The sequence below is a fragment of the Ixodes scapularis genome, unplaced genomic scaffold (assembly GCF_016920785.2).
Source record: "Ixodes scapularis isolate PalLabHiFi unplaced genomic scaffold, ASM1692078v2 PGA_scaffold8__174_contigs__length_109621045, whole genome shotgun sequence".
NCBI lineage: Eukaryota > Metazoa > Arthropoda > Arachnida > Ixodida > Ixodidae > Ixodes > Ixodes scapularis.
Genome location: NW_024609883.1, coordinates 42,102,597 through 42,246,775, shown reverse-complemented (window position 1 = coordinate 42,246,775; position 144,179 = coordinate 42,102,597). Strand labels below are relative to the sequence as shown.

Here is a 144,179-nt window from a genome sequence, read left to right as displayed (position 1 = left end):
GACTTGGCTCGAGGTTCTAGCCTTTGGGCAGAACGATTGCGCGTATGTCGAAAAAGTGGTCTTTCCGATATAATTCGCGCCTTTCTTGGCAGAGTAACCTTTCTTAAATGACCAGATTCTAATTTATTTATGCCGAAATCACGTTTGCACTCGGCGGGACGCCATTTTACACACATGAAACTATCCTAAAACCAAGGTTTGACTCGGCTCGGGGTTCTACCCTTTGGGCAAAACGATTGCGCGTATGTCGAAAAAGTGGTCTTTCCGATATAATTCGCGCCTTTTCTTGGCAGAGTAACCTTTCTTAAATGACCAGATTCTAATTTATTTATGCCGAAATCACGTTTGCACTCGGCGGGACGCCATTTTACACACATGAAACTATCCTAAAACCAAGGTTTGACTTTGCTCGAGGTTCTAGCCTTTGGGCAGAACGATTGCGCGTATGTCGAAAAAGTGGTCTTTCCGATATAATTCGCGCCTTTTCTTGGCAGAGTAACCTTTCTTAAATGACCAGATTCTAATTTATTTATGCCGAAATCACGTTTGCACTCGGCGGGACGCCATTTTACACACATGAAACTATTCTAAAACCAAGGTTTGACTCGGCTCGGGGGTCTAGTCTTTGGGCAGGACGATTGCGCGTATGTCGAAAAAGTGGTCTTTCCGATATAATTCGCGCCTTTTCTTGGCAGAGTAACCTTTCTTAAATGACCAGATTCTAATTTATTTATGCCGAAATCACGTTTGCACTCGGCGGGACGCCATTTTACACACATGAAACTATTCTAAAACCAAGGTTTGACTCGGCTCGGGGGTCTAGTCTTTGGGCAGGACGATTGCGCGTATGTCGAAAAAGTGGTCTTTCCGATATAATTCGCGCCTTTTCTTGGCAGAGTAACCTTTCTTAAATGACCAGATTCTAATTTATTTATGCCGAAATCACGTTTGCACTCGGCGGGACGCCATTTTACACACATGAAACTATCCTAAAACCAAGGTTTGACTCGGCTCGGGGTTCTACCCTTTGGGCAGAACGATTGCGCGTATGTCGAAAAAGTGGTCTTTCCGATATAATTCGCGCCTTTTCTTGGCAGAGTAACCTTTCTTAAATGACCAGATTCTAATTTATTTATGCCGAAATCACGTTTGCACTCGGCGGGACGCTATTTTACACACATGAAACTATTCTAAAACCAAGGTTTGACTCGGCTCGGGGGTCTAGTCTTTGGGCAGGACGATTGCGCGTATGTCGAAAAAGTGGTCTTTCCGATATAATTCGCGCCTTTTCTTGGCAGAGTAACCTTTCTTAAATGACCAGATTCTAATTTATTTATGCCGAAATCACGTTTGCACTCGGCGGGACGCCATTTTACACACATGAAACTATTCTAAAACCAAGGTTTGACTCGGCTCGGGGGTCTAGTCTTTGGGCAGGACGATTGCGCGTATGTCGAAAAAGTGGTCTTTCCGATATAATTCGCGCCTTTTCTTGGCAGAGTAACCTTTCTTAAATGACCAGATTCTAATTTATTTATGCCGAAATCACGTTTGCACTCGGCGGGACGCCATTTTACACACATGAAACTATTCTAAAACCAAGGTTTGACTCGGCTCGGGGGTGTAGTCTTTGGGCAGGACGATTGCGCGTATGTCGAAAAAGTGGTCTTTCCGATATAATTCGCGCCTTTTCTTGGCAGAGTAACCTTTCTTAAATGACCAGATTCTAATTTATTTATGCCGAAATCACGTTTGCACTCGGCGGGACGCTATTTTACACACATGAAACTATTCTAAAACCAAGGTTTGACTCGGCTCGGGGGTGTAGTCTTTGGGCAGGACGATTGCGCGTATGTCGAAAAAGTGGTCTTTCCGATATAATTCGCGCCTTTTCTTGGCAGAGTAACCTTTTTTAAATGACCAGATTCTAATTTATTTATGCCGAAATCACGTTTGCACTCGGCGGGACGCCATTTTACACACATGAAACTATTCTAAAACCAAGGTTTGACTCGGCTCGGGGGTCTAGTCTTTGGGCAGGACGATTGCGCGTATGTCGAAAAAGTGGTCTTTCCGATATAATTCGCGCCTTTTCTTGGCAGAGTAACCTTTCTTAAATGACCAGATTCTAATTTATTTATGCCGAAATCACGTTTGCACTCGGCGGGACGCCATTTTACACACATGAAACTATTCTAAAACCAAGGTTTGACTCGTCTCGGGGGTCTAGTCTTTGGGCAGGACGATTGCGCGTATGTCGAAAAAGTGGTCTTTCCGATATAATTCGCGCCTTTTCTTGGCAGAGTAACCTTTCTTAAATGACCAGATTCTAATTTATTTATGCCGAAATCACGTTTGCACTCGGCGGGACGCCATTTTACACACATGAAACTATTCTAAAACCAAGGTTTGACTCGGCTCGGGGGTGTAGTCTTTGGGCAGGACGATTGCGCGCATGTCGAAAAAGTGGTCTTTCCGATATAATTCGCGCCTTTTCTTGGCAGAGTAACCTTTCTTAAATGACCAGATTCTAATTTATTTATGCCGAAATCACGTTTGCACTCGGCGGGACGCCATTTTACACACATGAAACTATTCTAAAACCAAGGTTTGACTCGGCTCGGGGGTCTAGTCTTTGGGCAGGACGATTGCGCGTATGTCGAAAAAGTGGTCTTTCCGATATAATTCGCGCCTTTTCTTGGCAGAGTAACCTTTCTTAAATGACCAGATTCTAATTTATTTATGCCGAAATCACGTTTGCACTCGGCGGGACGCCATTTTACACACATGAAACTATTCTAAAACCAAGGTTTGACTCGGCTCGGGATTCTAGTCTTTGGGCAGGACGATTGCGCGTATGTCGAAAAAGTGGTCTTTCCGATATAATTCGCGCCTTTTCTTGGCAGAGTAACCTTTCTTAAATGACCAGATTCTAATTTATTTATGCCGAAATCACGTTTGCACTCGGCGGGACGCCATTTTACACACATGAAACTATTCTAAAACCAAGGTTTGACTCGGCTCGGGGGTCTAGTCTTTGGGCAGGACGATTGCGCGTATGTCGAAAAAGTGGTCTTTCCGATATAATTCGCGCCTTTTCTTGGCAGAGTAACCTTTCTTAAATGACCAGATTCTAATTTATTTATGCCGAAATCACGTTTGCACTCGGCGGGACGCCATTTTACACACATGAAACTATTCTAAAACCAAGGTTTGACTCGGCTCGGGGGTGTAGTCTTTGGGCAGGACGATTGCGCGTATGTCGAAAAAGTGGTCTTTCCGATATAATTCGCGCCTTTTCTTGGCAGAGTAACCTTTCTTAAATGACCAGATTCTAATTTATTTATGCCGAAATCACGTTTGCACTCGGCGGGACGCCATTTTACACACATGAAACTATTCTAAAACCAAGGTTTGACTCGGCTCGGGGGTCTAGTCTTTGGGCAGGACGATTGCGCGTATGTCGAAAAAGTGGTCTTTCCGATATAATTCGCGCCTTTTCTTGGCAGAGTAACCTTTCTTAAATGACCAGATTCTAATTTATTTATGCCGAAATCACGTTTGCACTCGGCGGGACGCCATTTTACACACATGAAACTATTCTAAAACCAAGGTTTGACTCGGCTCGGGGGTCTAGTCTTTGGGCAGGACGATTGCGCGTATGTCGAAAAAGTGGTCTTTCCGATATAATTCGCGCCTTTTCTTGGCAGAGTAACCTTTCTTAAATGACCAGATTCTAATTTATTTATGCCGAAATCACGTTTGCACTCGGCGGGACGCCATTTTACACACATGAAACTATTCTAAAACCAAGGTTTGACTCGGCTCGGGGTTCTAGCCTTTGGGCAGAACGATTGCGCGTATGTCGAAAAAGTGGTCTTTCCGATATAATTCGCGCCTTTTCTTGGCAGAGTAACCTTTCTTAAATGACCAGATTCTAATTTATTTATGCCGAAATCACGTTTGCACTCGGCGGGACGCCATTTTACACACATGAAACTATTCTAAAACCAAGGTTTGACTCGGCTCGGGGGTGTAGTCTTTGGGCAGGACGATTGCGCGTATGTCGAAAAAGTGGTCTTTCCGATATAATTCGCGCCTTTTCTTGGCAGAGTAACCTTTCTTAAATGACCAGATTCTAATTTATTTATCCCGAAATCACGTTTGCACTCGGCGGGACGCCATTTTACACACATGAAACTATTCTAAAACCAAGGTTTGACTCGGCTCAGGGGTCTAGTCTTTGGGCAGGACGATTGCGCGTATGTCGAAAAAGTGGTCTTTCCGATATAATTCGCGCCTTTTCTTGGCAGAGTAACCTTTCTTAAATGACCAGATTCTAATTTATTTATGCCGAAATCACGTTTGCACTCGGCGGGACGCCATTTTACACACATGAAACTATCCTAAAACCAAGGTTTGACTCGGCTCGGGGTTCTAGCCTTTGGGCAGAACGATTGCGCGTATGTCGAAAAAGTGGTCTTTCCGATATAATTCGCGCCTTTTCTTGGCAGAGTAACCTTTCTTAAATGACCAGATTCTAATTTATTTATGCCGAAATCACGTTTGCACTCGGCGGGACGCCATTTTACACACATGAAACTATCCTAAAACCAAGGTTTGACTCGGCTCGGGGTTCTACCCTTTGGGCAGAACGATTGCGCGTATGTCGAAAAAGTGGTCTTTCCGATATAATTCGCGCCTTTTCTTGGCAGAGTAACCTTTCTTAAATGACCAGATTCTAATTTATTTATGCCGAAATCACGTTTGCACTCGGCGGGACGCCATTTTACACACATGAAACTATTCTAAAACCAAGGTTTGACTCGGCTCGGGGTTCTACCCTTTGGGCAGAACGATTGCGCGTATGTCGAAAAAGTGGTCTTTCCGATATAATTCGCGCCTTTTCTTGGCAGAGTAACCTTTCTTAAATGACCAGATTCTAATTTATTTATGCCGAAATCACGTTTGCACTCGGCGGGACGCCATTTTACACACATGAAACTATCCTAAAACCAAGGTTTGACTCGGCTCGGGGTTCTACCCTTTGGGCAGAACGATTGCGCGTATGTCGAAAAAGTGGTGTTTCCGATATAATTCGCGCCTTTTCTTGGCAGAGTAACCTTTCTTAAATGACCAGATTCTAATTTATTTATGCCGAAATCACGTTTGCACTCGGCGGGACGCCATTTTACACACATGAAACTATCCTAAAACCAAGGTTTGACTCGGCTCGGGGTTCTACCCTTTGGGCAGAACGATTGCGCGTATGTTGAAAAAGTGGTCTTTCCGATATAATTCGCGCCTTTTCTTGGCAGAGTAACCTTTCTTAAATGACCAGATTCTAATTTATTTATGCCGAAATCACGTTTGCACTCGGCGGGACGCCATTTTACACACATGAAACTATTCTAAAACCAAGGTTTGACTCGGCTCGGGGTTCTACCCTTTGGGCAGAACGATTGCGCGTATGTCGAAAAAGTGGTCTTTCCGATATAATTCGCGCCTTTTCTTGGCAGAGTAACCTTTCTTAAATGACCAGATTCTAATTTATTTATGCCGAAATCACGTTTGCACTCGGCGGGACGCCATTTTACACACATGAAACTATCCTAAAACCAAGGTTTGACTCGGCTCGGGGTTCTACCCTTTGGGCAGAACGATTGCGCGTATGTCGAAAAAGTGGTGTTTCCGATATAATTCGCGCCTTTTCTTGGCAGAGTAACCTTTCTTAAATGACCAGATTCTAATTTATTTATGCCGAAATCACGTTTGCACTCGGCGGGACGCCATTTTACACACATGAAACTATCCTAAAACCAAGGTTTGACTCGGCTCGGGGTTCTACCCTTTGGGCAGAACGATTGCGCGTATGTTGAAAAAGTGGTCTTTCCGATATAATTCGCGCCTTTTCTTGGCAGAGTAACCTTTCTTAAATGACCAGATTCTAATTTATTTATGCCGAAATCACGTTTGCACTCGGCGGGACGCCATTTTACACACATGAAACTATTCTAAAACCAAGGTTTGACTCGGCTCGGGGTTCTACCCTTTGGGCAGAACGATTGCGCGTATGTCGAAAAAGTGGTCTTTCCGATATAATTCGCGCCTTTTCTTGGCAGAGTAACCTTTCTTAAATGACCAGATTCTAATTTATTTATGCCGAAATCACGTTTGCACTCGGCGGGACGCCATTTTACACACATGAAACTATCCTAAAACCAAGGTTTGACTCGGCTCGGGGTTCTACCCTTTGGGCAGAACGATTGCGCGTATGTCGAAAAAGTGGTCTTTCCGATATAATTCGCGCCTTTTCTTGGCAGAGTAACCTTTCTTAAATGACCAGATTCTAATTTATTTATGCCGAAATCACGTTTGCACTCGGCGGGACGCCATTTTACACACATGAAACTATCCTAAAACCAAGGTTTGACTCGGCTCGGGGTTCTACCCTTTGGGCAGAACGATTGCGCGTATGTCGAAAAAGTGGTCTTTCCGATATAATTCGCGCCTTTTCTTGGCAGAGTAACCTTTCTTAAATGACCAGATTCTAATTTATTTATGCCGAAATCACGTTTGCACTCGGCGGGACGCCATTTTACACACATGAAACTATCCTAAAACCAAGGTTTGACTCGGCTCGGGGTTCTACCCTTTGGGCAGAACGATTGCGCGTATGTCGGAAAACGTGGTCTTTCCGATATAATTCGCGCCTTTTCTTGGCAGAGTAACCTTTCTTAAATGACCAGATTCTAATTTATTTATGCCGAAATCACGTTTGCACTCGGCGGGACGCCATTTTACACACATGAAACTATCCTAAAACCAAGGTTTGACTCGGCTCGGGGTTCTAGCCTTTGGGCAGAACGATTGCGCGTATGTCGAAAAAGTGGTCTTTCCGATATAATTCGCGCCTTTTCTTGGCAGAGTAACCTTTCTTAAATGACCAGATTCTAATTTATTTATGCCGAAATCACGTTTGCACTCGGCGGGACGCCATTTTACACACATGAAACTATCCTAAACCAAGGTTTGACTCGGCTCGAGGTTCTAGTCTTTGGGCAGGACGATTGCGCGTATGTCGAAAAAGTGGTCTTTCCGATATAATTTGCGCCTTTTCTTGGCAGAGTAACCTTTCTTAAATGACCAGGTTCTAATTTATTTATGCCGAAATCACGTTTGCACTCGGCGGGAGGCTATTTTACACACATGAAACTATCCTAAAACCAAGGTTTGACTCGGCTCGGGGTTCTAGTTTTTGGGCAGGACGATTGCGCGTATGTCGAAAAAGTGGTCTTTCTGATATAATTCGCGCCTTTTCTTGGCATAGTAACCTTTCTTAAATGACCAGATTCTAATTTATTTATGCCAAAATCGTGTTTGCACTGGGCGGGACGCCATTTTACACACATGAAACTATCCTAAAACCAAGGTTTGACTCGGCTCGGGGTTCTACCCTTTGGGCAGAACGATTGCGCGTATGTCGAAAACGTGGTCTTTCCGATATAATTCGCGCCTTTTCTTGGCAGAGTAACCTTTCTTAAATGACCAGATTCTAATTTATTTATGCCGAAATCACGTTTGCACTCGGCGGGACGCCATTTTACACACATGAAACTATCCTAAAACCAAGGTTTGACTCGGCTCGGGGTTCTAGCCTTTGGGCAGAACGATTGCGCGTATGTCGAAAAAGTGGTCTTTCCGATATAATTCGCGCCTTTTCTTGGCAGAGTAACCTTTCTTAAATGACCAGATTCTAATTTATTTATGCCGAAATCACGTTTGCACTCGGCGGGACGCCATTTTACACACATGAAACTATCCTAAACCAAGGTTTGACTCGGCTCGAGGTTCTAGTCTTTGGGCAGGACGATTGCGCGTATGTCGAAAAAGTGGTCTTTCCGATATAATTTGCGCCTTTTCTTGGCAGAGTAACCTTTCTTAAATGACCAGGTTCTAATTTATTTATGCCGAAATCACGTTTGCACTCGGCGGGAGGCTATTTTACACACATGAAACTATCCTAAAACCAAGGTTTGACTCGGCTCGGGGTTCTAGTTTTTGGGCAGGACGATTGCGCGTATGTCGAAAAAGTGGTCTTTCTGATATAATTCGCGCCTTTTCTTGGCATAGTAACCTTTCTTAAATGACCAGATTCTAATTTATTTATGCCAAAATCGTGTTTGCACTGGGCGGGACGCCATTTTACACACATGAAACAATCCTAAAACCAAGGTTTGACTCGGCTCGGGGTTCTAGTCTTTGGGCAGGACGATTGCGCGTATGTCGAAAAAGTGGTCTTTCCGATATAATTTGCGCCTTTTCTTGGCAGAGTAACCTTTCTTAAATGACCAGGTTCTAATTTATTTATGCCGAAATCACGTTTGCACTCGGCGGGAGGCTATTTTACACACATGAAACTATCCTAAAACCAAGGTTTGACTCGGCTCGGGGTTCTAGTTTTTGGGCAGGACGATTGCGCGTATGTCGAAAAAGTGGTCTTTCTGATATAATTCGCGCCTTTTCTTGGCATAGTAACCTTTCTTAAATGACCAGATTCTAATTTATTTATGCCGAAATCGTGTTTCTTTGGGCGGGACGCTATTTTACACACATGAAACTATCCTAAAACCAAGGTTTGACTCGGCTCGGGGTTCAAGTCTTTGGGCAGGACGATTGCGGGTATGTCGAAAAAGTGGTCTTTCTGATATAATTTGCGCCTTTTCTTGGCAGAGTAACCTTTCTTAAATGACCAGATTCTAATTTATTTATGCCGAAATCACGTTTGCACTCGGCGGGACGCCATTTTACACACATGAAACTATCCTAAAACCAAGGTTTGACTCGGCTCGGGGTTCTAGTCTTTGGGCAGGACGATTGCGCGTATGTCGAAAAAGTGGTCTTTCCGATATAATTCGCGCCTTTTCTTGGCAGAGTAACCTTTCTTAAATGACCAGATTCTAATTTATTTATGCCGAAATCACGTTTGCACTCGGCGGGACGCCATTTTACACACATGAAACTATCCTAAAACCAAGGTTTGACTCGGCTCGGGGTTCTAGCCTTTGGGCAGAACGATTGCGCGTATGTCGAAAAAGTGGTCTTTCCGATATAAATCGCGCCTTTTCTTGGCAGAGTAACCTTTCTTAAATGACCAGACTCTAATTTATTTATGCCGAAATCACGTTTGCACTCGGCGGGACACCATTTTACACACATGAAACTATCCTAAAACCAAGGTTTGACTCGGCTCGGGATTCTAGTCTTTCGGCAGGACGATTGCGCGTATGTCGAAAAAGTGGTCTTTCCGATATAATTCGCGCCTTTTCTTGGCAGAGTAACCTTTCTTAAATGACCAGATTCTAATTTATTTATGCCGAAATCACGTTTGCACTCGGCGGGACGCCATTTTACACACATGAAACTATCCTAAAACCAAGGTTTGACTTGGCTCGAGGTTCTAGCCTTTGGGCAGAACGATTGCGCGTATGTCGAAAAAGTGGTCTTTCCGATATAATTCGCGCCTTTTCTTGGCAGAGTAACCTTTCTTAAATGACCAGACTCTAATTTATTTATGCCGAAATCACGTTTGCACTCGGCGGGACGCCATTTTACACACATGAAACTATCCTAAAACCAAGGTTTGACTCGGCTCGGGATTCTAGTCTTTGGGCAGGACGATTGCGCGTATGTCGAAAAAGTGGTCTTTCCGATATAATTCGCGCCTTTTCTTGGCAGAGTAACCTTTCTTAAATGACCAGATTCTAATTTATTTATGCCGAAATCACGTTTGCACTCGGCGGGACGCCATTTTACACACATGAAACTATCCTAAAACCAAGGTTTGACTCGGCTCGGGGTTCTACCCTTTGGGCAGAACGATTGCGCGTATGTCGAAAAAGTGGTCTTTCCGATATAATTCGCGCCTTTTCTTGGCAGAGTAACCTTTCTTAAATGACCAGATTCTAATTTATTTATGCCGAAATCACGTTTGCACTCGGCGGGACGCTATTTTACACACATGAAACTATTCTAAAACCAAGGTTTGACTCGGCTCGGGGGTCTAGTCTTTGGGCAGGACGATTGCGCGTATGTCGAAAAAGTGGTCTTTCCGATATAATTCGCGCCTTTTCTTGGCAGAGTAACCTTTCTTAAATGACCAGATTCTAATTTATTTATGCCGAAATCACGTTTGCACTCGGCGGGACGCCATTTTACACACATGAAACTATTCTAAAACCAAGGTTTGACTCGGCTCGGGGGTCTAGTCTTTGGGCAGGACGATTGCGCGTATGTCGAAAAAGTGGTCTTTCCGATATAATTCGCGCCTTTTCTTGGCAGAGTAACCTTTCTTAAATGACCAGATTCTCAATTTATTTATGCCGAAATCACGTTTGCACTCGGCGGGACGCCATTTTACACACATGAAACTATTCTAAAACCAAGGTTTGACTCGGCTCGGGGGTGTAGTCTTTGGGCAGGACGATTGCGCGTATGTCGAAAAAGTGGTCTTTCCGATATAATTCGCGCCTTTTCTTGGCAGAGTAACCTTTCTTAAATGACCAGATTCTAATTTATTTATGCCGAAATCACGTTTGCACTCGGCGGGACGCTATTTTACACACATGAAACTATTCTAAAACCAAGGTTTGACTCGGCTCGGGGGTGTAGTCTTTGGGCAGGACGATTGCGCGTATGTCGAAAAAGTGGTCTTTCCGATATAATTCGCGCCTTTTCTTGGCAGAGTAACCTTTTTTAAATGACCAGATTCTAATTTATTTATGCCGAAATCACGTTTGCACTCGGCGGGACGCCATTTTACACACATGAAACTATTCTAAAACCAAGGTTTGACTCGGCTCGGGGGTCTAGTCTTTGGGCAGGACGATTGCGCGTATGTCGAAAAAGTGGTCTTTCCGATATAATTCGCGCCTTTTCTTGGCAGAGTAACCTTTCTTAAATGACCAGATTCTAATTTATTTATGCCGAAATCACGTTTGCACTCGGCGGGACGCCATTTTACACACATGAAACTATTCTAAAACCAAGGTTTGACTCGTCTCGGGGGTCTAGTCTTTGGGCAGGACGATTGCGCGTATGTCGAAAAAGTGGTCTTTCCGATATAATTCGCGCCTTTTCTTGGCAGAGTAACCTTTCTTAAATGACCAGATTCTAATTTATTTATGCCGAAATCACGTTTGCACTCGGCGGGACGCCATTTTACACACATGAAACTATTCTAAAACCAAGGTTTGACTCGGCTCGGGGGTGTAGTCTTTGGGCAGGACGATTGCGCGTATGTCGAAAAAGTGGTCTTTCCGATATAATTCGCGCCTTTTCTTGGCAGAGTAACCTTTCTTAAATGACCAGATTCTAATTTATTTATGCCGAAATCACGTTTGCACTCGGCGGGACGCCATTTTACACACATGAAACTATTCTAAAACCAAGGTTTGACTCGGCTCGGGGGTCTAGTCTTTGGGCAGGACGATTGCGCGTATGTCGAAAAAGTGGTCTTTCCGATATAATTCGCGCCTTTTCTTGGCAGAGTAACCTTTCTTAAATGACCAGATTCTAATTTATTTATGCCGAAATCACGTTTGCACTCGGCGGGACGCCATTTTACACACATGAAACTATTCTAAAACCAAGGTTTGACTCGGCTCGGGATTCTAGTCTTTGGGCAGGACGATTGCGCGTATGTCGAAAAAGTGGTCTTTCCGATATAATTCGCGCCTTTTCTTGGCAGAGTAACCTTTCTTAAATGACCAGATTCTAATTTATTTATGCCGAAATCACGTTTGCACTCGGCGGGACGCCATTTTACACACATGAAACTATTCTAAAACCAAGGTTTGACTCGGCTCGGGGGTCTAGTCTTTGGGCAGGACGATTGCGCGTATGTCGAAAAAGTGGTCTTTCCGATATAATTCGCGCCTTTTCTTGGCAGAGTAACCTTTCTTAAATGACCAGATTCTAATTTATTTATGCCGAAATCACGTTTGCACTCGGCGGGACGCCATTTTACACACATGAAACTATTCTAAAACCAAGGTTTGACTCGGCTCGGGGGTGTAGTCTTTGGGCAGGACGATTGCGCGTATGTCGAAAAAGTGGTCTTTCCGATATAATTCGCGCCTTTTCTTGGCAGAGTAACCTTTCTTAAATGACCAGATTCTAATTTATTTATGCCGAAATCACGTTTGCACTCGGCGGGACGCCATTTTACACACATGAAACTATTCTAAAACCAAGGTTTGACTCGGCTCGGGGGTCTTCTTTGGGCAGGACGATTGCGCGTATGTCGAAAAAGTGGTTTTTCTGATATAATTCGCGCCTTTTCTTGGCAGAGTAACCTTTCTTAAATGACCAGATTCTAATTTATTTATGCCGAAATCGCGTTTGCACTCAGCGGTACGCTATTTTACACACATGAAACTATCCTAAAACCAAGGTTTGACTCGGCTCGGGGTTCTAGTCTTTGGGCAGGACGATTGCGCGTATGTCGAAAAAGTGGTATTTCTGATATAATTCGCGCCTTTTCTTGGCAGAGTAACCTTTCTTAAATGACCAGATTCTAATTTATTTATGCCGAAATCGCGTTTGCACTCAGCGGGACGCTATTTTACACACATGAAACTATCCTAAAACCAAGGTTTGACTCGGCTCGGGGTTCTAGTCTTTGGGCAGGACGATTGCGCGTATGTCGAAAAAGTGGTCTTTCCGATATAATTCGCGCCTTTTCTTGGCAGAGTAACCTTTCTTAAATGACCAGATTCTAATTTATTTATGCCGAAATCACGTTTGCACTCAGCGGGACGCTATTTTACACACATGAAACTATCCTAAAACCAAGGTTTGACTCGGCTCGGGGTTCTAGTCTTTGGGCAGGACGATTGCGCGTATGTCGAAAAAAGTGGTCTTTCTGATATAATTCGCGCCTTTTCTTCGCAGAGTAACCTTTCTTAAATGACCAGATTCTAATTTATTTATGCCGAAATCGCGTTTGCACTCGGCGGGACGCCATTTTACACACATGAAACTATCCTAAAACCAAGGTTTGACTCGGCTCGGGGTTCTAGTCTTTGGGCAGGACGATTGCGCGTATGTCGAAAAAGTGGTCTTTCTGATATAATTCGCGCCTTTTCTTGGCAGAGTAACCTTTCTTAAATGACCAGATTCTAATTTATTTATGCCGAAATCGCGTTTGCACTCAGCGGGACGCTATTTTACACACATGAAACTATCCTAAAACCAAGGTTTGACTCGGCTCGGGGTTCTAGTATTTGGGCAGGACGATTGCGCGTATGTCGAAAAAGTGGTCTTTCCGATATAATTCGCGCCTTTTCTTGGCAGAGTAACCTTTCTTAAATGACCAGATTCTAATTTATTTATGCCGAAATCGCGTTTGCACTCGGCGGGACGCTATTTTACACACATGAAACTATCCTAAAACCAAGGTTTGACTCGGCTCGGGGTTCTAGTCTTTGGGCAGGACGATTGCGCGTATGTCGAAAAAGTGGTCTTTCCGATATAATTCGCGCCTTTTCTTGGCAGAGTGACCTTTCTTAAATGACCAGATTCTAATTTATTTATGCCGAAATCGCGTTTGCACTCGGCGGGACGCTATTTTACACACATGAAACTATCCTAAAACCAAGGTTTGACTCGGCTCGGGGTTCTAGTCTTTGGGCAGGACGATTGCGCGTATGTCGAAAAAGTGGTCTTTCTGATATAATTTGCGCCTTTTCTTGGCAGAGTAACCTTTCTTAAATGACCAGATTCTTATTTATTTATGCCGAAATCGCGTTTGCACTCGGCGGGACGCCATTTTACACACATGAAACTATCCTAAAACCAAGGTTTGACTCGGCTCGGGGTTCTAGTCTTTGGGCAGGACGATTGCGCGTATGTCGAAAAAGTGGTCTTTCCGATATAATTCGCGCCTTTTCTTGGCAGAGTAACCTTTATTAATGACCAGATTCTAATTTATTTATGCCGAAATCGCGTTTGCACTCAGCGGGACGCTATTTTACATACATGAAACTATCCTAAAACCAAGGTTTGACTCGGCTCGGGGTTCTAGTCTTTGGGCAGGACGATTGCGCGTATGTCGAAAAAGTGGTCTTTCCGATATAATTCGCGCCTTTTCTTGGCAGAGTGACCTTTCTTAAATGACCAGATTCTAATTTATTTATGCCGAAATCGCGTTTGCACTCGGCGGGACGCCATTTTACACACATGAAACTATCCTAAAACCAAGGTTTGACTCGGCTCGGGGGTCTAGTCTTTGGGCAGGACGATTGCGTGTATGTCGAAAAAGTGGTCTTTCCGATATAATTCGCGCCTTTTCTTGGCAGAGTAACCTTTCTTAAATGACCAGATTTTAATTTATTTATGCCGAAATCGCATTTGCACTCGGCGGGACGCCATTTTACACACATGAAACTATCCTAAAACCAAGGTTTGACTCGGCTCGGGGGTCTAGTCTTTGGGCAGGACGATTGCGTGTATGTCGAAAAAGTGGTCTTTCCGATATGATTCGCGCCTTTTCTTGGCAGAGTGACCTTTCTTAAATGACCAGATTCTAATTTATTTATGCCGAAATCGCGTTTGCACTCAGCGGGACGCAATTTTACACACATGAAACTATCCTAAAACCAAGGTTTGACTCGGCTCGGGGGTCTAGTCTTTGGGCAGGACGATTGCGTGTATGTCGAAAAAGTGGTCTTTCCGATATAATTCGCGCCTTTTCTTGGCAGAGTGACCTTTCTTAAATGACCAGATTCTAATTTATTTATGCCGAAATCGCGTTTGCACTCAGCGGGACGCCATTTTACACACATGAAACTATCCTAAAACCAAGGTTTGACTCGGCTCGGGGGTCTAGTCTTTGGGCAGGACGATTGCGTGTATGTCGAAAAAGTGGTCTTTCCGATATAATTCGCGCCTTTTCTTGGCAGAGTAACCTTTCTTAAATGACCAGATTCTAATTTATTTATGCCGAAATCGCGTTTGCACTCCGCGGGACGCCATTTTACACACATGAAACTATCCTAAAACCAAGGTTTGACTCGGCTCGGGGGTCTAGTCTTTGGGCAGGACGATTGCGTGTATGTCGAAAAAGTGGTCTTTCCGATATAATTCGCGCCTTTTCTTGGCAGAGTAACCTTTCTTAAATGACCAGATTCTAATTTATTTATGCCGAAATCGCGTTTGCACTCCGCGGGACGCCATTTTACACACATGAAACTATCCTAAAACCAAGGTTTGACTCGGCTCGGGGGTCTAGTCTTTGGGCGGGACGATTGCGTGTATGTCGAAAAAGTGGTCTTTCCGATATAATTCGCGCCTTTTCTTGGCAGAGTGACCTTTCTTAAATGACCAGATTCTAATTTATTTATGCCGAAATCGCGTTTGCACTCAGCGGGACGCCATTTTACACACATGAAACTATCCTAAGACCAAGGTTTGACTCGGCTCGGGGGTCTAGTCTTTGGGCAGGACGATTGCGTGTATGTCGAAAAAGTGGTCTTTCCGATATAATTCGCGCCTTTTCTTGGCAGAGTAACCTTTCTTAAATGACCAGATTCTAATTTATTTATGCCGAAATCGCGTTTGCACTCGGCGGGACGCCATTTTACACACATGAAACTATCCTAAAACCAAGGTTTGACTCGGCTCGGGGGTCTAGTCTTTGGGCAGGACGATTGCGTGTATGTCGAAAAAGTGGTCTTTCCGATATAATTCGCGCCTTTTCTTGGCAGAGTGACCTTTCTTAAATGACCAGATTCTAATTTATTTATGCCGAAATCGCGTTTGCACTCAGCGGGACGCCATTTTACACACATGAAACTATCCTAAAACCAAGGTTTGACTCGGCTCGGGGGTCTAGTCTTTGGGCAGGACGATTGCGTGTATGTCGAAAAAGTGGTCTTTCCGATATAATTCGCGCCTTTTCTTGGCAGAGTAACCTTTCTTAAATGACCAGATTCTAATTTATTTATGCCGAAATCGCGTTTGCACTCAGCGGGACGCCATTTTACACACATGAAACTATCCTAAAACCAAGGTTTGACTCGGCTCGGGGGTCTAGTCTTTGGGCAGGACGATTGCGTGTATGTCGAAAAAGTGGTCTTTCCGATATAATTCGCGCCTTTTCTTGGCAGAGTGACCTTTCTTAAATGACCAGATTTTAATTTATTTATGCCGAAATCGCGTTTGCACTCGGCGGGACGCCATTTTACACACATGAAACTATCCTAAAACCAAGGTTTGACTCGGCTCGGGGGTCTAGTCTTTGGGCAGGACGATTGCGTGTATGTCGAAAAAGTGGTCTTTCCGATATAATTCGCGCCTTTTCTTGGCAGAGTAACCTTTCTTAAATGACCAGATTTTAATTTATTTATGCCGAAATCGCGTTTGCACTCGGCGGGACGCCATTTTACACACATGAAACTATCCTAAAACCAAGGTTTGACTCGGCTCGGGGGTCTAGTCTTTGGGCAGGACGATTGCGTGTATGTCGAAAAAGTGGTCTTTCCGATATAATTCGCGCCTTTTCTTGGCAGAGTGACCTTTCTTAAATGACCAGATTTTAATTTATTTATGCCGAAATCGCGTTTGCACTCGGCGGGACGCCATTTTACACACATGAAACTATCCTAAAACCAAGGTTTGACTCGGCTCGGGGGTCTAGTCTTTGGGCAGGACGATTGCGTGTATGTCGAAAAAGTGGTCTTTCCGATATAATTCGCGCCTTTTCTTGGCAGAGTAACCTTTCTTAAATGACCAGATTCTAATTTATTTATGCCGAAATCGCGTTTGCACTCGGCGGGACGCCATTTTACACACATGAAACTATCCTAAAACCAAGGTTTGACTCGGCTCGGGGGTCTAGTCTTTGGGCAGGACGATTGCGTGTATGTCGAAAAAGTGGTCTTTCCGATATAATTCGCGCCTTTTCTTGGCAGAGTGACCTTTCTTAAATGACCAGATTTTAATTTATTTATGCCGAAATCGCGTTTGCACTCAGCGGGACGCCATTTTACACACATGAAACTATCCTAAAACCAAGGTTTGACTCGGCTCGGGTGTCTAGTCTTTGGGCAGGACGATTGCGTGTATGTCGAAAAAGTGGTCTTTCCGATATAATTCGCGCCTTTTCTTGGCAGAGTGACCTTTCTTAAATGACCAGATTTTAATTTATTTATGCCGAAATCGCGTTTGCACTCGGCGGGACGCCATTTTACACACATGAAACTATCCTAAAACCAAGGTTTGACTCGGCTCGGGGGTCTAGTCTTTGGGCAGGACGATTGCGTGTATGTCGAAAAAGTGGTCTTTCCGATATAATTCGCGCCTTTTCTTGGCAGAGTAACCTTTCTTAAATGACCAGATTCTAATTTATTTATGCCGAAATCGCGTTTGCACTCGGCGGGACGCCATTTTACACACATGAAACTATCCTAAAACCAAGGTTTGACTCGGCTCGGGGGTCTAGTCTTTGGGCAGGACGATTGCGTGTATGTCGAAAAAGTGGTCTTTCCGATATAATTCGCGCCTTTTCTTGGCAGAGTGACCTTTCTTAAATGACCAGATTTTAATTTATTTATGCCGAAATCGCGTTTGCACTCAGCGGGACGCCATTTTACACACATGAAGCTATCCTAAAACCAAGGTTTGACTCGGCTCGGGGGTCTAGTCTTTGGGCAGGACGATTGCGTGTATGTCGAAAAAGTGGTCTTTCCGATATAATTCGCGCCTTTTCTTGGCAGAGTAACCTTTCTTAAATGACCAGATTCTAATTTATTTATGCCGAAATCGCGTTTGCACTCGGCGGGACGCCATTTTACACACATGAAACTATCCTAAAACCAAGGTTTGACTCGGCTCGGGGGTCTAGTCTTTGGGCAGGACGATTGCGTGTATGTCGAAAAAGTGGTCTTTCCGATATAATTCGCGCCTTTTCTTGGCAGAGTGACCTTTCTTAAATGACCAGATTCTAATTTATTTATGCCGAAATCGCGTTTGCACTCAGCGGGACGCCATTTTACACACATGAAACTATCCTAAAACCAAGGTTTGACTCGGCTCGGGGGTCTAGTCTTTGGGCAGGACGATTGCATGTATGTCGAAAAAGTGGTCTTTCCGATATAATTCGCGCCTTTTCTTGGCAGAGTAACCTTTCTTAAATGACCAGATTCTAATTTATTTATGCCGAAATCGCGTTTGCACTCGGCGGGACGCCATTTTACACACATGAAACTATCCTAAAACCAAGGTTTGACTCGGCTCGGGGGTCTAGTCTTTGGGCAGGACGATTGCGTGTATGTCGAAAAAGTGGTCTTTCCGATATAATTCGCGCCTTTTCTTGGCAGAGTGACCTTTCTTAAATGACCAGATTTTAATTTATTTATGCCGAAATCGCGTTTGCACTCAGCGGGACGCCATTTTACACACATGAAACTATCCTAAAACCAAGGTTTGACTCGGCTCGGGGGTCTAGTCTTTGGGCAGGACGATTGCGTGTATGTCGAAAAAGTGGTCTTTCCGATATAATTCGCGCCTTTTCTTGGCAGAGTGACCTTTCTTAAATGACCAGATTTTAATTTATTTATGCCGAAATCGCGTTTGCACTCGGCGGGACGCCATTTTACACACATGAAACTATCCTAAAACCAAGGTTTGACTCGGCTCGGGGGTCTAGTCTTTGGGCAGGACGATTGCGTGTATGTCGAAAAAGTGGTCTTTCCGATATAATTCGCGCCTTTTCTTGGCAGAGTAACCTTTCTTAAATGACCAGATTCTAATTTATTTATGCCGAAATCGCGTTTGCACTCGGCGGGACGCCATTTTACACACATGAAACTATCCTAAAACCAAGGTTTGACTCGGCTCGGGGGTCTAGTCTTTGGGCAGGACGATTGCGTGTATGTCGAAAAAGTGGTCTTTCCGATATAATTCGCGCCTTTTCTTGGCAGAGTGACCTTTCTTAAATGACCAGATTTTAATTTATTTATGCCGAAATCGCGTTTGCACTCAGCGGGACGCCATTTTACACACATGAAACTATCCTAAAACCAAGGTTTGACTCGGCTCGGGGGTCTAGTCTTTGGGCAGGACGATTGCGTGTATGTCGAAAAAGTGGTCTTTCCGATATAATTCGCGCCTTTTCTTGGCAGAGTAACCTTTCTTAAATGACCAGATTCTAATTTATTTATGCCGAAATCGCGTTTGCACTCGGCGGGACGCCATTTTACACACATGAAACTATCCTAAAACCAAGGTTTGACTCGGCTCGGGGGTCTAGTCTTTGGGCAGGACGATTGCGTGTATGTCGAAAAAGTGGTCTTTCCGATATAATTCGCGCCTTTTCTTGGCAGAGTGACCTTTCTTAAATGACCAGATTCTAATTTATTTATGCCGAAATCGCGTTTGCACTCAGCGGGACGCCATTTTACACACATGAAACTATCCTAAAACCAAGGTTTGACTCGGCTCGGGGTTCTACCCTTTGGGCAGAACGATTGCGCGTATGTCGAAAAAGTGGTCTTTCCGATATAATTCGCGCCTTTTCTTGGCAGAGTAACCTTTCTTAAATGACCAGATTCTAATTTATTTATGCCGAAATCACGTTTGCACTCGGCGGGACGCCATTTTACACACATGAAACTATCCTAAAACCAAGGTTTGACTCGGCTCGGGGTTCTAGTCTTTGGGCAGGACGATTGCGCGTATGTCGAAAAAGTGGTCTTTCCGATATAATTCGCGCCTTTTCTTGGCAGAGTAACCTTTCTTAAATGACCAGATTCTAATTTATTTATGCCGAAATCGCGTTTGCACTCGGCGGGACGCTATTTTACACACATGAAACTATCCTAAAACCAAGGTTTGACTCGGCTCGGGGTTCTAGTCTTTGGGCAGGACGATTGCGCGTATGTCGAAAAAGTGGTCTTTCCGATATAATTCGCGCCTTTTCTTGGCAGAATGACCTTTCTTAAATGACCAGATTCTAATTTATTTATGCCGAAATCGCGTTTGCACTCGGCGGGACGCTATTTTACACACATGAAGCTATCCTAAAACCAAGGTTTGACTCGGCTCGGGGTTCTAGTCTTTGGGCAGGACGATTGCGTGTATGTCGAAAAAGTGGTCTTTCTGATATAATTTGCGCCTTTTCTTGGCAGAGTAACCTTTCTTAAATGACCAGGTTCTAATTTATTTATGCCGAAATCGCGTTTGCACTCGGCGGGACGCCATTTCACACACATGAAACTATCCTAAAACCAAGGTTTGACTCGGCTCGGGGTGCTAGTCTTTGGGCAGGACGATTGCGCGTATGTCGAAAAAGTGGTCTTTCCGATATAATTCGCGCCTTTTCTTGGCAGAGTAACCTTTCTTAAATGACCAGATTCTAATTTATTTATGCCGAAATCGCGTTTGCACTCAGCGGGACGCTATTTTACACACATGAAACTATCCTAAAACCAAGGTTTGACTCGGCTCGGGGTTCTAGTCTTTGGGCAGGACGATTGCGCGTATGTCGAAAAAGTGGTCTTTCTGATATAATTCGCGCCTTTTCTTGGCAGAGTAACCTTTCTTAAATGACCAGATTCTAATTTATTTATGCCGAAATCGCGTTTGCACTCGGCGGGACGCTATTTTACACACATGAAACTATCCTAAAACCAAGGTTTGACTCGGCTCGGGGTTCTAGTCTTTGGGCAGGACGATTGCGCGTATGTCGAAAAAGTGGTCTTTCCGATATAATTCGCGCCTTTTCTTGGCAGAGTGACCTTTCTTAAATGACCAGATTCTAATTTATTTATGCCGAAATCGCGTTTGCACTCGGCGGGACGCTATTTTACACACATGAAACTATCCTAAAACCAAGGTTTGACTCGGCTCGGGGTTCTAGTCTTTGGGCAGGACGATTGCGCGTATGTCGAAAAAGTGGTCTTTTTGATATAATTTGCGTCTTTTCTTGGCAGAGTAACCTTTCTTAAATGACCAGGTTCTAATTTATTTATGCCGAAATCGCGTTTGCACTCGGCGGGACGCCATTTTACACACATGAAACTATCCTAAAACCAAGGTTTGACTCGGCTCGGGGTTCTAGTCTTTGGGCAGGACGATTGCGCGTATGTCGAAAAAGTGGTCTTTCCGATATAATTCGCGCCTTTTCTTGGCAGAGTAACCTTTCTTAAATGACCAGATTCTAATTTATTTATGCCGAAATCGCGTTTGCACTCAGCGGGACGCTATTTTACACACATGAAACTATCCTAAAACCAAGGTTTGACTCGGCTCGGGGTTCTAGTCTTTGGGCAGGACGATTGCGCGTATGTCGAAAAAGTGGTCTTTCTGATATAATTCGCGCCTTTTCTTGGCAGAGTAACCTTTCTTAAATGACCAGATTCTAATTTATTTATGCCGAAATCGCGTTTGCACTCAGCGGGACGCTATTTTACACACATGAAACTATCCTAAAACCAAGGTTTGACTCGGCTCGGTGTTCTAGTCTTTGGGCAGGACGATTGCGCGTATGTCGAAAAAGTGGTCTTTCGGATATAATTCGCGCCTTTTCTTGGCAGAGTAACCTTTCTTAAATGACCAGATTCTAATTTATTTATGCCGAAATCGCGTTTGCACTCAGCGGAAAGCTATTTTACACACATGAAACTATCCTAAAACCAAGGTTTGACTCGGCTCGGGGTTCTAGTCTTTGGGCAGGACGATTGCGCGTATGTCGAAAAAGTGGTCTTTCTGATATAATTCGCGCCTTTTCTTGGCAGAGTAACCTTTCTTAAATGACCAGATTCTAATTTATTTATGCCGAAATCGCGTTTGCACTCAGCGGGACGCTATTTTACACACATGAAACTATCCTAAAACCAAGGTTTGACTCGGCTCGGGGTTCTAGTCTTTGGGCAGGACAATTGCGCGTATGTCGAAAAAGTGGTCTTTCTGATATAATTCGCGCCTTTTCTTGGCAGAGTAACCTTTCTTAAATGACCAGATTCTAATTTATTTATGCCGAAATCGCGTTTGCACTCAGCGGGACGCTATTTTACACACATGAAACTATCCTAAAACCAAGGTTTGACTCGGCTCGGGGTTCTAGTCTTTGGGCAGGACAATTGCGCGTATGTCGAAAAAGTGGTCTTTCTGATATAATTCGCGCCTTTTCTTCGCAGAGTAACCTTTCTTAAATGACCAGATTGTAATTTATTTATGCCGAAATCGCGTTTGCACTCAGCGGGACGCTATTTTACACACATGAAACTATCCTAAAACCAAGGTTTGACTCGGCTCGGGGTTCTAGTCTTTGGGCAGGACAATTGCGCGTATGTCGAAAAAGTGGTCTTTCTGATATAATTCGCGCCTTTTCTTGGCAGAGTAACCTTTCTTAAATGACCAGATTCTAATTTATTTATGCCGAAATCGCGTTTGCACTCAGCGGGACGCTATTTTACACACATGAAACTATCCTAAAACCAAGGTTTGACTCGGCTCGGGGTTCTAGTATTTGGGCAGGACAATTGCGCGTATGTCGAAAAAGTGGTCTTTCTGATATAATTCGCGCCTTTTCTTGGCAGAGTAACCTTTCTTAAATGACCAGATTGTAATTTATTTATGCCGAAATCGCGTTTGCACTCAGCGGGACGCTATTTTACACACATGAAACTATCCTAAAACCAAGGTTTGACTCGGCTCGGGGTTCTAGTCTTTGGGCAGGACGATTGCGCGTATGTCGAAAAAGTGGTCTTTCCGATATAATTCGCGCCTTTTCTTGGCAGAGTAACCTTTATTAATGACCAGATTCTAATTTATTTATGCCGAAATCGCGTTTGCACTCAGCGGGACGCTATTTTACACATATGAAACTATCCTAAAACCAAGGTTTGACTCGGCTCGGGGTTCTAGTCTTTGGGCAGGACAATTGCGCGTATGTCGAAAAAGTGGTCTTTCTGATATAATTCGCGCCTTTTCTTGGCAGAGTAACCTTTCTTAAATGACCAGATTCTAATTTATTTATGCCGAAATCGCGTTTGCACTCAGCGGGACGCTATTTTACACACATGAAACTATCCTAAAACCAAGGTTTGACTCGGCTCGGGGTTCTAGTCTTTGGGCAGGACGATTGCGCGTATGTCGAAAAAGTGGTCTTTCTGATATAATTCGCGCCTTTTCTTGGCAGAGTAACCTTTCTTAAATGACCAGATTCTAATTTATTTATGCCGAAATCGCGTTTGCACTCAGCGGGACGCTATTTTACACACATGAAACTATCCTAAAACCAAGGTTTGACTCGGCTCGGGGTTCTAGTCTTTGGGCAGGACGATTGCGCGTATATCGAAAAAGTGGTCTTTCCGATATAATTCGCGCCTTTTCTTGGCAGAGTAACCTCTATTAATGACCAGATTCTAATTTATTTATGCCGAAATCGCGTTTGCACTCAGCGGGACGCTATTTTACACATATGAAACTATCCTAAAACCAAGGTTTGACTCGGCTCGGGGTTCTAGTCTTTGGGCAGGACGATTGCGCGTATGTCGAAAAAGTGGTCTTTCTGATATAATTCGCGCCTTTTCCTGGCAGAGTAACCTTTCTTAAATGACCAGATTCTAATTTATTTATGCCGAAATCGCGTTTGCACTCAGCGGGACGCTATTTTACACACATGAAACTATCCTAAAACCAAGGTTTGACTCGGCTCGGGGTTCTAGTCTTTGGGCAGGACGATTGCGCGTATGTCGAAAAAGTGGTCTTTCCGATATAATTCGCGCCTTTTCTTGGCAGAGTAACCTTTCTTAAATGACCAGATTCTAATTTATTTATGCCGAAATCGCGTTTGCACTCGGCTGGACGCTATTTTACACACATGAAACTATCCTAAAACCAAGGTTTGACTCGGCTCGGGGTTCTAGTCTTTGGGCAGGACGATTGCGCGTATGTCGAAAAAGAGGTCTTTCTGATATAATTTGCGCCTTTTCTTGGCACAGTAACATTTCTTAAATGACCAGATTCTAATTTATTTATGCCGAAATCGCGTTTGCACTCGGCGGGACGCTATTTTACACATATGAAACTATCCTAAAACCAAGGTTTGACTCGGCTCGGGGTTCTAGTCTTTGGGCAGGACGATTGCGCGTATGTCGAAAAAGTGGTCTTTCTGATATAATTCGCGCCTTTTCTTGGCAGAGTAACCTTTCTTAAATGACCAGATTCTAATTTATTTATGCCGAAATCGCGTTTGCACTCGGCTGGACGCTATTTTACACACATGAAACTATCCTAAAACCAAGGTTTGACTCGGCTCGGGGTTCTAGTCTTTGGGCAGGACGATTGCGCGTATGTCGAAAAAGAGGTCTTTCTGATATAATTTGCGCCTTTTCTTGGCAGAGTAACATTTCTTAAATGACAAGATTCTAATTTATTTATGCCGAAATCGCGTTTGCACTCAGCGGGACGCTATTTTACACATATGAAACTATCCTAAAACCAAGGTTTGACTCGGCTCGGGGTTCTAGTCTTTGGGCAGGACGATTGCGCGTATGTCGAAAAAGTGGTCTTTCTGATATAATTCGCGCCTTTTCTTGGCAGAGTAACCTTTCTTAAATGACCAGATTCTAATTTATTTATGCCGAAATCGCGTTTGCACTCGGCGGGACGCCATTTTACACACATGAAACTATCCTAAAACCAAGGTTTGACTCGGCTCGGGGTTCTAGTCTTTGGGCAGGACGATTGCGCGTATGTCGAAAAAGTGGTCTTTCCGATATAATTCGCGCCTTTTCTTGGCAGAGTAACCTTTCTTAAATGACCAGATTCTAATTTATTTATGCCGAAATCGCGTTTGCACTCGGCGGGACGCTATTTTACACACATGAAACTATCCTAAAACCAAGGTTTGACTCGGCTCGGGGTTCTAGTCTTTGGGCAGGACGATTGCGCGTATGTCGAAAAAGAAGTCTTTCTGATATAATTTGCGCCTTTTCTTGGCACAGTAACCTTTCTTAAATGACCAGATTCTAATTTATTTATGCCGAAATCGCGTTTGCACTCGGCGGGACGCCATTTTACACACATGAAACTATCCTAAAACCAAGGTTTGACTCGGCTCGGGGTTCTAGTCTTTGGGCAGGACGATTGCGCGTATTTCGAAAAAGTGGTCTTTCCGATATAATTCGCGCCTTTTCTTGGCAGAGTAACCTTTCTTAAATGACCAGATTCTAATTTATTTATGCCGAAATCGCGTTTGCACTCGGCGGGACGCCATTTTACACACATGAAGCTATCCTAAAACCAAGGTTTGACTCGGCTCGGGGTTCTAGTCTTTGGGCAGGACGATTGCGCGTATGTCGAAAAAGTGGTCTTTCCGATATAATTTGCGCCTTTTCTTGGCAGAGTAACCTTTCTTAAATGACCAGATTCTAATTTATTTATGCCGAAATCGCGTTTGCACTCGGCGGGACGCTATTTTACACACATGAAACTATCCTAAAACCAAGGTTTGACTCGGCTCGGGGTTCTAGTCTTTGGGCAGGACGATTGCGCGTATGTCGAAAAAGTGGTCTTTCCGATATAATTCGCGCCTTTTCTTGGCAGAGTAACCTTTCTTAAATGACCAGATTCTAATTTATTTATGCAGAAATCGCGTCTGCACTCGGCGGGACGCTATTTTACACACATGAAACTATCCTAAAACCAAGGTTTGACTCGGCTCGGGGTTCTAGTCTTTGGGCAGGACGATTGCGCGTATGTCGAAAAAGTGGTCTTTCCGATATAATTAGCGCCTTTTCTTGGCAGAGTAACCTTTCTTAAATGACCAGATTCTAATTTATTTATGCCGAAATCGCGTTTGCACTCGGCGGGACGCTATTTTACACACATGAAAATATCCTAAAACCAAGGTTTGACTCGGCTCGGGGTTCTAGTCTTTGGGCAGGACGATTGCGCGTATGTCGAAAAAGTGGTCTTTCTGATATAATTTGCGCCTTTTCTTGGCAGAGTAACCTTTCTTAAATGACCAGATTCTAATTTATTTATGCCGAAATCGCGTTTGCACTCGGCGGGACGCTATTTTACACACATGAAACTATCCTAAAACCAAGGTTTGACTCGGCTCGGGGTTCTAGTCTTTGGGCAGGACGATTGCGCGTATGTCGAAAAAGTGGTCTTTCCGATATAATTTGCGCCTTTTCTTGGCAGAGTAACCTTTCTTAAATGACCAGATTCTAATTTATTTATGCCGAAATCGCGTTTGCACTCGGCGGGACGCTATTTTACACACATGAAACTATCCTAAAACCAAGGTTTGACTCGGCTCGGGGTTCTAGTCTTTGGGCAGGACGATTGCGCGTATGTCGAAAAAGTGGTCTTTCTGATATAATTTGCGCCTTTTCTTGGCAGAGTAACCTTTCTTAAATGACCAGATTCTAATTTATTTATGCCGAAATCGCGTTTGCACTCGGCGGGACGCTATTTTACACACATGAAAATATCCTAAAACCAAGGTTTGACTCGGCTCGGGGTTCTAGTCTTTGGGCAGGACGATTGCGCGTATGTCGAAAAAGTGGTCTTTCCGATATAATTCGCGCCTTTTCTTGGCAGAGTAACCTTTCTTAAATGACCAGATTCTAATTTATTTATGCCGAAATCGCGTTTGCACTCGGCGGGACGCTATTTTACACACATGAAACTACCCTAAAACCAAGGTTTGACTCGGCTCGGGGTTCTAGTCTTTGGGCAGGACGATTGCGCGTATGTCGAAAAAGTGGTCTTTCCGATATAATTCGCGCCTTTTCTTGGCAGAGTAACCTTTCTTAAATGACCAGATTCTAATTTATTTATGCAGAAATCGCGTCTGCACTCGGCGGGACGCTATTTTACACACATGAAACTATCCTAAAACCAAGGTTTGACTCGGCTCGGGGTTCTAGTCTTTGGGCAGGACGATTGCGCGTATGTCGAAAAAGTGGTCTTTCCGATATAATTTGCGCCTTTTCTTGGCAGAGTAACCTTTCTTAAATGACCAGATTCTAATTTATTTATGCCGAAATCGCGTTTGCACTCGGCGGGACGCTATTTTACACACATGAAACTATCCTAAAACCAAGGTTTGACTCGGCTCGGGGTTCTAGTCTTTGGGCAGGACGATTGCGCGTATGTCGAAAAAGTGGTCTTTCCGATATAATTTGCGCCTTTTCTTGGCAGAGTAACCTTTCTTAAATGACCAGATTCTAATTTATTTATGCCGAAATCGCGTTTGCACTCGGCGGGACGCTATTTTACACACATGAAAATATCCTAAAACCAAGGTTTGACTCGGCTCGGGGTTCTAGTCTTTGGGCAGGACGATTGCGCGTATGTCGAAAAAGTGGTCTTTCTGATATAATTTGCGCCTTTTCTTGGCAGAGTAGCCTTTCTTAAATGACCAGGTTCTAATTTATTTATGCCGAAATCGCGTTTGCACTCGGCGGGACGCTATTTTACACACATGAAACTATCCTAAAACCAAGGTTTGACTCGGCTCGGGGTTCTAGTCTTTGGGCAGGACGATTGCGCGTATGTCGAAAAAGTGGTCTTTCCGATATAATTTGCGCCTTTTCTTGGCAGAGTAACCTTTCTTAAATGACCAGATTCTAATTTATTTATGCCGAAATCGCGTTTGCACTCGGCGGGACGCTATTTTACACACATGAAACTATCCTAAAACCAAGGTTTGACTCGGCTCGGGGTTCTAGTCTTTGGGCAGGACGATTGCGCGTATGTCGAAAAAGTGGTCTTTCCGATATAATTTGCGCCTTTTCTTGGCAGAGTAACCTTTCTTAAATGACCAGATTCTAATTTATTTATATCGAAATCGCGTTTGCCCTCGGCGGGACGCTATTTTACACACATGAAACTATCCTAAAACCAAGGTTTGACTCGGCTCGGGGTTCTAGTGTTTGGGCAGGACGATTGCGCGTATGTCGAAAAAGTGGTCTTTCCGATATAATTTGCGCCTTTTCTTGGCAGAGTAACCTTTCTTAAATGACCAGATTCTAATTTATTTATGCCGAAATCGCGTTTGCACTCGGCGGGACGCTATTTTACACACATGAAACTATCCTAAAACCAAGGTTTGACTCGGCTCGGGGTTCTAGTCTTTGGGCAGGACGATTGCGCGTATGTCGAAAAAGTGGTCTATCCGATATAATTTGCGCCTTTTCTTGGCAGAGTAACCTTTCTTAAATGACCAGATTCTAATTTATTTATACCGAAATCGCGTTTGCACTCGGCGGGACGCCATTTTACACACATGAAACTATCCTAAAACCAAGGTTTGACTCGGCTCGGGGTTCTAGTCTTTGGGCAGGACGATTGCGCGTATGTCAAAAAAGTGGTCTTTCCGATATAATTCAGGCCTTTTCTTGGCAGAGTAACCTTTCTTAAATGACCAGATTCTAATTTATTTATGCCGAAATCGCGTTTGCACTCGGCGGGACGCTATTTTACACACATGAAACTATCCTAAAACCAAGGTTTGACTCGGCTCGGGGTTCTAGTCTTTGGGCAGGACGATTGCGCGTATGTCGAAAAAGTGGTCTTTCCGATATAATTCGCGCCTTTTCTTGGCAGAGTAACCTTTCTTAAATGACCAGATTCTAATTTATTTATGCCGAAATCGCGTTTGCACTCGGCGGGACGCCATTTTACACACATGAAACTATCCTAAAACCAAGGTTTGACTCGGCTCGGGGTTCTAGTCTTTGGGCAGGACGATTGCGCGTACGTCGAAAAAGAGGTCTTTCCGATATAATTTGCGCCTTTTCTTGGCAGAGTAACCTTTCTTAAATGACCAGGTTCTAATTTATTTATGCCGAAATCGCGTTTGCACTCGGCGGGACGCCATTTTACACACATGAAACTATCCTAAAACCAAGGTTTGACTCGGCTCGGGGTTCTAGTCTTTGGGCAGGACGATTGCGCGTATGTCGAAAAAGTGGTCTTTCCGATATAATTCGCGCCTTTTCTTGGCAGAGTAACCTTTCTTAAATGACCAGATTCTAATTTATTTATGCCGAAATCGCGTTTGCACTCGGCGGGACGCTATTTTACACACATGAAACTATCCTAAAACCAAGGTTTGACTCGGCTCGGGGTTCTAGTCTTTGGGCAGGACGATTGCGCGTATGTCGAAAAAGTGGTCTTTCCGATATAATTAGCGCCTTTTCTTGGCAGAGTAACCTTTCTTAAATGACCAGATTCTAATTTATTTATGCCGAAATCGCGTTTGCACTCGGCGGGACGCTATTTTACACACATGAAACTATCCTAAAACCAAGGTTTGACTCGGCTCGGGGTTCTAGTCTTTGGGCAGGACGATTGCGCGTATGTCGAAAAAGTGGTCTTTCCGATATAATTTGCGCCTTTTCTTGGCAGAGTAACCTTTCTTAAATGACCAGATTCTAATTTATTTATGCCGAAATCGCGTTTGCACTCGGCGGGACGCTATTTTACACACATGAAACTATCCTAAAACCAAGGTTTGACTCGGCTCGGGGTTCTAGTCTTTGGGCAGGACGATTGCGCGTATGTCGAAAAAGTGGTCTTTCCGATATAATTAGCGCCTTTTCTTGGCAGAGTAACCTTTCTTAAATGACCAGATTCTAATTTATTTATGCCGAAATCGCGTTTGCACTCGGCGGGACGCTATTTTACACACATGAAACTATCCTAAAACCAAGGTTTGACTCGGCTCGGGGTTCTAGTCTTTGGGCAGGACGATTGCGCGTATGTCGAAAAAGTGGTCTTTCTGATATAATTTGCGCCTTCTCTTGGCAGAGTAACCTTTCTTAAATGACCAGGTTCTAATTTATTTATGCCGAAATCGCGTTTGCACTCGGCGGGACGCCATTTTACACACATGAAACTATCCTAAAACCAAGGTTTGACTCGGCTCGGGGTTCTAGTCTTTGGGCAGGACGATTGCGCGTATGTCGAAAAAGTGGTCTTTCCGATATAATTAGCGCCTTTTTTTGGCAGAGTAACCTTTCTTAAATGACCAGATTCTAATTTATTTATGCCGAAATCGCGTTTGCACTCGGCGGGACGCTATTTTACACACATGAAACTATCCTAAAACCAAGGTTTGACTCGGCTCGGGGTTCTAGTCTTTGGGCAGGACGATTGCGCGTATGTCGAAAAAGTGGTCTTTCTTATATAATTTGCGCCTTTTCTTGGCAGAGTAACCTTTCTTAAATGACCAGGTTCTAATTTATTTATGCCGAAATCGCGTTTGCACTCGGCGGGACGCCATTTTACACACATGAAACTATCCTAAAACCAAGGTTTGACTCGGCTCGGGGTTCTAGTCTTTGGGCAGGACGATTGCGCGTATGTCGAAAAAGTGGTCTTTCCGATATAATTTGCGCCTTTTCTTGGCAGAGTAACCTTTCTTAAATGACCAGATTCTAATTTATTTATGCCGAAATCGCGTTCGCACTCGGCGGGACGCCATTTTACACACATGAAACTATCCTAAAACCAAGGTTTGACTCGGCTCGGGGTTCTAGTCTTTGGGCAGGACGATTGCGCGTATGTCGAAAAAGTGGTCTTTCCGATATAATTTGCGCCTTTTCTTGGCAGAGTAACCTTTCTTAAATGACCAGATTCTAATTTATTTATGCCGAAATCGCGTTTGCACTCGGCGGGACGACATTTTACACACATGAAACTATCCTAAAACCAAGGTTTGACTCGGTTCGGGGTTCTAGTCTTTGGGCAGGACGATTGCGCGTATGTCGAAAAAGTGGTCTTTCCGATATAATTCGCGCCTTTTCTTGGCAGAGTAACCTTTCTTAAATGACGAGATTCTAATTTATTTATACCGAAATCGCGTTTGCACTTGGCGGGACGCCATTTTACACACATGAAACTATCCTAAAACCAAGGTTTGACTCGGCTCGGGGTTCTAGTCTTTGGGCAGGACGATTGCGCGTATGTCGAAAAAGTGGTCTTTCTGATATAATTCGCGCCTTTTCTTGGCAGAGTAACCTTTATTAATGACCAGATTCTAATTTATTTATGCCGAAATCGCGTTTGCACTCAGCGGGATGCTATTTTACACACATGAAACTATCCTAAAACCAAGGTTTGACTCGGCTCGGGGTTCTAGTCTTTGGGCAGGACGATTGCGCGTATGTCGAAAAAGTGGTCTTTCCGATATAATTCGCGCCTTTTCTTGGCAGAGTAACCTTTCTTAAATGACCAGATTCTAATTTATTTATGCCGAAATCGCGTTTGCACTCGGCGGGACGCTATTTTACACACATGAAACTATCCTAAAACCAAGGTTTGACTCGGCTCGGGGTTCTAGTCTTTGGGCAGGACGATTGCGCGTATGTCGAAAAAGTGGTCTTTCCGATATAATTCGCGCCTTTTTTTGGCAGAGTAACCTTTCTTAAATGACCAGATTCTAATTTATTTATGCCGAAATCGCGTTTGCACTCGGCGGGACGCTATTTTACACACATGAAACTATCCTAAAACCAAGGTTTGACTCGGCTCGGGGTTCTAGTCTTTGGGCAGGACGATTGCGCGTATGTCGAAAAAGTGGTCTTTCCGATATAATTAGCGCCTTTTCTTGGCAGAGTAACCTTTCTTAAATGACCAGATTCTAATTTATTTATGCCGAAATCGCGTTTGCACTCGGCGGGACGCTATTTTACACACATGAAACTATCCTAAAACCAAGGTTTGACTCGGCTCGGGGTTCTAGTCTTTGGGCAGGACGATTGCGCGTATGTCGAAAAAGTGGTCTTTCTGATATAATTTGCGCCTTTTCTTGGCAGAGTAACCTTTCTTAAATGACCAGGTTCTAATTTATTTATGCCGAAATCGCGTTTGCACTCGGCGGGACGCCATTTTACACACATGAAACTATCCTAAAACCAAGGTTTGACTCGGCTCGGGGTTCCAGTCTTTGGGCAGGACGATTGCGCGTATGTCGAAAAAGTGGTCTTTCCGATATAATTCGCGCCTTTTCTTGGCAGAGTAACCTTTCTTAAATGACCAGATTCTAATTTATTTATACCGAAATCGCGTTTGCACTCGGCGGGACGCCATTTTACACACATGAAACTATCCTAAAACCAAGGTTTTACTCGGCTCGGGGTTCTAGTCTTTGGGCAGGACGATTGCGCGTATGTCGAAAAAGTGGTCTTTCTGATATAATTCGCGCCTTTTCTTGGCAGAGTAACCTTTCTTAAATGACCAGGTTCTAATTTATTTATGCCGAAATCGCGTTTGCACTCGGCGGGACGCCATTTTACACACATGAAACTATCCTAAAACCAAGGTTTGACTCGGCTCGGGGTTCTAGTCTTTGGGCAGGACGATTGCGCGTATGTCGAAAAAGTGGTCTTTCCGATATAATTCGCGCCTTTTCTTGGCAGAGTAACCTTTCTTAAATGACCAGATTCTAATTTATTTATACCGAAATCGCGTTTGCACTCGGCGGGACGCCATTTTACGCACATGAAACTATCCTAAAACCAAGGTTTGACTCGGCTCGGGGTTCTAGTCTTTGGGCAGGACGATTGCGCGTATGTCGAAAAAGTGGTCTTTCTGATATAATTCGCGCCTTTTCTTGGCAGAGTAACCTTTATTAATGACCAGATTCTAATTTATTTATGCCGAAATCGCGTTTGCACTCAGCGGGACGCTATTTTACACACATGAAACTATCCTAAAACCAAGGTTTGACTCGGCTCGGGGTTCTAGTCTTTGGGCAGGACGATTGCGCGTATGTCGAAAAAGTGGTCTTTCTGATTTAATTCGCGCCTTTTCTTGGCAGAGTAACCTTTCTTAAATGACCAGATTCTAATTTATTTATGCCGAAATCGCGTTTGCACTCAGCGGGACGCTATTTTACACACATGAAACTATCCTAAAACCAAGGTTTGACTCGGCTCGGGGTTCTAGTCTTTGGGCAGGACGATTGCGCGTATATCGAGAAAGTGGTCTTTCCGATATAATTCGCGCCTTTTCTTGGCAGAGTAACCTTTCTTAAATGACCAGATTCTAATTTATTTATGCCGAAATCGCGTTTGCACTCAGCGGGACGCTATTTTACACACATGAAACTATCCTAAAACCAAAGTTTGACTCGGCTCGGGGTTCTAGTCTTTGGGTAGGACGATTGCGCGTATGTCGAAAAAGTGGTCTTTCTGATATAATTCGCGCCTTTTCTTGGCAGAGTAACCTTTCTTAAATGACCAGATTCTAATTTATTTATGCCGAAATCGCGTTTGCACTCAGCGGGACGCTATTTTACACACATGAAACTATCCTAAAACCAAGGCTTGACTCGGCTCGGGGTTCTAGTCTTTGGGCAGGACGATTGCGCGTATGTCGAAAAAGTGGTCTTTCTGATATAATTCGCGCCTTTTCTTGGCAGAGTAACCTTTCTTAAATGACCAGATTCTAATTTATTTATGCCGAAATCGCGTTTGCACTCAGCGGGACGCTATTTTACACACATGAAACTATCCTAAAACCAAGGTTTGACTCGGCTCGGGGTTCTAGTCTTTGGGCAGGACGATTGCGCGTATGTCGAAAAAGTGGTCTTTCCGATATAATTCGCGCCTTTTCTTGGCAGAGTGACCTTTCTTAAATGACCAGATTCTAATTTATTTACGCCGAAATCGCGTTTGCACTCGGCGGGACGCTATTTTACACACATGAAACTATCCTAAAACCAAGGTTTGACTCGGCTCGGGGTTCTAGTCTTTGGGCAGGACGATTGCGCGTATGTCGAAAAAGTGGTCTTTCTGATATAATTTGCGCCTTTTCTTGGCAGAGTAACCTGTCTTAAATGACCAGATTCTTATTTATTTATGCCGAAATCGCGTTTGCACTCGGCGGGACGCCATTTTACACACATGAAACTATGCTAAAACCAAGGTTTGACTCGGCTCGGGGTTCTAGTCTTTGGGCAGGACGATTGCGCGTATGTCGAAAAAGTGGTCTTTCCGATATAATTCGCGCCTTTTCTTGGCAGAGTAACCTTTATTAATGACCAGATTCTAAGTTATTTATGCCGAAATCGCGTTTGCACTCAGCGGGACGCTATTTTACACACATGAAACTATCCTAAAACCAAGGTTTGACTCGGCTCGGGGTTCTAGTCTTTGGGCAGGACGATTGCGCGTATGTCGAAAAAGTGGTCTTTCCGATATAATTCGCGCCTTTTCTTGGCAGAGTAACCTTTCTAAATGACCAGATTCTAATTTATTTATGCCGAAATCGCGTTTGCACTCGGCGGGACGCTATTTTACACACATGAAACTATCCTAAAACCAAGGTTTGACTCGGCTCGGGGTTCTAGTCTTTGGGCAGGACGATTGCGCGTATGTCGAAAAAGTGGTCTTTCCGATATAATTCGCGCCTTTTCTTGGCAGAGTAACCTTTCTTAAATGACCAGATTCTAATTTATTTATGCCGAAATCGCGTTTGCACTCGGCGGGACGCTATTTTACACACATGAAACTATCCTAAAACCAAGGTTTGACTCGGCTCGGGGTTCTAGTCTTTGGGCAGGACGATTGCGCGTATGTCGAAAAAGTGGTCTTTCTGATATAATTTGCGCCTTTTCTTGGCAGAGTAACCTTTCTTAAATGACCAGGTTCTAATTTATTTATGCCGAAATCGCGTTTGCACTCGGCGGGACGCCATTTTACACACATGAAACTATCCTAAAACCAAGGTTTGACTCGGCTCGGGGTTCTAGTCTTTGGGCAGGACGATTGCGCGTATGTCGAAAAAGTGGTCTTTCCGATATAATTCGCGCCTTTTCTTGGCAGAGTAACCTTTCTTAAATGACCAGATTCTAATTTATTTATACCGAAATCGCGTTTGCACTCGGCGGGACGCCATTTTACACACATGAAACTATCCTAAAACCAAGGTTTGACTCGGCTCGGGGTTCTAGTCTTTGGGCAGGACGATTGCGCGTATGTCGAAAAAGTGGTCTTTCTGATATAATTCGCGCCTTTTCTTGGCAGAATAACCTTTCTTAAATGACCAGGTTCTAATTTATTTATGCCGAAATCGCGTTTGCACTCGGCGGGACGCCATTTTACACACATGAAACTATCCTAAAAGCAAGGTTTGACTCGGCTCGGGGTTCTAGTCTTTGGGCAGGACGATTGCGCGTATGTCGAAAATGTGGTCTTTCCGATATAATTCGCGCCTTTTCTTGGCAGAGTAACCTTTCTTAAATGACCAGATTCTAATTTATTTATACCGAAATCGCGTTTGCACTCGGCGGGACGCCATTTTACACACATGAAACTATCCTAAAACCAAGGTTTGACTCGGCTCGGGGTTCTAGTCTTTGGGCAGGACGATTGCGCGTATGTCGAAAAAGTGGTCTTTCTGATATAATTCGCGCCTTTTCTTGGCAGAGTAACCTTTATTAATGACCAGATTCTAATTTATTTATGCCGAAATCGCGTTTGCACTCAGCGGGACGCTATTTTACACACATGAAACTATCCTAAAACCAAGGTTTGACTCGGCTCGGGGTTCTAGTCTTTGGGCAGGACGATTGCGCGTATGTCGAAAAAGTGGTCTTTCTGATTTAATTCGCGCCTTTTCTTGGCAGAGTAACCTTTCTTAAATGACCAGATTCTAATTTATTTATGCCGAAATCGCGTTTTCACTCAGCGGGACGCTATTTTACACACATGAAACTATCCTAAAACCAAGGTTTGACTCGGCTCGGGGTTCTAGTCTTTGGGCAGGACGATTGCGCGTATATCGAGAAAGTGGTCTTTTCGATATAATTCGCGCCTTTTCTTGGCAGAGTAACCTTTCTTAAATGACCAGATTCTAATTTATTTATGCCGAAATCGCGTTTGCACTCAGCGGGACGCTATTTTACACACATGAAACTATCCTAAAACCAAGGTTTGACTCGGCTCGGGGTTCTAGTCTTTGGGCAGGACGATTGCGCGTATGTCGAAAAAGTGGTCTTTCTGATATAATTCGCGCCTTTTCTTGGCAGAGTAACCTTTCTTAAATGACCAGATTCTAATTTATTTATGCCGAAATCGCGTTTGCACTCAGCGGGACGCTATTTTACACACATGAAACTATCCTAAAACCAAGGTTTGACTCGGCTGGGGGTTCTAGTCTTTGGGCAGGACGATTGCGCGTATGTCGAAAAAGTGGTCTTTCTGATATAATTCGCGCCTTTTCTTGGCAGAGTAACCTTTCTTAAATGACCAGATTCTAATTTATTTATGCCGAAATCGCGTTTGCACTCAGCGGGACGCTATTTTACACACATGAAACTATCCTAAAACCAAGGTTTGACTCGGCTCGGGGTTCTAGTCTTTGGGCAGGACGATTGCGCGTATGTCGAAAAAGTGGTCTTTCCGATATAATTCGCGCCTTTTCTTGGCAGAGTAACCTTTCTTAAATGACCAGATTCTAATTTATTTATGCCGAAATCGCATTTGCACTCAGCGGGACGCTATTTTACACACATGAAACTATCCTAAAACCAAGGTTTGACTCGGCTCGGGGTTCTAGTCTTTGGGCAGGACGATTGCGCGTATGTCGAAAAAGTGGTCTTTCTGATATAATTCGCGCCTTTTCTTCGCAGAGTAACCTTTCTTAAATGACCAGATTCTAATTTATTTATGCCGAAATGGCGTTTGCACTCGGCGGGACGCCATTTTACACACATGAAACTATCCTAAAACCAAGGTTTGACTCGGCTCGGGGTTCTAGTCTTTGGGCAGGACGATTGCGCGTATGTCGAAAAAGTGGTCTTTCTGATATAATTCGCGCCTTTTCTTGGCAGAGTAACCTTTCTTAAATGACCAGATTCTAATTTATTTGTGCCGAAATCGCGTTTGCACTCAGCGGGACGCTATTTTACACACATGAAACTATCCTAAAACCAAGGTTTGACTCGGCTCGGGGTTCTAGTATTTGGGCAGGACGATTGCGCGTATGTCGAAAAAGTGGTCTTTCCGATATAATTCGCGCCTTTTCTTGGCAGAGTAACCTTTCTAAATGACCAGATTCTAATTTATTTATGCCGAAATCGCGTTTGCACTCAGCGGGACGCTATTTTACACACATGAAACTATCCTAAAACCAAGGTTTGACTCGGCTCGGGGTTCTAGTCTTTGGGCAGGACGATTGCGCGTATGTCGAAAAAGTGGTCTTTCTGATATAATTCGCGCCTTTTCTTGGCAGAGTAACCTTTCTTAAATGACCAGATTCTAATTTATTTATGCCGAAATCGCGTTTGCACTCAGCGGGACGCTATTTTACACACATGAAACTATCCTAAAACCAAGGTTTGACTCGGCTCGGGGTTCTAGTCTTTGGGCAGGACGATTGCGCGTATGTCGAAAAAGTGGTCTTTCCGATATAATTCGCGCCTTTTCTTGGCAGAGTGACCTTTCTTAAATGACCAGATTCTAATTTATTTATGCCGAAATCGCGTTTGCACTCGGCGGGACGCTATTTTACACACATGAAACTATCCTAAAACCAAGGTTTGACTCGGCTCGGGGTTCTAGTCTTTGGGCAGGACGATTGCGCGTATGTCGAAAAAGTGGTCTTTCTGATATAATTTGCGCCTTTTCTTGGCAGAGTAACCTTTCTTAAATGACCAGATTCTTATTTATTTATGCCGAAATCGCGTTTGCACTCGGCGGGACGCCATTTTGCACACATGAAACTATGCTAAAACCAAGGTTTGACTCGGCTCGGGGTTCTAGTCTTTGGGCAGGACGATTGCGCGTATGTCGAAAAAGTGGTCTTTCCGATATAATTCGCGCCTTTTCTTGGCAGAGTAACCTTTATTAATGACCAGATTCTAATTTATTTATGCCGAAATCGCGTTTGCACTCAGCGGGACGCTATTTTACACACATGAAACTATCCTAAAACCAAGGTTTGACTCGGCTCGGGGTTCTAGTCTTTGGGCAGGACGATTGCGCGTATGTCGAAAAAGTGGTCTTTCCGATATAATTCGCGCCTTTTCTTGGCAGAGTAACCTTTCTAAATGACCAGATTCTAATTTATTTATGCCGAAATCGCGTTTGCACTCGGCGGGACGCTATTTTACACACATGAAACTATCCTAAAACCAAGGTTTGACTCGGCTCGGGGTTCTAGTCTTTGGGCAGGACGATTGCGCGTATGTCGAAAAAGTGGTCTTTCCGATATAATTCGCGCCTTTTCTTGGCAGAGTAACCTTTCTTAAATGACCAGATTCTAATTTATTTATGCCGAAATCGCGTTTGCACTCGGCGGGACGCTATTTTACACACATGAAACTATCCTAAAACCAAGGTTTGACTCGGCTCGGGGTTCTAGTCTTTGGGCAGGACGATTGCGCGTATGTCGAAAAAGTGTTCTTTCTGATATAATTTGCGCCTTTTCTTGGCAGAGTAACCTTTCTTAAATGACCAGGTTCTAATTTATTTATGCCGAAATCGCGTTTGCACTCGGCGGGACGCCATTTTACACACATGAAACTATCCTAAAACCAAGGTTTGACTCGGCTCGGGGTTCTAGTCTTTGGGCAGGACGATTGCGCGTATGTCGAAAAAGTGGTCTTTCCGATATAATTCGCGCCTTTTCTTGGCAGAGTAACCTTTCTTAAATGACCAGATTCTAATTTATTTATACCGAAATCGCGTTTGCACTCGGCGGGACGCCATTTTACACACATGAAACTATCCTAAAACCAAGGTTTGACTCGGCTCGGGGTTCTAGTCTTTGGGCAGGACGATTGCGCGTATGTCGAAAAAGTGGTCTTTCTGATATAATTCGCGCCTTTTCTTGGCAGAATAACCTTTCTTAAATGACCAGGTTCTAATTTATTTATGCCGAAATCGCGTTTGCACTCGGCGGGACGCCATTTTACACACATGAAACTATCCTAAAAGCAAGGTTTGACTCGGCTCGGGGTTCTAGTCTTTGGGCAGGACGATTGCGCGTATGTCGAAAAAGTGGTCTTTCCGATATAATTCGCGCCTTTTCTTGGCAGAGTAACCTTTCTTAAATGACCAGATTCTAATTTATTTATACCGAAATCGCGTTTGCACTCGGCGGGACGCCATTTTACACACATGAAACTATCCTAAAACCAAGGTTTGACTCGGCTCGGGGTTCTAGTCTTTGGGCAGGACGATTGCGCGTATGTCGAAAAAGTGGTCTTTCTGATATAATTCGCGCCTTTTCTTGGCAGAGTAACCTTTATTAATGACCAGATTCTAATTTATTTATGCCGAAATCGCGTTTGCACTCAGCGGGACGCTATTTTACACACATGAAACTATCCTAAAACCAAGGTTTGACTCGGCTCGGGGTTCTAGTCTTTGGGCAGGACGATTGCGCGTATATCGAGAAAGTGGTCTTTTCGATATAATTCGCGCCTTTTCTTGGCAGAGTAACCTTTCTTAAATGACCAGATTCTAATTTATTTATGCCGAAATCGCGTTTGCACTCAGCGGGACGCTATTTTACACACATGAAACTATCCTAAAACCAAGGTTTGACTCGGCTCGGGGTTCTAGTCTTTGGGCAGGACGATTGCGCGTATGTCGAAAAAGTGGTCTTTCTGATATAATTCGCGCCTTTTCTTGGCAGAGTAACCTTTCTTAAATGACCAGATTCTAATTTATTTATGCCGAAATCGCGTTTGCACTCAGCGGGACGCTATTTTACACACATGAAACTATCCTAAAACCAAGGTTTGACTCGGCTCGGGGTTCTAGTCTTTGGGCAGGACGATTGCGCGTATGTCGAAAAAGTGGTCTTTCTGATATAATTCGCGCCTTTTCTTGGCAGAGTAACCTTTCTTAAATGACCAGATTCTAATTTATTTATGCCGAAATCGCGTTTGCACTCAGCGGGACGCTATTTTACACACATGAAACTATCCTAAAACCAAGGTTTGACTCGGCTCGGGGTTCTAGTCTTTGGGCAGGACGATTGCGCGTATGTCGAAAAAGTGGTCTTTCTGATATAATTCGCGCCTTTTCTTGGCAGAGTAACCTTTCTTAAATGACCAGATTCTAATTTATTTATGCCGAAATCGCGTTTGCACTCAGCGGGACGCTATTTTACACACATGAAACTATCCTAAAACCAAGGTTTGACTCGGCTCGGGGTTCTAGTCTTTGGGCAGGACGATTGCGCGTATGTCGAAAAAGTGGTCTTTCCGATATAATTCGCGCCTTTTCTTGGCAGAGTAACCTTTCTTAAATGACCAGATTCTAATTTATTTATGCCGAAATCGCGTTTGCACTCAGCGGGACGCTATTTTACACACATGAAACTATCCTAAAACCAAGGTTTGACTCGGCTCGGGGTTCTAGTCTTTGGGCAGGACGATTGCGCGTATGTCGAAAAAGTGGTCTTTCTGATATAATTCGCGCCTTTTCTTCGCAGAGTAACCTTTCTTAAATGACCAGATTCTAATTTATTTATGCCGAAATGGCGTTTGCACTCGGCGGGACGCCATTTTACACACATGAAACTATCCTAAAACCAAGGTTTGACTCGGCTCGGGGTTCTAGTCTTTGGGCAGGACGATTGCGCGTATGTCGAAAAAGTGGTCTTTCTGATATAATTCGCGCCTTTTCTTGGCAGAGTAACCTTCCTTAAATGACCAGATTCTAATTTATTTATGCCGAAATCGCGTTTGCACTCAGCGGGACGCTATTTTACACACATGAAACTATCCTAAAACCAAGGTTTGACTCGGCTCGGGGTTCTAGTCTTTGGGCAGGACGATTGCGCGTATGTCGAAAAAGTGGTCTTTCCGATATAATTCGCGCCTTTTCTTGGCAGAGTGACCTTTCTTAAATGACCAGATTCTAATTTATTTATGCCGAAATCGCGTTTGCACTCGGCGGGACGCTATTTTACACACATGAAACTATCCTAAAACCAAGGTTTGACTCGGCTCGGGGTTCTAGTCTTTGGGCAGGACGATTGCGCGTATGTCGAAAAAGTGGTCTTTCTGATATAATTTGCGCCTTTTCTTGGCAGAGTAACCTTTCTTAAATGACCAGATTCTTATTTATTTATGCCGAAATCGCGTTTGCACTCGGCGGGACGCCATTTTACACACATGAAACTATCCTAAAACCAAGGTTTGACTCGGCTCGGGGTTCTAGTCTTTGGGCAGGACGATTGCGCGTATGTCGAAAAAGTGGTCTTTCCGATATAATTCGCGCCTTTTCTTGGCAGAGTAGCCTTTCTTAAATGACCAGATTCTAATTTATTTATGCCGAAATCGCGTTTGCACTCGGTGGGACGCTATTTTACACACATGAAACTATCCTAAAACCCAGACTTGGAAGTAATCCGTTACAAGTAACGGGATTACGTGTAATTAATTACTTTTCTTGTAATTTAGTAATTAATCCGTTACTTTTTTGAAAATGTAATTTGTAATGTAATCTCATTACTTTTTCAGTAACGAATTACTGAAATTACTCGTTACAATTCTTCCGTCCTATCAAAGAGAAAAAAATAGTGCGAGGAGGGTGATGCAACGGCCTTCGCGCTTTTAGCATGCTAACACAAGACTCTGCTGAGGTGCTGGCGTGGGAAAGGAGAGGAATTCACGCAAACCAAGAGAGCCAAGCCAGAGCCAGTTTCGGGACCCGTTCGTACGGTCAGCCAAGCTGGGCGGATTCGACTGTCTACATGAAGGCAACAGGCCTCGACTTCTTGGAAAACGAAGGGACTGCTTCGAGGGCACAAAAGAGCAGAAAACTAATGGCCCATAAAACCGTCGCGTAGGGTTCGTGAGGACTAGGGCCGCGAACACTATGACCGTGGTGCATACTTCCGCTCCCCTCCCCTCTCCTCCTTTCTTCCGCATCCCTCTGAGTTTTGTCCCCCAAAAAACAATCAGTGATGTTTTTTTTTCGTTTTGTTTTGTTGTTGTTACACAAAACCGTCTTTTGCTTGTCAATGTTCCTGCCTAGACACGCCCCCCCCCCTTCCCCCGGGCCAACACGAAAAAAAAAGCTCTACTAGGACCTCGCTCTGCTCACCCTTGACAGCGCTGTGAAAGCTAAATACTGGGTGGACCAACCAGCTATGTGGCTCCTATCACATGACTTTGCACTAGCAGACGCATAGGGCATAAACATAAGGGGTGCGATGGCAGGAGTTTATTGGAACAAAAAAAAAAGTTGGCGTCAACCCTGCTGTCAGTTTAAACTGTATCTTTGGACAGCAGGCAATAAGCTGGTCAGGGAGCACAAGAAAACGGCTTGGGACATCCAAGCTGGGGTCCTCGTGAGCGGATTGCGCCTGCGGGAACTTGAACCGAAATTTTAGGGAAAGGGAACACCAGCCCGAGTTTTCTGAGAATAAACAGTGGCTGACTTGGACACTGGTGTTGAGAAACCGCCTGTAAACGCGTGAAAGACATGGAAGCGCGCTGTTCACTGAAACTAGTGTTTTTTTTTTTTAATAATTTATAAACGGTATAATCAGTGCAGCTGAGAGCTCGTGCGTTAATATTCCGTGTGACGTCTTGGTTCTCATAAGTTTGGTGATCAAGAAAAAAGATCAAGTGTGCCATTTGGTCGTATAACAGCCTTCATAAAGAAACGGGAGTCTTTGAAATGTACCCAGACGTAAGTACCGCATCTTGGTCTCAGAACCAGTCTGATTTAGTAGGTAAACCAGCCCCTATTTAGGCAACACGCAGCAAACATACAAAAACCATATCTTCAGGGGAATAGTGTTTTGAAGCTCGCCGATTCCAAACTCGGATTAATTCGAACGGTGTGCATGCCTCAACCGCCCAAGTGCATTCGTCGCAGGTTCGTGGGATTTAGTTCTGTCACGGCTTTATACAGCGACACAGCGAAAGGCTCATTTATCTTGATTACCCGTTTAAGTCCTTTATGAATTTATAGATTCGTTCTTTTAAAATTATTATCCTAAAATGATGTGTACATAGTACTGATAGTGTTGCATTTTTTATTTAATTTTGATGAGGCTCGAAATTTTCCCCTTCAAACACGCAGTATACAGTGGGGTGATTTCAGATAAGATCGACCAAAGGGTGGCTGGTCGACATTTTTAAATCAACTGATGTTTTTATATGACATTGTCTAGTGTCTGGTATAAACGAATCCACACTTAGTTTTGACCAGAAAAAAAATTTGCAGACAAGAAAAATCGTAAGGCAGGGAGAGGTGGACAGTTGCAATAACGCGCACTGATGGAGGGGGCAAGTTTGAAAGTGAATAATTAAAACAATAAAATTAGGAGAATTTTAAAACTTTTTACAAACACACTATGGGTACAACTTGCTTGTAATATAAAGTTTCTAAAAATTGACAAACATGCCTGCTCGAACGACAAATGGCAAACTTTGGAAATCTGTATCTCATGAAATAATTTAATCATTATTACATAACTTGCAGACATTATTTTACTAATATATGGCTATTATTGAAAAAATAAATAAGGTATCTGAGTGACACAATAGTTACAATATATTTAGGCAAACATGGGAAAAAATCAAACAAAGAAAAATTCCAATGCGAATAAAAAAAAAACACCACCTTCGATTTTTTTAAAATTTGGGTACCCTCAGCTTCCTGGTTCATGATTGATTCTCCGGCGGTCGTATTGGGTAATGTCACATTCTCATTGGCTGTGAAGGGATGACGAGACGCCCAAGACGCCATATGCCCCGCGTTTCTTGAGCTCGAGCTCAAGGAACGTTGTTGCAAATTTTCGAATTTAACGAAAATACTTCTAGGAAGTGAATTACTGTTTGCGGGAACAGATTTCCAAAATTTCTAATGGCTTAGTGAATCTCCTATGAAATATTTGTTCTCCCGTATTTTGAGAATATTGTTCTCATGCAAAATGTAGCGTATCAGTATGCACAAACATTTATCACAATGTATACTTGTGTGAAATCTTGTCAAATATTTAAATTGCCTCTCAAATAAGTGCGGACGTATCACTTTTTCTTGAAAAATCTTTTAATTCATTGTCTCTGACCTTGGCTTTTTGTAACCCAAGCAACATATTTAAGACACCTGAAACTTTTTGTAGATTGAACTTGGAGCAACAGCTTTCACTTATTTTATTAATGATATATGTGATTTTGCAAACTGGTGCCATTTGCAACACAAGTGGTACCACCTGAAGCTCATTCGGCACCATTTGCAACCCAAGTAGTATACCACTTGAGGCTTAAGTGTGCAATAGAAAAACTGGATTGTTTATTTGTGAACAATTAAGACGTACATTGGTACAAACTCGGAAACTTGGGTCCGAGCCGGATGCCCATCCGATCGCCTCGATGGTCTCGATAAACACAATATGGCGGATACTCAAAAAAAGACGCGATGTCCATCACGCTAATGCTGGCGCTAACACTCGGCCATCCTGCTCCTTTAACTGTCCTCAGTTAACGTAGTCCTTTGACCACAGAGGTTTACGCTTTGCGCGTTTTGATTGACGCAGGGTACACCGGTGACTACTTGGTTGGTCCATGTCACTTGCTTCTTCACAGCTGGATTATGAAGGGTTGACCGTTTGTCCACCACTGTCCATGATGGTGTGGCCGTCTGGGCACTCGATTGAAGCTTTCTCTTCTGAGGCCAGTTTAAACAGTTTTAGTTGACTTGCATGGGCTGTTGTCGTGTACTGGCTGTTTCTTGGATGTTCGGAAGGCATGTTGCTTACGCGGTAGGTATCCGATGGAAGTACTTCCACAACCGTGTTGGGTCCTCGGTATTTCAGCTGCAGCTTGGTGGACTCTCCAATAGAAACAGGTGCTCGTTTCACCACCACCATGTCACCTACTGCATAGTGGAGCGCATCACAGTGTCTCTGGTCATACCGTCGTTTAGCACCAGTCTGAGAATTCAGAATCGCCTGCCTGGCTTCCTCCCGCAGATCGTGGACACTCCGTTGGTGCTCTGTGCCAGGTGGGACCAGTTCTTGGAGGTTGCTACCTAACGCTGGCCCAAATCCATACAAAAGTTCAAACGGGGAACGGCCTGTGGTTTTGCTGACAGTGCTGTTGATGTCTGCTTGTACCTTCTGCAGGTGATGGTCCCAGTCACGTTGAGTTTGGTACTGTGTTGATGCCGCAACTGCTGGGATCAGTATTCGGTTGATCCGTTCGACTTGGCTGTTTGCCTGAGGTCACTGTGTCGAAGTCAATGTGTGCTTGATCTCTCTTGTCAGAAAGTAGTCCTCAAAGTCTCTTGAGGTAAAGCAACTTCCTCGGTCACTTATTATCCGGCGAGGGGCACCGTAGTCACAGAGGAACTCGTCCAGGAACCTGAGCACATACTTTGTTTCCGTGCTGGGGTATGCACGTAGCCGAACAAACTTCGTGAGGTTGTCGACAAGCACCAGCAGAACGTTGTTGCGCTGTGTACTCTTTACAAAAGGACCCAAGTGATCCATGTGGACGATTTCAGATGGTCGCAGACCTGGTCCGATAGGGTTTAGCTTTCCCTGTACCTTACCACCTGGTTGCTTGAAGAACAAGCATTCGATGCACTGTCGTACATGTTGCTTCACATACGCCACGGTTCGGGGAAACCAGAACTTCTCGCGGATATTAGCCACAGTCTTGTCAACAGCGAAGTGACCACCAAAGTCGTGGAACTTCACCGTGATGAACTTCCGCATACTTCGTGGGACCACGAAAAGCTTCCGTGAGCTTGTTCCGCTTTGGAGCTGGTAGTACAAGATTCCCTGGCGCACTTCGAAATTGTGCACTTGAGAGTTTTCCGACGTGGTACGCTCACTTGTAGGTTTGTGCAGTATCTCAAGTAGAGCTTTCAACTCTGGGTCTTGAGACTGAATCATAGCTACTTTGTCTTCAACCGGTACTGTGTAGTAGACAGGTGCGATGCACAGTTCTGGGTTTTTGTCCACATCACCATCTGCTCTTAGCTCGCGCTCAACACTTGGGGCACGGCTAAGCGCATCCACATGTTCCATTTGAGCTCCTGGTCTGTGCCGTATGACATAGTCATAGTCACACAGTTCTTCAAACCAGCGGGCAATCTGAGGTTTCACGGATTTTCATGTGTTTAGGTACAGCGTAGTACTGCAGTCTGTGACGATAGTGAACTTCACTCCCAGCAGGAGACAGCACAGTCGTCCCACTGGCCACACAACTGCCAAAAGTTCCAGTCCGCTGGAGTGAAACTTCTGTTCTGTCTCACTTGTACGCCGACTAACGCAGTACACCAGGTTTCAAGAACCTGTATCCCCTTTTTGAAGGAGCATAAGTCCCTTGCTGCTCGCATCAGTGTGAAGCTCAGTCTCCTTACGGTGGTCAAATAGTGCGAGCACGGGAGCTGACACCAGCTTCTCCTTGAGCTTGGTGAAGGCTTTATCTGCCTCTAGGCACCACTCGAAAACTGCTCCGACTTTTAACAGCCTACGCAGGGCTGCAGCAATGCTTGCATGTTGCGGTACAAACTTTCGAATGAAGCTCACGAGCCCCAAGACACGTCGAAGTTCGGTCGCACTGGTAGGTCTGTTCACGTTGATGATCGCTGAGAGTTTTCTGCTTCCTGGTCGGAACCCCTGAGGTGTCAACACCACTCCCAAGTACTCGACTTCTGTCTTCCCGAACTCACACTTCGACAGTCTCAGAGTCAAAGTGAGGACAGCCTTGGAAATTGTGTCCAACACCTGCTGTAGCTTCACCAGCATCTCTGGCCAGTCCTTGGCTGGTACCAAGATGTCATCTAGGTAGCAGGTTGCTACATTCCAGCCCAGTGGTCCTAGCACCCTTGAGATCATTCGCTGATGGACAGGAGGTCTGTTAGCTAGCCCAAAGCATAGACGCAGGGGCTCGAAATGTCCATCTGGAGTTGTGAAAGCAGCCTTGTGGATGGACGATTCATCCATGGGGATTTGGAAGTAACCCCGGGCCATGTCCAGAACACTAAATAGTGTGTTTCCAGCGAGTCTGTCCAATACTTCATCAACCCGTGGCAGTGGAAAGCTGTCCTTGACGGTTTGGGCATTCAGGCGACGGTAGTCGACTACTATGCGATATTCACCAGTCATTTTCTTTACCGAGAGAACAGGGCTACTGTACTCCGAGTTGCTGTCGCGGATGAGGCCATTAGCCTTGAGGTCGTCTGTAATCTTGCACAGAACCTCGCGTTTACTCCACGATGCACGATACGGCGGCCTTTTAACAGGCGCACTTCCAGGCTTTTCTTCAATCTTCATCGTAACCACATCTGTACGTCCCAGTTCAGTCACGTTCTGCGCGAAACATGTTCGGTGCGCGTTGATGACTTGGCACAGTTCACGTCTCTCGTCTTCGGTTATGGCGGGACCAACATTGACCTCTTCTGCTGTTATCGGTGCGAGTCTCTTCTCCCATTTTCCAGACTCGCTTTCGATGACCTGCTGCAGCATGCTGTATACATCAGGTACGTCAGGATTCATCGGTGAAGACTGGCATCGTAACACGACTTGTCCCCTCATTAGAGTGACGTTGCAGTCCACAGCACCGACGACGGGGATGTCTGTCTTGCCACCTCTCATTTGGCAAATAATGTCGATTTCCCCACCCGTTGAGAAGACGTGGGGTCCCTCAATTGTCTCATTACCAGTCGTAACTGTGACCCACTGGATGCAGTTCTTTGGGACTGTCACGGTCTCTGATGCGCGAAGCACTACTCTGTGGTCCTCCAGCACCACGTGAAAATCCCGTAGAAATGGATAGCGACGCTCATCCACCAGTGCAGTTTGTCCATGCTTCCTGATCAATACGAGGTGAGGGTGGTCAATGATGTCAGTCCCTATAATTACGTCGGGTTCAGTGAAAACGTAGTCTCCGACAACGCGCATTGTGGTCTCATCCACCTCGTACTCATCGCCGCGATTCTTGACACGCACCCCGCCCAGTGACATGCACCCACCGCCCACTCCTGTTACTACTTCTGTGTTGCCTTGAATTTCCTTACCGAGACGCTTGGCACACTGCGCCTTCATGAGACTCACTTTTGCTACCGTGTCCAGAAGAGCAATCACTGGCTCTCCCTCGATTTCAACCTGCTTGAAGCTTTCCGACGAACAGGTCTTGCTTTCACAACGCACTGTGAACACTTGCGGTGCATCCGACTCACGTTTGGGGCAGTTTCTCGTACCATGGCCCTCTCCTCCACACCTCGTGCACACTCGTGGTCGACGGGGTTTGTCACAATTCTTCGCGTAGTGTCTCAGCTTTTGGCAATTGTAGCACTTGACGCCGCGTGTTGTCGCTTTGTTCTGTTGCGGCACGGACGGTAGCTCCGCTGATGGCTTGGGTCCCGAGGTTCCAGTTGACGCGAACTTCGCATCTCGGTTCTCCTCGAAGTGCTCGTAGCTTTTTATGTCACGCAGGAGGTCGTTCACAGAGTGGTGCGTTCGATTCCGCATAGCGTAACTCAGCTCTCTCGAAAGTAGTCCTGTGATGATCTCTTCCTTTGTTTCGTCCACGTTAAGCCCGAGGCGTACGCAGAGTTTTTCTTTCTCGCGAACGTATGTTTCATGACACTCGCCTTTCCTCTGAACTCGTTGCTCCATGATCCGCCACTGTTCCGTCTTGGTAGGTGGGCGCACGAACGCGTCCCGAAACGCGGCCTCCTAGGCAGACAACGCTTTGCATGCCATACCCGTTGACTGTTGCCAATCGCGCGCGGGTCCCGACAACTTGAGCTTCGCCACAGTGATTTTCTCGTCGTCGTTCCATCTTGCCAACTGGGCAACCTGGATGAATTCTGTGATCCACTCGTTGGCTACGATATCACCCTCAAGTCCCGTGAACTTGGGAACCGCTGCCGACGCATCCGGAGACACCCGCATGGCGACGTCCGAAGGCGCTGGTCGACTCATCTGCGACAGCGTCAAGCGTTCGAGGAGTTCTTGATTCTGGCGCAACACTTAAGCCATCATCTCCATCGCGGCCGGAGCATTGCCCTGAACTGACGGGTCGGGCTTGACGTCCTTCCTCAACATCGTAGGTCACTCGTGGTCTCACCGGTCTCACTGCGTCACACGTGGTTTGCGGTTAGGCTTCGCAGCGTTGTTGTTGTTGACGACCCACCGGAACTCGTCGCCGATCAATGTAAGCGGTAGTTGCATCCCACTTCTAATTGTAATAGAAAAACTGGATGGTTTATTTGAGAACAATTAAAACGTACATTGGTACAAACTCGGAAACTTGGGTGCGAGCCGGATGCCCATCCGATCGCCTCGATGGTCTCGATAAACACAATATGGCGGATACTAAAAAAAAAGGCGTGATGTCCATCACGCTAATGCTGGCGCTAACAAGTGGTACCACTTGCAAATCAAGTGGCACCACTTGTCTTGCAAGTGGTACTACTTGAAAGCAAGTGGTACCACTTGCTTTCAAGTGGTACCACTTGCTTTGGGTGAGTCTTCAACGTTTGCGCCCTCTTCTAAATGATTAGCTAATTCAAAAAAACACGAAAACTATATACACGGAAGCTGAGAAAGAGAAGAAAACGAGACCGCGAGATGGCGTCAAAGCGCCGAGCTCTCATTGGAAGAAATAGGGGGTAGACGCAAAGGCTGGCTGCCTTTTCTCTATAGAAAGAAAGGCAGCCAGCCTTTGCGTTTGAACGCGTTCGAACAGTGGATATACCAACTGGGCCGGTTTTCTCGAAGCGATAGTAAACCCATTTTGGTAAACCACGGTGCCTAGGAAGGAAAAAGTACCTAGGTACTGTAATAAACGGCTGGATATAGAACAACAATAATTATTTTTGATTGAGCAATAAGATGCGCGATCTATCGGTGAAACAAGCCAGTCATTTTGTTTATCCTCTTTTTCCGCTGGTTGTTATCGATCTAATATGGTATTTTAAGTCAAAATATAGTAATGTTGTACTTGAAGACCAATTTTTTTGCTTCCGATGGTACGAAGAAATTTCAGCTACTATGCCAAAGTTTGTCGACGAATATTCGAAAATCCAGAAAAGATTTCCTTTAATATGTTTCGCCATAAACAAAGCATAACTTTCCCGTGTTCCTTCCAGTCTGGCAACGCCGGTGCTGTATATTGTCTCGTTTTTGTTCCTTGCTACGCACGTTTCTGCGATTCCTGCTGATCTCAACTGTTTGCCCTCTCTTCCATTTGCCCAACCGATCCACTGGTGACGAGAAACTAAGCTTCTCGTCACCGTTGAATCGCTGGCCACCGGGGATATGTAGAAACCTCGATGCTGTTGGCAAACTGTCGGCGCACTGCGAACAAAAAAAAAACAAAAACAGTACAATGTCCCAGCTGTTCACCAGGAACGAAGACTTTATCGTGGATAACCCCATTCCTCCGCAAAGTAATCGCTGCTCACGAGTTGGTATGCATAGTGTAACAAATTAAACGTGTTAGAATAAATATATACCAACACTCGTTCGCAAAACATTTTTTTTACTCACCATAAAAACACTTGCAAGCCTTATGTACCGTCATATGTCTTGGATCTCGGACTGCTGGAGAGTGATGCGTTCGCGGAATGCTGCCGTCGGTTAGCATTCTGAACTACCGCTTTGCTTGACGTGCTAATAGGTTGATGGTGCGTCATTATTATAACAGCCGGATCGAAATGAATGTTCAGCAGAACCAAGCAGAATTATTAGCCCTCGTTGAACGACGCCACGGCCATTTTGCTTCTAGGTACTGCTCCTCCCTCGGCGCCCCTGCTCTCAGAGTCACGTGACCTAGAATTCCCCCTTCTAGGGACAGTAGTTAACTTTAAACCACGGTTCGCGTTCGAGAAAACGGGCCCTGGTCGAACGCGTTCAAACGTGAAACACCGTGCGAGGAGAAGACGACGCTTTTGAGACGAATACCCTAGTTACACTAGCGCTCTTAACTGTCATTAAGCCGACAGTCGACTAAATTGAGATCGGCCGGAATTACATGGTGGCGCTAACTCTCATTGAGATGCTAACGATCACTGAGTTCATTTGAGCTGGCCTAGCTACTTCAGTTACACTTTACCTTATGATGTACCGCTGGAAAGGCTACAAAGCGCATCTCGGCGGCACAAGCTCTCGTGCATTAAGGGCATTGACTGATTGATTGATTGAGGTTTAGTGGCGCAGCAGCATCCAAGGCCATAGCACGCCAACAACTAGACTATTGCAGGAAACCAGGGTTATAGAGAAGAAAGAGCTGTACGTAGTAGCTTGTGGGTTATCAAAACTATGAACATAAAAGAATACCCACGTGGGCAGGATTCCAGGAAACATGTTGAATTATAGCTGGTCTAGTAGTCTAATATATCTAAGAAAATTAAAAGCACACTTGTGTGGTATTAGCGGTTCGTCACCGAGTAAAATAACCAAATGTACTGGGTAAATTCGTGCAAAATGTCTGTGACGTTCACGGTCATGCATAGGGCCTACAACTAAAATGTGCAGGATGCTTAATGGTATATGACAGTGTTCACACTCTTGAGCATCCTCCCTTCGGAAAAGGTGCCCATGGGTAAGACCTGTATGACCGATTCGGGGTCAACATAATACCACCACACAAAATCGGCCCAGATGGCGTGCGCTCTCCGATTCCTGATTTAAAGGTTTTACTGCATACAACTTTTTGCTAATTTCTTGGTTTCACTCCTCTTGCCACCTGCACTTTGTAGACTTTTTTCAGGGCATGTCTATAATCTCTGTAGGGTATTTTGTGCTGATCCACTTGTCGTTCCTTAGCAGTGCTCGCTGCACGGTCAGCATCCTCATCCCCAGGAATTCCAACATGGGAAGCATAATGTTATTTCTTTCTTCTTTTTTGATGCTGAAAATAACCGCTTCTTATTTCTAGAACAAGTGGATTTTGAGCATCCCCCGTTGTGTCTAGAGCAGACTTGTACGGAACGCGTTACAAATAATGGATTAATTGTAATTGATTATATTTTACTGTAATTTTATAACGCTTCAATTACTTCCCTTAACAAGTAACGATACTCGTAATTTGATTACTTTTTAGATTTAATCGATTACAAAATTCCTTATTACAATTGTTTTTCTTTTTGTGTGTGTGTGTGTGGGGGGGGGGGGGGGGGAGTTAGATGTGCTGGAGGCACTCAGCTTTGGGCAACAGTCAATTTTTTCTCTCTTTTTCAAAACCACTGAGCACGGGACCTCAAGGAAAAGAGCACTTCACTATGCTTCATTTCCTGGGTAATTTTTTATATTTTTTTTGCATACCGAAGACTACGTTTGGGTATAAAAATTACTTAATCCAGCCTCTTGTGAGTAATGTATTTAATTCAGCGCTCTTTTTATTTATTTTTTGTTCACGAGAGGGATTGGGTGTGTTGGCATCACTCACTCAGCTCTAAGCAAAAACAATCGGGGCTTTTTTTTTTTCTTTATGAGGAACAACTGAGCGCGAGTCTCTAAGCAATATGCTACCCAAATAAAAAAAAAGTTGTATAAAAGTAACGTGGGAAGTAATCGATTACTTTATAGTAATTTTTATATTACTTTTCTGAGGCTGTGATTGTAATTGTAATCGGGTACTTTTTACGGTGAAGTAATTGTAATTGTAATCGGTGATTTTTTTAGTAATGTCTACAAGTGTGGTCTAGAGCTCGTAAAGCACTAAGTGAGTCAGTGTAAACAATTGACTTACGGATCTTCTTTTTAAGAATGTGGTCTATGGCAAGGAGTAAGCCGTAAATCTCTGCGGAAAGAATGCGGACACTATTGTTAATTCTCTGGACACACTTCACAGAAGGCCCTATTAGTGCAAAGCCTACATAGGAATCAGTTTTGCTCCAATCAGTGTAAAAACTTGTGAAGTCTGGGTACTAGTCCTGGAGTTCGAAACATTCTTGTCTCAGAACTTCATTAGGGGTCTCTTTCTTGTTGTATTTTGTTAGTTTCAACTCACACTGGATGGACATGAGGTCCCAAGGAGCTACTGAGTTCAAGCGTTGCACAACTGAGGGTAGCACATCCAGCCCTACGGACTCAGCAGAAGAACGAATTCTCATGGCGAGAAGTGGAACAAATGAAGGCTTATTTATGAAGGTCTGCTCATAGTGTACTTGTTCTATGCAGTCCAGGTTCGGGTGAACAAGAACAGACCTAATTCGCAGAGAGTACATGAAGCCTAATTCAAACCTCCTTTTCTCCAATGAGGGCTCATTTGCCTCTACATATAGGCTGAGTATTGGAGATGTACAAAAAGCACCAGTGGAAAGTAGGAGCTCCTGCATGATGATTAATGGGGTCCAGCATCTTGAGAACCGATGCCCGCGCGGAGCCGTACACAATACAGCCATAATCAAGTCGGGACCGTACGACTGAGCGGTAGATGCGCAATAAACAACACCGATCAGCTCCCCAGGACATGTGCGACAAGATTTCTAGTATATTAAGTGATTTTACTCATTTCATTTTGAGGTTCTTCACATGTGGAATGAACGTCACTTTAGGGTGAAATATAAGACCTAAGAACTTGTGTTCATTCTTTACTGCAATAGGGACTTCATACATATTTAAGGAAGGCTCAAGTAAAATTCCGCGGCGACGAGAGGCAGACACAAACTGCTTTCTCAAGGGAGAACCTAAAACCATTTACATCCGCCCATTCGACCAAATTGTTGATCGCAAATTGAAGTCGAAGTTCACAGATGAACGGATTACTAGATGAGTTATAAAATCATCTGAGGGGCTAGTTGGGTAAACATAATTAAAAAATAGCGCAAGGACGACGGAGTGAAGAACGAGAGACAGGAAAGAGCCCTAACTAACAACTGGCGTTTCATTTGCTGGGGGATCGGTGACCGATCCCCCGTGGAGCGAAAGCTCGCGCTGCAGAACCCAGGAATCCTGGGTTCGAGCCCAGGATCCCTGGCCTGCAAGATGTGCCAAGTAATGTGCTCAGTGACATCATCGATGGAAAGATTATCAAGGGATGAACATGCTATAAGTGAGGCTTCGGTAAGGATTGACCAGTCAGCCTTTTCAAGCTTCCAACGAGGGGTACGTGTTAAAAGACCAGCAGGAGGATGGTTGAACTCTAAAATGAGTGGAAAGTGGTCACTCCCACGTGGGTTTGGAATGGCCTTCCATAAAAGCAGGGGGTACAACGACGGATAATAAAACGAAAGATCAATGGAAGTAAAACTAGAAGTTGCAGAACTAAATTAAGTTGCTTTTTTTGTGTTGAACAGACACAATCCTGTCGAAAGAAGAAACCGTTCAACGAGTGCCCTTCCAGGATATCTTCTACAGCTTCCCCACAAAGGACTGTGAGCATTGAAGTCACCTAAAATAATGTAAGGCACCGGAAGCTGGCTAATTAGATCATCTAGCTCCTAGTACTGCAGCTGATATCCCGGGGAGATGTACACTGAGCAGACGGTAATCACGCGGTCCAACAGCATGCGGACAGCCACAGCCTCGGGAGAGGTTTGCAATGCCATTTCAGTAGACGGGACCATGCGTAACCACTGCAACACCACCAGAAGCCACAGACACGTTTCCCCTATCTTTTCTGAACACTTTGAAGTGTCTAAGCACACTTGAGTGACTTCCTTTAAGGTGCGTCTCCTGCAAACAAAAGGCAGCAGGGCGGTGTTCATTTAATAAAAAAATGATTTTGCCATAATTGGAAAAAAGTCCACGGCAGTTCCGTTGCAAAAAAAAAAAACGGACATGATTAACATTAGGCAGTTAGCTGGGGTCCGTGGCTGGGGTACGTGGTGACGCTACTCACCAACCCTCTAGCACATAACGTGCAGGCGCCCCCGGCGGGGCTCGGGGTACGTGGCGACGCCACTCTCCAAACACCTGCTTTCACAAATGCCCACTGCTAGAGCATTAAGGGCAGCTGCCAACGCAATGAACACACGCTTCTTGCCTTCGACTTCTAGGCTTCGCTTAAAAACATAAGTTGAAACGGGGCAGAACTGATGGGGGTTCGCCACCATAGAGCTAAAGATGGCGGCGTCCGCCGCATCGCAGCACAGCTATACTTCGTCTGACTTTAGCATGGGCAATGCGGAGCGCAAGTTCGTCTGCTTCTTTTGCAGGAGTTGTGGTCACGTCAGAACGCTGAGTTCTGATTGGCTCCGATCGGAAGGACAGTGAGTAGACCTCAAGGCAGCTTGCTCTGAGGTCTACTCCCTATCCTTCAATCAGAGCCCGGCGTCAATTTGACGCCACCGCAACTCCAGCGCGAGAAGCAGACGACTTGCTCTCCGCATTGTTAGCTGCGCATTCTGAAAGTGCGGGCTCTTTGCTTTGTCTTTGAAGCCTCGGCGGCGGCAAGAGCGCTCGTGCAGGGAGTGCTTGTCCAGTCAAGGCAATCAAAGCAACCCACTCGCACTTGCAGAGCCTTCGCAGTTAGTCCATGCTAAGGTAAGACGAAGTATAGCCTCGGCGTCTACCCATTAATCCTTCCGAAGAGCAGGGTTGGGCAGTATCGCGATACAAATGTATCGCGATAGGATTTTAGAAATACATTTCGTATCTGTATTTCTCTATCGCGATACATTTCTTTCACCAGTATTTGCATTCCTGTATCGAAATACAGTTGAAATGTTTCTTTGTATCGCTATACAATCAAGGTAAAATGTATTGCGATACATCTCTTGAGAAATACTCCCCCCCCCCCCCCAAAAAAAAAAAAAAAAAAATCCGAACGCATTTATTTTTTTTTTTATTTTCTTCTGAGATCAAGGAGGTGCTGGGGCATTGTTACCATGCCGACCGAGGTTCCCTCCGATTCTCCGAACTGTTTTTCTGTGCGCCCTCTTCTCTCTTCTGAGAAGTGTTGCGTAGTCGGGGACCCGGACCAGGTGGCGTGGCAGGAGTGGAGTGAGAGGACCTTAGCTAGGAATTTCTTGAGCCATTTTTTGCTGGCATCCAATTGCCGCAGCTAACCGTCTCTCTTGCCTTAGCGTACACAGTACACCCAGCCGGCAAAGCTGAGTCACAGTCCGTTGCAGCACGAGCCTGGCGGTGGTTGACCTGAAATAGATAGAATGACTCACGCAGTGAAGTTCAACACATATTCGAAGTCGTCTGCGGCTGCGCCCATAATATTGCACGGCTCAAGGGTACGTCAGCAGCCGACGTGAACGTGACCCGCTGCTCTGGTGATTCGAAACCCAGAAAAGAGGCCAGACGTGGCCTTGCTGTGCCGACCCAGACTTCGTACACCTGCGACTCGTCTCGAGCGCGCTGTTTCTCGAAGGGCTCGCACCTGTGCCGGCAATATCAAGTCGCAATCCGCGAGGCCTCTGTATGGATGATGCTAGGCGAAACTTGAGGACTGCAATCCATGCGTCGGTGGCGGAGGGTCGGCAGGAGGGGCATGTACAACAAAGACGCCACCGTATCGTTTTTTTAAGCCGTAACAGAAGATAAGGCCTGTGTTCCAGAATGTTTCAGCTCGTTCACTATTTTCGAAAATTCCAAATGCGCCTGCATGACCTTCAACGAGGTAACCTACAACGAAAGTACATATTGTCCTTCCATACAGCAACGTGGTAAAGTTTCATGGTCAAGGCCACACTCACAGATCAAAAATACCAGTCCATTCCACCGAAAAATCATGTGATCAATGTTGACAGGGGCGTCCTTATTGAACAGGGGCGTTGTGACGTTTTTATGGGATTTAGGATGACATATCATTTATTTAGAGGTCGAAGTCTTTTCGCATCCCTCGTCAGACATATAGGATGTCAGGGAAGGGATCACGGTCAGTCCTTGATGGAACGTTTTTTTAAGCCCATTGAAGAGTCCTTGTCGTCTGAAACCACTACCTTCAAGGTAAAGTACCAAGCCTACGGAAAAGTAATTTTGCGATCAAAAATTTCTACCTCCAACTTCAAGCTTTATCTCAATTGGCGTCTCAAACGAATTCGAAAAAGGTATTGCAGTATCAGTATTTCTGTACCTGTATTTCCGCCCTCCCTAAAATGTATTCCTGTATTTGTATTTCCAAATACTTGTTGCCTCTATTTAAAATGTATTTCCGATACGTATCGCGATACACATTTTCAGATATATTTCAGTATCAGTGTTTTAGCTACTATTTTAATGTATCCCAGTATTTGTATTTCCAAATACATTTTTGAGTATTTCTGCCCAACCCTGCCAAAGAGAAGCTTGGCGCTCCGGTGCCCCCGCACCCTCTCACCTCCTCTTCCCCTCAGTTTTCCTCCGCATGAGCGTTCAGATAGTGAGTTTTAGCAACACCTCCTAGAGAAGAAGGCCAGAGCGCTCTCAGAGGTTACGTCACAATGGCGGAGGAAGGAAGTCCATGGCGCAACTACGTGAGAATACGCTATCGACGTGAAAAAAATGTACCTCGGCGCGGTAGTGTTCATGCGCGTTTATCCGGCATTACTATACGTTTTAAAGGCGCAGTCTTGTACTATTTAAAATATATATAATATAAACGTAATATACAACGCGTTACCAAAGTTGAGAGTACCAAATTTATATTTATGAGTATCCCCGTAACCGCGGGACTACGTGCTGTTTCGCAGCACCCCACACTTTTCGAAAGGACCGGCTGGATGCTGCCGATGCCACATGGCCACATGGCTCCGATTCTGGTAAATTTACGTTGTGTGTGAGCTGCTGACGGTTTGAAAAGGAACGCTGAGACATCTCAGAAGGGAAGGATACCGAGAAGAAATCCAGTCATTGTCGCAGGGAGCGCACACGAGCAAGAGATGGGTCGACAACGTCAAGCCTTTCGTCGCCGCTGCTCTGTGTGTGGTACTTTTGAGACTTGTTTCCCGTCGTATTTCTGTCATCACCGTAGTCTCGGGTAGTTTTTTTTTTTTTTGCGTTCGCTTGATACTACGGCATTTACGTGGATTCGTGAAACAAGTCCTGCTTCGTTTTGAGTGACATGTGTGACAACTAGCCAGCGAAGACTGGTCGATTAATCGATAGACCTCTCTCGACAGAGAGAGGCTTCTTGGAGTTCGTGTTCAAATGTGTACGTCACGGATATTGTGGGACGTATGGATACGATCGACAGGTGAGAAACAACTTATTTACGGGCTTTCTTGGTCATGTAGGACGCAAGTAAGATGCTGCAATTTCTTTTTTTAATCGCATGTAGATTGCAATTTTGTTCTTTGTCATGATTCGTGTGCAGTTGCGTCGACATTTGTAAATATGCGCGCTAATCTAGTTTTCACTGGAAGGCGAAAAACAAGTTTGTGTCATAATTGAAACTGCGTTGTTCGTGGTTCTGTGTTTATTTATACTGAAGATATTTTATTGCCTTTTCCGCGTTTATACTAGAATCTTAACTGTATTAAGGTAATAGTGTTATTATATACAAAATAAGTTATATGTTATTCTAAGGCAGCTCGAGCCCCATAGGGAGAAGTAAATTAGTAGACTAAGTAGTAAGTTTAGTACCCCTGCCACACGGAAAAGTTAATATATTTTCATTCAGTGATATAGGATTTAATCAGCTCGCGGCCTTGAGTGATTATACGAGCGCCGCAAGCGGATTTGTCGACCCCACAATGTCATTCGATCGAAATTGCATTAATTTTGCCATGTGGCCGGGGTATGATGCAAGAATTCAGTGACTGCACGCGATAACGTCGCTTACATGATCGAGAGAAACACTTGTCTTGCCTTGTCCGCGTTGACTACGTCTACCTGATTTTTAACTGTTCTGTTTTGCTGTTTCCAAATCACTGCGTGTCTCGCCATTTTGTCGAAGTATTTCTGTATAAAATATGCCATCCCAAAACAATAATTGCATGACTCAATGTTTTCGACTTAAAACAATCACATTTTTCTATATACGGCTTGTACGCATACATCGTGCCATTTCGTACCGATTATTTAGCGGTGTAATATTTTGCTCGTGTAATAAAATGTTTTCTAGACCCGTTGCTATGTGCGGCTTTCATTTTAGCTAATATGACACGCGTATGTGATAAAAAACGCGTTACGACGGTCGATCTACGTGCGTTGCATTCGCTTCAACGCGCGCCCCCGATGGCCTTCCTTTGCGACGTCACGAGAAGAGCGCTGCGGCCTTGTCTTCTAGGAGGTGTTGGTTTTAGTCGATCGTTTTGAGAGGCCCGGCATCACTCCCGGCGCGCGCTTCAGAGGAGCATGCTTCGAAGTGGCAGCGCGAGCTCCCGCGACAGCGCGAGCGTTGCCTGAACACACGATCTACTAAAACTCTCCAGTGACATTAAGTACAAACGCGATCGGCAAGTAATGAAACAAACAATTTAAGGTAAAATAAAAAGAACGCCACCGCCAAGCGGATGGCAGTTGTACGTGACGACGCCAACGACTCCACACGGCACACGGCCGTACTGCCCTACATGTCCAACGGTCAAAACCGAAACTCCATGGCCAACTAGTCCCCTGCATGCATTGCCTGGACTTTGCCGCGGTGAGGCGCTTCGCGCTCTGGAAGAAGTCTGACACCATATTGAATCGCCTGGCAAAAAAATAAATATGCCATTTTTTTTTTTTTTTTTTTTTGAGGGGGGGGGGGTGCTGCAGTGTCCCTTTACAAGGGTGGTGCAACGATTTTCAGACCCCAGCCGCCGCCTCCGCGGTTATCGAATTTTGAATGATTAGCATCGTCAAAGGTCTCGGCGAGCGATCGACACAAAAGACAGTTCGCCACGGGGTTGAGGGCAAGTGTAGCAGCGGAGGGGACAGGGTTTGTTCACTTCCGCCTATCTTGCAGAGTACGTCACATATCAGTTCCGTTAACCACCACAAGCGGCTGCAGATCGGAAAATATTTCGTTTTCTTTGCGATTACGCACCCGAATGGCAGTGTTTCGGGCCAAGGTGACGGGTTTTGGGTTACTTGTGCTTGGATAAACAATATAAAAAAAAATTGTCAAGTCTTTCAACACTAAACTCGTTGCACTACGGCGTACGACGTACGGTTGCACTTCTGCGGAACCGGTTTCAAACCGCCATGAATTACTTGAAAATCGGTTGTCTCAGTCGGTCGTAGTCAAGCGCAAGTGTGTGAACGGGCCACTTGGCCCTAAACACATGAGCGACGAAAGGAGGTGCTGCACGGCCGGTTCCACAGGAGAGTGCAGCTGGTGCAGCTCTAGTTTGATTGCTGCGCCGCGTTCGACGGCAGGCTCTACCCCACTCACCCTTTTTGTTCATTTCCCTCTCTCCCTCGCCGTTACTTCGTTTTTGTATAGTATTTTTCTTTTAAATTTTACTAGGGTTGTTTTGTGTCATCTTTGGGAACCAGTTTGTTGAACCCGGAACATTTAAACGTTTACATTCCGCGCTTCACATCTGTTTTACTAAACTCACAACAGAGTCTAACTTCATGTTTGATGAAATAAGCAAGGTCCATAGCGAGCCGTGGCAGTTGGAATTTTTATTTTGTGGCCCCAACAAAAAGTACAGATAAGTTGTGGTACCTGCAAAAGGGATAGCTGATTTAATGACTTTCAGGCAATTCTGCAGGCCTTTCACGGTGAACTTCTTCGAGGCAGATATTGGACATCCGATGAGTGAAAATGATTTGCGCCCTTGCTCCGTAGAAAGGCACGCATAATACCATTTTGTAACGTTAATGTCCACTTGTTTCTCATGGTATTTATAAAATTTAGAACGGTAGGTTTGTCGTTAATTTAATTCGGACATCACTGACATCTTTTGCGAGCATTTGGCGGTTGAATTGGCACCACCTGCGCTCAGGGAGTTTTATCATTTAAGTTCTCTATGATATTGGAAGAGACTTACCCGCCGTTAATGGTTAAAATCCAACTGGCCAGAAAGGAAAACTCGCGTTTCGCATAAAAACACACTTCCTATAGGCGTCGAATGGTGTAGGTGATTAACCGTTTACGCATAAATTCAACCGGTGATGAACGAGCGGCAAGGAAGGGAAAAACACGGGTGTCTCAAGCTCAACTGCTTGCCTACAATATTCGGATTGGCCTCCTTGCGTCAAAACGCCGTGCGAGCCGGTACAACGGGGAAGGCATAGAGGTTTTTTACGCCGGAAGGAAAGAGAGCGAAATGGTTCTCCGTTCAAACGCTGGCGGCATGGTTGTGCGATTGAGGCCGACAAGAAGCTTTTTAGTTGGTTGACTCGCACGCGAAAATCGTCGCAGCATGCTGAACGAAGTTAACTTCGAAGGCAGCGCGAAAGAATGAAACTGCGAATACGCGCCTAGAAGTCTAGGGGCAACAGGAAATACGAAGAAAGCGAGAAAGTGACTCGACCTTGTGACACTTGCTGTATGATGGGTGGACGTACGAAACGGATGCCAGTGTCGCATATGCTCCAAGCCTTGTCGATTCCGGGAGCTGCATATATACGACTGGTTTCCAAAGCAACTGCCGCAGACGCTGGGACGGGGACCTATGCCATGCAACCTAGTTACAACGCCTCCGGCCGTTGCAATGCGAACACGGCACGCATTTTCGTCACCAAAGTCAGTATTGTACATGTTACTCAAAAAAAAAATTAATCGATTACCATTACAGTTACACTTAGTTAAAAGGTATTTGATTAGATTCCTTAATTACTTGAGAAGAAAAATAATTGGCTGTTACTTGAAAAAGTAACTGTTACTTTTCGATGCCTTCAAATTTTCAAAACAACAAGTGTTTCTGCCGGTTTGAAAACGGTTCCTTCGTGCTGTCCCTTATGTGGAACGCGAGTTCGTCTGCTTCTTCTGCAGGGGTCGTGGTGACGTCAGAACGCCAAGCTCTGATTGGGTCTGAGTGAAGGATAGGGGATAACCTCAAAGCAAGCAGCCTTGAGGTCTACCCACTATCCTTTGATCAGAGCCAATCAAAGCTCGGCGTTTCTGACGTCACAAGAACCCCTGCAAAAGAAGCAGACGCACTCGCGCTCCGCATTGAATTAGAATCACCAAATTAAAAGCTACTTATCATCTTAATCCCCTAATATTGGTGAACCCTTCTCTTGTCGAAGACTTGATTGGAGGATTTCTAGGTAGGAAACTTTTACAAACAAAGGACGCCAGTATGAAACGAGAGGGGAAAATAGTTACAATTACAAGCAATTTTAGTACTTTCAAAAGTAGTCAAAGTATTCTTGTGATTAATTCCTAATAAATATATTCAAACTATTACAAGATTAATCCAAAATGTAATTCATTACGAGTAGTTTGATTACTTTTAAGGAGACCGTACATGTCTGACCGAAACCCAAAGGCAGAGATAAACCCCGACAAGATACGTATATTCTTTGGTAGCTTTAACAACGCGTGAAACAGTATATTTGCTTTCCAAACTGCTCAGCGAGCACATTTTTAACACTTTGTTGCACTTGGTAGGTTTGTAGAAAAAGCATCCCTCACACCGGAAGAGGCACCTGAACTTTATTGCAGTCTCATTACTAACGACCCACAGTCTACTAACGAAGACGGTAACAGCAGTGAGAAAAAGTTAATATCCGAGTTTGCTTGTCTAGGTTCAAGCTAGGAAGATACTGAAGTCAGAGGCGCACCATCAACTAGTTTAGATGCACATTCAATGAGTAAGCTTAAACGCAGGACATCCCCCGGCAGGAGAAAAACAAAAACGAAAAGTCTCAGAAGCCGCCAATGAAGATGCGGAAGGTCTGTCTGGTCTGCAAGGGAAGAGGCGCAAGTACACGTGGTACCAGTGCGCCGCATGGGTTAAGAAATCCAGAAACGCGGGATCCACAGCATTTTGCAGAGTTGCCGATAAGAGCAGCCGATGTGTTTTCTTTCTGCTCTTGATACTGTTATGCATATGCTTGCGGAAGAAGCAAACCTCTATGCAAAACACACGTGTCAAAAAATAAAAATAAATTGCAAAACAATTGGAAAAAAAAAAAAACTGGCGACAGACGAAGTACGGGCATACATGGAACTGCTGATTTTTTTTAGCATCACTTCAAGACGTTAGTTAAAGCTTTAATAGACTTTTCAATGCCCCCGAAAAATGTCAAGAATTATGTCACGCAAGCGCTTCCAATCCATCATGAACTGCATCCCCATAAGTGACAACAGCAAAAAGAAAAAAAAAAAGGCAACGGAGAAAATGGATATGACGGGCTTGCTAAAGTTCACCCTCTCCTGGACGCGTTAAAAAGCAGTTTTAAAAAGGAGCACACACCGTCTGCTCACCAAGTTGCTGACGGCTGTATGATTCGATTCGAAACGGCTCATCAATAAAGCAGTTCTAACCCATCAAGCCAATTAAGAGGGGTTCAAAGTGTGGCCGAGAGCAGACTCTGAGACGGTTTTTTTTCTGCAGTTTGTGGTGTATAAAGGAAAGATTGCAAAACGACCTACCAACAAGAGTCTAGACGACAATGTTGTACTTTCACTAGCAGAGGTGGTGGAGCCTGGCTCTGAACTGTAATTCGACAACTATTTTACGTTTACGCACACAGTCAAAGATATTGCTGAGATGTGTTCTTGCTGTGCGGACAGACCGGTCAAATAGAAAAGATCTTCCTAAGGAAATGATGAATTAAAGAGTCTGCGAGAAGAATGTCTATGATGAACAAAGAAAAGGTTACTGCTTATCAGTGGCGTGGTGTTAAGGACGCATGCACGTCTTGACGAATTTCATAAATCCTAACGACACAACAGAAATTAAACGAAGACTTGGCATTGGCTCCTTTGTTGATGTGGTATTTAAAAAATGCTAATTACAACAACAGATGGTCGCAGTATAGACAGGTTCGATGAAAGGCAAGGTTTATGTCTAATTGATAGGTGCTCAGAGAAGTGGTGGTTTTATTTTATGTCTTGTTTGATGCTGCATCAGTCTATTCATTTTGTCAAATCAGGGAATAAAAGTAACATCACGCTCTTGTGGTTTCTTAATGTTCTGAATCGTCAGCTGATCAATGGCCATACGTTCAAGCCGACGAACGACGTTCGACCATTTAGAAAAACAAAAAATGTAGCAAAGAACAGCCAGGAGATTATAGGAGTCCGTGGTGAGGTCGAGTCCAAAGGGAATTAAGGACCCTAATCCCCAGAAGGAGCCCAAGAGGCAAAGGTGCGGGTGCTGCTCAATTGCGGGCAATGAGGTCCGCACTAATTTTGTGTGCTTGGTGTCCGCCGTTGCACTTCGCGCTACGTGTTTCGCGCCTTTCCACGCAGAACATTGTGCGAACTAACTGAAGGGTTGCTCTCCAAAAAGACGTTGGGACAAGGGTGTCCCACTTTTTTGAATTACTGGATGAGCTAATAGGACAAATGTTCAGCACTTCTTTTAATACACGACTGACTTGTGAAATTTGTTGGAAATTAGTTCTGAGTATCTTATCCCATAGCATTCTAACGGCCTTTCTCTTTATTGTGTAAAAAAAAAATGCCCCTTCACATAAAGAGAGCATGAAATTATTTTTGTACTTAAATTGTACCATAATCACTAACAGGATGAGAACGGCGAGGAGGTCCTTCAATCCCGTCTCCAGCGTGAGCTTTCCTGCCTTCGACAATGCTTCGGCGGCTGCTGAGCCTCTAGCATGCACGCGCAGATAAAAGAACGACGGAAGACAATGAGCCCGTGCGGGAGGGCGGGATTTTTAAAGAGACGCCGTGCCGTCCTCATTCTGTCATGGGACTCTAGCTGCAAATCGTGTAGTGGGTCAAAACTATACGAACACGAGTAGGGAAGCCAAAAAGCCTTGTCTTTGCTATACAACGTTGACCAGAAAAAATGATATTTCTTCTCCTATTTCCTTCGAAAGATATCGGTCTTTACTCCGTGCAGTGCATTTGCAGAGTCCAAGCACTCCAGCCGAATCCAGCTCGCACATTGGTTACGAGAGCTGCGTCACATGGACAGCGCTCGTCGAAAATCCGTCCGTCGGGGAATATTCGAATTTGCTTCGTGGCCAATGAGTGCCGTGGCGGAAATTGCCGAATTTTTTCACAATATGCATATTTAGCGCAGCCTTTCGGTGCGGATTGGTATGGCTATACCGTGAGCTTGGGATGTGACTTCGAAGCATGCTCTTCAGCGCACGTTAACAGCCATACTCTGGCTGTTGGCGTGAGACCAAAAACGAAGGGCTCCTGGCTGGTTCCATTTTCAGTGTTCGTGCGTATGACGCGTGATCTGCTCGCTTTCCGAAGTGACGAACATGCGCGCGGTGGGCTGAGGACCCGTAAATAGGGAGTATTCACCGGCTGCCATAGCTGTGTGCGCCACTGCTGAGCGCGTGCTGATGGCGAGCTTCCACAGTTCTTTTGCAACGTGCATTGCGCTCCCTCAAGATTGCCGGTCTTAGCAGCCTATTATTGTGGGCTCGTTCTGAGCATGCGCTATAGACATCAGCCTCGTTCAGCAGTGCTCTTTTGTTTGCACAGGAGACTCACGCATAAGGGCCACTTTGTAAAGCAACGTGCTTGTGCCCATGCCTTTGTCTGCCCTGCGGATGTTCGTAAGACGGAATATATGTCCGGCGTCACGCGCCGTCTTTGATCTCTCCACTGCGTGTGCGAGCGAAGCCGAGGGTATAAACACACAGACAATTACAAGCGCTGCGCCTCGCTGGTGCCCCATGCGTGCAAGCATGTGCAACGTGCGCGTGAACGTAGCATTGGTAAGCTCGTAAATGCACGCGCTTGCCAGCACGAGGAGAGACATATATATATGGCGGCGGCCATGGAAGCCCTGCTTGCGATCGCCTAACACGAGCACGCATGCCCCGAACGATGCTTGCCGCTGCAGGAGCACACGCGTGCTGCCTGCTCTTCCTTGTACACTTCTGCCACGAGGGTGTACCATCTAGAAGACAGAGGCCTGGGCATGACGTCATCATGAGTAGATACCCGACCCGCTCCCAAGCGGCAAGCAAGCCAAAGCTGGACGAGAGACTCCGCAGAGTGGCACACGCATTCATCATGTCACAGAGCCGTTTATACTGAGAGAGTGTGGCCTTCTTAGGGACATTCTGACAGCCTGGCAACCTCAGCAGCGTAGTCTGACAACCGGGCATGACTACTTCCGTCCGCCATTTTTTGGCTCTGACCCATAGTAATTCTATGCGATTTCTCAGGATCAAACGAGTCAAAAAAGTAACGCCATTTTGTGTTATCGCGAAATCCGATGGTTCTAAGCGGGCAACAAGCTACGCCCATTGGCCAAACTCTCTCAGCGTAAACTGCTCTGTCGCTTCGCAGCGTGTTGGCGTCCCGCTCGTTGTTAGACGAGCTGGCGACGCTGCTGACGCCAGCTGGGCGCCACTGCGTGGATCCACTAGATGATGTTTGAGGGGAACGCTGCAGGCCTCGTCTTCTATAGGTGACCACACTCTCACTTAAACAGTTTCGCTGACGCGCTGTTATCAACACACGGCGAGCGTGCGAAACCCAAGGAGGGCGCACCGCTACGCCTCCGGGGAGTCAGAGATATATGGTACCTGGAACCATAAAGTTATGATAGTGTATACGCTAGAAGTTCAATGGTGTGCTGTCGCAAATTGAAGCAGACTGCAACCAGTCGAAAACTGACGACTTCCGGTAAGGCATGTTTATGGGGAAAAAAAGTTAGTGCATTTTCTCCCTGCGCTCGGTTATAAGAGCAGATATCCCGAAGAATTCGTGTATTAGGTAGCTTGGAGCTTTTCTCAGTCTGGCGGACGAAATAATTCGCCAGTTGCGGCATTTTGTTTCAAATTCGTGGCATTAAAAATCGGGTTGCTAAAACGGCTTCGTACATGTATTTATGAGCACTGTTAAACACCGTTAGCGCGAACACGATGTCAGTGCTTCTCAGGGTAGGGGATGTAAGTGACATACGGACGAAGAACATCTGGAGAGCCATGAGAGACAGCTAGTAACACTGGATCAGTAACTTCCTGTGCATCTACGACCAGAATAATTTGAAGGCCACGTAATATATTCAGGTTTTAAATAAGTAATTACTGATTTATTCTTTTCCGCTCTCTGCGAAGATGCTTGTTTTACGTTCAATACATCACGTGCACGCTTGAAATCTTAGAGAAAAACTGCCCAATAAAAGCTGCCGGGCATAAAAAACATTAATAAGGGACGCCTTTCGTGGCCCAGGTACTTTATTCGTTGCGTTTTGAATGTTTTAACCCCTTATAAAGATTCCAGACGGGGTAATTTTTATATAGTGGCAGGACTGGCATTTTAGCAAAATATAAGCGTCACCTGAGGGCTGGCAAATCTTCAACACACTCTATATTTCTTTCGAGTGTTATTTGCTCAAAATCGTCGCTTGTTTCTACAGACTATTTTTTTTTATTCATGCAGCCAATAAGAGCTCGGTGTTCTGACATCATCGCGACTCCTGTGCAAGAAGCAGACGAGCTAACGCTCCATATTAGCTCGAAGCTCGAATTCAGTCGTGTGCTCCCAGTGTAAACGGCAGCGAGGGCAGACTTGGGAAATAATCCTTTACTAGTGATTTTGTGATTTCAAGTTAATTTCTTATGGTAGTAATTTGTAAGGTAATTCCGTTACAAATATTTGTAACGGATTACTTTAATTATTCATTACTTCTTAAAAATATGAACACGATACAGAGACTGTAGCAATATGGCCAGGCAATTCAGCGGCATAAAGATAGCAAGTTCAACAAAAGAACAACCGAAAAGAAGACACTTTTTTTTTATCGCCGGTTTCAGTGCTGCCCACCTCCGCAGTCGTTTTTCCCCCGATTTTTATCGATAAATTCCATAGATTTCCCTACATCTTGAGAAAATATGTTAATATCCGTTAATATTGAGACTATCGTTATGGAGTAGCTTAAGCGTAGATCCCTGTGTAGTCGGCGCTCACTATACTCTGTTTCACCTTGTGTTGTACCGCAGGAAAGGCTAGAAGCGCGAGCTCCTTGCTCTATGGCACACCTCAACGGCAGAAGCTCTCGTGCTCCAAGGGCAGCTGCCAACGCTATGAGCTCGCGCTTCTAGCCTTCGCTGCGGCACAACATAAGGTGAAACGGAGTATAGAATAACTAGAAAACAGTGCACGGCATATGCGAAGATGCGGAAAACAAAAATCAAGAAGACAACGCCGAGTACACGTTGGCTTCTTGATCTCTTAGCGGAGGTAGACGCTACTACTGAGCATGCGCACCACTACCTTCACCTGCAGAATTCCGGGAATCATTTCCGGTCGCCGCGAGCTAGCGGGATGGCGGGTGTGGTTGCAGCTTTCGCTGTTTTGGCAGCTTACAGGGTAACGAAGTGCACCGAAGTCCTTTCGCTAAAGTACGATCTTTTATTTTTACAAGGATTACCGAAATGCGAGCGTACAAGGAATGGAAAGTAGGGCTGCACAACATTTTTGAAAACATCGAATTTGTTTCAATTGTTTTTTTCTATAAGTGCGGGAGAAGTACCGTGAAATTAATTTGTAACGTTACGAGCACAGTAAGCCGTTACTTTTCAAAGAAAGTAATTTGTAGCGGTAATCAATTACATTTGAGGTTCGGTAATTTGTAATTGTAATTCATTACATCCTTTTCAAGTAACGGGCACAAGCCTGAGCGAGGGTAACTCAGCACAAGTTACCGTCGTTGCCGGTAACTCACAGGACCAACGAAGGTATTGCCGTACCCGGATGTAGACGTGCAGTGCGAGGTCGCACTTCATTGATTCGGCGCTCGAAAGCGCATGGGCAGTGCCGGTGCGAAATAGCGGCTCGGCACACGCGCAGCGAGCAGTTAGGCTCTGCCGCTATCGCAATGGCTGCAGAGCGATCCATCGTACGGCCGTTCGCTATCCGGTCCGGAAGGGGAATGCTCGAAATGTAAAGATATTTGTTATGTGCAGCAGAAATTACACAGGCGAAGGTGGCACGAGCTAATTTCTTTGTCGGAGCTTTCACTTCTGCCATTATAAACAAGTAATGAACAGAAAAATAAGAAATGCTATACTTCGTTTCAACATAAGTCCATACGCAGCCGATGCTACAAGCGCGAGCATGTGGCCCTGAGTTGTGCTGGCACTGCACGAGCGCGCGTGCTTGGCAGGGAAGCTCAAAGCCTGGAGCTTGCGTTTGTGTCGTCAGCGACGTCTGGAGCCACAAAATGATTTTTTTTGTTTTCATTAAATACTACTTAAAATCAGTGCTTTACGTTAATAACTGAATAAACTTGCCTTATTTTCTCTTTCCAAACAATAACAATCCCCCCCCCCCCCCACAAAAAAAAAGAAAAAAAAAAGAGAAATATGGGCATTATTTGTCCCATAAACCTGGAGACAGAACAAGCGGTCTGGTGTCATGGTGACTATCCTATGCCGCCAACGTTAATCATAGCCCGGTGCTAGGGTTGGCAAACTAGAAAACGCGTGCGTGCTGAACTCCAGGCATTGTTAGAGTTGGACTATTCTCATTACCGCAGTGGCTGGACACGAGTCACTACACGAGTGTCCACCGAGGCATTGACTGTTCCGAGCCGAAGTCGAGTTCTTACGCAGTTCTCGTGTCCAACCCATGAGCCACGCTCGATAGTTCTCAGGTAGGTGGTTTCGATCCCATGACTAAGTCATCAAGCATCGTAAAGGATAGACTAAAAGAAATAGCCCCCTTTTATCCTCGCAATTTCACCGCGACACAGAAGCTTCTGAATCAGTGGCAGCCTGTGCGAGTATACTTGGGCCAGACTACGACCAGCACGCCTTTGCAAAGTCATGAACATTCCTAGCCGATATCGTTTTATGGCCCCTTTAAAAGGGTCATGAAACGATTTTTCAAATTTTTCATTGTTAGCTTTCCTCCTCAACTCACAAATCGCGCATTGAAGCCAACAGTTCAGGAAGACGGAAAGGAGGGACTCCCCTCTTGCTCCGACCCTCGCTTATGTACCCGGGACACCGCCATTCTCCCCATAGAAGATTAATTAGCCCGTCGCTCAAAACTCGGACAAAAGTTGCTTTCCCCAGCCCGTTTACCCCTAAGCTGACAGTGCTGTGGAATGTACGTGCTCGTTGGTCCAACCACACTTTTGCCGCGAGATCACGCTCACTCGCGCATACACACGCGCAGGGTTGGGCAGGAATACTCAAAGCTGTATTTGGAAATACAGATACTGTGATACATTAATATAGTAGCTAAAATACTGATACTAAAGTATACCTCTAAAAATGTATCGCGATACGTATTGACAACACATTTTAAATAGAGGCAAAAAGTCTTCGGAAATACAAATACAGGAATACATTTTAGGGAGGGCAGAAATACAAATACATAAATACTGATACTGCAATACAATTTTCAAATTTGTTTAAGACGCCAACTGAGATGAAGCTTGAAGTTTGAAGTGGCAGTTCTTGATCCCGAAATTACTTTCCCGTAGGCTTGGCACTTTGGCTTGAATGTAGTGGTTTCGGACGACGAGGAGTCTTCAGTGGGCTCAAAAAACTGTTCCATCAAGGACTGACCGTGGTCCCTTCCCTGACATCCTGTCTCTCTGACGAGGGATGCGAAAGACTTTCACCTCTAAATAAATGCTGTCACCCTAAATCCCATCAAAACTACACCACGCCCCTGTCCAATAAGGACGCCCCTGTCAACATGATCATATAACGTCTCGGTGGAATGAACTGGTATTCTGTATTTATAGCTGTGGGCCTTGAACATGAAACTCTACCACGCTGTTGTATGAAAGGACAATACGTATTTTCGTTGTAGGTTACTTCGTTGAAGATGGTGCAGACAGTGTCATTTGGAATTTTTGAGAATAGTGGACCACCTGAAGCACCCTGAAACACATGTCTGATCTTTTGTTGCGGTTGAAAAAACGATACGGTGGCATCCCTGTTATGAAGGTCCTTCCTGCCGACACGCCGCCACCGACGCATGAATTACGAAAATTGCGAAAATCTCAAAATCCCTTTGCGGAATCCCAAAAGCCCGCGCGCGCCGCGCGACGAAAAATTGGAGTCCTTGGTACGCCCCTCCTTCTGCTAGCAGGTGGCATACGCGAGCAGGCGCAGGTTACCACGGCAACAACTTTTGAGCAGCCGAGTCGGGCGAGGGACGAGCCAACGGCTTCCCCTTCTCAATCCCCCTCCTTTGTACCGTCTCTGTCGTCTGCTGCGCCAACCCTTTGTCGAGCCTGGTCGAAACCTGCCACGGTTGCGGTGCAAACTAAATGGATTCGGTGAAAATTCAATACGTGAAGGTAAGTTACGACAAATAAGGTATCCAAATAAGTACAGCTGTCACGATGCCTTTACACTGCCACAGATACGGTACGCCGCCAACGACGTACGACTCAGCGGATGGGCGGGATGGCGGATGGTTGCAACGGCTGCTGGCGGTTGCTGCCGGGACGAGCGCGCAGTCGCGGAGGCGCAACGAGAAAGCGGGTGATCTGTACCGAGGGTACCCAAAATTTCCTGCCGTCGTGGCGCTGTACGTTTTGCAACAGGTCTATTGCAGTCCTCAAGTTTCGCCTAGCTAGCATCATCCAAACAGAGACCTCGTGGATTGCGACCTGATATTGCCGGTAAAGGTGCAAGTTCTCCGAGAAGCAGCGCGCTCGATACGAGTCGTAGATGTACAAAGTCTGGGTCGGCACAGCGAGGCCATGTCTGGCCTCCTTCCTGGGTTTCGGATAACTAGAGCAGCGGGTCACGTTCACGTCGGCTGATCACGTACCCTTGAGCCTTGCAATAATACGGGCGCAACCGCAGACGGATTCGAATATGTGTTGAACTTCACTGCCTGAGTCATGCTACTATTTCAAGTCAACCACCACCATGCTCGTGCTGCAACGGACTGTGACTTAGCTTTGACGGCTGGGTATACTGTGTACGCTAAGGCAAGAGAGACGGTTAGCAGTGGGCATTGGATACCAGCAAACAATGACTCAAGAAATCCCCACCTAAGGACCTGCGGAAAAAGATGCTCCGGCTGCACTCCTGGCATTCCACCTGGTTCGAATCCCCGACTACGCAATACTTCTCAGAAGGGAAAAGAGGACTCATAGAAACACAGTTTGGAGAATAGGAAGGAACCTTGGTCAGCATAGTAACAATGCTCCAGAATCTCTGTGACCCTGCTGCCCTCAGAAGAAAAAAAAAAGCATTTGGACATTCTTTTTTTTTTTTTCGGGGGGGGGGGGGGGGGGGGGGGGGAGTATTTCTAAATAAATGTGACGAAATACATTTCATATCCTGATTGCATCGCGGTACAAAAAAATATTCCCAATGTATTTCAATACAAAAATACAGATACTGGTGGAAAAAAAAATGTATAGCGATACAGAAATACAGATCCGAAATGTACTTCTGAAACACTATCGCGGATGCATTTCTATCGCGATACTGTCCAACCCTGCTCACGCGCAGAGAATGAGGGCAGGTACTGAAAGGGAGGCGGCTGATTGGTCTGGCAAGCGCGTAGCTTCCACCACAATGCCAGCTTAGGGGTAAAGGGAATAAGTGAGGTCCGGTGTGGTGTGACGTGCGTTTGTGCCGGGTGACGCGCTTTGAGTACCGCGGATATATCACACTGAAAAGGCAGAAAGCTTTCGAAGGGAAGGAGGTACGAAATAGTCCGCTGTATTTTCAAATTTTCGCACCAAAAATCAGGCTTTTGACTTTTCACCTTCTTTCTTTTGGCCCACTAAAGGATGTGCTATTAATAAAAATCCAATCTAAATTTATTTATCCCAGCCCAAAGTTCATTTCATGACCCCCTTAAGCTAAAACAAAGGATAGCTAATCTTCGTTTTATACCTCTGCACAGGGGTGAGAGCAGCATCACGCGTGTCCTAAGCGTTTCTGTTGTTCCCAGATTTGAACCATGTGGTATTTGTCATAAACCCCATGAGCAGCCACAATGCCGACAAAGTCTTCGGGCAACTTGGGCTGGTTCTTGTCACGAAACTTGTCACTGTGCATTGGCCGCAGTCCAACCTTTCTTGCAACGATGCCCAGAAAGACGTCGTCTAGACGAAACTGTCGCGTGTACCGGGCCATATGGTAGAGCTCGATAAGCGCAGGCATCGACATCACGATCGAACCACCTACCGGAAACGGAGGGTACCGGTTGAAGGGGTATTCGGACGAGGACACGTACCACTTGTTCAAGTAGGCCCTGTACGGCGCCGCTTCGTCGTAGACGTAGCCCACCAAGTGCCGATCTCTCGGGTTCATTGAGTCTTGGAGGAATTGGACGAGGTTCTTTGCGGACACGTAATAGTCATCGTCAGCGAAAAATATCCACTGGACGTCAGTGCAGTGCTCCAGGACCCAACGGAAGGAGAGCATCATCTTGATGGTGTTGTTGTAGTAGGTGTCGACGAAGTCCGCCTGTACGAGGTCACCGTGGTGGGCATGCTCGTCGTCCAAGGCGCTCTGTGCGGTTTCATCGTTGGCTTTCACACCAACCATAAACACACGTCGGAGGTCTACGTCCTTGAAGCGGTACTCTTGTCCCCAGGTCTGGCGGATCGAGTCTCGAAGTGACTGGTGGGCTACGGCAGACTTGACGACGATCAGTATGGACGTCCGGTTTTGTGAAACATGACACTTGAGTTCGTTGCTGATCTTGAAGACGTACCGCTCGTAGTGATTCTGAACTCTGTAGGCCGCGGGTTCTCTGCCCGTCTTGAGCGACCGCAGCAGGTATTTGAGATCGATTTCTGGAGGATAAGAGTAGTCAGAGTATGGCGTCTCTCGCAGACGTTCGAGGACACCTGATAAGCTCAAATAAAACAACAGGATGAAAGCTGCGAGCAGCAACAATGTCCTCGTCACCACCCGTCGGTGACGCCTGTAGGGCTTCAAGTAATGCAAGTGGAACAGCATGGGGCCAGGGATTCCGATGTTTTCACCCTGGATACTAAAAAAAGAAAAAGAAATAATAAGACTAAACATCTTTTAAAAAAATGTGCGGCATTCATTCGTGAACATTGTACAACTTGTGCCCTAGTCGCACTAGCACTACGGAACACTCAAATGCTCGTTTGGGTGACATAGCGACAACGTATGTTTCTTGGAAACCCTAGCAATATACCACAAGATAGTTATTTCACAAACATGCTCTTTCATAATCAGTCAGTTCTCACAGTCAGCAATAGGTTAAAGGTACCCTGAGGAAGTTTATGAGATCGCCTTACTATGGCGATAACTCACTCTGCTGGCTCTAAGTATCCTAGAGATCCTTGAATCACGACGATACGTGGCCCATTTCCATAATAAAAAAAGCAATCAAAAAGCGCAACGCACCGAGTTCATCTCCGGCGATGCAAGGAGCATGTTCCAAAACCAGGACCCCTGTCAGCCAATAGCGAGCGAAGTATCTTCGCTCCTCCGACCGGTGGAACCGCCGAGTGACATTTCGAAGGCACGCGGCTCGTTGCTCATACAGCCCGGACTACGCTTAAACCCAGCGAGCGCGCACTCGAGAGCTGACAACCGGACACATCACTCCTGCTGGTAAAAGAAATCAGCAAAAACCATTGTGCGCTGTTTTTGACACGACTATTGCAGTATTATAAGTTCCCTCTCCGCGAAAAAAAAAAGAGATTTCTGAGCTACTGTTATTTTCTTTTTTTCATCAACGAAAGCGTACACAATTCGTAATAACAGCGTTTGCAATCTCAACGGAATGTCCCGTTTTCATTTGTCACGTGTCGTCCTGGCTGCCGGAACAATGCTCCTCCCAACACAGGAGATGACCTCGGTGGGTTCGATCTTTGATAGCTGTTTTAATAGGGATATCGGCCGCGGATCCTTATTATTTATGGATTTCTAGGATGCGTAGAGCCCGCAGAGTGAGCATATTAAGGATATCTCAGAAACCTAATCAGGTGACACCCTTAAGAGTTCAGGGAAACTTTAGTCCACCTCTTTCTACTTTGGCCGATCGTAGGTTGGAAAAGAGGCGACTTTCGAGCGTTCGCTTAGTTGAAAGAGTTGTGAGGGGCTTTCCTTGGACTACAACGAGCAGAGTAGCCAACCAAGACAATAACCTAGGTGAACATCTCTTGTTTTTCTTTTGGTTTTTCTTTTGTAATTACTGTTTTAGTCCTTTTCAGTTGGAGTAGCCCCAGGTCTAAAAAAATCATACGCTTATTGCCCGGTTCTGCAAATGAGGGGGCGGCGGAAGCCGTGGCGTTTTCGAACGCATCATAAATTCGTATAAATTCGTGCTGTAAAACTCCTCACATCTGAAACACGGATAACTTAATTCTAGTACACTCAAGTAATTAGGGTGTCTGAAGTAACCAGGCTCGATCTAAAATGAACCGTAAAAATCGGCGCTTGCACGTAACAATCTAAAATTTTCGACAAATGCGTATTTCACAAGTCGTTTTCATCCTGCAAACTTAAAACGCGTAGCTGGATTTTTCTAGAAAAAAAGGCCAAAAAACTTGCCAGGGTCAATGGCGGATGGCGACGCAGACGAGCGAGTCGAGTGGCGGGCGGCGCGTTTGGCGCACCTGTTGATAGATGGCGTCGGGAGTAACGTCGGAAGGTGGAGCCGACCAGCGAAAGAAAGCAGACGACACGCAGACGAAATCTGTCGAAAGCAAGAGCGCCGCCATTTCGCGACCGCGTTTTTTTACTAATTTTTTTTTTACATAAAATTTTGTTTTTGTTGTTCGCATTTATTTTTAAATTAAAGGTACAAGAAATAAAAGTGTGCTCATTTTAATAGACCGCGGTCGTCGCGAGTAGTCTCATAAGAGGCAGCGCCGCCTATCAATGCGTGCGTTAAACGCGCCCCGCCACTCGACTCGGTCGTCTCCGTCGCCGTCCGCCGGTGACCCAGGCAAGTCCTTTTGGTCCCCATTTTTTACAAAAAAAAAGGAGCTACGCTTTGCAATTTTACAGCATAAAACCGACCTGTGAATTCGAAACCAATTGTGAAAGAGCTGTGAGTGCCTGTTCCTCGTTCATTTCAGTTTTTTTTTTAAATTCTTTTTGTGTGAGCTATAGTGACATACACGTTTGACGAAAAGTTTTGGTTGCAACATGCAGGCGCCGATTTTTAGCGGCCATTTTAGATTCTGCCTGATTCTTTCAGTGCTTCATAGGTTGCTCTATATTTATCCACGCCGTCGATCGCGCACTATACGGTCGGCCAGGTAGAGCTGCCTTATTAAAAAAAAAAAAAAAGCAGCTTGTGAACGAGGCGCTTTCGAACACGCGTCTGGTAACAGTGGTTGGTATCCTATAGTTGATCGCTTTAACACACAAAAAAACAGTATCGCGCAGGTTCGTATTTTAAGAGCTGCGTCAAGCGAGTCTAACAAAATATTGCCGTCAGAGAAAAAAAAAAAAAAAATACGACGCTTCGCGTAAGTTTTGTGTTTGATGAACTAACGAAAATATGTGATCCTAAGTACACGAGCAATTATTTTGATTCACCCTTAAGAGGCGGGAATCAGTCACGTTGCGTAAAAAACCCTCCTTTTTGTTTACAGAGGTGCTTTATGTTAAAACGTGCAAATATAAACATTGACATTAATTAGAAAAAAAAACAAAAAAAACCTAAACTCTTTTCCTGATTGGTCTTTCGGCGTCCTTGTTTTCTAATGCCGCAATCCCATTGACTGTCGAACGATGATGAGATGACAGTGAGATTCTCGCCACACCCCGCCTTCCTTAAGCTGTCCGCAGTCTTGTACGGTACTCATCACAAATACTCAAATTACTCGCAATTTATTACTTTTTGGAGTAATTTTGTAATCGTTCGACCACGTTTATTAGGATGTAATCGCGAGGGTAATCTGGTTACCTTTGTAAGTAATCGCATGACTTAAAGAATAATTTTATTACGTTGTAAGTGATAACAGTAGATCGTAAGTATGTATTAAAATTTCTGATAAGTTTATTACATTTCTGGGCGGAAAACTGTATTTGGAAATCTCACGTAATCAAAGCGGTAATTCTTGCATTTTCGAGTAACCCCCAATGCGAAGCACAAGTTCGTCTGCTTTTTTCACAGGGGCTGCGACGATGTAAGAACGCCAAATTCTTATTGGCTGATGGAAAAAATATATAGTGGGTAGACCTCACGGCATCTAGCATCGAGGAATACCTGCTATCCTTTCAATCGAAACCAATCAGAGCTCGGCGTCATTGTGACGTCACTGCAACTCCTGCACAAGAAGCAGACGACTTGCTCCCCGCATTGCTTTCTGTCACGAGTAACCCAGTAATCTAAATGAATAATTTTTGAGTAAGAGCAATTGTTATTGTAATTGATTACTTTCTTCGAGTAACGTGTACAAAAGTGCGATTTAGAAATTCTGGCCATCCGGTAGTATGTGCGCTGGGCTGCTCGAGCCGATTTACTTGACTACATTTTTCCCCTGTAGACCTTGTTGCTGCCTTTCCGGGTCACGGTTGAAGAAGACCGAGGCCAGACAAGGGCGGCGAAATTCCGTTCGGGCTTCGCGCGTCTTTCGGTAGGGGCGCTCTGTCGGTTTGGCGGCCTTCGCGCTGGTGCGGCCGCGCGTCGCGCGACCTTTGATGATGTGACCGCGAAAAAGGACGCTTCCTGGAGCCTCTTGTCATATTGTGCTCATCTCACGGTTCTCCACAAAGGAGAGCCAACCTTCGACACGCTTGTTTCGAGGCGATCGGGCGGAGCCGTTCAGACACCTCTCTCGTCTTTCACCGTGGTCCGGGTATGGGACTCACGGCACATTTGTTTGGTTTGTGTGTGTGGAAGGACGCCTTTTTTTATTCTGAACCTCGGGCAATGTTCGTTCCTTAAAGAAGCTGTGCAACGATTTCAGTGCTTTGCTTACATAATTTGGGAGTTGGTGTCTCGACTTTTCTGGAGTAAAGAAAAAAAAAAAAAACAATTTTGCCTGCATGTTCTAGTTCTTATTTTAAAAATGGACAGAGATTGTGGTTTTCGGCACCTCTCAACTCCTTCACCATCTTCCGAGTCAAGTGCGCTGTGACGTCAATGGGGGTCGCGCGAGGTCTTGGTGAAGCTATCCCTCTAGAGCCATCAGTGAGCAGCGAGAACTCATGCACTCGCGACCACGTGACCACGTGCTTGCGCAGCGCGATCAACATGGCGCCACTAAAACTCCGTATGATAAAAGTTTTTCATTGATACCAGGTTTTTGACGCATTTATATTTATGTTGGAACGACAAGATTTATAAAAAAACAAAACAAAAAAAAACTTACCTTTTATCGAGCAGGTATTCGCCCGAATTGCTATGTTTCTACAAGATTCCCATTGACGTCATGCCGCGTGGTTCACATGGCCGCCGCTCGCGGCTGCGGGTCGGAAAATATTATAATTTTTACCTCGCGATTACGCGGCGGAATCGCAAGATTTCGAAGAAAGGAGGCGTGTTTTCTGTCCTTTGTGACAAGATAAACAACGTGAAAAGTAGAAGATGCTAATTCTTTCAACGTTAAAATCGTTGCACATTTCCTTTGACGCATGTTGCCATGTTTGCATTTGCGGCTGTCCACATTTTGACGATCTCATGACTTGTGGCGTGAGGTACACCATGCAAGTCATCTATAGACAAGTATATTTCGGTGCGGGCAAGTGATAGCATATCAGCATAATTAAAATCACTCATATAGGTCCGGTCGACGAGCTATGGTTCAGAAAGCTACTGCGTAGCTTTGTGAAATAATAGCGCAATTGTAATTAATGACTTTTTGTGCGCTAGTAATTTAATTTTAATCAACCACCTTTGGCGGTAAGTAGTGGCAATTGTAGTTAAATTACACATTCTGAGTAATCTACCCAATCATGCTGCTGTCGAATAAACGAGAGACAGCTATGAGTACGCGCCTTCATTTTTCGGCATTTACACGAGCTTGTATACGGATAAAATGCGGGCGAGCTGTCCATTTCACGTAACAGAGTACAAAAACTACGAAGCCTGATTTTTGAAACCCGAGCTAACACTTAAAAGTCATGGTATGTGCCCCAAAACTACGCCGAGTTTGGCTATTAGGGGCGTGCGCGATCGAAAGCGTCGCTGTAGTCGGCCTGCCACGATTGGCCGAATCGTAGTCAGCAAAGGATTTTACATTGACGGAAATAAGGGGAATGTAAGAACTTGAATTTTTGACGGTGTTGGCGGTGTCGCTTTGAGAGCGCGGTGATTTCAAAGTTCCACCATGGTAATCACAAACACCATCAAACTTGTTCGCAAGGTAATGACGTCACGAGGGGGAGCCATAGCAGGGCGCCACCAAAACATTTCGTCGCTAATAATTGTTACCAAGTTTTGTGCATTGTTGTAGAACCATAAGGGCTGCGCAAACAAAATGACGTGGGCGCGAGCTATCTATCTCTCGCTTCAAAATCGGTCAGCGAGGAGCAGAATCCATATCGCGTTCGTGATGTCAAGGGCCTCTGCACGACCTGGGGCAAAGGGCTATTCAACGAGGTAGAGGGGCTTAGAGTGATAAACCGGAAGTTCGGAAGTGGCACCTCCCCGGTTGCCGCCATGTTGTACGCAAATGTGACCACTCGTCACGGGGCCTCCCAAGAACCGTGACGTCACCAGTAAGATGGCAGCGCCCACAGCTGGTGGATGCGAGTTTGTTCGGAGCCTGGTAGCCGTGATGTGTGGCTGCTTTCCGACGACTTCGGGCTTCTTCGTGCTCACTGACGCAGGTATAATGTGAAAGTATTAAGAATTAAATGAGACTTTATACCCTTTTTGCCCAAAATCACTCTGGATCATCTGGATATCAACACCTGTGAGACAGCATAAGCCGTATCGCCGTCCCGGAGCTTAAATTCCCGGATTTGTTCGAGGATCGATAGAGTGCTTTTAGCTTGAAATTTTCGCATTCTCTTAGCTTTGTTTGAACGTTGGAATGTCTGAAAATCGACGCCAAAGGTGTACGTCGGACGTAGGCCTAGGGGAATATGTTTCAGTCCTAGGTATCTGCATCATCAAAATAACTTTTAGCAAGGAAGCTCCTGCGATCTTTACGTTTTGTACTAATCAACAATTTTACGATATAACTTCTAGCATAAAATATTCGCATTTTTCTAGCTTAGTTTGAACGTTGGAATGCCTGAGAATTGAAGCGAAAGGTATACGTCACGTTAGGGCCTAGGGTAAGTTGTTTCAGCCCTGCTTCACCGAATAATCATGCAACTTTTAGCGAGAAAGCTCCTGCAATCTTTAACCCTTTGTGCTATTCGACGATTCTACATTGGATCGCAACTTTTTTAAAGTGAAAAGCTGACATTTGCTTAATTGAGTTCCACGCAAACTCTTACAAAGCATTCGAACCAATCATTCGGACAAAAGTTTATTACTTACGTCATAAAACAATGTATTTGTCCCCTTTGACTCAGAATACAGCAAGTCTTGACATTTTTGATTGATCAGTGTACAAAATGTTGCATCCGATGTTCCTTAGAAATTAGTATTTGTAGGCTCTTTACCTTGCCGATTGGTATCAGTAGTCCACAGTAACTTCCATGTGTGTGATCATACTCCTCTTAGATGGTTGTCTAGTCCATCATTCTAATATCTAGAATTTTTAAAATATGCAGCCCCACTCCTTAGAGGTTCAGAGATAGAACCAGACATATCGGCAATTCGTTAGATATAAATGCGACTAGGAAATAGAAGATTAACTGCACATTTTTCTCTTTCGTAGGATTTATTGCAGCAATCATTTTTTATTAAAAGTGCATTGTATTAGTCGGTCAATCATTTACTTGTTCTAATTACCTGGACAAGATAACTAATGTTTGTGTTTATCTATTTTCCGAAGAGCAATCTTGTTGAAAAATGTTGACAACCATCTCTTCCAGTCTCTTCAATAGACTTTTTTTTCAAAAATGTGGGCTGCATATACCTTGTTTCACCGTAACTTGGAAAAGGGCAACCACCACAGCCCCCTCGAGCCTGTCAGAGAGACGGAGTGAAGGTGTGCGACAAATTTGTGAAGACGAGCACTCTGATGATATGTTGTCATGTGTCTCTATCTGACGTGCGGATTGACTCACCGAGACTGTAGCCTTCGGCGGCCAAATTGTGATTAAATGAATTACAGTAGCTACTACTTGAATAACCCAAGGCCTTCATACATTGGGCATTTGTTCGACAAGAATGTTATGTCAGCCATCACTGTGAACTTGGCTTAGTGCCTATTGGACTCGAATGCTGCGTTAGCGTTCAACGTGAACTGGGGCCCATCCGTGTGCTCTACGCCGAAAAACACTTATGACAGTTGTGTTGCTTGATGAGGTTTTGCAAAGGGTCTATTGTGTCATACGTATTGAAAGTGTCCTGCTATGTAACAATGCATCAACACATACTATTAAACTAGATGCTCAGAGGTGTGTTTGTTTTTGCAATCAACAAGTTGTAGCAATAATTATTTCCTACGAGTGTAATATTTATTTTCAGTAGCTCCGCCAGCTTTGTGCTCATTAATGTCAGTGTGCTATGATGCTATTATTATGTGTGTATAGTTTTAAAGATCCTCTCTGCAATGCTTCCAGGGGTCTTTGAAGGGAATAAACTAATAAATAACATTTTCACATCTCTGGAGTTGGTTTTCAGATGCGTCACAGGTTCAGGGGAAGCCGAACGAGTGCAGCCAATGCAAGCAGTCTGACCACTCTGGTATGTCTCATTAAATAATATTAAGGGGTCAGAGATGCGAGTGTCCTCAAAAGGTCCAGCGATGTGCGGTGAACACAATTTTTTGTATATATACTCTGAAGGCATAAAGGCGAGCGGAACTCTTTGCAAATGGTTCCATAATGAGTTTTTTGCGACCGTCTCACGTCAGGCGTTCAGTCGTAGTGCCTGTGCTCCTTGTTGTGGGATGACGCTCCTGACACGTCGGTGTTCAGTTTGGTCGAGTGGCAACTTTGAGCGACGGATGCCGTCTTGTAATCATGCGTTATGTGCGGCCACTAACATCTGATGCACTAAAGCTGCAGGGCTGGCTTCTAATCTGCAAATGTTCCTGGTAGTTTTCTGTGTCAATGCAGCAATCTCGGGCATATATTGCTTACGTGGCTGTGCCTTTTGCTGTACCGCTGACGTAATGGTTGGCAACAATGCTTATTTGATGTCGAAGTCATGTCACTTCCATTTTGTAATGGTGATTTCTTCTGCATCCCCCGACCACTGCGACTTGTGTAAGTCTCGTCTGGCAAAGTGAAGTCAGGTGATGCTTGGTGTCTACTTTTGAGAACAGTCATTCTATTTCTTCAAGTCACTCAGCGGCATTCTCCCTTAAAGTTGGTAATTGTGTGCTTCGTAGCGTGGACACAGATAATTGGTGTCAGCAAATTATTAGGTATTGTCCTTGGACGACAACCGACACCAAATAAACTGTCCTTGCATTTCCGCTCACCTGCTTTGTCATGCTTACCTTTTGTCGAGGTGATGGGGATGAGGAGCTTCGGGGTAATGTCGGCACCAGAGGCAAAGGCCGCCGAAGATAATCCTCAATGTCCCGCGGACATTGAGGATTATATACATATACTCGAAATGTGGTTGAGGGTCGTTCGGCCCGAACTCTTAGAGGCCAATTCGCTGGTACGGGCACCTCCAGTATATATGGTCGGCCCTATGCAGTGGTAGCAGAGTGGTTTTCCGTTGGCCATTCGCAGCATCTCCATTTTCTTCAGCGACTTCGTTCAGCGCGAACTTACACTGGTTCTTCCCAATGTCGGGAACGCTTCAGCGTTGGGGTGATCGTTGAGTTGGCATTGAATACTAAAGGGTAGCCGGTGGCAGTCGTCGTGACTTTGTGGCATAAGGCGCACTCGGTTCGTCAAATGCCGCTTCGCTCGAAGAAGTCTCCGTTTGAAATGCCTGTCGAACTTGTTTCGAACAAATCTTGGCAATCAAAAAGCCGGGCAACTGATGGCAGGAAGTATATATACCTTTCTGATCTTCTCCCAGACAACGTTGTGGATGCCTGGGAGGCTGGCGTCGAAGTTGCAGCTGGACGACTCGAGCGTTGAGACGCTGGGGAGTTGTTGATAGTGGCGGGCTCGGGCCTGGCAGTGTACAAACATTTAATGTTGGAAGCCTCGGTGATATAAACTCTTTGACTGTTGTCGTGGGGTCGCAGACAAGGCTGCCGAAGGTGTTGTTCCTCGCACGAGGGACATAGGATTCTTAGGTTCCTGTCTTCTGTAGCATCAGGGTTCGCGTGGGTGCTCGATCAGACACAAAGCATCCTCCACAAAGGCGGCGAGTCTCTTGTTGGGGCCGTGTCCCGAACAGAATCAGAAATTCGGCTCTCTCTCGTCAATGTTGGCTGATGCACATGCACTTCAGTTCGATCGTGCAAACTTCCCACGACGTTAAGGAGAATTCGTGGTTCTCAAACCAGTGCCTGGCAGTTTCTTCCACGAGAAATATATGTTGTGCAGGAGCTGGTTGTCTGTCCACCCACTGTGGCGGGCGACACGGTCATATTGTTCAACACAGCCCTTGGCGTCTTCCTACACCTTGTTTGAAAGGGCGTCAGAGTGTGAGGTGCGATGGGTATGCAAACAATGGTGGGAGCGGACGCGGTTTGCTGCTACAGATTTGTCACTGTTGGCTTAGTCAGCTTCGGTTTCTCTGGCAAAAGACCGAATTCCGGTGGTTCTTGCTGGTAGCAGCGACTGGCTCGTATTTCAGGTTCTTCGTGGTGCATTTCGGAGGTTCTTTCTTGTGGTAGTCGCTCGTCTTGCGCTTTTTCTGCCAGGCTCGGGATAGGACTTGGTTCACGGCTCATCGGGGGTTTAAGACGCGGGATAGTCCGCCAACCGTGTCACGTTATCGGGCAACTCGGCTGACGAGCCGCCAGGGTGCACACATAGTGAAGGGTTATGGGTAAAGTACCCAGCACCTCCACCAGAACATACGATGGCAGCTGAGCATGGGCTGGAACTCTCCAGAATAGTAAGTATTGATAGAAGATAGGACTGGAGCGAGCGCCCGTAACAATATAACAAAACTGACAGAAGAGAGTCTATCCTGACCACTAAAGAAGCTACATTGCTTTAGTGGAATTCTGTCCAAATAAATACTCTCCTTCGGGGTTTGGTGACTGTCGTGAACGAACTGAACTGAAATGAATGTGGGAGCACTTTTCTGGTACAAAGCCGCTGCAGACTGTCGTCGCAAAGCGGCGTGAACACGCAATTAAATGTCCATTCAGCTTGCAATTGGCGTAACGAGTGTTGATGAAACTTTTGTGTCCTCGAAACGTGCGACAGACCAGCGGAATCAATACCCCACGATGGCACACTGCCAATCTCGACTCACGCAATTTCCGTCGCTAAACTATGCGTCCAAATATATAGCACACGTTTCACTGCAGACCTCGAAGATTCCGATGGTCAACAAGAGCGTAGAAACGTAGCCTTAAATTTTATCCTAGTGGTATCCGAATCAATCCGAGGTCCGAGCAACGTAGGCCAGATTGTCTCTTCCGTGGCAATTTCCCCGGCGGTCACCAGTGAAATCCACACCGTTCCTCCGTATTTTCACGTTATACCTACGTCAGACACCACGCTGAACTCTGAAGTCGCTTTCGACCGGCCTCATATGACGGCTTCCGCTTCTGAAATCAACTCGCCGAGACGAACGAGAACCAACAAAGCATCCGACAAGCTCCGGCCCACCTGGGGCCAGCCGCTGCATGGGCGCTGCCATCTTTCCTGTGACGTCACGTATTTGGTTTGGTCATGTGACCAGTGGTCAAATTTGCGTACAATGGCAGCCGCCTTATGGTGGTCACTTTCGAGTGCAGACCGGAACCCCGGTTTATCGCTCTAAGCCCCTCTACCTCGTTGAGGGCTATTATAACGTACGCTAGAGGTTCAACTGGAGCTAGTGTCTATGCGACTCCCATGGGGCAAATCGAAGCAGACAGCAACCAGTTTACTTTTGTGGTGCTCCTGTGCATTCCTAAGGGAAAACGCGCGTGGATTTTTTTCTTCGCCGGAAAGAAAACATGAATAAATTTTGTTATTTCGGTTGTACCGGATAGTGTGTACTTTTATTAATATTGTGAAAGCGTAATTGCTTTAGTTATAACATTTTTTTTTTTACCCCTGAACGATGTAAGACTTCGCTAAATTTCATGCCCAAACCTCGGTTCCATGGCGGGTATGTAAAAACGAGCGACGATTTTAAGCAAACTTTCAATGGAAAGGAATTTAGAGTGTGTTCAAGGTTCGCTGGCATTCCGGTGGCGCTTATATATTGTTAATATGCCCGTCGTGTAGCTGTATGGAAGTAACTCGGTCGTGCATCTTTACGATCGGTTAAAAAAAAACATTCGAATGTTAAAAATAAAGTACGTGGGCTACGAAAGCTGTGTCTTTTTATTATTTCATATGTCTGGCAGCTTTTATCGGGCACCTGCTCTTTGACTTCTCGCTATTTGCCAGGGTTTGGAGCGTGCGGGTGTTGATTTGAACCCAGAACAAGCATCTTCGCACATATTCATGAGCAGAAAGAATAAAGCAGTACTTATTTATTGCAAATCGGACTATATTACGTGGCTTTCAATTAATTCTGATCGCCTGCATGCACATGGAGTTAGTTATCCCGTGTTACTGCGTAGTTTTTCTGTCTCTTTTGGTTTTTCAGACGTACTTCGCTCGTTTGGCTCGTATATCCCCCATGCTGGAAAGCGCCGACGTTGTATTCGCGCTAACAGTGTCCGACAGTGCAGATAAATACATGTACGAAGCGGTTCTAGCACCGTTGTTTATGCCTCGAATTTCAAATTAAAACGCCGTAACTGACCAATTATTTTATCTGCGTGACTGAGAAATGTTCCAGTGTGCTATAGTACGTATGAATTATTCGTTATATTTGCTTTTATAATCGAGTGCAGAAAGAAAATGCACTCGCTTTTTTTCATACAAATGCATTTCCTGAAGTCAATTTCCGACTGGTTGCTGTCTGCTGCACACTAGCGCCAGTTGAACCTCTGGCGTACATCATAATAACTCTATGATCAGGGGTACCGCAGTTTCGAGCGATGCCGCTTGGTGGCGTCAACGCGTGGCAGTCTCGCATGGTTGTAATATGCGAGGACAGTACGCCCTTAACGTCATTCTCGGCGCCATGCCCGTACTTTATGTGCCACGAGCGTTCGGTTCACCGTGTTATGGCGAATTCCACTGGGCGTTTTGGAGCGCGCCGGGATCAGTTGACCAGATCCGGATTGGAGCACAAGATCCGAACGGGGTCGCGCCGCCTACGGATCCTCAGTGGAACATAACCACTGCTCCGGGATCGGCGGATGCCTTCCCGTCATTCAACTGCCCGGGAATCCCCTTTTCGCGGCCGCCGCGGTCGTTTCGAAGACGTTTTCGCTACGCGGAGCTAACACGTGTTCGACGCACGAGTGGCAGGAATGGCTCAGGCGCTTCTAGCAACGATTGTTGGAATGCCCGTAGCGCGGCAAGTACCTTCTCTTCTCCTTCCTGGAAAACGAACCGGTTGTCGAGCCAATGGGTAAGCAAGTGGCCATTAGGAATTCTTCTGATGTCGAGACAATCTAGGAGCCCAGCCCGCGACGTGCTTCTTCTTCTTCTGAGGCGAGACGGGCGAGATCAGGGGGGCTATGTTGCGCTTTTTGCACTCCCAGGAGACTTGGAAGAGGGAAGTGACGTCAACGACACAGCAAACGCAGATTGGATGTTGACAGAAGAAAACGAAATCAACATCCAGTCTGCATTTGCTGCGTTGTTGACGTCACTTCCCTCTCCCTAGTCTCCTGGGAGTGCAAAAAGCGCAACATAGCCCCCCAGGCGAGATGCTCCACGAGAAAGGAAGTCACGTGTGTGCGCCGAGGGCTCCGAAATCGTGGGAGCGACTTTTCTCGTGGCGAATTCCACGGGTCGTTTTGGAGCGCGCCGGGATCGATTTTTCCGGAGCGAGCCTATTTCACTGGGCGATCGGGATCGAGACGAACTTGTTCCACTGGTCGTTTTGGATTAGCTCCCGCTCCAGATCTCGATCTGGATCCGAGAAAAGTCGCTCCCCCGATTTCGGCGGATTCAACGGGAAGCCAGCCGGGTCAGCCCTCGGCGCACACACGTGGCTTCCTTTCTCGCGGGCATCTCGCCTAATCTCGCCTCAGAATAAATGGTAATGGCCGCCTGCTTACCCCTTGGCTCGACAGCCGGTTCGTTTTCCAGGAAGGAAAAGAGAAGAGAAAGGTCTTGCCGCGCTACGGGCATTCCGGCAATCTTTACTAGACGCTCCTGAGCCATTCCTGCCGCTCGTGCGTCGAACACGTGTTAGCGCCGCGATCTCGAAAACATTGATGCTTGGAACTTGCAACCAGGGGGGCTATGTTGTGCTTTTTGCACTCCCAGGAGACTTGGAAGAGGGAAGTGCCGCCAACAACGCAGCAAATGCAGATTGGATGTTGATTTTGTTTTCTTCTGTCAACATCCAATCTGCATTTGCTGTGTCGTTGACGTCACTTCCCTCTTCCAAGTCTCCTGGGAGTGCAAAAGCGCAACATAGCACCCCAACCGCTACCAGACACCTGATTTGTTTAAAAAAAAACAGGACGTTTTGGGGGAATGAATCAATCACATAGCAGGTGGTAGACAAGTAGACAGCGTTGAAAAATATTTATTTCCCCGATTGTTATGAAGGCCGACGGTGTCGGTGTCGCAGTTTTGAAGCACTGTCAGTTCAGCTCAATACCACGTTACAAAAGACGGTTTGGGGTACTGCCGGTGCTAACGCAATTTTACAGTAGAAATAGGAATTGCATGAAAGAACCGGACAGAAACACTTCATACGGTGGCGTAAATGCCGAACATATATCAGCGATGTCACTTTCTTCGGTTAGGGCTATCTGCTTTGTCAGGAATGAAGAACATCTCGATAAAATAAAGAGCGGTAAATACTCCCCGTGTCAAGTTTTCTAGTTACAGCCACTGGTTGATGTCGTACCGTGGTAATTCCCGGCCCTTCGGACGCACTAGCGCTTTGTAGAGTCACATTTCCAGCGATTCCGCGCCGCACACGAACGAAGGTAAACAATCAAGATGGCGGAGTGTTCCCCGTGTTGTCCCAACACCACCTAGACAGAAGGCCTCCGCATGGTTTCCTCTTCTTCTATGAAACGTCATCACAGTTGGATCGCGCTCGGTCGGCTATTGGACCCGAGCCCGACCTTCGACGCGCTGATTGGCCACGAGCCGCAGCCGAACACTGACGCAGCACTCGTGCCCAATCTCTCGCCTCGATCGATCTGACTATGATGACGCGTGTGGAGGCCTTCTGTCTATGTGGTGTTGGTTGAGATCGCTGTCAGCACGGTGTGACAGGGTTGTCGGACAACAAATCGGGAAACACTGTTGCCGGGCGGCGGCAACATGTTGCCCGACTGTTGTTGTTGCCGCGATGTGACAGGGTCGCCGGCAACACGACTTCCCCGTGTTGCCGGATAGAGTTGTCCAACTGTCCCCTCAGTGTGACAGGGCCTTTACCTCTTGGCTCGACAGCCGGTTCGTTTTCCAGGAAGGAGAGGAGAAGGTTTTGGCCGCGCTACGGGCATTCCGGCAATCTTCGCTAGAAGCTCCTGAGCCATTCCTGCCGCTCGTGCGTCTAACACGAGTTAGCACCGCGATTGCGAAAACGTCTTCGAAACAACCGCGGCGGCCGCGGAAAGGGGATTCCCCGGCAGTCGAATGACATGAAGGCAAATGCCGATCCCTGAGCAGTGGTCGTGTTCTACATGGGGATCCATCGCCGGCGCGACCCCGTTCGGATTGTGAGCTCCATTCCGGATCTGGTCAACTGATCCCGGCGCGCTCCAAAACGCCCAGTGGAATTTGCCATCGGATCCAGATCAAGATCTGGAGCGGGAGCTAATCCAGAACGACTAGTGAAACATGTCGGTCTCAATCCCGATCGCCCAGTGAAATAGGCTCGCTCCAGAAAAGTCGATCCCGGCGTGCTCCAAAACTACCCGTGGAATTCGCCATTAGTTTCACACCGTAGCTCGGGGAACGCTTGCGTAGAGTAGAGAGAACCGTAAGTACCCAGCAATTACGACACGTGCAGGCTATACGGCACTCTCTGGGTGCCATTCTTGAGCGTGTGATTCCCAGCTCATCAGGGGGAGGACGAGGAGGGGGAGTAGTATGGTTGGCTTGGCAGAGGTTTCTTAAACCTCAGAACAAGCTTCTACCTATCGCCTGCTAAGAACAGCGATCTTGATGGTGTCGAATAAACGTTGCGGAATTACTGTGGAAGCTTTCACATATGCAACTTAGTAAACGCGTCAGCGTTCTCTGCCAAGTCGCATTCAGGACTAACTCCTCGAGCGAGTGATACTGCCACAAACCGGCGCTGCTTCATAGAAGCCGATCACGTGGCGGAATTCTAACGGAGCTTCACAGACCACAATCAGGCGCCATCTTGAAATCTAGTCATTCGTTTTCAATTAGTTTTCTTTACTTTTTTTTTTTTTTAATTTTGCCGGAAGCTCGGAAACACTAGTCTAGACTAGTGTTTCTTAGCTGCCGCCGCAACGTAGACCACATCTAAGCAAAGAAATATTGCAAACATTTTCATTTCCGTACCCTTTTAAAAGGCATGGGTGTGAGCGCAGGGCTTTAAAAAAGTTATTTTTTTGGTTAAGTGATGTGCGAACGCAGCTTCGCAATCGCACTTAAGCTTTTGAGGTCACTCCACACAACGTCTCGAGACAGAGTACAGTATTCCTCTGTCGTGTATGTTTTTAAACATGAACAAAAAAAATATTAGGTATTTCGTTTTTAGATTTTGCGAAAATAAATTAGGTAGGCTCACCTGTACAGGAAATTCCCTTGTATACACGTACCTAATAGGCCAGCTGGCACCTCATTTGCGGCGAAACCCAAGCTCAGGTGTTTGAAGGATGTGGATGATGTAGGTGCCACAGCCGGAGGGAGAGATGTGTTAGCTGTGCTCAAATTAGTCCTATTACCCGGTACAAATGTCATCAAGCACACCTGCGCTGATGGTGTCACATCCGGAAAGCTGGACCTGCTGTGTTGTCTACTCCAAGTCACAACGTGTCAAATGGCACTTGACCTTAATTTTTTTCAGCTATATCATTTTATGAAACTACGCAAATATGGACTAAATGTCACCGGTCAGAGGCGAATAAGCAGTCAAAATATTAAGAACGGCTAATCTGACGCAATATACAAATTGACTTAGGAAAACAACTAAACGTGAATGGTCTAAGAATGAGATGCATTGATATGTAGTGTTCAGTATAGCTTCGTACTTTTACAGAGATTTGTTTTCCCAAATGCCACACATACACGCAGAACAAACCCTATTTCAGTTAACCGCTTTTCCAACCTTATTGACGAAAACGGCTTGCGAGGTTCTTATAATTCCTGCAATAATATGTCAGCACCTCTTCTGCACGTCCTTCTATACGCTCACGCGCGGTGAGGTTATTTATCGACACATTTTAACGCAGACTGTGTTTAAAGGGGGGGGGGGGGGGTGCAATGATTTCAGGACTTCGGTCAAAAAATTGTGGAAGTTGCCCTCTGACACTCCTGAAGTAAAGAACAAAAAACCGAATTCGCCTGCGTGTCCTAGTTGTCGTGTAAAAAAAAAAAAAAAGATAAATATTGGCATTTCTGGCACCTCTCAACTCACTCCCAGTCTTCAGGGTCACACCTGGTCCCCCTTCTAGTGACGTCATTCGGAGTGTCGTGTAGCTTCCCGCGTGCTCTCTCGAAGGACGCTTCCTCTCCCTCTCTCTGCTGACATTATCGGGCGTTATGCTGCAGCTTAGAGCCGAGCGAGGTCACGTAAGCTTTTCGCCCTAGTTCCTTCGGGTGCCACTTGCTGCCGAAGGTGGGGGAAAACGCTCGACTTTTGTTTTACGATTACGCAGCTTATTCGCGACGTTTTTTAATGAATAAGACGTTTTCTCTATCCTCCGACACATGATAAATGACGTAAAAATGACGAGGTGTAAATTCTCCCCCTCCTTTAAGAGTCGTATTTCCCACGAAAACCTTTAAGCTCCAGCGCAACGGAAAACTATTACAAGCAGGCCCACAAAACGACCATAGCCTATACCCAGCAATACACGAGCTTATAAAAAGCATATTCCGTCATACCTTATTGAAAATCCGTTTGTGGTGCCGACCAGGATTTTTAAACGGTCTTAACATACCCTTAAAAAAATCTGAGAGGCTTCAAATGAGCATCAAAGTTTTATAAGGCCCGCTTCAGACGGGGCAATTTTCCCCAGCAACTTGACATCGCAACACCAGCAACATGGGATGCCCACGTTCACAGGCAGCAACTAATTGATGCAAGTTGCTATCATCATCATTACACTTTATTTTTCTTGCACTATTTAGACACAGTTACGCGCTATAAACGTGTTTTTATACATTTAATTGGCGTTGAAAATACTAACTCATCTTTCTAAAAGGGATTATTAAAAAAAACGATCAATTTTAAACCAGAACCAAGTCTTTAGTCGCCATCATCACCGGCAAGGGGTATCACGTGCAAATATCGCGTTCCTGATAGGCTGCTGCCGCTTGAATCGTCTTCGAATTGCTCCGAGGTGCTCCCTTGTTTCGAGCCAGACCTGACCTCAGCAATTCGTGTCGATCTAGAGAAAGCTAGAAAATTACCCGCCAGGCAACCCCAAAATTGCTGAGAATGTTGCCCGGTCTGAAGCGGGCCTAAGAGGTCTGATGTACCCTTCAAGAATATCTTAAGGATGTGAGAGGTCCGCCATAGTTTTCAAGAGGCCCGTGGGGTCTGTGACAATCTTTTTTCGGGAAAGCACGTGACCCAACAAAATAGTTTTAAAGGCTCTCTGGGAGAGATCGCGTGGCCCTTCAGGATATATGCGACGTGGAAGCCGCTTAATCATTCTGAACAGGGCGGCCGCAACGGAGAGTCGCTCAGCGTCGGCTTCCCGTCTCAGGCCTAAATTATCCCCTAAAGCCGTTCAGTGTACGGAAAAAGAGAATATCTATCACTGCCCTGTTTCTTCCCCCCATCCGTCCGACCTGCTTCAAAAGCTCGTCCAGCGAACCAAAAAGACGCCGGGTACGCCACCGTGACGGCAAGTGACGGCACGTGCGACGGCACCGTAACCGTGCTCAGGATTTTGACAATGATGTCGTATGTTGTTCTCGGGTTCGTGGTTTTCGCTTAACGTGTTACTGACAGTGCGAGCGCGTGTGTATGTTGCGCCCGCTCGGTTTTAAGTGTTGAACTACCGTACATCTCAAGAATTTGCCCCGCGGTTTTGTAAGTAGCTCGAAAGTTAACTTTGGCGACCAAAGCTCGGTTCTTTGACGCCGGAAAACCTACACCCGTTTTCACTTCAAGAAAAAAGCAAATTTTGAGCGCTGTTAATACTCGGCGCGAAGTAGTTCTTACGAGACTTGATTGTCAGAGGAAAATGCAATGTTTTTGGCGTTTGGAACGTGTACGTCTTGATAAGATAACGTATGTCTAATCCAAAATGCACCTGCATTCTCCACATAAAGCTGGAACTCAGTAATGCTCCGCAAGGAGACGGATTTTTTACTTTGGTTCTTGAGGTGAAAACGGGTATAGTCCTTTAGATCGAAGCTCTAGACAGAAGCGACAAAGAAGTGGTCGCTTCTGTCTAAAGCTGCTTGCGCCAGGGTTTGAGTGCACGTTCTTTTTGTGATTGTCTTTCTGAGTGTAAACAAGCATATAAAACTAAATGTCTGAAATAAACCTCCAATGACGTTTTAAGTAACTGAGTGTTTGGTCTTTAGATCAGTCTCTTGGGCATCTAATTAAAGAGTAGAAAGAAGAAGGGTGTCTAAAAGGCTGAAATGTCTGAAGGGTCTGAAGGGGTTTCTATGGGTTGAGAGGGTCTTATAACACATCAGGGCTGAAGGCTTATTTTTTTCGATAGGTTAACTAATCATACTGAGTTATAATTGCCGTAATATTTCGAAGGATGACCCCACCCTCCAAACATAATCCCACCCCTATTTTTGACTTGATTTGCTATTTTTAGAACACAAAAAATAGCTCACTTCTATTAAAGAGGCACTAACACCCCCCCCCCCCAACCAAAAGAAAAAAATGTAAATATTTTTCGGCCAGGCAATTTAGTAGGGTGTCAGAAGACTACCCAATTAATAGTTTGCTAGAGTCACGTATATTTTTAATAAAGCCAAAAAAAAAAAAAACGCAACTGCTCGACACCGAAACCGAAACTTGCGCACGGAGGTCGGAGAAGTATAAAGGAGAGAGTGCCGGAAGTCACGTAGCTACACCTGATCGAGCGCCTTTTTTTTTCGTTTTTGGCCGCGCGCAGCAGAATACATGCGTTGCGGGAACCGTTTGCCGTGCGATTGCCTTGTGGTTATGTTTGTTCCGCTCGCTGTTGCACTTCAAGATGAGTTGTTTTGTACATTGAAGAGTTGGAAAATGAGTAGTGAGTGCCCGTGGTTACTAGCCGTGACCAGCTCCGAAAATACTGTCCCCAAAATGAGCTGCCTCGCAGGCCCTGCATTCGAAAGTGGCATTGTGAGGCGGAGTGTGCACAAGTTTCCGAAAGATGAATGGGATCGCGACCAGTGGTTGGCTCCAATTCCGGCAGACCAGTTACGGGCATCTCGGAAAGCGGACGCTACCCGATTCATATGCTCCTTGCATTTTGTGGAAAATGACTACATTAAGTTCGCAGGTGTCAAAGAGGGAATACCATACCATTTAGTTCAGCGACGTTTCGTCCACAACATTTTTTTCAGCGCTAATTGTAAAAGAAGAAACTTGTAAATGTAAATTGTTTGACAAAAAAAAAGACAATATTGCTATACTCTGGATCGAACCTTTGTACGCTGCGTGTGAAGCGGAGACCTTTGCACTGAGCTATTGGGGGGAAAGGACTCTTCGCTCGTAGTAATGCAGCCGGTGACAGTAAGTCGAAACGTTTGGTGCCGAATTCCATCCAGCAAGGGCACCACTTTGCTCAAAGTCGGGTAGCACCACCCATTAGCCATATTTTGCACCTAGGTAAGAAATCGGACGTGTACACATTTAACTCGAAGTACGTACTTGTTTGGGTGAGCGATGTCTTCAGCCACGAAAAGGGGCGACGGTTCGGCGACGTCTTCGTGCAAAATCGGCTCGGTGGTAGGGAGTGTCGTACGGAATGAATCCCAATTCTTTTATCGCTTCAAAATTTCTCTTTCGAAGGAAAACAGATTCGCCGGTACCGCGCATGACAGTTCTGAAATGGGGGGCCCACGCCCGTCGTCCGCTGCCATCGCCGTCACCGCGAGAACCACGATACTCGAAACGACGCCATGTTGAGAACTACGCAGTGACCCCACAGAACACTTCCGGTTCTCCGCGCAATTTTTTATTTTTTATTTTTTTCAATCAACGCATTTGCAGCTTTCTAGAAACCACAAAAATGGGTTTCATACTTTTTTTCTGTTTTTAATATTGAGTGTGGGCCTTCAATGACGTACGATTTTGATTGATTTTGGTGGTTGTGTCTAAACCTTAGAAAATGGGCCGTGACCGCGAAAAAGAGATTGAGCGAGACTCAAACCGGCCAGTTCTCGATCGGCGGTTTTCGGGAGGAAAGGAACCGAATTTCGAGCCGCAAATTGTGTTCTGGATAGTTGGGCTCTCATATGTCATGAACAACTAAAAACCTCGGCGAGCATAAATACCCTGTCAGTGTGCCTTTAATTGCAGCGCCCTTGCAGATGGCGACCTCGGCCGAAATGTGCTGAGTTTGCTACGGCGGAAGATAAGCAAACATTGCTGACCGGGTAGGTCAGTGGGCTATTCTCCCTTACCCCTGGGCCGGTTTGCTCATCTTCCGGCCGCGGCTGCGGCTGCGGCCAAGAGGGATTTTTTATGTCACGTGACGAGCTCCATGGGGACAAGGAAATACCTAGCGCCCCTGCTTATAATGGCAGAGAAGTCCGTGCCGGTCCGAGTACAAAAGTATAAATTCGCTCGCAGAAACTGACTGCAGAGGCTTTCAACTGAAGTCCAATTGACCGCCCCATCATACGTTTGGAGCGGCAGGTAAAGTTACGGCCAGGGAAGGTAAACATAAGCCAAAATAAAGCAAAGATTACGCAAAACGAAGGCGGTGGTTGTGTATTTATATATCAGTGCCAGCGCCGGCCCGAGCACCGTCTGCTGTAGTCGAACGGTTAGAGCGCCGGGACTTCCCGTCGCGGCGTGAAAGTTCGAGACTCAAATCACGGCGAAAACGCTTTTTTTTTTATTATTCTGCGCGTTTTTTTTGTGTGTGTTTATTTCGTGGAACCTTTTTTTTTTAATTGACATGACTGCAGTGTTCATTAGTACTAAATAGGCGCCTCCTGTTATTGAAAAGAGTCATAGCAAGAGCGTTGTATATTTAAAAACATAACATTGTAGTTGCTGGGAAACGATGCTTGTTTCGGCCCCGTCTGTGTGAAAGTCATACCGATGCTGTACGCTTGGTGTCCTTTTAATGAACATTATGAAACGTTCGTATTTGCGCGCTAACTTCGCTTGATCCCGGTTTCCTTTAATGAACATTATGAAACGATTGTAGCAGGGCGTTAACTTGGCGTACCGTAATCTCTTTTTTTTTCTTCCGGTTTGTCGACCCAACAAATTTGTCAAAAAGTAAGAACCGTGTAAGGCGCATTAGTCTTAGTGGATGATTAGTAAAAAAAGACCACACTTAAAAAATAAAAAAACACGCGCAGAATAAAAAAACAAGTTTCGGCCGAAATTCGAACCCAGAACTTGCACGCCACGACGACATATCCCGGCGCTCTAACCGTTCGACTACGTAGACTTTTTTTTCCTTTATTGGTTCGACTACGTAGACGACTACGTAGACGATGCTCTCGACGTCGCTGGCACATGTATATAAATACACAACCACCGCTATCGCTTTGCGTGATTTTTCCTTTATTTTGGCTTCTATTTACCTTCCCTGGCCATAACTTTACCGGCCGCTCGTAAAGTATGGTGGGGCGGTTAATTGGACTTCAGTTGAAAGCCTCTGCAGTCAGTTTCTGCGAGCGAAATTAGACGTTTGTACTCGTAGCGGCACGGACTTTTCTGCCATTAGGCAGGGACGCTAGGTACTTCCTTGTCCCCATGGAGTTCGTCAAGTGACATAAAACTCCCTCTTGGCCGCAGCCGCAGCCGCGGCCGCAAGATGAGCAAACCGGCCCTGGGAAAACAAGCTTGACAGGCCACAGAATAAAAAAAAAGGCATTTTAAAATTTGTTTTGTTTGCACAACAATCAGACCACACCTCATTTTCACTCTATTTCCTCACTTTAGGTGGGCTATTTCTCGGCATATAACGCTAGACAAACGGAAGCGCAATTAGCGGGATTCAAGCCGTAGTCACACTGGTCATACATGACACAAAACACACAGAGTTTTTCCGGAGACATGATGGCATAAATATCCGCGGGCACGCCTCACGCATGTTCGAAACATGTTTGCCTCATGTATACGTATTGTGGAGACGAGAAAACGAACACCAGTTCTCGCGGTGTTCAAGCTCCGACCGCCCCGCGTGCCCGCTCGCCCCCCGGTCGTCGGTCCTCTTTATTCTCGTCTTTTTCCGTTCCCCACACATCCCCCCCCCCCCCCCCCCCTTCGGGGGAAGGGAGCGTTTGGTTTTGACGGTAGCGATGGCCGCCTGCAGGAAGCGGTCCCCTTAAGAGGAAGTGGTCGTCGATGAGCTGCTGCTGCGTCTTCTTGCCCATGCCAGCCAGTGGGTAGTGGGTGGCCTACAGCTCGCCCTCCAGCATACGCAGAGTCGAGCTCACTTTCTCCTCCATCTCGCTGTATTGGACCTCCGTCAGGCACGGGTTGAAAGGGTAGCCCTGCAACGAGCGTCGGCAGCGCACGCCGGTGAAAATGAACTGGTCGTGGGGGGTCCACGTTGACCGAGGTGCTGAGGTCTCCGAAGTGCGTGAGCGGGTGCTTGTCGGTCGCCTTGAAGCCGCCGTGGTAGTCCTCGATCACCGGGTTGAACAGGCCGCCGAACAGCGTGTACGACTCTGCATACGGGGCGCACAAGCCGACGTCGCTGTCGAGCTTCTCCACGCCGGACTGTATGATGTCGACCAACGAGGCTCCCATGGCGGTTTTGCGAGTCTCGAGCTTTTTGAAGATGAACCGAGGACCGTACGATGGTACTGGGACTCCGAACGGTATCTGACGTGCGGTCCAAAGGACTTTTGAAAGGGCGCGAATCGGAGAGCTTGGGGTGGCGCGACGTCTGGCGGGAAGGACGGTGGAAGCAGACTCTGGCTTTTGGCACTCTGAGCTTCGACTGCAAAGTGTTGACTCTCGACGCATGTGCTGGAACGGGAGACGTTCACTGTGGTCCTGGTGTTCTATACCACGTTCGGGGCCGTTGGCTTGCTGAATGAGGCAGGAGGGAAGGGGCAGGGAGGCGGATTAAAACTCGTCAATGATGACATCTTCGTGTGCATGTGCAGCCTGGTTAGGCGTCCTAAGCCTCTCGGGGCACGATCTCGACACGACGATGAGCGCCGCCTCGACGTCGGCAGATGTTAGCGGCCGAGTTGCTGCCGATGCGTTGTTCTCTTGTCGTTGGCGACGCTCGGTGTGGAGGGCCCAGTGTAGATGACTCCCTCCCGCTACCATGGGCACGTGGCACGTGGCACGTGTCCTCTGCGCACCGCTCATTGAGGGTGCGTCCCTGGAATGGTGCTGGGACGTCGGCCGGCGCCAGTCCTTGTGGGACCTGTGGCTGTTGGTCCCAGCGCAGGCGGGTCCCAGCGCCAGACCGACCGTGGCCGTGACCACGGTCGGTCTGGCGGCATGGCTGCAGGTAGTCGAGGTCAGGAAGAGGCACAATTAGACAAGATGGAGACGACGTTACTGAACTCTCAACGCTCTTCGCCACGTTCAATAAAAGGTTTCAAGTCATTGATGTTAACAGGTTCGACGCGCACGCGCCGGTTATGGGGCACCGTAATCGATATGCGAGGCGTGTAATTCGCGTCTCGACCACGAATGGCCCTTCCCATCGTTTGGCGAGTGAAGCGGAAAATCCTTGGCTGGCGTTACTGAGTGGGTGAGTGCGTCGGAGAACTAGATCTCCGACAGAAAATTCGACGTTTCTCCGGCGTCTATTATATTGAGTTCGTTGTCGTGATTGGGCTAGTTCGATATTCCCCCGGGCCGTTGTCACTGTATTTCGGATATTATCGCAGAGTCCTTGCGCAAACCTTGAGTGTGATTGGCGCGGGCGAGCATCTGGCGCAAGCTCTATAATGTTTTCCATGGGTACTCTTAGCTCCCGACGAAAATTCAATCGTGCCGGTGTGAATCCCGTGGTTCGGTTTTCTGTGGTATGGGTAGCAAAGGCCATCTCTGGAATATAAGAGTCCCAGTCGCGGTGTTCGTTAATGTACAAAATTAGCATTGCCCGGAGGTTGCGATTTACTCTTTCAGTGATATTGGCTTGGGGGTCATAAGGGGAAGTACAATTATGTTGGATACCGAGAATTCCACAGCAATCTTCAAATACAGTGCTGGTGTAGTAGGTGGCCTGGTCTGTTAAAAGGACAACAGGATACCCAAACCGGGAAACGTTTCTCGAAGTTTGTCCCATATCTTCTTGGACGTAAGTTGACGCAGGGGATGAAGGTCGACCAACTTGGAGAAGTGGTCGGTGACCACAAGGAGGTACTTGTTGCCTTGTGGGCTGCGTGGAAATGGGCCCATGATATCACACGCAACAATTTCCCAAGAACGATGACTCTGAATCGACTGCATGAAACCCAGGGGCTTCCCGCCTCGAGGTTTTGCTGTCTGGCATTTAGGACAGCTGCGGGCATAACGCAAGACATCGCGGTTTATTCGAGGCCAGGTTGCAATGCGGCAGAGCTTTTGATAGGTTTTTTTTCCATCACTGTGACCTGCCAGGACACTGTCATGAAAGTAACTTATAAAAGTACGTCGTAATATTTTCGGCATGACTACGCGAAATGGCGACGTGGTAGGGTCACCCTCATCTGCTTGAGGTATGTATCGAAGTAAAAGGCCATCGTTACTCTGAACGTAGGTGTCTGTGTGTGCATCAGTCATGTCCTGTCCCCTGGAACTGGGTTGATTTAACCGCGTAGATATCTGCTGGCACAGATCGTCTGCTCGCTGGGCTCTGAGCAGCTGTTCCCGGGTCACGACTACACCCCAGGAAAGTTCCTCGTTAGTAACAGCGACCAACTCCGTCGCTTCTTCCTTTTCCTGGGGTGGAAGGGGGGTGCGAGACAAGGCGTCCGCCGCAATGTTGGATCTGCCAGGCCGGTACTCAATGGAGAAATTGTATCCCTGTAAGGTGAGAGCCCATCGAGCTAGACGTCCTGCTGGGTTTTTAAGATTTTTGAGCCAGGTCAACGTTTGGTGGTCCGTCTGAATTGTAAAGGTGGCTCCGTAAAGGTACATACCAAACTTCTTTAGGGCAAATATTATTGCTAGGCACTCCTTTTCGGTGACGGTATAGTTACGCTCCGCTGCCGACAGTGTGTGGCTCGCAAATGCAACGGGTCGTAAGGCCCCATTATGTTCCTGCAGGAGCACTACTCCTAGTCCGTACTCGCTGGCATCGGTTTGTAGCACAAATGTGGCATTGAGATCGGGAAGTCTGAGGGACGGTGTGTCGGCAATGGCGACTGCCAGCGTTCTAAATGCTTTCTCGTGAGCTGCAGTCCAATTCCATGGGACATCCCGGCGCAGCAGCTCATGAAGAGGCCGGGCCAAATCGGCACAGTTCGATATAAATTGGCGGTAGAATCCCACCATGCCGAGATATCGCTGTAGCCTCTTTTTGTCCTGAGGAGTAGGAAATTTTATCATTGCTTTCAACTTCTCCTCCTGTGGATGGAGGAATCCATGCTCCACCACGAATCCAAGAAGCGCTACCCTACTTGACGCCAGCTGTACGTTCTTTGGGTTAATCGTTAGTCCTGCATCATTCATCCGCTGCAGAACAACCTGCAAATGGTTAATGTGGTCGTCCAAGGTCTTTTAAAACACCACTACGTCGTCCATGTAAGCCATTGCACAGTTAAATTTAGTATCCCCCAAGACGGTGTCCATGAGCCTCTGGAAGCTTGCGGGAGAATTAGACAGGCCAAAGGGAAGTCGATCGAATTCAAATAGGCCCCTCTGGCAAATGAAGGCCGTCTTAGGAGTGTCCGCCTTGGCGACAGGAATCTGGAAAAACCCTCTGCTACAGTCAAGAGTGGTGAAAATGCTTGCCGATCCCAGTGCATACATTACGGACGAGATCGATGGGAAAGGGTATGCATCCCTTCTCGTTACGGCGTTAAGAGGTCGATAGTCCACGCATAAACGCGCTGTTCCATCTTTCTTGGGCGCCAGGACAATAGGAAATGCCCACGGACTGTTAAAGGGGCGTACCGTTTTGGTCTCGATCATTTCTTCTAACGCGCGGTCGAGCAGCTCTCTTTTATGAACACTCAAGGGGCGCGCGTTGAATCGAATTGGTCAGGAATCCCCGGTATCGATTTGATGTTCTAGTATATTAGTCTTCCCGGGAATCTTAGTGAACATGTGAGAAAACGGCTTCAGCACTTTCGCAAGACGTTCGCGCTGAATATCTGTCCCAGAGAATGAACCCAAGGCTACACGTATATTTTGTCCTACGTCGGTGATCAGCGAAACGTCTGCATTTTGTTCAGAACGGCGTGCTTTGCCTCGTGGGAGACGCACTGGTATTGTCTGAGGTCTCACTGGAAAATTTAAAGGGGTTGAGTTCCAGCCATACCGGTATTCTCCCATTGCGAGGTCTAGGATGATGCCCTCTCTGGTTATAAAATCCCTCCCAAGAATGATGCCACAAGCGAGACCTGGCAGGTAAGTAAGGTATTGCCGACATTTCCGTCCATCATAGGAGAGTTGCAAGCGAGCTCCTTCGCTAGCGGATATTACTTCGTTCGATGCCATACGCAACTTTTTTTGTGAGGATCGCATAGATATACTACGGTCTTTACACAATTGTTTTACAAAGTCTCCAAAAAGAGATATTGTGGCACCGGCCGTATCTAAAAGGGCTGCAATTTTCTGCCCGGCAATGTCAACTATGATGTAAGGTTCTCTGGCTCTGTTTCTGATTCGTCGCGTCGCATCAAAAGATGGAACAAAATCGATTGGTGCACAAAAACGAAATGGCCAAAGCAGTTTGGCACGAATTTGTTTCCATGTCACTGCCGATGATGGCCCACTTACCCGACGGACGCTAAACCATGTTTGTAGTGCCGTCATCATCGCGATGAAGTGGGCAACCCATTGACCGGCCCGTCCTATCCACTCAGTACTGGAGCGTGGTTTGGATTTGACCTGTCGCGGGTTATTGTCCCGAGATGTACGAACTGTCCTAGTCCTACAACCGTTATTCAATTCCGATGAGATACTCAGCTTTGCGATGTCATGCTGAGTGACTCCGGGAACGTCTGGAGGAGAATTGATGCTTGCTGCAGTGAGATCCTCGGACATGTTGAGAGGCGCCACGGGAGGCGCCTCGTCCGGCGCCCCCATGTCTCCGAAGGGTCCACCGCTAGCCGCAGTGGGATCCTCGGACATGTCGGGAGGCGCCATGGGAGACGCCTCGTCCGGCACCTCCATGTCTCCGAAGGATCCACCGCTAGCCGCAGTGGGATCCTCGGATATGTCGGGAGGCGCCACGGGAGACGCCTCATACGGCACCTCCATGTCTCCGAAGGTTCCACCGTTAGCCGCAGTGGGATCCTCAGACATGTCGGGAGGCGCCACGGGAGGCCCCTCGTCCGGCACCTCCATGTCTCGGAGGAACCCCTGGCTTTGCGAAGCCTGGTCCTCGGACACGTTTCGATTCACCCGGCCAGCATTAATGGCCGTGCGATCGTGGAAAGGCGGGTCGAAGGTTGGGTCTCCTCGTGTAACCAGGGCTGCCTCACGGAACCGTGAGGACCAAAAGGTGCGGGAGACTTGTGGCCTGGATTGAAAATTCGCCGGCGACTGGCAAGCCCTCATTATCGCCGGCTTACCTCGTTTCCCGACTGGAAGGCTGTAGAAGAAGACGGACAGTTTCTGCGGAAATGACCTACGCCACCGCATTGAAAACAACGAGGTGACGGTATCTGCTCCGAAGTTTGGGATGGCTGGAGTCGCCGGGGCATGGCAGCCGTATAGTTAGTTCTGTCCCGGTCCGTGATCCATCTCGGTGCCTCATACTGCGTCTCTGGCTGCGGAGCATCGAGTCTCTGCACCAAGGCTCGACCACCGGGAAGAGAATGGGCGTCTTGCGTCAGAGCGTACGCGTGCGGATCGAGCGCACGCGGCATCATTCCAGGGTGGTGCAGGGGATACTGAGCTCGGCCATCTGCAGCACCCCGGCAGGGTGTCCTGCCTGACCAGGCGCATGAGGGTTCCAAAGAGTCCTCAGGTTGGGGAGGTGGTCTATAATTGAGCTCAGCCATAATGTCAGCCTGAATCTGGCTGGCCGCCCGTGCCATAGCGTCTAAGTTTGAAAAGCTGCGACCTCGCAAGTAAGGGTGAAACTGCGGATGGCTTTGTCGGATGGCCCGTGCAACCCTTTCGGCTGGCGAAGCGCTCGGTTCGGCCCTGTCGTAGAGCGTCTGTAGGGCGCGCAAACTCAACTAAAGATTCATCTCTGTGTTGCGTCCGTGCCCGAAGTTCGTCCCGGATACGTTCAGCGTAATCTGGTGATAAAAACTCGCTTCTGAAGCGTTCTGCAAAGTCGTCGAAGTTCAAGAACGATTGCTGCCTCCTGCGCCAGTCTGCCGCACTGCCTGTCAATGCGACCGGGAGGACGGGAGCCAGCAGCGCTACCTCGGATATACCGGATGCTTCCTGATAGTCGCGAAGCTCTAAAAGAAGGTCGGCGACTGATTTTGAGTCGGCGTATCCAGCGCATTTCGGTATTTCTAGCCGCAATCGCGGCATATCTGTGGCTGACTGTACGAGAAGTCTAGATGTGGCCTCGCGCTCTTGCAGTAGTCTATTCATACCGGCAAGAAGCAGGGGAAGTTGGTCCTGAAAGGTTTCTACCGGCGGACCGGCAGTGTTAGGGGAGGCATCTCTCGGTGTCTGGGAGGGGCGCCTCTCCGCCTGCAATTCGCGCGACTCGGGGTGCGCGGTATCTGGCGGTGAAGCTGACCCCAACGGCGCAATATCGGATCCATCTCCAACTTTATGTGGGTCTCGTTCAATCGGAGGGCCCTCCCCGGCAGGATTTCGTCCCTGGTCTCGAGCGCGAGTTGCCAGTCACGTATTACGTGACATTTAAAGAGCGAGTGAAAAGGGCGTGGATGTTAGCCAAAGCGGCGATAGTTTTACCTTGGTCGTGTCGACGTGTAGCTGCGGTGATGTCGGGCCCCACGTTGAAGACGCCAAATGTGGAGACGAGGAAACGAACACCAGTTCTCGCGGTGTTCAAGCTCCGACCGCCCCGCGTGCCCGCTCGCCCCCCGGTCGTCGGTCCTCTTTATTCTCGTCTTTTTCCGTTCCCCACAGTGTGCTTCGAACATGCTTGCTGACGGCTTTTTTATGACCAGTGCGACAGAGGCGGCCTACAAGGAAATAAACCAGGAAATTAAACTAGACTGAGCCAGTGGATGCAGGCTCTTTTGAAGAATGCATTAGCAGGTCGAACGCGTCTTTACCAAGAGGTGCAGCGGGAATCAAACCCGAGACCATGTGATCCGCAGCCCGACGTCTTTGCTCCTTGCTACGAGGATGTTTTTTTTCTTTATTGACTCATTGCCACGTGGAGGAGACGAACGAGTGCGAAAGCAGCTGAACTCTATAGTGGGTGAGTGGTCAAGAACGAGGCAGAAGCTCCTCCCACCTCTTTCCCTTTAAGCAGAGCGAATGCCGGGGAGGAATTAGCTTCCTCTCCAACATTTTCTCCGCTAAAGTAGAAAGAGGTAGATAGAGCTTTCGCTTCGTTCTTGACCTCTCACCGACTACAGTTGCAAGTACCACCAACCGTAGCTCTGGGAACGTGCGAGACACGTGTCGCGAGCGAATGCTCCGCCGCCATTGGCTTCCAAGAGCCGTTTATTTCAGTGCCTCGCCACCATTTGCTTCCAAGGGCAGCGCGAGGCAGGGACCTTGAGCATTGGCGTAATTGACGCCACTTGCAAAACGAACAGGGACATGTCAAGGGGTTTAACATCGAGGGGTTTAGGCGCCTCTAATGACAATTCGAATCTGTCATGTGCCCACTGATTAAGCCTGACGAGCCTGACGTGATGCCGCGAGGCCCGCGAGGAGGGCAGGTCAGGACCGGATAACGCCGCCGCGCCTTGCACACCTTCGATCGATGTACGGATTCCCTAGAAAACAAAACGACCTTTGTGTAGCACCGCGAAATCATAGCGTGACGAAACGCAGCGGCCGCGGGCTGCATTACAATGCGCGGGCTGTCACACTCTTCTGTGGGCAGGTCAGGATTATAGTAGGTAGTGGGCACGGTGGAAGAAAGCTCGTGGATAAAAGTAAACACGAGTTTTGGAGAAAAAATGGAGTAGAATCGATTTATACGCGCTATCTCAAACGCCGTGCATCGAACCCCGGACGCCCGCGTGGGAGCCGTGCGTTCCCCCTCGGCCACGCACGCGAAAATATTAGAAACGCTATAGTATATCCATAAAATATTTCTGAGGTTGCGAGTGGTAGGTTTATATATACCAGGTGTTCCATTTTAATTCGAACATATTTATTTCGAAACATTCGTAAAAGATGCTCATATACGGTTTCTGCCGTTGAGTTATATGGTCAATGGGACATTAGAGAGTTTTAGTAGATCGTTCCCATGACTCCGATAACGATATCCCGATACTCCGCCACCGCCTCCCTTGCGCATGCATAGTATCGTTATCGAGGCTATCGGAGGTATCGGAACGATCTACTAAAACTCTCTATTATGTGGGTGGCTAATCTCTGCGGTAAGTCAGATGATAAATTAAACTTTCTTAATTGACTTTTTAATTACTGAAATTATCATATGGTTTCAATTAGAAACAAGCTGAGCGTAATCCAAAATCACTTTATAATTTTGAGAACATGATAGCGCCTCAAGACAGAGACGAGAGAAAGAACGAGACAACACAATGCGCTAACTTCAACTGTTTAATCGTCAGAAAAGCAAGGGAATAAATACTGTACATCATCGCCCTATTCAAACAATCCCATGCCACGCCAATGCTCCCAAGAACTTTGTATCCTTGTCGCCGAAATCAATCGACGCCACGCTGACACATCGATCCTTAGTTTTGTTTATCAGGTCTGCCTCCATGATTTCTCTTACCGTCTTATCTCTATGTTTCCTAATAACAGTGCACAACTTAAATTCGGGTTTGCACCCTCATTCATACCAGTGCATTGACAAATGACCGTCACGCTGTCCACTCACTTTTTAGTTGTGTTCGCGCAATCTATCATTTTGACATCTCCCCGTCTTTCCCACGTACTTTCTGACGCACGTCAGCGGAATCTGATGGACAACCCTTTCTGCACATTAAACAAACGGGCTGCTATGCTTTTTCATGCAGTCAACCGATGGTTTGCGGTAAGGCTCCGTCAGTTCGCACAACTTGGCACGTTTTTCCGGTGTAGAAAAAACCACATGTGCATTTACGCAGTTTTCCATCTTTTTGAGATTGTGTGTACGGTTTTGTGCATTGAAGTCACTACCGCCACTCTCAGTTTCTTTTGGGCCATATCTCGATCTAAACTCGGTACTACTCGTAGCCTCTTTATATCCCTTTCTGCAACCGATACCAGGAGCGTCCCTGAAAAACCGGCAGCCGCCAAGCGTTCCGACTGCTTCTTCAGATCCGAAGGCATCTCGTGATGACACGGCCTTCTGATGGCGTTCACAAAGCACAATTTTACAATTCCTCGCTTACCGCTCATTCACACTAGAAGCGGATCCGCGTTCGCAAAGCGGTTGCGAACGCGGTTGTATTCGCGACTCCATCGACCTATAGGGGGCGCCACTATCGGGCAAATATGGCGGTCTAATCCGTGCCATGTGTCAGCTCAACGCACAACGCTGGGGCACCAGCAAGTAAGCATTGAACTCAAAATAGTTCTCCCCGCTTTTCATCTTCGACGGTTCGAACCTGCGGTGATGTGTTGGGATAAGCGAACTTCCAGAAGCTTGACTTTCTTCGTGGAGACGAGGTAAGGACTGCCCCCTGTCCTTCCACGGTGCTGATGAACGTTGAGAAACGCAGAATGTCTGGCTCAGGCGGTTCCGTAGGTCGCGTGCAGGGCAACCTGGGTCACAAGGCGATACTTCGGTTACGACACAGTCACCGGTAGAACTGTTCTGTCACGCAAACCACCGACAACATATAAACACGGAAGCCAGAAGAGACGAGCAGAAATCGCTAAGGGACCTTCTCCTGCCAGTTCAGTGTTTTCCCGCTAGGTGCCGTTCATTTTACTGGAGTCCTCAGTACAATTGCACGCGCACTTGATGTCATCGAGTGCGCGTGCAATTGTACTGGATCTTTATACGACCCCGTTCGCAACCACTTCGCAAACACGGATCCGCTTCCAGTGTGAATGAGCGGTTAACCAGTTTCGAATGGGCGGAATTGAATGGCAACAGGGGCATATTTGCTCTGGGTTGGTATCTCGGAGGGAGTGGACGTGCTATCCAGGAACAATACCAAACACGCGAGGGCCTGAATTCCGGTTAAGCGTGTGGTGTCTTTTTTCTTTTTTTTAAAGAGCGACGATTGTCTATCGTTCCCGCCGACAACAAAGGAGGGTTTGTGGTGCAAACAGAAGTCAAATTCGGGAGTAAGGCCATTGAAGATATTTCGTCAGTTTTCAACCAGCGTCAGAACGTGTCTTTAGCTAAGCTAAAGGCAGGAGGGAAAAATTGTGCAAGAGGTTATTATTTGGCAGGTTGTCACAGAATAAGCAAAGGAGAGTGCCCACAGATGATGTTCAGGGCTAAGACGCACAAAGTTGACTGTCCGTTGAGAGTGATAGTTTCGGAGAGAGGCATATGGCAGAAATCAATACCATTCTCTCTGCAAGATAAACTGGGAGCAATTTGTATTGACGATCTGTTTTTGGTCAAAAGATCAGATGAAGTCGTAGATTTTTTATATACAAACGCGGACAATGGCTTCCTAGCCTGGTCACTAGGTATTGTCACGAATGATACTTGATGAGGCGACGAAACGGAAGCAAACTAGACGTTTAATGGGGCGAACTTGTGCCCGAAAAAGGGTAGAAAAAGGATAGCGTCGCAGACGTCGATGGCGGCGAAACAGCAAGATCGAACGCTGGAATGAGACTGACTCCGGCTTAAAACGCGGAGCCCCTTATTTTCACGCGTGGGCTTCTGGAACAATCGGCGTAGAAGGTTCGGCGTGTAGAACATTCTACTTCGAATCAGCCCCTCCCCCTCCCCTCCCCCTCCCCCCCCCCCCCCCCCTCACCACGGTACTCGAATTTACCAAAATATCACATCAGAGTTTTAAAAAATGTGTTGCCGCGGCCAGAAATCGAACCTTGGCTTTCTGCGTGGAAGGCATGCGCAATAACCGTTAGCCCACGAGTGCACTGCCTACTTAGTGAGCTGCATGCACGGCAATATAAAATATTTATATTATTCCCTACCGCATGACAAACTACTGATTTGCGTAGAGGAAAGCATCGATAAACAGAATGCAGTGAGAATGAATGTCGGTGACTTTCTTGCATTGCGTACATTTTATCTAAACTCGACCTTTGTTGAGTGGAGCAACGGTGTGTATATTCAGAAGCGAGGTGTGTGTATTCGCTCGTATTTAGCTCCAATTCTGAGCGATATATATTTAGCCCTTTGAGTCTTCTCGAAACGCCTGAATGAATCATGGTAGCAGTGTTTTTAGGTTTGTTGACGATTATTTAGTTTTTTTTTACCTTAACGTTTCTCACTTGCCCTCGGCGGTGGACAGTCTTTTAACAGTTTTTAGTAACGTCCTAGATCCCCTCAAGCTTCCGCACGGAGTACCTGTAGAAAACGTCATACAGTTTTTAAATATCAGGCTCACCCTTTCGGAACAACATGTGTGTTGGTAATATCAACCGAGAGCAAATAAGCCCCTGTTGCGTTCAACTCCTTTCATTCGACACTCGTTAAGAGAGGAATTGTAAAATTGTGCTTTGTGAACGTCATTAGAAAGTCCTGTCATAATGCAGTGCCTTCAGGTCTGAAGGAGCAGTCGGAACGCTTGGTGGCTGCCGGTTTTCCGGGGACGCTCCTGGTGTCGGTTGCAGAAAAGGTTTCAAAGAAGCTACGAGTAGTAGCGAGTCCAGACCAGGATGTGGCCCAAAAGAACCTGAGAGTGGCGGTTGTGCCTTACCATGCACAAAACCGCACACAATCCCAAAAAGATAGCAAACCGCGTAAATGCTCGTATGCTTTTTTTCTGCACCGGAGAAACTTGCCAAGTTGTGCAAACTGACGGACCCTTACCGCAAACCACCGGTTTCCTGGGTTAAAAAGCATCGCAGCCCGTTTGTTGAATGCGCGGGAGTTGTATATCAGATCCCGCTGACGAGCGGCAAAAAGTACGTGGGACAAACGGGACGATGTCTAAATGATAGATTGCGCGAACACAACCAAAAAATGAGCGGACAGCAAGACGGTCATTTATCAATGCACTGGCATGAATGAGGGTGCGAACCTGAATTTAAGTGGTGCACTGTAATTAGGAAAAAGACATAAGACGGTAAGGGAAATCATTGAGGCAGAACCGATGTAAAAATTCTACGGGGAGCGATGTGTCAGCGAGGCGTCGATCGATTTGGGCGACAAGGAGCACAGCTCTTTAGAGCATTGCCGTGGCATGAGATTGGTTGAATGGCGTGATAATGCAGAGTATTTATTCCCTTGCTTTTCTGAGGATTAAACAGTTGAAATTAGTGCATTGTGTTGTCACGTCCTTACTCTCGTCCCTGTCTTGAAGCGCTATCATGTTCTCAAAGTATCAGTACCAACTCGCCCAAGAATCCGCATTACGCAATCAGACAATTTTAGTGTTACTTAAAACGCGATGATAATCTAATAATCCGCGTTTTGCCGCTGCTAGCTTTGCGCCTGCTGCACCAGTGGTAATTTTAGTTCACCCCCGTGTTTCCCACGAGCTTCAAATCGTTCTAAAATTGACTAATGTAGTGATTTTCGATTATGCTCAGCATATTTCTAGTTTCATTCATGTAAATATTTTACTAATTAAAAATTCAATTTAGAAAGTTTAGTAAATTATCTGACTTATCGCAAAGATTAGCCACCTATATGATGTCCCCCTTATGGGGGTTCTTTATGGGGGTCCCTCTACTAATAATCGTCGCCCGATCGGTATGCGCTCCGCCCGTCACCCAGAGAGTTACACACTGCAACGAGAAGACAGCGAATGGGTTTACTGTATCTCTCGGTTGCCCGTCGTCGAGAGCCGGTAGTCCGGGCCCGTCGACCCTTGTTGTCGCCCGTCGATCAGAGCTCACAGTCGGGGTCCGTGTCCAGGCCTGCGGATCGCCTTTCCCACGCCAGCGCTGCATAGCCTGGCTATCCCGGGCTATCAATGCCCGAGTCTCGCTGCGGAACCACCCCGGGATCGTCATAGCCCAGGTCATATGGCCCGGGCTTGCCGTTTCCACCGGTCTTGCTCCAGACCTCGCTGGTGGACCGCTCCAGGGTTCGATGGGCCAGGCCAGGCAGCCCCGGCTCCGTCGTTCTTGTCCAGCTTAGCTCCAGCCTCGCTCAGCACACACTGTCTCGCGCCAGCTCGTGTCTTCTCCGCCGACCGCCTGTCACGTGCCCTCTGCCTCGTCCTTCAATCTCGGCTCCCACACCCTGGACGTATAACTCAGCTGCCCAAACTGTATTAGTGCATCTTTAGCGAATTTATATTAACAAATGGGTTGGAATTAAAATGAAACACCCGGCATATAATCACTACAATGAACAAACGAAACTACCGCCCGATGAGCAGAGGCCGATGTTGTCCCGTCGCCGCCATAGCCTCGAAAAGTACACCCGCCTCGGCTCGATATTCAATCGTTTTTGTTTGGGCGTCCTTTCGCGTGTTTGTGAGATTCGAGTGTCTACAAGGAAGGTCGAGATGCTACAGGAGAAGCGGAGATACATAAAAGCCACCAGCGAGCCCATGACGATGTCTTCGGTTATGCAACGTCAGGTTGGCTTCCGAAAATGGTTTAGGCTGTACGCAGTACATTCTGGCTTGCTTCTTCCGTTTACAAATTTTATTAATAAAACTATAATAAATTAATAAACACATGTCCTACTTGCGTGTTCATCTGAGATTTTTTTGTTTGTTCGCGCGACGACTTTTTTTGTCCTATGTTGTTTGTCCAGAGACTCTCGAGTGATGTTGAGAGGCATTACCTGACCGTTGTCGAGGTGGGGGTGATCAAATTTACTTATGGCGGGGGCTTGATACCTTTAAAAGTTAATACCTTTTTATACCTTTTTTTTTGTCGTATGCCCCATACGAAAAATAAAGTAGGCGAGCAGTATGGTAGGCTTAAAAGCATAGGTTTCAAAATAGAATCACTACCGCTTCTGTATCTTCACTTTTATGAAGACCTCCGTTTCTCGACGGAATTTCACGGCTCGCGAGAAGGGTTTACGGTTCTCGTGTCGATGTTTGTGTTGAGATGGAAGAAAGTCATTTGGTTCATAATGATTCGTAGGAAGGTAAATGATAACAAAAGCGTTTATGTGTTTGTGATTAGTAATATAGCGCTGGGGGAATTTGGTTAACTGGAATAAAGACGGAAGATGGAGAGATAAAAAAAAATCTTAGAAAACATTTTCCTACTTACATCCTCGGTCGTTTCTATTTTCTCAAACAAAGTGACTTTTATGTGTCGTTAAATAAAATAAAACAGTATTGGTAAAATAAATTTTATTGTTTTTGTAGGCAACACTTTTTTTGACCCTTTGGTTTTGTATGCATTACATTGTTACTATGAGCTCTCTTTCCATGTTGGATTGCTCGGCGCCTTGTCGTTTCACGGGATAAGGTTGCTTATAAAACATCCGTCTTTTCAAGTGATATATTTAGTTACACTACGAAAGGAGTTTGCTGAAAACGAACCTTTCTTTCTCGAGGCATCATTATACACACCCTGTTCTCACACTGCACCTCAATAATTGCATGCCCTAACAATTTGCCTGTATACACTTCCCTAGCGTAGTTTGCGTCTGTGGCTATCGCTCCAGCTAACAAAAAATGCGCGTGTTAAAAAAAAAAAAAAAACACTCGTGGCTGTATACGTAGGCAAAACGACTCGCGATGCGTACATTTTCAGCGTTGTTCCGGGGTTCCCGGTCGGTTCCTGTGTATTGAGATTTGTTTCCTAGCCCATTTTTTTTATTGACTTCTCAGATAATAAAACTTGCTTGTATCAATAAATGCTTCCTTTTTACGACTGTATATTCAGGCTCATTGCCTTCACATCAGATACCGAAGTGCCCGGCCCTTATTCGATCACCTCTAATCATAACGTCATGGGAGAACGCTGCGGACTTGACTCTAGTTGGTGCCCGAACGGGAAAGATAAACCTCACAATTCGCAATGAGGCATCACGTCACATCGCTGAGGTAACCGCCCGAAGCGTGAGATACCTTCCACATCCAGCGAAATGACCGAAACCACCCAAAGCTCCCCTACTTATCGCGGATATAATCAATTTGTAAACAACTTGACACATATAAATAAGTTATTTATTTTCCCAAAGAACATCTGCTGGCTTATTATACTCGGCAGCCGAAAAACATCTTACATCACGTACACGAGCCATATAATCAAAGAGCTGCACGCAACATAAAACGAGATATCTGATGATTGCACCGAATAAAGCATGATCGCAATGTTGGCCCGTGCAAGGTAAACACATAATACACAGTGTGCCCATGTAGATCGTAACGATCCGACAGAAAGGGGGGAATACTAGAAAGCCGATACTTAAAATGTCAGAGATGTTACATAAAAACAATCCCCGCTTATTAGTTCGTTCACGGACACTGAGCATAAATAGGGCAGCGCGGTTTGGTATACAGGCCCCGGAGGATTTGTTGCGGCAGCGAATTCAGTCATTGGGGAAGACGATGGCTATTATTAGCGTATATTCTAGATTCATTCAAGGGCTTAGAGACAGACACGAGCCAGCGTCAACATACCCACTCCCATAAATATTTGTATTTATTTTAATTTAGTATCCGTTTTGAGGCAAAATCAAGTCGGTAGGCATTTTAAAAGTAAAAGCACTCCTAAGTTTTCGATAAAATATTATCAAGAAAACAACACACATTTTTATATATTTACAGGATTCGTGGATAGTAAGTTCTATTCGTAGGTACCTACATTTAACAAGGCGCGAGCGAAGGTAGTACCTAGCCACTCCTTGCGTTTTTTTAAGACGTTGGCGACAATACGGAGTTGAAGTTCGTCTGCTTCTTTTACAGGGGTTGTGGTGACATCAGAACGCCGATTTCTGATTGGCTCTGATCGAAGGTTAGTGGGCAGACGTCAAGGCAGCTTGCCTTCAGGTATGCCCACTATCCCTCGATAGTGGGTGCCCACTATCGATAGGTGCCCACTATCCTTCGGCCAGAGCTAATCAGAGATCGGCGTTTTGACGTCACCACAAAAGAAGCAGACGAACTTGTGCTTCGCATCGAGTTCTGACGCTACGCGTAGTGGTAGCGCTGGTTGTCGAGTTACAAATGCAGAGACGCTTCTCTTTACCAAAAATGGGTTTCTGCACTTTTTGAATGCCTACAGTTGTTGTGACAAAATTCGCTTGTGCATTGACAATGAGTGGGCGCATACCAGTGACCATTAACACGAAATGAGAGGAAGGGGGATGTAGGGAAGAAAGGAGGGGGGAGGTTAGGTTCTTGGTGGCGCTAATTGCCGTCCGGATTGTTGATCCACGGGTAGTTGGTGGGACAGGTCGTTCCGCAGACGTTCATGTACCGTTCCTTTCCGCGCGTCGTCGTTGGGTAATGGCAGTTTCTCGTCTTCGGACACGTGGACTCGGGCAGGTCTTTGGTGCAGCGGCGCTGAGCGTAGCTGGTCCTGGGCCTGGGGTCCCTCATGAAGTCGAGCACTTCGGAGACGGTGACCAGGTGCACGTCTTCTTTTTCCAGGAGCCAGTCCACGAACCTTAGGTAGCCTTTCTTTCGTTCTTCGTCCTTGAGCCACGCCTCGTGGAGGAAGACGGGAAGCGGCGCCCGATTCGTAGTGTAGAAGTTCTCGAAGTTGTCCCTGCGTCGACGGTGCACACACTGGCGAATCAGAAACTATACACACAAAACTTTTACACTCTTAAGCTACAGTCGCACTGCTCAGACATCCTACAAAACGACACGATGTCGCTGCAGGCATGATGACGTATTTTCTGCGCTCCAAGCATGTTTACCTCATGCGTGTGCATGCTTCGAACGTGTCTGCTGACTGCCTTTTGTCTGCTGTATAAGCACTGTGTCCGCGGCTTTAAGGGTGTAAAGAGGCTGCCCCCTAAACTTACATCAACGGTTACACCTTTTTAACACCTTTATTTTGAGCGATACACCCTTTCTATTCGTAACATGGGTTGCGGTGGCATTAGCACCCTTCATTTTTTAAAAAAAAGGTGTGCAAAGCAAAAGAGGGGGGGGGGTATGGTGAAGTGTTACCCTTTTTTAAACGATGTTCGCCCTTTGAAAACAGTTCCTTCGACTCTCTCGACTCGTTCCTGTCTGTACCGATGCTTTTCACTTTTGATAAATTCATCAAGCTCACTGCGTCTAGATTTGCCTTTTCTGCGCATGTGAGAACAGCACGTGGTTCTTGTTGCTTGGAAACTTGTTGCTCATAAAACAATATACCTCGGATGCTGGTAACATCGCATGCATCATGTTTGTAGGGTGCTCAGCAGCAGCCTAAGTGTGTCGCTGTACTAACCTTACGGTGTTCCACCAGGGAATAGCTAATTTACTCCGTTAAAGCGGTGCTCTTTTAGTGTGCGTAGACACGCACAACTGAGTGACAGTTTACGAAGTCGATGTAGAGGACGATACGGAAATGAACGAATTATTTTTTTTTGCGTGTTTGCACATTACTTGTTTTGGGCGTCTCGGGGAGGGCAAGGGCTAATAAAATGAACTTATTTCTATCACGTACCTTAGGTACTGGAAGGTGTCCTCCGAAGATTCCAGTATCGGTGTACAGGCGTCCGCCATCGCACAGTGCCCATATTTGTCGACTCCTTCCTCCTTATATTTTCTAAACAGATAGTTTAGGGGAACACTCCAGAGGCCGGGATAGCTGTCGTTGGGACACTCCTTCACCATGCAAGGCTTCTGGAAGCCGTAGTCGAGCGTGTATGGGAATACCGGGGCGTCTTCTGGGCCGTCCCGCTTGTGGATCAGCGTGCAGTCGTAGTCAAGGTGACGGTGTTGCATCCGGAACCCTGCGTCGCCCCCGGTGAAGAAGAAGGGACCCCGGAGACCCCTGATGTCGTCTTCGGAAACGTTGGCGTACTTCGCTACCATCTTCCTCTCGTCGACGACCTCGCGCTCCCATTTCTCCGTGTCCAGCTCATTCCAGTAGCTTCCAGATGTATCTGTATTGTGGCTTGGGGCGAGAGGGAGAGGAAATGATTGTTTTATTTTGCGGGATACGGCGCTCTCGCTTAATAAAGTTATTGCAGCTTGGACAAGGTAATTTAGTTCCACTGATTCCCAGGATCATGATAAAATTGTCTCAGATTTACATGACTGACAAACTTTGAGATTAGCAAAGACCATAAAATTTACGCGGCGGAATATATTTCATGGCGGCTTCCCATGTTTCTTGCCTATGACCTAACAAAAAAAAAAACTTTCCCTTAGTAGTGATCCAGTTGACCTAGAATTAGTCGCAAACGACAAGTGCGATCATGGATGCGAAGAAAGTGGTGAAATGACCTCCCTAATTCTATTGTCACCGAATTTAACCCGGAACGTTTTCGAGGTCTTATTTCTAGTCATTTAGTTAATATGTAATTTGTGTTTGATCGTTTCTTGTTTAGGACTGCAGTGGGTTTGTGTGATTCGATTTGATTATTGCTAAATTTGTGTTTTTACTTCAATTATTTTGATTGCTCATTTTTCTTTTTTGCTCTGGCAATTGTATTGCTTTAGTTTGTTTTTTACTTTCGAAATGTTTGCTCCCCCCCCCCCCCCTCCTTCTTTATGTACCATCCTTCTTCATGGGACCTTTAAGGTATTTCAATAAATAAATAAATAAAAGCGTTCTTGTTAAACATCGTCAAAGTTTATGACCCAACAATACCCTCATATCCATCGACAAAAGAACAAATCTTGTTAAAGACGTCATAGCGAGCTCCTGGCCAATCCCGGAAGGCCTACCAAAGCGATGCCTTTGGCAGAGGTGCGAATTTCTGAAAGCGTGTTTCTTCCACTCAAGTTACCAAACGCACTTTCCAGACCTCTATATTGAGGCGTGCGCGACCGAGACCGTTCTTGCCGTCGTTCTTTCAAAGTGAAAACTATTCAAAAATGCACGCCTCTTTCAGCAGCTGCTCCGAGGCCGCCGTGCTTTGGGCATGCACTCCATGAATGCATTGGACATGACGGCTGGTCAACGTTCGGTGCGCACTCGGTTATAAATATATTTGGCACGAGTGTCGCGTCACCGTTCTACGTGAACTCGGATTCAGTCGCACGCTTTGCGCACAAAGCGATGCCTAAAATATGGCGGACACGAGTGTCTCTCGACGAAGATTTGAAAGGGTTCACTAGGGCGTCTTCAGTGGAATTCATAGTGCTTTAATCGACGAAAATAACCTGTTCTTTTCACCCGCCTTTTCTCTTTTTTTAGGCTGCATGCCTTGTACCAAAGTATCTATGAACCTTTGAATCGGGCGTCTACTAAATAGACACGACCAAAAAAAGAAAAAAAAAGGCAGAAAGCGGAGCGTGTTTACTAATTCAGCTTCAACCATGTGCTGCCCACAAGGTCTCGAGTCTCCGCATTGAGCACTGCACATACGTGTTCTCATTGGTAAACCCGAGGGCTTGGTCAATGCGAGCGCTGAGGTCTGCTGCCTGTGCAAGTGCCGGACACTTAAGGTCCAAGTGGTGTATAGTTTCTTCCACTTCCCCACAAGCACTGCATAGGATGTCGGTCACGTTGCTGTCATACTTTCGTTGATACAGGCGGGTAAGCAGCTCGCCCTCTCGGGCCTCAGCGAGGAGCCTGTTGCCCAGCGTATTACCGCACCAGAGAATTGGAGCAATGGTGCTCTTGAAAGACGCGTAAAGGTGCATGCTTGGGTGTTCTCAAGTGTGGCTGTCAAAAGCGCCCCTATAGATAACATCTTGTCGCGAATTTCGTGCTAAAATAATGGGAGCGTGGTGACTACCGCCCGTTCACCGAGGCGCCCCGTAAGTACACGCCCAACATATAAAACGACAGTGTCGCCGTGTATTGAGTCTACTTAAAAACATAACTAAAAACACGATTAAAATTAATTGAAAGGTTGGAGCCCTTGAACACATCATGGAGGCGCATGTTTCTTAGCGGAGACCTATTTAGAGTCATGGAGACACAAACTTTCTACATCCTTCACTTCTTTTTGCTCTCTCTCTCTCTCTTTACTACTTTTTTTTCGTGAAAAAAGAACTGCCCACTTTTTAAAATCGGCCCCACAATTAATACGCACTGACAATTTCACCAAATGTTCATGGGAACGAACCATATTTTAGACAAAGGTTGCCACTACGACGCGCCAAAGTTAGGGATGCAAAACGAATCAAATAAACTTGGGATGTAGAGTGTGCTGGTAAGGATAATAGAATAATAATAATAGTAATAATAATAATAATTATAATAATAATAATAATAATAATATTTTTATTTTCTGTGCCCACAAAATCTTTTCAGTCTCCACTGTGGTGCACTAAAAATCTATAATACAAATACCACGAAAACTAAAATACTAGAATACAAATACCACGAAAAGTCTAATTAAGATATCTGGGCGAAATACCTCATGTTTTATCTTCTTCCCGTTATTTACATCACCAAACAACCATCTCGTTAATAAAAATAATGCATTGGTCACCGAAAAAAAAATTCCCTTAATTAATCGGTTACTTCCTTAACGAATTAGTCGGTCGGTCAACGAATTTGCACGAGCATCATCTATTTCTGTCGACCAAGCTCAACAGGCAACCATTTATAATCACCGACGCGAGACTAATTCTGTCTCTTCGCGACGGTATGTTTCCGAAGTACACGATCGATATTTGCTTCTCTATGGTCACGGAAAACTCAATAAACGAAGGGCGGGGCCTTATTACTCATCTCCGCGCTTCTCAACTCGTGAATGGTTCATCGGCATTCTTATCGGCCAATGCCGCAATCCGATTGACAGTGGAGCTATAATGAGATGCTCGAGACGCCTTACGTTCCTTAGGGTGTTGGTGACTTTAATTAAATATCAAAACATAAAGCATCCATTTTTCGTCTGTCGTCAAAATCACAAGTAGGATGCAAATTGCACCGCGCCGGTGCTTTCTTTTGTTCGAGTTAATTGTTCAGTCGTTGAATCAAATAAATACTTTGAAAGGATGAACGTAATTTCCATCACTTAAATATCGCTCATTATGTTGGATGGATAGATGGATATTAATGGCTGTACCTTTTTCCTTAACGGGCGCTAGCTTGCGCCACATATACTAGAAACAATCCGAACCCTTTGACGATCGTCGCCGTATACACGTACGGCGGCGATTCAGACGTTTCCGCACTTCTCAGGTTAGAATTCAGGTGACGAGAGCTCATCGGCCCAAGGGGAAGCTCTGTGAAGTACTTCCGGTTCAAAATCGGAGACCGCCAGAATGTCGCGGAAGCGGGGCGCCGCGAAAGAGAAACAGAACGGAAGAAAGGCGACAACGGAATTCCATCAATATTTTTATGTGATGCATCTCAACCTTAACAGCGTGCAAGCACTGTACGCGCAAACGACAATCGACGTGGTTGTCGTTCACTTCTAAATAGTCCATGAAAACCCCAGAAAGGCGTGCTTGGCAAGTGCCTATGATCGCTTCGCAGCCAGTAAGATTGAAGCATTGGCTGACAAGAACACCCAAGCACCAAATGCAAAGCAACTAAAGTGAACAGAAGATTACCACACCCTGTGTTTCTTAAGCTGCAGCGACTACAGGGTCGCTAAACTTGTGGAACACAAAGATTCTTTGCTCTTTGACGTAGCAGGAGGAGTGGCCGAAAGAACGCCGCAAAGTTTTCTTTTCTCCCAAACCCGGCGATCCGTTTATCTTCGTGACGTTTTTCATAGAAGGGCGAAACATTTCTACCACTCAATCTCTAAGCGCCGAACAAGAGCAGCACATTAAATTGTTCTCATTAATGGCAAAGGTGAAGAAGTTGAAGATTTGAGAAAGAAGAAATATAGGACTGAGTTGTAAGTCAGCGCTGTGAGTCTGTCTCTTTCTTGTGTGCATGTGAGTGTGACTCTTCATCCGCGCTGTTCCATCCAAGCACGAGAGAGAGCGCGGAGACGACCATGGTTCATACGTGTGACGTCACAACAAAGACTACCAGCTGCGACCAACATGTTTGATGGGCTCTAAAAGGCACGGCAGAGGCTTGGGGTAATTCCATCTTAAAACCAACACCGTCAAAGTTGACAGCCCGATATCGTTCTTATTCCCGTCGATGAAGGAGAATTGACTAAAAACGTCCATGCCGTTCTTTTCCTTTCTCTCGGAACTCGACGTGGCTTGGTCAGAACTACACCGTAGTCAGAACCAGCCGAGCAATACCCCACTCAGACGGTCAACATAAAGGTACATTTAACATAGGTCCCTTTGCTATCGCCTAATCAGCCCGTGCTCTTGGGTCGCGAACACAGGCCGCGCGCGGAAGATCGTTAATTGATTGGCCACAGAGAATAAAGGCCCCTTAGCTAAAGGTACCTGTACGGTCGTGTGAACGGGTAACACTGTCTGTCTACGGGCGGATTTCGGCTCCGGGCAGCTGTCCCCCCATCAGCGTGATAAAATTATTTCGCAGTGCTTTTTTTCTGAGTAGGGAGTATTGGGGGTCCACGTAGGCTACCAAAATGTCGGTGTGGTCGTCTGTCCAAGATTGGCCAAAGTGGCATTAATTATGCTTACATCAACGGAAATAAGAGTAATGTTCGGTTGTCAATAGTGACGGTGTTGTTTTAACAACGCGATGACTGCAAGCGTCTTTTGTAAACAATCAGACTTTCGAACACGCACCATCAAATTTCTCGTTCACAACTGATAATCCTGACCCTGACGTCAAGGGTAGGGACGGTAATAGGACGTCACTGAACGCACCTGCACACCACGAGCCCTGGCACGAGCCTATTGCTTGGAAGTCTGTCATGGTCGCTCATGAGGTCATGAAACGCGAACGGTTTTAATACCAGAACCTCTAGAACCATTATTTCGAAAACTGCAGGGTGTTGTGTTTCTTTGCCGTCGCCCAGCTGAAACGCCTGTAAGCACAGCGTCTAATAAGAGAGACGAATAGAAACGCGATTCACGCCCTCTCCCCCCCCCCCCCCCCCCCCTCAGTGGCGTGGAAAGAGGGGGTAAGGGGCATAACTATCGCCCCAGACCAAGGCCATAAGCACTGTTAAGGCTTGGTCTGCTGGGGAATTTGATAATTGGCATTCATATTAAAATAGCGCAAAAAAGACGGGACAAAAAGGCGAAGACGCACGCAGGACAAGCGCTAACTCTCAACCAGCCGTGAAGAAGTCGAACTTGGCACCAACACTCAGACTTGAGGATATTACAATTTTTTTTCTAATGCCCTGTGGACGGACCCAAGGCACCAAATAAGGAAGCAATGTCCGGTGGGCACTGTCTTTTTCGAAGGCAGTAGGCAAGGTGCCTGGCCTTGCACGTCGAGAGGGTGATGAGACTCGTGCACTGCGCGGGGCCCAAATAAAGAAGAAATGTATTGTAAAAGCTTGGTCTGCTGGGCAAGTTGGTAATTAACATTCATATTAAAAATAGCGTTCATAATACCATTTATATTAAAGTTCATATTAAAAATAACGCTATTTTTAATATGAATGGCAATTACCAACTTGCCCAGCAGACCATGCTTTTACAATACATTTCTTCTTCATTGGGCTCTTTTCCGCGTAAGCTTTCACTATGTGAGCAGTGCGCGCAGTGCACGAGTCTCATCGCCCTGTGGAAGAGAATTGGTAAGATCCTCAAGTTTGAGTGTTGGCGCTAAGTTCGATTCCTTAACGGCTGGTTGAGAGTTAGCGCTTGTCCTGTGTTCTTCGTCTTTTTGTCCCGTTTTTCCTGCGCTATTTTTAATATGAATAGTACCCTAAATAGGACACAGGCATTACAGAAATATATAAAACATTCGAGGGAAGGGGAAACCTCCTTTTTTCACTACCATAACCCCCCCCCCCCCCCCCCGGCCCACCCTTCCTGTCTCTCTCCCGAAGATATATCCTACGGCGCTTTCTGACGCTCAATTTTGTGTGTGTTTGTTGGTCGTAGCCCTTTTATTTCCCTTTCCCAAGGTTTTTTCTCACCATCTCCCGTCGCCCCCTCATTTGTCAAACATTACCAATGTCACTACCCACACCGCCACTCGGCGACTCCGGCAGCGTAGATGACTGTGGCGGAAGATGAGCTCTAAAGCAGCGTACACCGCGCACGGCTCCAAAATGTCACAAAATTCAATCTTCGCCTCAATGCCGAAGCAAATATCTTGGCCTGGAATATCTCCTTCCCAAAGTTGTGAAACGTCACTTTGTTGTCAGCGATAACTTTCACAAACGACGATGTTGCGACGACAAAGTCAAGAATATTTACTGCCCGCTTAGGGACAATCTAGACAGCATTGACTCTTACGTGGCGTAAAGATGTATGGACACACGGGCGCGACATCATCTGTGTAGGCGTTCAATCGGCTGGCCCCACGGTGTTGTTCGCGCGCGCTCCAATCAAGCTTGCTACGACTAAAGTAACTGGATCGTGGGAAAGAAACGGCTATAGCTTCTCCCATCGTCGCCATTTTGACCCTTGAAATGCACACTTTCTGTGCGACCGCTGCATTCTAGGGAAGCCGATCTGATATTCTATAAAAACAACTGTTTCGTTTTTCGTGCCTCCTCCCCCCCCCCCCCCCCTCCCACCCCCAAAGGAAATAAATAAGAAATAAATAAAGAAAAAATCACTCAAGTAGATTTTTTTTAAAATATATTTTGGGTTATAACGTCTGTCGTCCCGCATGCTTTTTTTGTGTGTTTTTTTCCGTATTTTTTTTTTCTGGCTGAAGAGTACGAACGGAAGAACCAACTTACCTGATGGAATGGAGCGCAATTTCGTTGCCGCCTCTGTAGAGCTCGTTCACGGACGGGTAGTCAAGATACTCGGCCGAGAGAAAAAAAGTGGCCGCGATGCCGCAACCACTGGCCTTGTTCTTGCGCTTGAGACCCCCGAGAAGCTCCCGGTAGAACTGCATGTTTTGCTTCGTGACAGCGTCGTCGAAGGTCAGCATCACGAACTGAGGCATGTCCCCCACGCTGAGTCCTCCCGGAGGTTTCTCGCTCATGCATGTGCACTTGGGAGGCTTGCAATTGTCGATGCTGCACGTCTTAGTGGGCGAACCGGAGGGTTGCGGCCGGAGTTCGGTGCCTTTTGCTGTCTGGGTTGTTGCCGATACCTCAGGCTTTGAAGTGGTGATCGTCGGACGTGTGGTTTGAACTGCTGATGCCTGGGTTGTTGGCGAAGTTGGGAGTTTTGTAGCTGTGGTCATAGGACGTGTGGTTGGAGCTGTTGAAGCCTGGGCTGTTGGTGAAGTTGGAGGCTTTGGAGTGATGGTCGTAGGACGCGTGGTTGGAACTGTTGGCGCCTGGGTTGTTGATGAAGTTGAGGGCTCTGTAGTTGCGGTCGTAGGACGCGTGGTTGGAACTGTTGGCGCCTGGGTGGTTGGTGAAGTTGGGCGCGTTATAGTGGTTGTCGTGGGACGTGTAGTTTGAACTATTGGTGCCTGTGTTGTTGGTGAAGTTGGGGGCTCTGTAGTTGGGGTCGTTAGACGCGTGGATGGAACTGTTGGTGCCTGCGTTGTTGATACAGTTGGGGGTTCTGTTGTGATAGGTACTGTCGGTGTCTGGGCTCTCTTCCATGTCTGAGGATCTGGAGTGGTGGTCGTAGGACCTTTGGTGGGAGCTGTTGGTGTCTGAGGCGTCGTTGACGTGCCAGGTTCCGTAGCAGTCGGAGGTACTGTAACAGGAGCTTCCTCTTTTGCTCCACCGTCGGGGCAACCTTTACATTGTAGACTTATATCTTCGGGGCAGCAACACTTCTGGTCAGTGATGGTCTTCGTTTCTACGGTCTTTTGGATGGTGATCACGGTCGTTTCGTTGACTATTACCTTCGACATTCCACATTTCTGACTTCCCGACGAAGAAACGTTTTTACGTTCGACGGCTGATGCGCTAGGAACCTCCGCAGGAAGGTCGTGTTGCACAGCGAAGGCACTGGGTGTCAATATACCACTTGAGACGGACGAGGTCAGGTGTAAGGTCCCCAGCAACGCAACGGCAAGGGAGAGACCCAGGCGCATCTTGCGTGGAGTACGTGATCACTACTGCCCGGAGACCACAGCGTTCCCTTTTGTAGTTGCTGGATAATCTGTCTTCCACCTCCCGCTGGTATATCTCTATTTTTTCACAAGTTGCGTCAAGGAGGTCAACGTCTCATTAGGAGACTAGTATCTAAGTCAGCATAATTTTTCAATAGGTAAACGCTTTGGTGCCAGTGAGCCGATAAGATTGTCGATGAAACTCCGGGGGTGAGTGGTCATAAGCCCTTATTGGCTCACTCGGTTCGTAATTTCCACCGTTTCTAATGCTATCTAAAAATGAACTATAGGCTGTAGAGAGAATTGCGGCTATGAGATAACCGACCGCTCGTTGCCCTAGTAGGGCGACAAAGACCTGACGCTGATCCGGTAGAGATAAAATAATCCTTCCACGAGTTGGCGATATCGGAGCTCGCCGACCTAACAAGGGCCTCGGTACATTCCATCGCAATTTTACGCGGAGCTCTACAATATCTGTCTTTCTCGGGATTACCAGGCCAATGAAGTCACCGAGAGTTTAAAAAAAATCTGGGACGTTGTGTATTAGGTTCATGCTTCTGTCTTCGCGATTTAGAATGTTCCAGAAGGCATAAAAACAGGCACGGAAAAAACGAGACATCTCTCAGTGCGTTGTTTTGTCCCCGTTCTTATGTCGTCAGTACCGGCTGTTACTCCGAAGAGAGTGCGTCAGTTTCACGAACAAATTCCGCGTTCTTTCCACGTCCCCTATTCATCAGAGTGGTGCCTCGTAACTACAGCGATCGGCGTTTTTAGTAAAGACCGATAAACCTCCAAAATTAGCCCACACGGGTTTCATAAAATAAAAAAAAAACGAAAGAAACGAAAAATTAAAACTGCTATTGAAAAAACAAAACAAAACAAAAAAAAGCTTTAAAGTGTGAAAAAAAAAACAAAAAAAAACGTTTTTTTCAAAGGGACAGAAACACTTTTTTTTTCGTTGATTTAAGAGTCAGAACATAGACCCCACTAATTTGTACGCCATGTTGCTCTTTGTTTCTTCTTCGGAACAACGCCTCTTGTACCGTACTCAATTCTCTTATTTGTACCTGGTGGTCTTTGAACTATTGAGGTCACGGGTATGCTCCTTGAAAGTTAGGAAATCCCATGTCCATGAAACTTTTTATGCCGTATAAGTCCCCGTAAACGTCCATCTGTTGTCCGACTCCGAAAAAAAAAAATAACGACAAACTTCGATTTCGTGTAAAATGAGACCTCCCACCCTAAGAAATGAACAAAACGAAACGTTAACACGGAGCTCATGTACATATTTAGCAAAAACTATTACTACGCGAACATACTCTCGCCCACCCCTTTCATCAGAGCCTCCTTATGCTTCGCCTTTTCCGATTGGGTGCAGTGACATACGGAGGCGGAGACATTTTCAAGAACTTAGAGGGCTGTAAAGTAAATTTTCAATAAGCGTTAACTCATTGGTGCCCAAAAATGTGCTTGAAATATCACAGACCTACAAACCCTGGCGAGATCTTAGAAAACACAAAATAACCAAAAGCTGTACTAAAGAAAGATGTGAAATCGCTGTTGTTGCTACGCCGAGTCTCGACGAAGTTTGCTAGCATTTAGCGCAGGGGTTCAAATTCTGCGAGAAATAGAAATTCCAACCTCGCAGCGTTTTTTTTTTTTTTTTTTTTTTTTGCTTTTTTGAGCAATACCAAAACCCCTCTTCTCCATCGCACAAGCACAACAGCAAGCCAATCTTTTCCACGGGTGCTGGCGGTTATGCGCAAACGGCGTCGTCGCTGCGTCTCGGCTTTACATCTTCGCGTACGTTGTGCATACAGTGGAAAGGAACCTACGTGCCTTCGACCCCGTGCCATCGTAAAAGGAGTGCGCGTTAGCAGCGGCGGTTCATTGGAAGCGTGCGTGAAGACTCTTTTCCTCTTATGTAAGAGGGAAAGCGGACGCAACGAGCGAACAAACGAAGCGAAAGAGTGTCACGAGAGCCGCGCCGCAGTTTCACAAAGCCAGTCCAATCGACGGTCCAGTCCAAACCAGTCCAATGCAGAGGCGGCTGCATGCACCAACGCAATAAATGCCAACACATAAAAATTTTTCCGTTACATTGAGCGGGAAAATGTTTCCGTTAAATTTAGCGTGGAAATTTCCCCACTAACTTTAGCGGAAACGTCCCATAATGCAACGCGCACGTTCTCGTTGAGAAACGTCCCATAATGCAACGCGCGCGTTGCCGTTGTGCTTTTTTGCAATTCCAAAGCTTTCGTCTTGAAAAGTTTCCATAATTCAGCCATAAAACATGAGTCAGCAAGCGTTTCAAAAAGAGCAAAATATGCATCTAGTCCAGCGTTTATCACGGTAATATCAGCTTTCTAGTTATTAAATATGCGTCGACTGCTGTCATTATACATTTTTTCCGCGATCCAAATCCAATTTCATTCACAAAGGACAGCATTGTGATCGCTGATTCCCGGAATTACTAAAGTAGTTTGCACCAAATCCTGTTCGTTTGTGAGGAAAAGGTCTAGTATGTGGTCCCTTCGAGTGGGCTCTGGCACTGTTTTAGTTAACGAGAAGAGTGTTGATAAAATTTCACATTACTGCAGTGAGCCCACGAGCTGCTCCAGAGTGTGTGCTTGGTTGGTGCGAGTTAAGGTCGGGCAAATTGAAATCACCACCTATAGCAATGCTATCGGATTTAATCGTTTCAACCACAACTGTGAGCTCAGCTAGTACGTCAACTGGACTTGCTGGCGGCCGGTAAAGGAAGGAAACTGCCAAAGTTTCACCATTTCGAAGTCTCAACCGATATCTCCCATACAGCTTCGCACAATCTTAGTTCAACCTCAATCTTGCTCTAAGAAATCCCCTGGTCCACTGAAATAAACACACCGGCACCACGACTATCTCTGTCTATTCTGTAGCAAGTAAAGCGATCAGGAAATATTTTGCGGTCTATTGTGTCATTAATTAGCCATGGTTTTATGCCTATAACAATCGACGGTTTAACTGTATCCACGGGGGTAGAAAAATCGTCAATTCATTTTTGACGCTACGGCAGTTAATAACACGGAACGAGACTGTAGCGAGAGGGTCAGTATACGCACTAACTGATTGATGTCATCATCATAAATGTATTTGGTATCATTCAGATAAAGAAGTCGTGCCTGAGGTTAACCCGCGTATCGTCATCCTTGAAACTCTTGGCAAACTGACTCTCATAGATAATGTCTTTTTTACGTACCTCTTCACAAAAATGTTCTGATACATTGATACTCAAACCTTAAAACTTATCTGCGTTTCCCAGAATTGACTGTTTTTCTTTAAGCGACCAGAAGTTCGCAATGAAAGGTCTTGTTTCGTCTAGACTAAATTTCCCAATCCTACGAGCTCTTTCAATGGTTGTAGGCTTAATATTGAGCTTTGTTTCGCATAGTCCTTTAACTAGTTGTTCCGACACCGCCCATGATTCATTTGCTTTCTCATCTTTTATATCGTAAAACACAAGAGCACATCTTCTAACGCGATTTTCAAGATTACCAACCTTTTACAGAAGGGACTGCATTGCACGCTGTTGGCTGTCGCAGCTAATCCTACACTCTGTCACGGCCGCCTCCAATTTCGCAAGTCTTGCAACCTTCCTTTCTTAGGATACAATACGCGTTTTTAAACCTTGAAGGGTAGCCCGTTGCGCTACTTGTTTTATTTCGATGTTATTTAATTGTGCATTAATCCCCAGTTGCCCGTCCAAAATCATATGCTGAGTCGGCTAATTATCAGGACCTGGGTCTAATTGAACGTCGCCACGCAGTAAAAGCAATAAAATAAATAAAACGCAAGCCGCAGAAACAAGGAAAAGTGATGACGTGCATGGTACTTCACAAGCGACTGAGTCTTGACATTGTTATACAGCACTTGGGGTAGAACCGGCAAGATAAAAACAGTAAACGTTTTACAAGTAAACATTTCACTAACCTGCGTAAGTAGCAGAAATTGCGTGAGCGACACTGACAACGTGGTGCCGGCTCCACGCCCCAGCTGGACACTGGCAGTTGCCGCCTTTTGCAGCTCGCGGTTCCCCGATATCAGACTTGTACGTAATCCGTTACAAGTAACGAAATTACTTGTAATCCGTTACATTTGCCGGTAATTTAGTAACGGAATAATTACATATTTTCTAGAGTAATTTTAAAGTAATTGCCTTACATATTTTGGGTAACGGATTCCTTGTAATCCGTTACATTTTTTTTAGGACCAACCCCCCCCCCCCCCCCTTATAAAGAAAAAGTCGTTTTCATTTTGGTAAAGTTGAGCGCAGTGACACTGTCACGCAAATTCTCTTATGGTCAGAAAAAAATGGCCTCGAAATAAATACTACCAAAACAAAAGCGATTGTTTTTAGACCTGTAAATAAACATATTGATGGTAGTTACGCTCTTAAGATTGGAAACAAGGAAATTGAAATTGTAAGTCATCATAAAACGCTAGGCATAATTTTTTCAGAGTTTATGCAATGGGATCATCATATAGACCTTCTAACTCACAAACTGGCAAAGGTAGCTGGCATCATCGGTCACTGTCGCTCTCTTTTGCCTACAAAAGTTAAGGTTCAAATTTATCATGCTCTGTTCGGCTCACAAATCAACTACTGCCATTTAGTTTGGGGCACAACGACCAAAAGTAACGTCAACAAACTAATAACTCTTCAGAAAAAAATTATTCGTTTCATTGCTAATGTTCCGTACGACACACATGCTGAACCATTATATTTGAGTTGCAATATCATGAAAGTTTCTTGTATTTATGACTATCGTTTGCTATTTTCTTACGCCTTTTCAACTTTGGAGTTTATTGCTTTTTTGTCACAGCTAGCAAACCTGACTGAGCGTGAATCAGTCTTCGATGTTCGTCGTAGAGAATTCTGGAAGGTTCCCCATTTCCGTACAAATTATGCACTGCAGTCTCTTGCTCATAATCTACCTACATTGCTTAACAACATTGTAATGAACCGCATCGATATTCATTGTATAACTAAGAAAACATTGCGTACTTTTTTGTGTTGTTAAATTAAGAAAAAAAAATGTTCTCTAATGTCAGTGATTTTAAAATTTTTATTGGAACATTTTAAATTGTTGGATTTGAATATTGTAAGAAATATTTAGGATTGTTTAAATATGATTGTGTTCCCTGTACATGCAAGGGCACCGGACCCAGTCAAGACAGCTCCTGTTAGCTTTTTGTCCGGTGTCCTCGGCATAATGTTCAAAGTTCAAATTGACCAGCGCAAAGGGAGGCTTGGCACTCTTCAGTTCCGCAAAACCCTTTTTTTTTTTTGCAACAAAGCCCCTGAATTTACTGTTTTTAGACCCTAACAAGAATGTAAAAAAATCAAAATAAACATTTCTACAAAAAAATTGGGGGCGTTTAAGTTATATCCGCTTTTTTTGCTGTCTTTGTTTTTTCTTTACGATCGAAGGCAGGGAGAGGAGGAGCTCAAGACCGTAAGTGCAGAGACAAGAATTAACAAAGCCCTTCTCGGTTATAGTGACTAGGACCATTTTGATAATGTCGGAACACAAGACAAAGCGCCGTCTACCCTAAAATCCACTAAAAGAGATGTGATAATATCTGAAGGTGTTATTGCCACAAGCATCCTTGTTCGTCGATGCACACTTATCACCTTCTCTTAGAAAACAGGATGTATTTTTTCCTGCTTCTTTCCCCTTATTTGACCCTGTTTTAAAATATATTTACTTTTTTTTGTATTCCAACTCTTAGGGTTGGCCCACTTTATTTGTGAATTGCAGCCAGGTTATCTCCATCTCAGTCACCCTTTTTGTGAGTCAGCTTTTTGCGAGCACTTCGAAAATGGTTTAGTCTTCCTTTTTCTTCTTCCTGTTTTTACCCCAGCAGGACGCATCTTATCTCAAGCAGACAGTTTTACAAATAAAACATAATGGTGGCTAACCTATACTTGATATTCTGGGCTTGAGGAGAGAGTGAAACTCGCGAGCGGCCCTTCGCTGCCCATGGGATCAGCGGACGTCTATCTGGAGAACACCGGAGTAAACTGCAGTCGGTCCGTGCTCCGTGCGTTTTTGAACGACACCAAGAAAGGTACACATGGCAAACGTGCGTTCACATTTGCTTGTTTTAACCAACGTTCTAATTAATTGTAGTTATGAGTGTCCTGTTGTTTTTTATCGATTACTTATATTCAAATATTGGGAACTTTTTTTTTCTAATTCACCAACGTCTCAACCGAGGCTCGACCTGTTCAGAACCAAAGGAAGAAGAATATCGAGCCAAACCTTATTTATTATTTAATTATCACCTTACTGTTACCAACTCTACTAAAACTCTAGAATATCAGGCAACGGCTGCAAAGACGAAGCTTTGCTCTATCTTTGAGGTAAATAGCACTTCCATTGCTTCGATGAAAAAGCTCGATGAAGACCATAAAACATTCGTGAGGCATAATACTGCACTCCTATCTAGTGCCTCAGTTCAAATAATGTTCAGCGTAGCAATCGATATATCGAGTAAGGAATAACACAAAATGTCTGACGAGACTTTCGAGAGTCAGGTATTGCTCAAAATACTCAAAGTCAATAAATGGAACAGGTGGCAACAATAAGAACTTGAATAACTTTCTTCCATTTGTTTCTTAATTGAGGAAAATATTGTTGAAAGTAACGCCATGAAAGTAACGGATTACTTTTGGGGGTAGCGGTCACTTACTTTTATGGGATGGTAATTGTGATTGTAATAAATTACAATTTAGCCTTGAGTAATTGTAAATGTAATTCCTTACTATTTTTCAGTAACGTGTACAAGTCTGCCCGATATACCTCGGTTCCCCTCGATGCCGTCGATACTGTACCAGTGCTCCTAGGCCACTAAGGGACATCGGCCAAAGTCAGCGGCGGCGCATTTCGAAAACCGATGCTCGTGTTTGCACTTGGATACCCTGCCGCCTGGTGGACATACTTGGGATTCAGTCCTGTCATCTTCGACAAGCAGCTTCCGTGATGCAGCACCGCACGAAACCTGCGTGAGTATCAAAACCCTAAAAATCTAAATATCTAAAAAAAAAAAAGGAATTTTCGGACAATATAGCTGAAGCGCTGGAGAGCCATTCAACTGTCGACTGTATTTTCTTGGATTTCAAAAAAGCTTTTGATGTGGTGCCTCACGCGTTATTATAGTTGAAAGAATGTGGCGTTATAATATCAACCCTCGTGTTATCTCCTTGGTTTCCGAGTGCCTACGCGCAAGATGTCAGTATGTGGTAGTAGTTGACACGAAATCGGGTATCTCTGATGTGACATCCGGGGATCCGCAAGGGTCGGTTTTGGGACCTTTATTCTTCTTACTTTGTATCAACAATATCTCGGAGTTCGTCACATCACGCATGAGAATGTTTGAAAATGATTGCATATTATATGGGAAAGCTAATTGTGAATTTGATAATCTTATCCTCCAAAAAGAATTAGATGCAATAGAAACGCGTTTTGAAAAATGGCGGATGAACCTGAATTTGGATAAAACCGTATGCATGATATTTTCCAGCAGAAAAATAGTGAGCGAATTTTGTTATAAAATAAACAATATCAATATAGAAGTGGTTTCTGAGTTTAGGTATTTAGGTGTTTTCTTTAGATTTTCGTTGCATTAGAGTCGACATGTCGATTATACCGTGACAAAGGCTTCAACATCTTTGCGTTTTCTTCGCAGAAATACGCGTAACTTTTTTCAAGTCACAAGGGAGCTGTTGTATAAAACATATGTGTTATCTATTTTAGAATATGCCTGCACTGTGTGGGGCCCGCCGACTATCACTGATAAAGATAAATAGAAAAGGTGCAAAACTTTGCGAAGCGCAATGTATTGGGATGGTTGGTAAAAGAGAGATTGGGGTGGTGTCAGGTGCAAAACAGACTCTGCAGTGGGATAGACTCGAACACCGTAGAGCAAAGCTTCGCTTGAAGTTTTTTTATAGTATAAATCATTCCCAAACCGAAACCCCACGTGACACCTATCTTTTTTCACCACATTACCAATCCGCGCGAGTGAATCACGTTCATAAGGTTCGTGAGTACAGATGTACGACTGCAGTTTTTTAGTAGTGCTTTCTTCCCGAAAACAATTTGCCAATGGAACCGATTGCATTCTGCTGTAGTATCAATATTGTTAATCGATGCCTTTTATTGTGCTCTGAAATCGGTAAAGTTGCTAAAATAAAAGTTATGCAGATTGTGTTGCGGGTTCGAGATCTGCTTCGATGGACATAAGCTATCCTGCTGTCATTTTGTTTTATATAGAGTGATGTGGTGTGTTGCGAAGTTGTGCTTGTGTGTATTCAAGTAATGTTTGGCGTATGTAACCCCCCTCCCCTCCCTCCTTGTAATGCCGAAAGGCGCTGCGGGTATTGGATAAACAAATAAATAATAAGAGCTTCGCTCTAAAAAACAAAAACCTTGTTGGAAACGTGTAAATGAATATCTTGACGAATATGTCTTCAAACCCCCAATGCCGCTTAAAGATTTGTCCGAAGAAGCTGCGTACACGTTAATGCCATGGCGCAACTACGTGAGAAAATTTCTGCTGTCGACGCCTATGGACGTGAAAAAATGTTTTCTTCTCAAGTGGCGCGGTAATGCTCGTGCGCATTTATCCGACATTAATACATGCGTTAAAGGCACAGTCTCGTACAATTTAATATGTATATAATATAAACGTAATATACAACGCGTTACCAAGGTTGAAAGTACCAAATTTATATTTATTATTATCCCCGTAACCGCGCGACCACGCGCAGTCCCGCAGCTCCCCAGAATTTTCGAATGAACCGGCACCGAATTTTCGATGCGACATTTTCTACCCTCGTACGGGCTCTGATTTTGGTAAATTTACGCTGTGTGAGCTGCTGACTGTCTGCAAAGGAACGCTGAGACATTTCAGCAGGGAAAGGAACCTGAAAAGAATCCAGTCGTCGCCACAGGGAGGGAGCGCGCACGAGCAAGAGATGGGTCGACAATGTTAAGCCACTCAACCCACACTGCTGGTGCTGCTCTCGCGCGTGCGTGTGTGTGTGTGTGTGTGTGTGTGTGTGTGTGTGTGTGTGTGTGTGTGTGTGTGTGTGTGTGTGTGTGTGTGTGTGTGTGTGTGTGTGCGTGTGTGTGCGTGTGTGTGGGTGTGTGTCTGCTTCTTTTGATCCTCCTACCCGTCGTTTTTTTGTGTTCTCTTGATACTACGGCATCTACGTGGATTCGCGAAACAAGTCCTGCTACGGTTTGAGTGACGTGTGTGGCAACTAGTCAACGATGACACTGGCCGATGACCTCTCTCTCGACGGAGAGAGACATCTAGAAGTTCGTGTTGAAATGTTTTTGTGATGGATCGTGTGGGACGTATGAGTACGATCGACGGGTGAGAAACAACTTATTTACGGGCTTTCTTGTTCATGTAAGACGCAAGCAAAGTGTTGCAATCGATTTTGTTTTAATATCGTAATAGAATGAAATTTTGCTCTTCGTCGTTATCCGCTTGCTATTGCGTCGGCATTTGTAAATATGCGTGGTAATATTCTAGTTTTTACTGGAAGGTAAATAACAAGTTTGTTTGATTATTGAAAGTGCGTTGTTGGTGCTTATGTGTTTATTTATACTAATGTTATTTTGTTGCCTTTACCGCGTTTATACTATAGTCCGTTGCAACCTAACAACGAAGGACGAAGGTAAGACGGGCCTGGGAGGAGGAAGCAGACGGAACGCTAAAGAAAGAAGAAGGTTTCCCCCTCTCTTCTCCAGCGTTCCGTCTGCTTCCTCCTCCCCGGCCCGTCTTTCCCTCGCCCTTCGTTCTTAGGTTGCAACGGACTATAGAATCTGAGCTGTATTAAGGTAATAGTATTATTGTATACAAAATAGGTTATATTTTGTTCTTGTGAGGACAGCGCGCTCCTCGCGACGTGCCCGATAAAGTTCGCTCTTCACTCTCTCTCACTATGGTTTGAAGCGGCACCGGCAGGTAACTCGTCGACCCGTGGGCACCAGAGCCGTATATGTAGAGAGTTTGGCCATTCGTTGGGAAGTATAGGAGACAAATGAGGAGGCGTCATTGGCCGAAAGCGGGCTGGGCGTGTTCCAGGGCGTCTTCAGAAATTCGAATGTGACCAACCAGAAGCCGGAAATAATACCCTGGTGGTGGTCGCGAGAAACAAACCTGATAACTGCATTGGAGTAACTCTCGATGGCTGAAAATATGGTACAGGTGATGTACCAATCACGCTCATTCGAAATGATGGTGGAAGAGTGCGACTAGCGGAACGATCGACATAATCCGTACGCCAAACGCCGAGGGCCGGGAATCTGCCGTCCGACCAGTCACACACTGTCCGCGCAAAACAGAGTTGAGCGGCGCATTCGTTTCTTACATCTTTCTGGATGATCATGATCAAAACAACACGTGACCCTATTTTCAACCACAAAGAGTTACTACACTTCACTCTTAAGCACTTATTAAAATCATATACGAACATAGACTTTCGATCAGAACTGTTTCTCGCTACCCCCGCTAGGGGATTATTTTCGGCTTCTGGTAGGTCAAAAGAGCTTGCCAAGCCCTCTTTCCGAGTCTGCCGCACGCCCTGGCTCTGCCCGCGCCTCCCATTGACCAAACTCTCCACATATTCGGCTCTGGTGGGCACGGCAAAGACGGCTCGTGCCGCCTCATGCTCCACACGCGCAGAGCTCCAGCGAGGTTGTTGCTCGTGCAGAAAGACCACGGTGCACCGGGGTATCATGGCAACGAGATAATATTTTTCGCTCTCGCACAGTTTCGCCGTTTGGCCGCCGGCGACACAGTCAGCCGCGGGCACGGTGGCAGCGGAATGATCACCGTGGGAATAATGCAGCCTTTCGGATGCCCGTCGAACGAACACTATATGATCCCCCGCGCCGCGCGTTCAACCCCGCCGTGTCCTCACCTAAAGAGTGTATTTTGCACCGTGGTTCGAGCCCATAGGGAGAAGTAAATTAGTTGACTGTAAATAGTAAGTTTAGTACCCCTGCCACACGGGAAAGTTAATATGTATTGTTTAAATAATACGGGATTTAATAAGCTCGCGGTTTTCAGTGATTATATGAGCGTCGCAAGCTTATTTGTCGGCCCCATTATGTCCATCGATCGAAATTACATTAATTTTGATTCAGTGACTGCACGCGATAACATCGCTTACATGATCGTAAGTGACACTTGTCGAGCCGTATCCGCGTTAGCTACGTCTACCTGATTTTTAACTCATCTGTATTGCTGTGTCCAATCACTGCGTGTTTCGCCATTTTATCGAAAAATTTCTGTATAAAATATGCATTTCTACAGCAATAAGTGCGTGGCTTAATGTTTTCGACTTAAAACAACCACATTTTTCTATAGACGTCTTATACGCATACCTCGTGCCATTTCGTACCGATTATTTAGCGGTGTAATATTTTGCCCGTGTGTTAAAATGTTTTCTAGACCCGTTGCTATGTGCAGCTTTCAGTTTAACTAATAAGACACGCGTATGTAACTAAAAGCGCGTTACGACAGTCGATCCACGCGCGTGGCTTCGTTCGACGCGCGCCCCTTATTGCCTTCCTTTGCGACGTCACGAGAAGAGCGCTGCGGCCCTATTTCTAGGAGGTGTTGCTTCTCTTCTCCCCCTTCCTCTCGTCTCTCCTTCTTCTCATCCACCCATCCTGCTCCTTCCCTCCTCCTCTCCTTCCTCTCCCCCCTTCTGCTCCTCCATACCCTTTCATCCCCCTCCACCGTACCCTCCCCTACTTCTTCATACCCTCCTCTGCTTCCACAGTTTTCCCGCTCAAATTTAGCTGGACAATTGACATCACGTGACCTCAACACCAATTCCATTTTCCGCTAAATTTGGCGGAGCGGTTACGCCGGCGTCGGCGCAGCGAAACGCGGAAACGGGCGCCTAAAGCCTGGTTCCGACAGTTGCGTTTGACTGCGTTTGACTGCGTTGCGGCAGCAAGAAGCCAGGACATCCCTGCTGCTTATATCGCGTGCCAAGTTGATTCCTTGAAATGGATTCCACGCTTCATACGAAGCACAGATGTGCCGGTGACTCGCTTTCGGTTCTCGACGCAATGTAGTCAAACGCACTCAAACGCAAGTGTCTGAACCGGCCTTAGCTGCCCTCTCAAACTGTTGTGCGGAAGCGTAATGACGCATGTTCCAAACACGAGCCACAAATATTCTATTTTCACGCCTGGAGCGCTGCTCAAAACTTGAGAACTACGATCCTATGCGGAGCGCAAGTTAAGCCTGTTTGACCATAGAGTGTGTTTCATATGCAGTGACTGTTGGAAAAATATCGGTGCGACAGCCGACGCAGCGAGTGCGATCGCAATGTTTGGTTTGACATGCTCCAACAACCGCGCGATTTCTATCGGCGCGGCCGGCTGTTCGGACACGGATGCGACGCGTTTGACTTTGCCTAAAATACAACGAAAACGTCTTAATAAACACAAATGTTTTACGAATACAATCTGTAACTAGAAATTTTTAATAATTATGCATTAAACCAAAAGTTTTAGGGTGTCTAAATTTATTTTCGAATACGCAACTATCGCGGATGAACGCTGGCTAATGAACGGCTGGTTGACGATGAAATGATCGCCCCAACTCTGCGACAAAATACCAACACGGTGGAAACCAGTCGCAGAGCCGCTGCGACAGTGCGACTGCGATTTTAATCGCCCATTTACTGGATATCACACCGATTTCGGATTAGAATCGCAGCATGTGAAACAGTCTTTAGTCTGCCTCTTGCACAGGGGTTGCGATGATGTTAAAAGGCCGAGCTTTTTTTGGCTGGTTGAGAAGAAATAGTGCGTAGACTTCAAGGCATCTAGCACTGAGGTCTACCCACTATCCTTTCAATCAAAGCCGATCAGAGCTCGGCGTCGGTCTGACGTCACTGCAACTCCTGCACAAGAAGCAGACGACTTGCGCTACGCATTGTTTCCTTCAAAGCACTCCGCTTGGGAAGCTAACGGCTACATTTTTCTCACCGCTGTTTTCACTGCTGGAAGCACCCTGAGAACTAATCTTCTGGAATGCTGTTCAGCACCTCAAGCGACATTTCTTTAAATTCGCCAGTTGAGACAAATTTCTGCCCTTTCAAGGATTCTCAAGTTTCGGAAACAGGAAAAAGTCCACAGGGGCCAGGTCTGGTGAGTATGGGGGCTGGGGGATGACAGACATGGCGTTTCTGGAGCAATAATTGCGAATGAGCGATGCAGAATGAAGATGAGCGTTGTCACGGTGCCACCACCCACTCCCCACATCGCCACAGCTCACGTCTCTTCTTCCACACAGCCTTGCGCAAATGTCTTTCAAGTTAACGAAAACCATTAATTGTCTCACTCCGTGGAAGAAATACGTAGTAGACGATAGCCTTGTAGTCGAAGAAAACAATGAGCATGACCTTGACATTTGATTTCTCTTGTCGAGCTCATTTTGGTGTTTGAGAGGATTGTGTCTTTCATTGCGATCATTGGACCTTTGTTGGGCACGACATCGCGAACGACATAATGAATTCGCCCCTGCTTCTGATACAGGTCCTGTCACTCACCGTCGGCCTTGCTGACTCATGCCACAGACGCCAGCCGTTCGAGATATCGGACCTACGGACGGACCATCCGGGCCAAACATCCACTCCATCGCGGATCTGGCCAAAAGTGGAGCAAGCCAACCATTGCGGTTGGCAACCTGGATCTTCGCCACAACCCAACAAAGACTGTGACGCCCTATATAACCACCCAGTTCACGCCTACCCGACGGGGCACGACACCGCGAACGACACGATGAATGCACCCCTGCTTCTGATACAGGTTAGTTAAGAATTCGATCGAGCGTATGCCTCTAGAAGTAGTGATTATTGTTTACTCGCGGTGTCGTGCCCCTACGACTTGAAATGGCGCAGTTCTATGCTCTTGTGCCGTGAAATGTGTGCCAACGTTTTTCTATCACAAATTCTTCTACTCTTGTCCGTAAATGTTGAAGCGAGCTTCGGGCCTACTTTAAAATATATTATAGCCATCGTTCAACCGTATCGAACAGGGACAATCAAACATACTCGCCGAAATAACGTCCGTAAAACAGCGGCAGTCAGCAGCAGATAAGGCCATAGAAGAGCTCCAGGCTAGACTAGTTCCATTAAAAAATAACAAGGCGGACCCACTCAATGTTAAACCGGCCCTAGTCACAAAAGCACTCACAACCGAAATCGCAGCCCTTCAGGCCTCTAGCGAAGATGCCAGCAACCGACTGCGCAGAAACAATTTGCTCTTCATGGGGATTGATGATTCACCAGAAGAAAATTGGAAACAATCCGAAACAAGGTTGATAGCATTCTACACAGGGCAGCTAGGTTTCAGCCTTGATGCAAATAACATTGAACGGGCACATCGCTTGGGAAAGTTCGCAACGAGCCAAAACCGTCCAATAATTTTTTAGCTCAGTCGATTCAAGGACAAGGAATTAATCCTGGCATGCGGGCCGAAATTGAAGGGAACCAACTTCGCAATTCGTGAAGACTTCTCGGCGGCAACGAGATTAGCGCGCGACAAACTTCTTCAGTTCGTCAAACCAAAGAAATGTCCCTTCAAACTACGTCTCGAAAGGCTCTATGCAGGCAACTTATGCTATATATACGACACCAACTCAGATTTAGTCATTGAATTGCGCAGCTAACTATGTAATACACGAAAAAACTGCACCGCTTTCGCAATAAAATATAAACCCGATAAGCGGTCGCAGTTCTCTGTCCTCTTCACTAATATACGTAGCGTCATGCCCAAGTGGGATGACCTACACGGCCTCATTGACGATAGCGCCAAGGTATATGTACATATGGTAGCGAAGCTTCCATAGAACCCCACGTGTCGAAAAAATGGCGGCTCATGGGGCTTCGCTAGCGCCATCTATGTGTCGTGATATCATTTCCGGCGGAACAAAAAATAAACAAGAAGTTACGTCACTTCCGAAAAACAAAAACAAAAACGTGACGTCACTTTGATGTATTGTTTGGCGCGAAAATTAAATATAACAAGAAACCGAGACTGCAGGCTGCAGGCAAAAAGGACGATCGTCCTTTTTGCCTGCAATCCCGATTTCTAAAAAAAAGCCTCAAAGCTTTCTGGTACTAAAAAATCTCAAACAAAGCTGTGCCAAGCTATGTTTGACTTCTTTTAGTGTGTTGTCCTTCTTGCCTGCAGTCTCGGTTTTTTTATGTTGAATTTACCCCACCCTGTTTGGACTCTTAAATCTGCGCGAAAATAATTTAATTTTTGTATGCGGCCGCCTTTTTTAGGCAGCTCACTACGAGAATATTTTTTTTTCATCCCACAGAACTACTTTTGCTTTTTTCTTCAGCTTTTCAGAAATGTGGGAGCGGCTTTAAGGTGATTGACCTCACAAACAAAGTGAATAACAATAACGTTTCTCGAGTGTGTTAGCGTTGAAGATACGCAACAGTAACTCAAATGCAGTCCAATGTTGCACTAACATTTTATTCACTTAAAACTGCTTACAATCACTCAACCAGAACGCTCGTCAGACGCATACAATCATACCTAGTTTTAAGGTGGAAGAAAACTAGATCAATACACAAGGCACATTATGACAGGATAGCACGTAACACACTGTACAATTGGTTGCCTGTTGTGTGGACATTGTCAATTTATAGACAGCCATCAATATAAAAAAATTCAAAGTGTTTGGAGGAAAGCTGTGTTCAACAAAAATAACAGCCGATTTTGCCGTTCTTTGGCAAGGTACCATAATCCAGAAAACTTTCTAACAGTATGATGGTGCTGTGTACTCTGTAACCTCCCTTGTACGCGTAAATAATTTTGGTGCCCTCCAGTACGCTGCAGGTAATAGGCCAGTGTTTCGTCGGACCCTAAAACCACAGGTTTAATTCAGTGACAAAACGACATGAGCAGTCAGTAACCCAAAGCACAGTAAGCACCTTGACTTTCGCGATGACCTAATATTTAATAATTTCACAAGTTGAAAAACCTCGCGAAAAATGACTCAGTCCAAGGATATGAAAGCAATAAATATTGTTCTAGATCGCGAAATTGTGCGCCCGCCAGATTTTTTCGAGACACGTTGCAAAATATCGAGCAAACGAAAATAGTCTTTTATACCATACGAAAGGCTAGGAAAGCACATATACTACTTTTAAAATGTACGCTGTGTAGTCTCAAGAGCTTAGCCTTTGCACGTGCTGCCTAGTTTTACACCTTGCTGATGCATCAACAAGTTCAGTGTTTTTTTTTTCGTGCAAACCAGTGTAGCCTGACTCTTGCAAACAGAGAAAACAAGTCGTCATACACATTGTTGTCACACACAACAAGAGACTTTTGGACCTACTGATGAAAAAGTACACAAAGAGTGCGCCCTATGCCCTCCTTTGAAATAAGGTTGTTGATCCTCGCCTCGAAAACACGCTCACATGCCTCAACGAATGATGTGAAGGAAGGGGAGGGAACTGACAGGTTTCCAAAGTCCGAGTCAGCAGTGCCTTTCACGCTCAAGTACAGTAAAACTTGGTTTCCTTCAGAAAAACATGCATTTTCTTTCTTCAGCTCACATCGCTGAGATGTCCCGACACAAGAATGACCCTTCAAAAATCTTGTCGCAAGCCACCCAGCAAAATAAACCATGTTGTTCGCTACCATGGCCGAAGGGTAGTTTAAGGGCGACTCGTCTGCTGCGCTAAGGAAAACTGAGCTTCCCAAGGGTAGAGAAGCAGAGGGTGCCGATAGGCCTACCGGAAGAGTAGCAAGGAGGGACATCATGTCCTCAGCACAGTTTGATTTTTCAGTCAGCTTGAACAAGTTGCTTACCAAAAGATGTCTGAACGCTGCCTGAAACTGACGAGAAGTAGAGTTTGCGTTTGCTCCAGACTTCGAACGTATAATAGCAAAGGTGTTTTCAAGCGTATCCTGGTTTAAGTGGCGGGTTAAAATGTAGGTGAAACCAAAAGTAACTGTGAGGTGATTGCAGAGCATCATCAGAGACCTCATTGTTAAGCAAAAGCCACGAATGCAGTTTGGCTGCCGTCTACATCCGAGTACTTGCAGGGTTTCAAAAACTTCAATGCACTCTTTGAAAAACTCTTCATGGGCAGAGCCATTATGCATCGCAGAGGCGAAGGGCGTTTTTGCCGATTTGTGGGAGCTATTTAGGCTGTCAAAGAGACGGTCGATTCTTTCAACGAATCTCGCTGTGTGAATAGCTGCAGCTGGCAATTGCTGGAACGTTACGAAGGCATACATTGCAGCAGCACAATGGTTGCTAAAAACTTGGGCCGCTAGTTTCACCGACATCTTTGAGCAGAACGTCAAATCAAAGTGCTTTGCGTTCAGCTTGGGCATCGAACGGATCTCAAGTTTCCGGTCCTTTTCATAAGCTTCCTTTATGTACGAGCTTTTTACTACTTGATCAGAAACCTTGAAGTCATACTTAAATAGCATGTTTCTGAGGCACTTCAGGAGGTGCGGAGCATCAAAAAGGAAAAAAAGAGGTTTGCCGTTGACATCTATGTAAGGCTTCTCGGGGGTTATAAGGCTTGAAAAAAGGGAAATGTTTTGGCTCCCCTGATCACATACCACAGCTACTGGCTCCAGGCCAGCATCCACAAGGAGGCTGTAGCACTGGAAAAGAAGATCTTGTAGGACATTCGTAGGTGTGCCTTTATGAGCGAAAAAGTAGCCAAGTGGCTGCTTCCATGGTGTTCGAATTCCTTTTGCCATAAACACGAGAGCCTTGTTTGATAGGTTCGCACCTTGCACACCATTACTATACTCTTCAAGTCCTTCAAACCTGTCAGATGAGGGGTTGTATGAGAGCTCTTTTTTAATATGCATCTCATCAAACACTATGCTGCAGGCTCGATCGGCTCGTGAAAAAGAAGTCGCTCGCCTCTTTACCAGCTCGAAAATTTCGGGGTAAAATCCAACTCTCAGTGGAACACGCTGAAGCCACAGCTGCAGTGATCGGACTGATGGCAACCGAAGCAGTCGTCTACAATACTTATAGCCTTTTGGGCTATGAAAGTAGAGGCCCAAAGCCAAAGCCTTGTTCTGGCTGCACCATCGTCGACCAAACCGGCTCACATCCCTCATCCTAAGCTGGGCCTCAACGAGTGCAGCGACAGCTGGAGAAACATGAATGCGGACACTCTCAACAACTTCAGCAACAGTCCTCATCTGACGCTGTCGTTGCAGCCTTCTTTGCAGCCTCTTGTTTTGTTCTCGGACCTGTCGTACCTTGGCCCTCAGTGCGTCCATCTTTCTCTTGTCAGTGCTGCGGGCCTTGCTTGATGCTGCAAGGTGACAAATCACCCAGATCAGTAAACTGTAAAAATGTTTATATATATGTAAATGGTGGCCAATAAGAACTTGCATTCCTTGTCAAGTTGCACAATTTTTTTTAAAACCAGGTACAGTGAAAAGTTTGATAACGTACTACATACATGCAAATCAAATTTAAATAAGGTTAGCATCATGCACGTATGGCCCAGGCAGTTTTTAGCTAGCTATAAAAAATGCTGCCTTACATGAGGCTTTGCGAAAAGATTATTGCGTTACCATTCAGTGAAACCCATTCAGGTGTTTTGGTGGTTCGTCTGTGAAACTTTATGAACATTTTGTATACATTACTTTAAATATAATAATGTGAAGCACAAATAAATGGTGGATTTTCAACTGACTCCAGTTTGTAGCTGGCTGCCATCCGGCCTTGTGTTCTGTGACATAGTGCTATATGTACCCTTGTATGTACCGCCAACTTTCAGAATAAATTTTAGTATCTTCAAGTCATCTGATACCTATAACTAGCCTTGGTTGTTTATGTTCGGCGACTAATTTGTGCACTTTAACAATACAAAACAAAAAGGTGCAAGAGGTAAAATGAAAGAGCACTTACCTCTGTGAGAAAGTACACCGGCACTGCTAGAGAGAGAGTCCTCAGGTGACGGTCCATAAATCGACGGCGCCATGTCAGCCATGTCTCCGCTGGACTCGTGAGCAGGAACAGCATTTTGAGGAAGGGCGTAGCTATGATCAGCTTCAAAATAAATAGAAAAAATAGAAAGTGCTATTACAATAACTCTAGTAAGAGCAAAAAACACAAAAAAGTCAGAGCAACAAGGCGCGCAGAAACGCCCTGCTCTCCCATCACTTACCATGAGCCTCCAGTGGACTGTTCTCTAGTGGGAGACAGGAATATGTGTGGTCCCATGAAGCTGACGAACATCCCTCTGCGAAGGTAATGTGAAAACAGTGAATTAGTGGTTGAATTTCAGATTCATTCTGCTTTTTTAACATCTGAAAATGAAAAAAAAAAATTACCTTCTTCCAGGGACAGCCCGATTTCGGAAGACTGGTCGTCAGGAATGCCACAGGAACTCTGCGAGTCTGGGCGGCTGGAGTATGTGCTGGTCGATGAAGTCGGAGAACTCCTCCCTGCAAATTTAACATGAAGTTATTGAAGGCATAGCGGTTAAATTCCTAGTTGATTCTCGTATTAAAAAAAAAAATCACCTTCTTCCAGTGACAGCTCGATTTCGGAAGACCGTACGTCAGGAATGCCGCAGGAACTCCGCGAGTCTGGGCGGCTGGAGGATGTGCAGCTCGATGAAGATGGAGAACTCCTCCCTGCATATTTAACACAAAGTTATTGAAGGAGTAGCGGTTGAATTCTTGGTTGATTCTCCTATTTTAAAATCTGAAAATAAAAATCACCTTCTTCTAAGGACAGTTCCATTTCGGAAGACTGGTCGTCAGGAATGCCACAGGAACTCTGGGAGTCCGAGCGGCCCGGGTATCGGTAGGTCGGTGGGGCTGGAGAACTCCTTCCTGCAAATTTAATATGAAATTAGTGAAAGATTAGCGGTTGAATTTCTCCCCAATTCGCTTATATTTAACATCGGAAAAGGGAAATAACCTTATTTCAAGGACAGCTTCATTTCCGAAAGCTGCTTGTCAACGTGGACAATGCAGGTCTGTGGGCCCATATTGGAGTCGCTTACTCACCTGAGGTTAAAAATGTAGTAAATGGGGCCTGGAATGAGACTCAATCAATGACTCCTATCTGATTCCCCACATTTGTCCAAGCACACTTTATTCTATAGCAAAATGCTCAAGTGATGAAGAACATGAACTAACACAGTGGTGACGGCATTTGCTGCCTCTTTATGGTAGGTACAGCGAAAAAGCTCACCATTTGCCACTGCAGAAACTGTACAGCTCTCGCTTGAAACTTCGCCACGTGTCGTTTCTGTGAAATTGCATAAATGTTATAAGTCCACAAAAGCAATTTTTCGCGCCCATGTGCTAACTATTTCCCTAATCAGTGGGCCTTGACATGGTTATTCTCAAAGCGCGTCGAAAGGTCTAGTGGTCTGGTCACCTTCAGGGGCAAGCACAGTCGGCACTGCATTGTGGCGTAGGTATCCAGGCCGCAGGAAAGCTGACGCCTTGAAATGTAAAGAGCAAACTACCATGTTTCGTAGCTGCCATGGAGTCTTCCCCTGTAGGCCCCGGTTGTTGGAGAACCGAACCCATGCTTCACGCCTGCGGATAAAGCGCGGTGCTATCTAAGTGTCTTGCGTACTTGCAAAGAGCAAATGTAGCCAATATGTGCACACACCAAAGCAAATCGGAGCGAGGACATTCACAGATTAGTGAGCAAAACTCTCTGTATGAACCACAAAAAGATAAACATGAGCCTTTAGTGCAGAGGCTTTTAAATGTATCTATGTCGTGTTGCATCCTTGATTAGAGCGTCGATGAGTATGACCCCATACTCCTGAGGGGCAAATCGGTTCAGGTAAATTCAAATATCCTGGGCGCTTTCGTAATGAGCGCGAACAACGCTGCAAAGTCAGCGAAAACTAACAACAGTTAAGAGAACATTTTACAAGGGGGGCATGGCCACAACACAGCAGGCACCTCACTGACAGGAACAAAATCTCACCTTCGAGTGTCGACAGGAAACCGGTGCAGCGAGACGCCAGCCGTGCGGTTGTCACTTCGGCATTCTTCCACGGAGCAACGCCTCGTTGCATAACGTGTTGAGCTCATTGTCACGAAGGACGTTGAGCCCGTCGGACGCAGTAGCGTCCAACCGCACGAAGGTGACTGTTCCTATATCACGCTGATATTACGCTTTTGCGCACGTAACTTGCGTAATCAGGCTGAGCGAACGAAACTTTTCAAACTATTTGAAGTGACGGTAGAACGATTCAAAAAGCACGTGGAGACCTAAAAGAAGCAAGCAGACGGACAACAAGAACCTGCCTCTTCGTGCAGCACGATGCCTCTGC

The 144,179-nt window shown here is 45.9% G+C and overlaps 3 protein-coding genes and 1 pseudogene across 3 annotated transcripts; all 4 read right to left on the bottom strand.

Moving 5' to 3' along the window:
• Positions 1-72,795: 72,795 nt before the first annotated feature.
• On the bottom strand, positions 72,796-73,914 carry LOC120836482 (beta-1,3-galactosyltransferase brn-like). Its single transcript, XM_040205410.1, has one exon. It carries the CDS (start codon positions 73,912-73,914, stop codon positions 72,796-72,798), a length of 1,119 nt encoding a protein of 372 aa, XP_040061344.1.
• Positions 73,915-73,936: 22 nt separating this feature from the next.
• LOC120836481 lies at positions 73,937-101,869 on the bottom strand (annotated as a pseudogene).
• An 11,124-nt stretch (positions 101,870-112,993) lies between these two features.
• On the bottom strand, positions 112,994-121,977 carry LOC115329911 (chitin deacetylase 8-like). Its single transcript, XM_040499097.2, has 3 exons — positions 121,497-121,977; positions 114,281-114,733; positions 112,994-113,383 (listed from the first exon to the last, which is right to left on the bottom strand). The coding sequence occupies exons 1-3, from the start codon at positions 121,949-121,951 to the stop codon at positions 113,023-113,025; spliced, it is 1,269 nt and encodes a 422-aa protein (XP_040355031.2). The 5' UTR covers positions 121,952-121,977; the 3' UTR covers positions 112,994-113,022.
• Positions 121,978-122,035: 58 nt separating this feature from the next.
• Positions 122,036-122,827, bottom strand: LOC121833563 (integumentary mucin C.1-like; the record flags this gene model as incomplete). The annotated part of the gene is made up of 1 exon (XM_042286964.1): positions 122,036-122,827. A coding segment is annotated over exon 1 (726 nt), but the record flags the coding sequence as incomplete, so codon positions are not given.
• Between the last annotated feature and the right edge of the window lie 21,352 nt (positions 122,828-144,179).

Excerpts from the sequence above, each read along its gene's own strand:
- LOC120836482 (XM_040205410.1), bottom strand. The coding sequence starts at position 73,914 with ATGTTTAGTCTTATTATTTCTTTTTCTTTTTTTAGTATCCAGGGTGAA.
- LOC115329911 (XM_040499097.2), bottom strand. The coding sequence starts at position 121,951 with ATGACCACAGCTACAAAACTCCCAACTTCGCCAACAACCCAGGCATCA. Across the intron at positions 114,734-121,496 it reads ATTGCGCTCCATTCCATCAG|CCACAATACAGATACATCTG; the intron begins GTAAGTTGGTTC and ends TCTCGCCCCAAG. Across the intron at positions 113,384-114,280 it reads GACACCTTCCAGTACCTAAG|GGACAACTTCGAGAACTTCT; the intron begins GTACGTGATAGA and ends CCGTCGACGCAG.